Source organism: Arachis ipaensis, chromosome B1, assembly GCF_059453495.1.
Source record: "Arachis ipaensis isolate K30076 ecotype BB chromosome B1, ASM5945349v1, whole genome shotgun sequence".
In the NCBI taxonomy this organism is placed as follows: domain Eukaryota; kingdom Viridiplantae; phylum Streptophyta; class Magnoliopsida; order Fabales; family Fabaceae; genus Arachis; species Arachis ipaensis.
Window position 1 is genome coordinate 44,017,959 of NC_142436.1, and position 144,179 is coordinate 44,162,137.

Sequence of the window (144,179 nt, forward strand, 5' to 3'; positions counted from 1 at the left end):
TTATTGAGACTTAACATTCCCAATAACTTTGAAAAGCCCCCTTTGTTCCCACGTTAGAGCCCACATTAACTTAGTTAACGTGGCTCTTTAACGTGGGCTTGCCATCCTTCGAGAACGTTAGTGACACTCAACATTGTCACTAATGTTCCAAGGTGCCCCTATGTCTCACGTTAGAGTCCACGTTAACTAGGTTAACGTGGCTTCTAACGTGGCCATGCTTAGCCATCCCCAACGTTAGTGACAATGTTGGGTGTCACTAACGTTGGCTCATCATTCACTCATCAACGTTAGCTTCCACGTTAACTAAGTTAATGTGGAAGTTAACGTGGCTCCTTGGGGGGTTGTGTGGTTGCTTCCAACGTTAGTGACAATGTTGGGTGTCACTAACGTTTTCGACCACTCTTGCTTCTTACGTTAGCTCCCACGTTAACCAAGTTAACGTGGGAGTTAACGTGGTATGTTTCTCCTTAGGCCAACGTTAGTGACAATGTTGAATGTCACTAACGTTGGTGTTTCTTCCCCCTTTTAACGTTAGAGGCCACGTTAACTAAGTTAACGTTGACTCTAACGTGGCCACTTGTGAGCATTTGCCAACGTTAGTGACAATGTTAAGTGTCACTAACGTTGGCTCAACTTCCCCTCTCCACGTTAGAGTTCACGTTAACTTAGTTAACGTGACTCTTAACGTGGTCAATGATGGCTTCGAGAGCGTTATTGGTAATCACTTTTCTCATTAACTTTGCAAGTTACCTCCGTTTCCTTGCTTCCTTTGGTCCTGAAATCAAGCAATAGAGTGCATCAAAGTTCTAGTACAAGTCATGGGTAATGCAGCATACAATTTGTCACTAAACTCATGCAAAATCCTCATGAAATAATGTAAAATACACAATGTATGCTTGAATCAAGCTGTAAGTGAATATCTACCCAAAACTAGCTTATTTCCTAAGAGAATGCATGAAAATAACCTAAAAACAGTAAAGAAAAGGTCAGTGAAACTGGCCAAGATGCCCTGGCATCACAACACCAAACTTAAAGCTTGCTTGTCCCTAAGCAAGTACTGGAACAAGAGAATGATGAATGGAATGCCAAGAGCAATGAGTAATTCTTGTGGAAGTCATATCACTGATTTTATGGTGGTTTCATGCATAGCAACTTAGGTTCATTCCTTTACTGGCTTTCAGACCTTTATCATGTCCTAAAACACTCACTTTGCTTACATCCCATGAGACTTTTATTCATTGATCCCTTTATTGTCATTTCAGAGCTTATTGGTGTTCTTAGGCTAAGTGCTCTGTAAGGGGGCAACTTTTAAGATAAGCTTTCAGCCAACACTCCCGAACCAGTTGGTTCAAGGTGCTAGGTGTTGAAGCACCCCTAAGGACTTACTCCCTCAAGTCTCTCCCCCATACATACACACCACAGGCATATAGTTCATTTATTTTCCTTCTTGAGACATTGGTGTCCAGCACCTCTTTGGGTTACTAAGTGCTCTGTAGTGAGGGTTACTCTTGATAATGGACTTTCAGCTGATAATTCCGGGTTTGTTAACCCAAGTTACCAAGTGATAAAGCACCCCTAAGAGCTTATTCATCCAAGTAGATCCCTCACACAGGAACACCATAGACACATATCTTAAGATCAAAACCATTGGTGCCTAGCCTTATTGCTTACTCTTTTTCTTTTGTTTTTCCACTTTCATTATTCTTTTCTCTTTATCTTATTAGGATCTTGTCATATACTTAGTCTCATGAGTATATTCAAAGCAAAGTATTCAGGCCAGATAGTTGTCATCCCACCTTATGGTTGAACTAACTTTGCTAACTTATGATCATACCACAAACTCATGAATGTACTCCATAGTATGAACTCTACTCTGGTCTTTTGAAACACAAACATTCTCTCTTCATTTGATTTAAAGGGACAAGCATACAAGTAAGTTAAGGAGGATGCAGTGATATAAAGACTAGCACACAGAGATCTTTTCAGAAAGAAAACTTAAAAGACAGAATTTAAAAAGATTTAAACTAAAATGGAAGCATGTTCTATTTCATACAAGATCTTCCTTATTTAAAGCATAGAAAACGATGGACCAAAAAGAACTCCACCACCTGTCATTCATGTGGATGCCCATGCTCCCATCCTTGCTTGTCCTCATTGTGTCTCTCTTGAGTGCTTGTACTTCTACTTCCCTTGTCTTTTCCAAGCAGCTTCTTCCAGAAGCCAGTATCTTCCATCTTCTTCTTTAGTGCTTCTTTCTGCTATTTTACCTTCCCTTATTCTTGCTCTACCAATTCTTTTTGGACCTCATCATATGTGGGAATGGCATAGTGGAGATGATGCAAATGATTAGACATGTAATTCAACTTGGCTTGAGTGTTTACATAGAACTCCTCCCTATGTAGTTGCCTTCCTTCATTGAGTACACTGAACTCATTAAAAGTTTTCATTTGGGCTATTTACCGCTGGTTGAGTTCTTGTAAGTGCTTCTCTTGAAGCTCTTGCCTCTCATTCACTTGGTTGATGGCTTGAGTGAGCTGGGAGTAGTGTTCCTGCTGCTGCTCCATTTGTTGTTTTTGCCATGCTTCCTGTTGGCTCAGCCAGTTGGATTGAAGGTTCAGTATTTGCTCTTGTCCTTCCATATGTCTCATCCCTAGATCCTCAATGGCTTTTAGAAGGTGACTCATGTTCAAGTTGGATGGATCATAATACTCTCCTTGTTGATATTCTTCCTGATGAGGTCCCTCTTGGTGAACTCTTTCTTTTGCTTTTGGTTTCCCCATTTGTGGCCTTCTCTGTTGCTGAGCAGGTGTAGTATAAACCAATCGCTCGAGTGTAACTGGCCTCCCTGGGTTCACCCAGTCTGGATTGCTATCCTCAAATACTACCTTGGCCTTGTTGCATAAGCGGAGAATGGTGCTGCGGTACCAAAGCCTGGCACTGATGCGCATAAACTAGTTATGCTACGATTTAGGAAATTGCACGATCGGCAAAATTCCTTCCGGCAAGTGCACCGGTTATCGTCAAGTAAAAACTCACAATAGAGTGAGGTCGAATCCCACAAGGATTGGTTGAGTGAGCAATTCGGATTAGAAGTGTGTTCTAGTTGAGCGGAATCAAGATTTGAGATGAGAATTGCGGAATGTAAAATTGGCGGGAAAAGTAAATGACAAGAAAATTAAATGGCAGAATCTTAAATTGCATGAATTAAAGAGCAGAAACTAAATTGCTGAAATTAAAAGGGAATGGGGGTGATTGCATGAATTGAGTTGCAGAATGTAAAGAGAAAGGGGAAATCAGAAATGGGGAATTCATTGGGTTTAGGAGATATTGAAATCTCCGAATCAAAACATGTATATCTCTTCCTCAACCAATGCATTCATTGAATTTTGCTTGGCAATCTTATATGATTGGATCCCAATTCCTTGGCTCACCAATGCTCTCTAAAAACAAACAAATTCCCAATCCCTTGGTTTAAATGTTCATAAGAAGAGATGATGCTTGATCACTGATTATACCACACAATTTCATGAACCACAATTTGGTAGGATTACATGTCACAATATCCATCCAAACCCCAATCCAATCCACTGTGAGAAAGCTTCTCTAGCATGAATCCTCCATTCCTTTCCCAAGGCTCCGAAGGATTCCAAGTATGAGTAGTTTCTTTCCCAAGACAACTACTCAATGGAATTAGATCGAGAAGCTTTCTAACAAAATTCAAGAGAAAAGATTAAAGAAGAAGATAAACTATTATTGATTCATTGAATTACAATAGAGCTCCCTAACCCAATGAAAGGGGGTTTAGTGAATCATAGCTCTGAATTCAATTACAAAGAAAAGGAAAACTAGCTAAAAGTGAAGGTAAAAAGTCCTCTCTAACTTAACTTCTATCCTATTTATACACTTTCTATATTGAGCTTCAGTTGTGCTTCTTGGGCTTTGAGGCCTCTCCTTGCTTTCCTTTTGCCTTGGGTTTATGATCCATAACCTTGATGAGGTTGTTGATCCAAATCCTGTAACATTTATTGAGCCAATTTAGTGATAATCAAATAATGACACATGACTCAATAAATTGAGATTTCAAACTCATCAATCCTTCAGGCCCAATCCCATAAACCATGATATTCAATTGGGTTTCATACCAAAGTAAGTTTAAGTTAATATTTGTGCTCAAAGACTAACTTAAATCACAATATTTTTGGCCCAGAAACCTTTTCCAAGAGTGGCGTTTAAGTTGTAGTTTAAGCTTAAACTGCAGCTTAAACGCCAGACACTTCCAGTGAGGCCTTTTGTAGAAGCACGTTTAAGCTTCAGTTAAGGTTAAACTGAAGCTTAAACGTGGAAATGGAAGAAGGTAGCCCTGGAGAGTCATGTAGTCGAACACGTTTAAGCTTCAGTTTAAGGTTAAACTGAAGCTTAAACGTGGAGATAGGAAAGGCAGCCCTGGAGGTCGAACACGTTTAACCTCCAGTTTGAGGTTAAACTGGAGGTTAAACGTGGAAAAGGGTGGAGGCATACTGGAGGTCGAACACGTTTAACCTCCAGTTTGAGGTCAAACTGGAGGTTAAACGTGGAAGCTTAGAATGGTGGCCCTGGAGGTGTCGAACACGTTTAACCTCCAGTTTGAGGTCAAACTGGAGGTTAAACGTGGAAATGGAGAGAGCAACCCTGGAGTAGAAAAGCTGTCGAACACGTTTAAGCTCCAGTTTGAGTCAAACTGGAGCTTAAACGTGGAATGGCTCCCTGGTACTCTTCCTGGTTCTGGCGTTTAACCTCCAGTTTGAGGTCAAACTGGAGGTTAAACGTGGAACTCCTCCCTGGGTGGCATACTCATTCTGGCGTTTAACCTCCAGTTTGAGGTCAAACTGGAGGTTAAACTTCAATCCCAGCATTTCTTATCCTTCATGATTTTGGCGTTTAAGCTCCAGTTTAGGCTTAAACTGGAACTTAAACTCCACATGTGATATTCAAGCTTCCTTTATTGATTTTGTTGCTTCCTTGCTTAGCCTCTTCTTCCCTGAAATCATCCAAACAATTGCATCAAAGTCTTGCAAAATTTCATGAGAAATCTTCCATTCATAGCATTTAAGTAATATAACTAAAACTCATGGAATTTGCATCAAAATCATATTGTTTGGATGGTTCCTTACTTTGTTCTTCATTTAACCATTTTTGGTTACTTTAAGCTCAAGAAAATGCATAAAACAACTAAAACTAACAGAAAAATGCTAGTGAAACTAGCCTATGATGCCTTGGCATCACAACACCAAACTTAATACTTGCTTGTCCCTAAGCAAGTCCTGAGTTATTTGAGAAGAAAGTATGAAACAGAAAGCAATTACATTGGCTATATTAGCAAGCATTTGAAGTTCATCAGAAGGGTTTTATGCAGAAAGTTGCAGCATCACTTTTTCATACTTATCAGGTAGGATTATCACTTTTTCATTGCATCCATCAAACATTGCTATGGCCTCTTGTTATTCTTATGTCTTTGGCACTTTTCTTTTCTTTGTTTTTCTTTTCTTTTTCTTAGAGCTTCTTTTGCTCCTTGTTTGCTTAGTGTCATGTGTTGCACAAGCCTTTGGCATTTTCTTTTTCTTATTAGTGCACTACACATATCCACTTTAGGCATTTTAGTTCACATTTCTTCTTGAGACATTGGTGCCCAGCACCTCTTTGTGTGACTAAATGTTTTGTATTTAGGTTGCTCTTGATAATGGACTTTTGGTTGATAATCCCGGGTTAGTTAACCCAAGTTACCAAGTGTTGAAACACTCCTCATAACCTATTCATCCAAGCATATCCTTAATACATAAACACCACAGGCATTTGTCTCAGAAGTTCAAACCATTGGTACCTAGCTTATTTTCTCAATTTTTTTTGCTTTTTGGTTGCCTTTTTCCGTGGCTTTTTCTTTTTCTTTTTCTTTCTTTTTTTTTTTTTTTTTTCATGGCCAAAGACATTTATTCATCAAGATCCATAGACAATTTTCACTTTCTACATAAAAAATGATAATTCTACACTCTAATTTTAGTGATCTGACTAAACAATCAAGCATGCATACCACCACTTAATTCTACTTGATTTGTTACTAATTTAGCCAAGTTACTTTTGTTCAAACTTTTTCTTTTATTTTTGGAAACAGAACAAGCATGGCACGCACTTGTTTAAGAAGGTGAAGTTATATCCAAACATCTAGGCATTCACTTTATTCAAAGCAATTAACAAACAGACATACTAAAAAAAACTACACATTCCAGAAAGATTCAACATTTACAGTTTAAACCAGAACACGCATGCTTTTGTTTGCCCTTTTTAAAGAATTATCAAGGAACAATACCACCTTGTGAAATTCCTTGTTTTCTCTTTGTTGTCAGGAAACAATTTGATTTCTCCTTCTTCTTCCTAAATGTTGCTTCATGCTTTAAGGTTCTTGTTTCCTTTCCTGCAAAGAGTAATGAAGTTGCTTGCTTCTCAAGCACTTGAGTGGTTAGCTCAACTATGTGTGGGTAAGTATCGGATTCTTAGATTGGTGTGTGAACACCAAACTTAGTCTCCCACTTACTTCTCTCTGTTCTTTGAATCCTTGAGTTATCTTGGAATGATGTTGCTACTAAGGGTTTTAAGCATTTCTGTGACTGCTTAGAATAGTTGTTCCTTTCATATAATTCAAAGGTTGTTGTGTTCAGTTGATCTTTATGGTGGAACACCAAACTTAGAGTCACACATTCCCCTTTGACTTATTGATCCATGAATTCATTGTTTGGTGTGAAACACCAAACTTAATTCTTTGCAATGCACAGAAACTACTTTACCCTTTTTATTGAAACAAATAAAAGAAACAGCAACAAGGTATTACCTCAGGTTGGGTTGCCTCCCAACAAGCGCTTCTTTAACGTCATTAGCTTGACGGTCAGCTTCCTCAGTTGAGGTGATATTTAACTTTGTCCTTCTCCTCCACATCTCCCAAGTAATGTTTGAGTCTTTGACCGTTAACAATGAAGGTTCGTTGTGACTTTTCTTCCATGATTTCTACTTGTCCATAATTGGAGACCTTGGTGACAAGGAATGGTCCAGACCACCTTGATTTTAGCTTCCCTGGAAATAGCTTCAGCCTAGAATTGTAGAGCAATACTTTTTGCCCTTCTTCAAATTTCCTTGGGGCTATGTTGCTGTCATGCTTCTTCTTTGCTCTTTCTTTGTAAATTTTGGCATTCTCATAAGCTTCCGCTCTGAATTCTTCCAACTCTTGAATTTGCAACATCCTTCTTTCTCCAGCGGCTTTGTTGTCCAAGTTCAGAAGTTTCAAGGCCCAGTATGCCTTGTGCTCCAACTCCAGTGGCAGATGGCAAGCTTTTCCATATACTAGTTGGTAAGGAGACATTCCAATTGGTGTTTTGAAAGCTGTCCTATATGCCCAAAGAGCATCATCTAGCTTAATCGACCAGTCCTTTCTTGAAGTTCCCACAGTTTTTTCCAGGATTCTTTTGAGTTCTCTGTTAGATATTTTGGCTTGCCCACTTGTCTGTGGATGGTATGGTGTGGCTACCCTGTGTTTGACTCCATATTTTAGGAGCAATGTCTCTAATGGTTTGTTGCAAAAGTGGCTTCCTCCATCACTGATGATTGCTCTTGGAACCCCAAAACGGCAAAAAATGTGTTTTCTGAGGAAGTTCATGACTACCTTATTATCATTGGTTGGAGTTGCTATTGCTTCAACCCATTTAGAGACATAGTCTACTGCCACAAGAATGTAATTATTTGAGTATGAGGAGGGAAAGGGTCCCATGAAATCTATCCCCCATACATCAAACAATTCAAGTTCCAGAATGAATTGTTGTGGCATTTCATTTCTTCTTGGCAGGTTCCCAGCTTTCTGGCATTCATGGCAGTGCTTCACTAATTCTTTTGCATCTTTGAAGATAGTAGGCCAATAAAAACCACACTGCAACACCTTAGCTGCTGTTCTTTCTCCTGCAAAGTGCCCTCCATAAGTGGAGCCATGGCAGTCCCATAAAACTTCCCTTCCTTCTTCCTCGGATATGCATCTTCTGAGTATGCCATCGGAACATTTTTTGAACAAGTATGGTTCGTCCCAGATGAAGTATTTGGCATCATTTACCAATTTCTTCCTTTGATGTTTGTTAAATTCCAAAGGTACACTCCCAGTGGCCTTGAAGTTTGCTATGTCTGCAAACCAGGGTGCTTTGTGAATTATCATGAGTTGTTCATCAGGAAAGCACTCATTTACATGTGTGCTTTGTGTGCTTCCTTCTTCACATGGTATCCTTGATAAATGATCTGCCACCTTGTTCTCTACACCCTTCTTGTCTTTGATTTCAATGTCAAATTCCTGCAACAAAAGAACCCATCTAATAAGTCTCGGTTTAGATTCTTGTTTAGCAAGTAAATATTTTAAAGCTGAATGATCAGTGAAGACAATGACTTTAGATCCAATGAGATAAGATCTAAATTTTTCAAATGCAAAGACTATTGCCAAGAGTTCTTTTTCAGTGGTTGTGTAATTCCTTTGGTTAGCATTCAAGACTTTACTGGCATAATAAATCACATGTACCAAATTGTCTTTCCTTTGTCCTAACACTGCCCCAATAGCAAGGTCTGATGCATCACACATCAGTTCAAAAGGTAAGTTCCAATCAGGTGGGGCAATGATAGGTGCAGAGGAAAGTTTTTGCTTCAAAAGTTCATAGGCTAGCATGCAATTTTTATCAAATACAAAGGGTGTATCAGAGACAAGCAAGTTACTCAAAGGTTTGGCTATTTTAGAAAAGTCTCTAATAAACCTTCTGTAAAAACCAGCGTGTCCCAAAAAGCTCCTAACTGCCTTGACATTACTTGGTGGAGGTAGTTTTTCAATGATTTCCACCTTAGCTCTGTCCACCTCCATGCCTCTATTAGAGATTTTGTGGCCAAGGACTATTCCTTCTGTGACCATGAAATGACACTTTTCCCAGTTTAATACTAGGTTAGTCTCTTGGCACCTCTTAAGCACCAAGGCAAGGTGGTGTAGGCAGCTGGGAAAAGAATCCCCAAACACAGAAAAATCGTCCATGAAGACCTCAATAAATTTTTCAATCATGTCTGAAAAGATGGACAGCATGCATCTTTAGAAAGTGGCAGGTGCATTGCACAATCCAAAGGGCATGCGTCTATAAGCAAAAACTCCATATGGACAAACAAATGATGTTTTCTCTTGATCACTCGGATCAACTACTATTTGGTTGTATCCTGAATATCCATCCAAGAAGCAATAGTAAGCATGTCCGGCAAGCCTTTCAAGCATCTGATCCATGAATGGGAGTGGGAAATGATCCTTTCTGGTGGCTTCATTGAGCTTTCTGTAGTCTATGCACATCCTCCACCCAGTGACGGTTCTTGTGGGTATGAGTTCGTTCTTCTCATTTGGTACCACAGTTATGCCACCTTTCTTGGGAACTACATGGATGGGACTAACCCATGGGCTATCAGAAATGGGGTATATTACCCCTGCCTGCCATAACTTCCTGACTTCCTTTTGTACCACTTCTTTCATGACGGGATTCAATCTTCTCTGAGCTTGAATGGAGGGTCTAGCATCCTCTTCTAACAAGATTTTATGCATGCATATGGATGAACTTATCCCCTTCAAATCAGCTAGGGTCCATCCAATGGCATCTTGATGAGTTTGCAGCACCTTGATCAATTCTTCTTCCTGTTCTTGGCTCAAGGCCGAGCTAATGATAACAGGGTAACTCTCATCACTACCCAAGTATGCATACTTGAGATTAGGGGGCAATGCTTTGAGCTCAGGTTTTGGTGCTTCCTTTTCTTCTTTCACTTTCTCTGGCCTGCTTAGCATGGTTGTGTCAGCACCCTTGATATTACTAACTTCAATATCCTTGGTGAACTCCTCCTCTGCCACTTCCTTTATTGTTTCCTCAAAAGTTTCTTGTACTGCAATGTCCACTACATCAACCCTCATGCATTCCCTTAGTGATTCTGATGGATAGCTCATTGCCTTGAATACATTAAACACCAATTTCTCATCATGTAGTCTAAGAGTGAGTTCACCCTTTTGTACATCTATGATGGCTCCAGCAGTAGCTAGGAAGGGTCTTCCCAGAATTATTGAAGCTTTGGCTTCTTCCTCCATATCTAACACCACAAAATCAGCAGGAAATATAAATTCTCCCACTTTCACCAACAAATCCTCAACTATCCCATGAGGGAATTTAAAAGTTCGATCTGCCAATTGGAGGGCCATTCTTGTTGGTTTGGCTTCCTCAATCTTCATTCTTCTCATCATTGTTAGCGACATCAAATTGATGCTGGCCCCTAAATCACACAAGGCCTTCTCCACCATGACTTCTCCTATAATGCAGGGGATTTGGAAACTGCCTGGGTCCTTCAATTTCTGAGGCAATTTGTGCTGAATGATGGCACTGCATTCTTCAGTTAACAACACAGTTTCCTCATTTCTCCAGCTTCTCTTCTTGGTCATTAATTCTTTTAAGAATTTTGCATAGAGTGGCATTTGCTCTATTGCCTCAGCAAAGGGAATGTTGATTTGAAGCTTCTTGAAAATCTCCAAGAACCTGGAGAATTGGCCATCCTTTTCACTTTTCATCAAACGTTGAGGATAAGGTGCTTTAGGTGTGTAAGGCTTCAAGACCTCTTTTTCTTTTTCTTTTGTTGCAAACGGTGTAACAGATTGTCCTTGTTCTTTGTCTTTCACATTTTCCTTTGCTTCATCCTCTGTGGTTTCCCTTGAAATCTCCTTTAGATTCTTTCCACTTCTGAGGGTTATGGCCTTACATTCCTCCCTTGCAATAGCCTTGGCAGCATGAGAACCGCTTGTCCCAGGGGCTTGCTTAGTCAAATACAAAATTTGATTTTCTAGCTTCTGGATGGCAGCTCCTTGGTTTTGCAAGTTAGAATTTACTTCTTCCTTAAAAGCTTTCAATTCAATTATGTCTTGGCTCATGGTTGCAAGCATTTCTTCTATCCGGTTTAATTGATCTTGAAATTGTTGGTTCGGATTAGGTTGGGTATGTTGATTATTTTGGCCATGATATGATGGTTGGGGGTAAGTGTTTTGTGTGGCTTGGTATGATCTTTGGTTGGAGTTTTGGTATGTGGAATTGTTATGTTGGTTGTGGTTGTAAGGTTTGTGGTTTTGTGGTTGGGTTTGTTGGTTTCCCCACCCAAAGTTTGGGTGGTTTCTCCAGCCTGGGTTGTAAGTGTTGGAATGTGGATCATATGATTGCCTTTGTTGGTTTCCCACATAGTTAGCCTCATCCCAATCACCTCCTTCAATGCCTACTTCCTCTTGATTTTGTGTGTGTATTGCAGCCACTTGCTTTGTTTCTATTTGCCTGGTAAGCTCTGCTAGTTGCTTGGCAAACACCTTGTTTTGGGCTAGAATTGTATCAACATGGTTCAGCTCCATGACTCCCTTAGTGTTGTGCCTTTCGGATGCATAGTAGTACTCATTCTCAGCCACTGTCTCGATCACTTCAATGGCTTCTTCCACAGTCTTTTTCCTGTTCAATGAACCTCCTGATGAATGGTCTACAGCCTTCCTTGATTCATAAGAGAGCCCATCATAGAAGATGTGCAGTTGCACCCAATCATGGAACATGTTTGGTGGGCATTTCCTTGTCAAGTCCTTGAATCTCTCCCATGCCTCGTAGAGAGTTTCACCATCTTGTTGTCTAAAAGTCTGAACCTCAGATCGAAGCCTATTGACCTTTTGTGGAGGGTAGAAACGTGCCAGAAACTTGCTTTCCACCTCATCCCATGTTGTTAGACTCCCCCTTGGGAATGATTCCAGCCACTTAGCTGCTTTGTCCCTAAGTGAAAATGGGAACAAAAGCAGTTTATAGGCATCTTCCTGGACTCCATTGGACTTCACAGTGTCACAAATTCTCAGGAATTTTGTGAGATGTTGGTTTGGGTCTTCATTAGCACTTCCTCCAAAGGAACAATGATTTTCCACAAGTGATATTAGCTGTGGCTTGAGCTCAAAATTGTTGGCCTGAATGGGTGGTTTCTGGATGCTACTACCACAATTCCCAGAGGTTGGGTTTATGTATGAACTAAGAACCCTCCTCTCAGGGATGGCATCGTTTCCATCAGCTCTCTCATGGTTGTGAGCTTCTCTATCCATGTTGAGATCTAAAGCTTCCTCAAAATTGTCCTCAGATTCTCCTTCAGATTCCTCTTCTCCCACTACTCTCTTCCCTCTTGCTTCCCTTCTAAGTCTATGAAGGGTCCTCTCTGGTTCGGTATATGGAGGAGTTGATGTCTCTCCTCTCCTACCTGTCATACAAGAACACAGCTCAAACACAACAAGTGAAATACTCTTGGTTAATGGAAGAGTATGGTTAGCTCAATTGAGGAATTAATTCAAACAGTTAGTGAGTCAGTGAGTTAGTTGCATGAATTTAAAGGCATAAAGAAGGAAAGCATGTAACCAAGTGCAGAAATTAAAATTCAACAAGTATCTTGAACAGAATTAACAAAGCAAGAGAAAATTGCTCAATCTAGTTAGCTTCCAATTTGAGAATTGTCAATCGAAAACCAATCCCCGGCAACGGCGCCATAAACTTGATGCGCATAAACTAGTTATGCTACGATTTAGGAAATTGCACGATCGGCAAAATTCCTTCCGGCAAGTGCACCGGTTATCGTCAAGTAAAAACTCACAATAGAGTGAGGTCGAATCCCACAAGGATTGGTTGAGTGAGCAATTCGGATTAGAAGTGTGTTCTAGTTGAGCGGAATCAAGATTTGAGATGAGAATTGCGGAATGTAAAATTGGCGGGAAAAGTAAATGACAAGAAAATTAAATGGCAGAATCTTAAATTGCATGAATTAAAGAGCAGAAACTAAATTGCTGAAATTAAAAGGGAATGGGGGTGATTGCATGAATTGAGTTGCAGAATGTAAAGAGAAAGGGGAAATCAGAAATGGGGAATTCATTGGGTTTAGGAGATATTGAAATCTCCGAATCAAAACATGTATATCTCTTCCTCAACCAATGCATTCATTGAATTTTGCTTGGCAATCTTATATGATTGGATCCCAATTCCTTGGCTCACCAATGCTCTCTAAAAACAAACAAATTCCCAATCCCTTGGTTTAAATGTTCATAAGAAGAGATGATGCTTGATCACTGATTATACCACACAATTTCATGAACCACAATTTGGTAGGATTACATGTCACAATATCCATCCAAACCCCAATCCAATCCACTGTGAGAAAGCTTCTCTAGCATGAATCCTCCATTCCTTTCCCAAGGCTCCGAAGGATTCCAAGTATGAGTAGTTTCTTTCCCAAGACAACTACTCAATGGAATTAGATCGAGAAGCTTTCTAACAAAATTCAAGAGAAAAGATTAAAGAAGAAGATAAACTATTATTGATTCATTGAATTACAATAGAGCTCCCTAACCCAATGAAAGGGGGTTTAGTGAATCATAGCTCTGAATTCAATTACAAAGAAAAGGAAAACTAGCTAAAAGTGAAGGTAAAAAGTCCTCTCTAACTTAACTTCTATCCTATTTATACACTTTCTATATTGAGCTTCAGTTGTGCTTCTTGGGCTTTGAGGCCTCTCCTTGCTTTCCTTTTGCCTTGGGTTTATGATCCATAACCTTGATGAGGTTGTTGATCCAAATCCTGTAACATTTATTGAGCCAATTTAGTGATAATCAAATAATGACACATGACTCAATAAATTGAGATTTCAAACTCATCAATCCTTCAGGCCCAATCCCATAAACCATGATATTCAATTGGGTTTCATACCAAAGTAAGTTTAAGTTAATATTTGTGCTCAAAGACTAACTTAAATCACAATATTTTTGGCCCAGAAACCTTTTCCAAGAGTGGCGTTTAAGTTGTAGTTTAAGCTTAAACTGCAGCTTAAACGCCAGACACTTCCAGTGAGGCCTTTTGTAGAAGCACGTTTAAGCTTCAGTTAAGGTTAAACTGAAGCTTAAACGTGGAAATGGAAGAAGGTAGCCCTGGAGAGTCATGTAGTCGAACACGTTTAAGCTTCAGTTTAAGGTTAAACTGAAGCTTAAACGTGGAGATAGGAAAGGCAGCCCTGGAGGTCGAACACGTTTAACCTCCAGTTTGAGGTTAAACTGGAGGTTAAACGTGGAAAAGGGTGGAGGCATACTGGAGGTCGAACACGTTTAACCTCCAGTTTGAGGTCAAACTGGAGGTTAAACGTGGAAGCTTAGAATGGTGGCCCTGGAGGTGTCGAACACGTTTAACCTCCAGTTTGAGGTCAAACTGGAGGTTAAACGTGGAAATGGAGAGAGCAACCCTGGAGTAGAAAAGCTGTCGAACACGTTTAAGCTCCAGTTTGAGTCAAACTGGAGCTTAAACGTGGAATGGCTCCCTGGTACTCTTCCTGGTTCTGGCGTTTAACCTCCAGTTTGAGGTCAAACTGGAGGTTAAACGTGGAACTCCTCCCTGGGTGGCATACTCATTCTGGCGTTTAACCTCCAGTTTGAGGTCAAACTGGAGGTTAAACTTCAATCCCAGCATTTCTTATCCTTCATGATTTTGGCGTTTAAGCTCCAGTTTAGGCTTAAACTGGAACTTAAACTCCACATGTGATATTCAAGCTTCCTTTATTGATTTTGTTGCTTCCTTGCTTAGCCTCTTCTTCCCTGAAATCATCCAAACAATTGCATCAAAGTCTTGCAAAATTTCATGAGAAATCTTCCATTCATAGCATTTAAGTAATATAACTAAAACTCATGGAATTTGCATCAAAATCATATTGTTTGGATGGTTCCTTACTTTGTTCTTCATTTAACCATTTTTGGTTACTTTAAGCTCAAGAAAATGCATAAAACAACTAAAACTAACAGAAAAATGCTAGTGAAACTAGCCTATGATGCCTTGGCATCAGGCACCTGAATCAACCTTCTCAGCCGAATCTTGAATCCCCTCGGCAATGAGCTCATTCACATTGATTTCCCCACCTTGTATTAAGCAATGCACCATAGTAGCTTGATTGATGTTTACCTCTAAATTATTTGCAGCTGGTAGAATGGACCTCCTTACGAGTTCGAACCACCCCTTGGCTTCAGGGCTCAGGTCTCCCCTCTTGATGAACTTAGGTCTCCCATCTGTGTATCTCTCCCAGTCAGCTGCTATAACACAGATGTCTGACACTATCTCTGAGAGCTTATCATTATCAGGGCTTCTACTTATCCTTGCCTGATAACTATCCTCATCAAAATGAGGTGATTTCAGGTGAAGAGCTCTCGTTATGGCATTTGGGCTTAAGTCCACCTCCTTTCCTCTCACGTAACTTTTGAAGGTTGGGGCCTTGGTTTTATCTTCTCTTACTACATTTGCATAAAATTCTTTGATGAGATTTCCATTAATCTTCCCCTCTGGACTTGTGAGCAATTGCCACCCCCTCTGTTCGATTTTCTCCAAAATTTGTGGTGACTCATTTGCATTGATTTGGAAGATTAACTCTGGAAATATCTTTCTGGCCCTTATCCGTTCGAATTCACATTCATGAAAGGCAGTTTTGAATCTCTTCTCATCGAAAGGAACACTCTCCATGGGTTCCTTCCTCTTTTGCCTCTTTGATCTTGATGATGCCATGAATTGAGTTGCTGTTTTGAGGGGGTTGGAGGATACGGATAGATGAGGAATAGGTTGGCTAGGACAGAGTGTGATGAGGGGGGTTGAGCAAGCTAAAAGTATGAAGTGTGGAGAGTGGGAATTTGAGTGTGAAGAATGAGCATGCACTAAGGTTCATTTATATAGGGATATCACGAGTGGATGGAAGGTGTGGATTGCAAGGATTGTTGCTTGATGGACGGTTGGGGTTGTGTATGAAGGAAGGACAAGGATCATCACTTAATGAGAGTGATTGGTTCGGTCTTCAAGGGTCTTCCTTCTCCAATGTTGCATGGCAACGTTTCCCCATGCGTTCCCTCTTGAGACATGTGTGTAGTGTTCTTCATTAAGTGGCGGAATCTCCCCCCATTTAATTGTCCAATCAATCCCCTTCAATGCTCTTTTCCTTTTTCCTATAAAGATTTAAAATAAGGAAATTAATATCATAAAAATCAAACTCTACGGCTAGAATAATAAAGAGAAGAAAAAGAGTTTGTTTATTTCTGAACTTCAACTAACTAACTACTTGTGTATCCTTATAGGCATATTGATGGCACCATGGGGTGACACCAAACTTAGTTTGGAGCACTGTGATGAAAAGTTTTGTTCAAAGCTCCCAAGATTAGCATGCATCTTGGTTTGCTTTGAACACCAAACTTGTTCCTCACTATATACTACACAATAAGGACTTCACCAAGTTTGTCAAGTTTGGGTTGAAATTCATAAACATTGATTTTTTTACTATTTTCTAAAAACATATAAAACATGGGTTGCCTCCCATGAAGCGCTTCTTTAGCGTCACTAGCTTGACGTTTTTCCTTCATCAGGGTGATTGGTAGTGCTTAAAGTCCTCCCCTCTTGCTGTGGATTTATATCCATTGGTTGGATCAATGATCTCCAAATGTTCCAGGGAAAGAACTCTGTTGATAGTGAAGACCTTAGGTAACTGAGATGGTACAGTGGGGAGATTAGGGGGAATATCTGGGAAGTAAGCTGAGACAATTCTATCCCCTGGAGAGAAGTCTTCCGTAGGGATCTTCTTGTTCCTCCACCTCCTTGGTACCTTCTTCTTTGTTTCTTTTGAGGTTGCCTTGCCCTCGGTGACCTCTTTTTCTAAAGGAGTTGTGATGCTGTCTTTACCTGCCTCTAGAGGTTTAGGTTCCTCAAACTTTTCCTTGAGATGTGACAATTGCTGTTTTCCTTGTTTATCAATTAAGGGGATCTCAGAATGAACTGGCTGTGCTTCAGTGCTTGTCTCCTCTTTCAGTGTCTCATTATCATCTGTGCTTAGTCCCTTGTCCTCTTGATCTGTTTCTTGTGAGAGTTTGAAAATATTGAAGCTGAGTCGTTCATCATGAATTCTCAATATTAGCTCCCCTTTCTCTACATCGATAGTGCTCTGGCCGTAGCTAGGAATGGTCTTCCCAATATGATTGGGTGAGTGTGACTCTCTTCCATGTCCAGGATGACAAAGTCTGTTGGGAGAAAGTATTTCCCAACCTTTAGCAGCACATTTTCCACCACTCCTATTGCTTGCTTTTGAGTTTTATCAGTCAGTCGGATGATTACATCTGTGGGCATTATCTCATTGATCTGCAGCCTCTTCACCAGGGATAATGGCAGTAAGTTGATGCTGGCCCCCAAATCACATAGTGCTCTATCGAACATAGTTTCACCTATGGCACAAGGGATGTGAAAACTCCCTGGGTCTCTTCTTTTTCTAGGTAACTCAGGTTGAATAAGGGCATTACATTCCTTGTTCATCACTATAGTCTGGCCTCCTTTGAGTGAGCTTTTCCTGGGAAGAAGTTCCTTCATATACTTGATGAAAGCAGGAATTTGTTGAATTGCCTTGATGAATGGTATGTTTACATGCAGAGATGCAAACAAGTCTAGGAACCTTGAGTATATTCTCTTTCCCACAGCACCATTGTGCAGTTGAGGGAAGGGTGCATAGAGCTTCAGCAGCTCTTGTTGTGAGATTTCTGGTTCTTGGTGATCTCTATCCTCCTCCTTTGTTGAGTTGTCTTCAGGTTGTTCGAAAAGTTTTCCTTGCTTGTCTTCAGTCTCTTGATCACTTGTAGTGACCATTTTGCAATCTTCCCATCTTACTTTCTTTGCTTCTCCTTTGGGGTTTTTCTCCGTGTCACTTGGGAAGCTATCAGTAGGTTTGGGAATCTTCTCAGCTAAACATCCCACTTGGAATTCCAGCTTCCTAATGGTCTCTCCCTGGTTCTTAATATTAGCTCGCACCTCCTCTTTGAACACCTTATTTTCTTGAATTTCTTGGCATATTCCTTCAAGTAAGGTTTCAATCTTAGAGAGCTTGTCGTCAATTGATGGGTGATTCGGAGCAGATGTGCTGTTTTGGTTTTGATAGGCGTGTGGAGAAGTGTTGTTGTGGGGGTGTTGAGATGTCCTCTATGTGAATTATTGGTGAGCTGCATTGTTGTTGGAGTTGTAACGTCTCTGGTCTTGGTTTTGATCTTGCTGACTTCCCCACCCAAAGTTAGGGTGGTTTCTCCATCCAGGGTTGTAAGTCTTGGAGTATGGATCATAGTTTTGCCTTGGTGAATTCCCAATGTAGTTGGCTTGCTCCTGACTACCCTCTGCTTCTTCATTCACTCCTTCTTGGGTTGTTGATGAAGTTGAGATTGCTGCTACTTGGTTCCTCTCCATCTTCTTGGTGAGGTCAGCCAGCTGCTGGGTAATGAGCTTGTTTTGGGCCAACAGAGCATCTACATTGTTTAGCTCCATTACTCCTCTTGTGTTCCCTCTTTCGGAAGTATAGAAGTAGTCGTTCTCTGCTACTGTTTCAATAACATCTATGGCTTCCTCAATAGTCTTCTTCTTGTTCAAAGATCCTCCGGATGAATGGTCTACGGCCTTCTTTGACTCATAAGAGAGCCCTTCATAGAAAATGTGCAGCTGCACCCATTCGTTGAACATATCTGGTGGGCACCTCCTTGTTAGGTCTTTAAACCTCTCCCATGCTTCATATAGAGTCTCACCATCTTGTTGCCTGAAAGTTTGGACCTCATCTCTCAGCCTATTGATTCTTTGAGGAGGGTAAAATCTTGCTAAGAATTTGTTCACCACGTCTTCCCAAGTTGTCAAGCTTTCCCTTGGAAAAGATTCCAGCCACTTAGCTGCCTTGTCCTTGAGTGAGAATGGAAATAAGAGCAGTCTATAGGCGTCAGGATGAACACCATTAGACTTCACTGTGTCACATATTCTCAGAAAGGTGGTTAAATGTTGATTGGGGTCTTCTTGAACACCTCCTCCAAACGAACAGTTGTTCTGAACAAGGGTGATGAGCTGTGGTTTAAGTTCAAAGTTGTTGGCATGGATTGTTGGCTTTTAGATGCTACTTCCACAATTGCCTGGGTTTGGATTGATGTAAGATCCCAAAACTCTTCTATCCTCCCCAGCATGATTTGCTCTATCTCCTCCCCTATGGTTGTGATCCTCTTCTTCATGATGGTTTTCCATGTTGTCTTCCATGTTTGGTTCAAAGAATTCCTCTTCTTCCTCAGCACTAACCACTTTCTTTCCTCTTGCCTCCCTCTTTAATCTAAGGAAGGCCCTCTCAGGTTCAGAATCGAAGGAAGTTGAAGCCCCGCTTCTTCTCCCTGTCATACAACCATCAAGTGCAAGCAAGAAAAGATAGGTGCAGAAAATATTTTTGTCAGAATTACTGTTAGTTGTGGGTGATGCAATATATCAAACAGTTAGTGGGTTAGCAAACAGAATTGAAAATAACAAGGAAAAACAAAAGAGTAGAGGGGGAAGGGAAGAAGTTTAACTAAAACAGAAAGTAAATCACTCAAACAGAAAATGAAATTCACAAAATAAAAATGCTCAATCTAGTGATCTTCCAATTTAATCATTGTTGATGCACAATCAATCCCCGGCAACGGCGCCATAAACTTGATGCGGGTGGAAACTGTCTCTCAACAAATTTCCTTCGGCAAGTGTACCGAATTTGTCGTCAAGTAAAAACTCACAATAGAGTGAGGTCGAATCCCACAGGGATTGATTGATCAAGCAACTTTAATTAGAAGAATGTTCTAGTTGAGCGAATCCAGAATTTGGGTTGAGATTTGCAGAAAATAAAATGGTAGGAATTGTAAATAACAGAAACGTAAATGCTAGAATTAAAGGACTGGAAGTAAATGACTGAAAGTAAATTGCAGAATTGTAAATGGGAATGGGGGATTTGCTCACAGAAGTAAATGGCAAAAATTAAAGAGAATGGGTAAGATCAGAGATGGGGAGTTCATTGAGCTCAGGAGATGTTGCAATTCTCCGGATCAAGTTCATTTTCATCTCTTCCTCAATCAAAGCACTCATTGATCTCCTTGGCAATCTTAATTGATTGAATTACAATTTCTTGCAATTCAATCTCTCAAATCTTGATCAATAGCCAATTCCTTGGTCAATTGCTCATGAGAAGAGATGAAGTATGGTCACTGATTATACCACATGCATTTCCCAAATCAAGTATTGAGAGGGTTATAGTCACATACCCATCTAAACCCAATTTGGTCCAGCATGAGAAAGTATTTCTAGCTTGATCTCTTCATTCCTCTTTCAAGGTTCAGAAGAGATCCAAGTTTGAATAGCCTCTTTTCCAAGATAACTACCCAATTGGATGAAGATCGAAAGCTTTCAAGTAAAATCAAGAGAAAAGATAGAAGAAGAATAATGAAAATTAGTATTGATCCATCAAATTACAACAGAGCTCCCTAACCCAATTAAAGGGGTTTAGTTGTTCATAGCTCTAGAAAATGAAAACAAAGAATGGGAATACATCATAAAACTAGAAAATGCAGAGAAGGTAAAATACAGAGAGTAATTCTCTTTTTTCAAATTTTCCAGAACTTAAACAATTCAAAGCTACTCCTATATATACTACTTTTCTCAGCTTCTAGTTGGCTCTTCAAGTCTTGGGCCTTTGGATCTTGAGTTTGAAGCAGTTCTCTTCTTCATTTGGGCTTGGCTTTACTTGCAGAGAGAAAATGTGAAGTGGGCAGAGACTTTAGCTCAGGACATTAGGGGTGTTAACGTTTAGTGAAAATATGAGTTCGAGAACTGATGAGCGGATATTTTATACGCTTTTTGGGGTTAATTTCATATAGTTTTTGAGTATGTTTTAGTTAGTTTTTAGTCTATTTTCATTAGTTTTTAGGAAAAATTCATATTTCTGGACTTTACTATGAGTTGTGTGTTTTTCTGTAATTTCAGGTATTTTTCTTGCTGAAATTGAAGGAGCTGAGCAAAAATCTGATTCAGGGTGAAAAAGTACTGCTGATGCTGTTGGATTCTTACCTCCCTGCACTCAAAGTAGATTTTCTGGAGCTACATAACTCGAAATGGCATGCTTCCAATTGCATTGGAAAGTAGACATCCAGGGCTTTCCAGCAATATATAATAGTCCATACTTTGCACAAGGATAGATGATGTAAACTGGCGTTCAACGCCAGTTCTCTGCCCAATTCTGGCGTCCAGCGCCAGAAAAGGATCAAAAGCTGGAGTTGAACGCCCAAACTGGCACAAAAACTGGTGTTCAACTCCACAAATGGCCTCTGCACGTGGATTGCTTAAATCTCAGCCCCAGCACACACCAAGTGGGTCCCAAAAGTGGATCTCTGCATCATCCATCATAGTTTACTCATTTTTTGTAAACCTAGGCTACTAGTTTAGTATTTAAACAACTTTTAGAGACTTATTTTATATCTCATGACATTTTAGATCTAAACTTTGTATTCTCTGACGGCATGAGTCTCTAAACCCCATTGTTGGGGGTGAGGAGCTCTGCTGTGTCTCGATGAATTAATGCAAGTATTTCTGCTTTCCATTCAAACACGCTTGTTCCTATCTAAGATGTTCATTCGCGCTTAACTGTGATGAAGGTGATGATCCGTGACATTCATCACCTTCCTCAAACCATGAACGTGTGCCTGACAACCACCTCCGTTCTATATCCGATTGGATGAGTATCTCTTAGATTCCTTAATCAGAATCTCCGTGGTATAAGCTAGAACTGATGGTGGCATCCATGAGAATCCGGAAAGTCTAAACCTTGTATGTGGTATTCCAAGTAGGATTCAGGGATTGAATGACTGTGACGAGCTTCAAACTCGCGAGTGCTGGGCGTAGTGACAGACGCAAAAGGATGGTGAATCCTATTCCAGCATGATCGAGAACCGACAGAAGATTAGCCGTGCTGTGACAGAGCATGTGAGCATATTCTTCACTGAGAGGATGGGATGTAGCCATTGACGACGGTGATCCCCTACATACAGCTTGCTATAGGAGGACGTGCATGCGTGAATTAGAAGACAGAGGAAAGCAGAGATTCAGAAGACAAAGCATCTCCAAAACTCCAACATACTCTCCATTACTGCATAACAAGTAACCTTTAATTTATGCTCTCTTGGTTATTCGCAATTCAACTGATAAACATAAGTGACTTTCTGACTAAGATTTACAAGATAAACATAGATTGCTTCAAACCAACAATCTCCGTGGGATTCGACCCTTACTCACGTAAGGTATTACTTGGACGACCCAGTGCACTTGCTGGTTAGTGGTACGAGTTGTGAAAAGTGTGATTCATAATTCGTGCACCAAGTTTTTGGCGCCGTTGCCGGGGATTGTTCGAGTTTGGACAACTAACGGTTTATTTTGTTGCTTAGATTAGGAAAAATTTCTCTTTTTTGTTTAGAGTCTCTTTTTATTGTTGTGTTAGAATCTTAGAATCCTTATTTTCTTTTAAAAATATTTTTCAAAAAAAAAATAATAATAATTTTTCTATTAAATCCTGTGCCAAACTTTAAGTTTGGTGTTTTCTTGTTGATTTTTCTGTGTTTTTCGAAAATTTATTTTGGTTTTCTAAAAATTTTAAGTTTGGTGTTCTTCCTTTGTGTTCTCGTGTTCTTGTGAATCTTCAAAGTGTTCCTAAGTTTTCCTTGTGTCTTGATCTTAAAATTTTTAAGTTTGGTGTTCCTTGGCGTTTTCCCCCCCCCCCCAAAATTTTCGAAAATAAGGAACCTCAGATCTAAAAATTTTAAATCCTGTGTTATCTTATTGTTTTTCTCTCTCCTTTAAAAAATTCAGATTTTTATTTCAAAATTTTAAACCTTTTTCAAAAATCATCATATCTTTTTCAAAATCTCCTAACCACTTTCTCTCTCCTCACTTTTTCGAAAATCTTTTACTCATTTTTATTTATTTTATTTTGATTTATTTTATTTTTGAAATAAATTAATAAATAAATAAATAAAAATAAAATTTTTTTACCTGACATCATCTCCCTTTCTCCATCATGGATCTAAGTGGAAATGAACAGTCCAGAAGGACTCTGGGGTCATATTCTAACCCCTCTACTGCTTCATATGGGAGTAGCATCTGCATACCCTCCATTGGAGTCAGTAGCTTTGAGTTGAATCCTCAGCTCATTATCATGGTGCAGCAAAGTTGCCAATATTCCGATCTTCCACAGGAAGAACCTACAGAGTTTCTGGCACAGTTTCTACAGATTGCTGACACAGTACATGATAAAGAAATAGATCAGGATGTCTACAGACTATTACTGTTTCCATTTGCTGTAAAAGATCAAGCTAAGAGGTGGTTGAATAACCAACCTAAGGCCAGCATAAGGACATGGAAACAGCTGACAGAAAAATTCCTGAATCAATATTTCCCTCCAAAAAGGATGACACAGCTAAGGCTGGACATCCAAGGCTTTAAACAAGGAGATAATGAATCTCTTTATGATGCCTGGGAGAGATACAGAGAGATGCTACGAAAATGTCCCTCTGAAATGTTCTCAGAGTGGGTTCAGTTAGACATCTTCTACTATGGGCTTGCAGAAGGAGCTCAAATGTCTCTAGATTACTCAGCTGGTGGATCTATCCACATGAGAAAGACAATTAAAGAGGCTCAAGAGCTCATTGATACAGTTGCCAGGAATCAGCATCTGTACCTAAGCAGCAACCCTTCCATGAATGAAGAGGTTAAAATAGTAACTGCTGAACTCAGTCCTGTGAAACAAGCTGCTGAATTCAATCAGCAATTGGACTTTCTAACAAAGCAGCTAGCCGAATTTAAAGACAGGTTACAAGAGACAAGGATGGCTAATATACATATGGACGAACAGTTTAAGCAAACAAAGCAGCAGCTGTCAAGGCAAATAGCAGAAGAATGCCAAGCAGTTCAACTAAGAAGTGGGAAAATATTAAATACCCCACCTCAAGGCAGCAAAAAGCTAAGAGATGAGCAAACCACCCAAAATTCACCTAAGGACAGTAAGAGCCCAGGGAAAAGTAATTTTGAAACTAAAACGCCAGAAAATTGGTGGAAGGCTGGCGCTGAACGCCCAGACCATGCTCAGGACTGGCGTTCAACGCCAGAAACAAGGCAGGACTGGCGTTCAACGCCAGAAATGGGCAAAGATCTGGCGTTGAACGCCTAAAATGGGCAAGATCTGGCACTGAACGCCCAAAATGGGCACAGTTCTGGCGTTCAGGCGCCAGGAGCAGACAAGGAGCTGGCGTCCAGTTTCACTCCAGCTTCTAACTCTGGTACTCATTTGCCAGTGAGGGATCAGACACATACAAATGCTGATAACAACCCCTCTAAAAAGGCTTTTTCAACCACTTCTGTAGGCAATAAACCTGCAGCAACTAAGGTTGAAGAATATAAAGCCAAGATACCTTATCCTCAAAAACTCCGGAAAGAGGAGCAGGATAAGCAATTTGCTCGCTTTGCAGATTATCTCAGGACTCTTGAAATAAAGATTCCATTTGCAGAAGCACTTGAGCAAATACCTTCTTATGCCAAGTTCATGAAAGAGATCTTGAGTCATAAGAAGGATTGGAGAGAAACAGAAAGAGTTCTCCTCACTGAAGAATGTAGTGCAGTCATTCTGAAAAGCTTTCCTGAAAAGCTTAAAGACCCTGGGAGTTTTCTGATACCATGCATATTAGAAGGTAATTGCACCAAGACAGCTTTATGCGATCTCGGGGCAAGCATCAACCTAATACCTGCATCCACTATCAGAAAGCTTGGCTTAACTGAAGAGGTTAAACCAACCCGGATCTGTCTCTAACTTGCTGATGGTTCTACTAAATACCCATCAGGCGTGATTGAGGACATGATTGTCAGAGTTGGGCCATTCGCCTTTCCCATTGACTTTGTTGTGCTGGAAATGGAGGAGCACAAGAGTGCCACTCTCATTCTAGGAAGACCATTCCTAGCAACTGGACGATCCCTCATTGATGTCCAACAAGGGGAAATAACCCTGAGAGTCAATGATGATGAGTTCAAGCTGAACGCTGTCAAAGCCATGCAGCATCCAGACACATCAAGAGACTGCATGAAAGTTGATCCTATTGACTCTTTGGTAGCAGAGATCAACATGGCTGAGAGTCTTGAATCAGAGTTGGAAAACATCTTTAAAGATGTTCAGCCTGATTTAGAAGATTCAGAGGACATGAAAGAGCCTCTGAAAATTCTTCTGGAAGAGGAGAAACCTCCTAAACCAGAGCTCAAGCCATTACCACCATCCTTGAAATATACGTTTCTGGGAGAAGGTGACACTTTTCCAGTGATCATAAGCTCTGCTTTAAATTCACAGGAAGAGGAGGCACTTATTCAAGTGCTAAGGACACACAAGACAGCTCTTGGGTGGTCCATAGGTGACCTCAAGGGCATAAGCCCAGCTAGATGCATGCACAAAATCTTATTGGAGGATAATGCTAAACCAGTGGTTCAACCACAAAGGCGGCTAAATCCAGCCATGAAAGAAGTGGTGCAGAAAGAGGTCACCAAATTACTAGAAGCTGGGATTATTTATCCTATTTCTAATAGCCCCTGGGTGAGCCCTGTTCAAGTCGTCCTAAAAAAGGTAGGCATGACAGTGATTCATAATTAAAAAAATGAACTGGTTCCTACAAGAACAGTTACAGGGTGGCGCATGTGTATTGACTACAGAAGGCTCAATACAGCCACCAGAAAGGATCATTTTCCTTTACCATTCATAGACCAGATGCTAGAAAGACTAGCAGGTCATGATTATTACTGCTTTTTGGATGGCTACTCAGGCTATAACCAGATTGCAGTAGATCCCCAGGATCAAGAGAAAACAGCATTCACATGTCCATCTGGAGTGTTTGCTTATAGAAGGATGCCATTTGGGCTATGTAATGCGCCTGCAACCTTCCAGAGATGCATGCTCTCTATTTTCTCTGATATGGTGAAAAAATTTCTGGAAGTCTTCATGGATGACTTCTCAGTATATGGAGACTCATTCAGCTCCTGTATTGATCACCTGAAACTTGTTCTGAAAAGATGCCAAGAGACCAACCTAGTTTTGAACTGGAAAAAGTGTCACTTCATGGTGACTGAAGGAATTGTTCTTGGGCATAAAATCTCAAACAAGGGAATAGAGGTGGATCAAGCAAAAATAGAGGTAATTGAAAAATTACCACCACCTGCCAATGTTAAGGCAATCAGAAGTTTTCTGGGGCATGCAGGATTCTATAGGAGGTTTATAAAGGATTTTTCAAAAATCGCAAAACCTCTAAGCAATCTGCTAGCTGCTGACACACCATTTGTGTTTGACACAGAGTGCCTGCAGGTGTTTGAAACGCTGAAAGCTAAGTTGGTCACAGCACCAGTCATTTCTGCACCAGACTGGACATTACCATTTGAGCTAATGTGTGATGCCAGTGATCATGCCATTGGTGCAGTATTGGGACAGAGGCATGACAAGCTTCTGCATGTCATTTATTATGCCAGTCGCGTTCTAAATGATGCACAGAAAAATTACACAACCACAGAAAAAGAATTACTTGCAGTGGTTTACGCCATTGACAAGTTCAGATCATACTTAGTAGGATCAAAAGTGATTGTGTATACTGACCATGCTGCTCTTAAATATCTACTCACAAAGCAGGATTCAAAACCCAGGCTCATCAGATGGGTATTGCTTCTGCAAGAGTTTGATATAGAAATAAGAGACAGAAAAGGGACAGAGAACCAAGTGGCTGATCATCTGTCCCGGATAGAGCCAGTGGAAGGGACGTCCCTCCCCTTTCTTGAGATCTCTGAGACATTTCCTGATGAGCATTTATTTGCCATTCAGGAAGCACCATGGTTTGCCGATATTGCAAACTATAAAGCTACAAGGTTCATACCCAAGGAGTACAACAGGATACAAAAGAAGAAATTAATTACTGATGCAAAGTACTACTTGTGGGATGAACCTTATCTCTTTAAGAGATGTGCAGACAGAATTATCCGTAGGTGTGTGCCTAGAGAAGAAGCACAGAGGATCCTGTGGCATTGCCATGGATCTCAATATGGAGGCCATTTAGGAGGTGAGCGAACAGCCACCAAGGTCCTCCAATGTGGCTTCTATTGGCCCACACTCTATAAAGATTCCTGAGAGTTTATACGTAACTGTGACAGTTGCCAAAGAGCTGACAATCTACCTCATGGTTACGCCATGCCTCAACAAGGAATCTTGGAGATTGAGTTGTTTGACGTATGGGGAATTGACTTCATGGGACCTTTTCCACCATCATACTCAAACACTTATATTCTGGTGGCAGTTGATTATGTATCAAAATGGGTTGAGGCCATTGCCACACCCACCAATGATACTAAGACAGTGCTGAAATTCCTCCAGAAACATATCTTTAGCAGATTTGGTGTCCCTAGAGTACTAATTAGTGATGGGGGCACTCACTTCTGCAATAAACAGCTTTACTCTGCCATGGTTCGGTATGGAATTCGCCACAAGGTGGCCACTCCATATCATCCACAAACCAATGGGCAAGCTGAAGTCTCTAATAGAGAATTAAAGAGAATCCTGGAACGGACAGTAAATACCCGTAGAAAGGATTGGGCACGGAGCTTGGATGATGCTCTGTGGGCTTACAGGACAGCATTCAAGACCCCTATAGGGACCTCTCCATACCAACTCGTGTATGGTAAGGCATGTCACCTGCCCGTGGAACTGGAACATAAGGCCTACTGGGCAACCAGATTCCTAAACTTTGATGCCAAACTAGCAGGAGAAAAACGATTACTCCAGCTAAATGAGCTAGAGGAATTCAGATTCACAGCTTTCGAAAATGCCAAGCTTTATAAAGAAAAATAAAAAAAAGTGGCATGACAGAAAGCTGTCATCTAGAATCTTTGAACCAGGACAGAAGGTTCTGTTGTTTAACTCTAGACTCAGGCTATTCCCTGGGAAACTGAAATTCCGGTGGAGGGGACCATACGTGATTACAAGTGTATCACCATATGGTTATGTGGAGCTTCAAGATATTGATTCTGATAAGAAGTTCATTGTCAATGGACAGAGAATCAAGCATTATCTTGAAGGCAACATTGAGCAAGAATGCTCAAGGCTGAAGCTAGATTAAAAGCTCAGCAAGGTCCAGCTAAAGACAATAAAGAAGCGCTTGCTGGGAGGCAACCCAGCCATGGGGCAACAATCCTCTAAGCATTTTGCCCAATTTTTTATTTTTATTTTTTGTTTATATAAAGTTCACTGACACTAAAGATGAGGAATCATTTACAGAAGACCTCGGCACACAAAACAGAGAAAAAGAGCTCACTGGCAAGAAAACGCCAGTAAAAGTGCATTTTGGGCGTTCAACGCCCAAAATGGGCATCCACTAGGCGCTGAACGCCAGTGATGGTAGCAATCTGGGCGTTCAACGCCAGAAATGGGTACCCACTGGGCGTTGAACGCCAGTAATGGCAGCAGCTGGGCGTTGAACGCCCAGGAGAGCAGCATTTGGGCGCTGAACGCCCAAAACAGGCAGTGTTTGGGCGTTCAAACGCCAGGATAGCAAGGAGGAGCCAAATTCATTTTTCCACACGTATTTCCATTCTAATTTTAAATTTTATGTTTCAATGCATGATTTTTACATGAACATGTTAAGAACCCTGATTTCTAAAATCCTTAATTTCTAAAAAATCCCTCTTTCCAAATTCAATCCAACTCTTTTCAAATCTTTTCTGAAAACAAATCTATCTTTTTCACTCTAAAATCTTTTCAACTAATCTGTATCTTTTTCAAATCTCCATATTATCTTTTTCAAAATTTAGATTTATCTTTTTCAAAAATCTATCATATCTTTTCAAAATTAAACTATATCTTCTATCTTATCTTTTTCAACTCAATCTTTTTATCTTATCTTTTCCAATTTTTCGAAAACCCACCCCCCCATCCCTTTAAATTTGGGTTCGGCCTCCCTCCTCCTCCATCAACAATTGCACCTAGATCTCCTTCTATCCCTCTCCTTTCTTTTCTTTTGCTTGAGAACAAGCAAACCTCTAAGTTTGGTGTGTTTATCCGAGATCACTAAGATCATGGCTCCTAATGGAAAACAACCCACTCCAAGAGGCAAGAAAGAGAGCGTTCCAAAACCACTCTGGAATCAAGGGAAGTTCTTATCTAAAGAACATTCAGACCATTATCTTAAAGTAATGGGTCTGAGATCAGTGATCCCGGAAGTTAGATTCGATCTGAAAGAAGATGAATATCCGGAGATCCAGGAGCAAATTCGAATCAGGAACTGGGAAGTCCTAGCTAATCCTGAAATGAAAGTGGGAAGGAACATGGTTCAGGAGTTCTATGCTAATATGTGGCAGACTGACAAGCAAAAACTATCTGGAACTGCCTTCTATGAATATCGGACCATGGTCAGAGGAAAGATTGTTCATACCACCCCTGACAAGATCAGAGAGATCTTAAAGCTACCTCAGCTAAAGGATGATCCAGACTCCTTCAACAGGAGGATGATGAGAGCAGACATTAACCTGGATAAGATTCTAGAGGACATATGTATCCCTGGAGCCAGGTGGACCACCAACACAAAGGGTGTCCCAAATCAACTCAAGAGGGAGGATCTCAAACCAGTCGCCAGAGGATGGCTAGACTTCATTGGGCGTTCTCTGTTGCCTACTAGCAACCGTTCTGAAGTCACAGTTAAAAGAGCAGTGATGATCCATTGCATCATGATGGGAAAGGAAGTGGAGGTTCATCAGCTGATTTCAGCTGAACTCTACAAAATTGCTAACAAAAATTCTAAAGAGGCCAGGTTGGCTTATCCAAGCGTGATTTCTCTGCTCTGCAAGGACGCTGGAGTGAGGATGGGAATAACTGAGTATATCTCAATTGAGAAGCCAATCACCAAAGCATCAATGGAAAAACAACAAGCACAGGATGATCCCATCAAGAAGAGAGCACAGGAATTCCTCCCAGAGATCCCTCAATCTGAATACTGGGAGTATCTTGAGACGTCTGTTACCAAGATACGGGAAGCTATGGAGCAAATAATAAAAGAACAGAAGGAACACAGTCAAATGCTGACCTATATGTTTAAAGAACAAGAGGAGCAAGGGCGTGACTTAAGGGAATTGAAGCGCCAAAAGTCTTCTCTTGTAGGACCAAGCACCCCAAGGATCAAAGGAACCCCCGTTCCCCTAGAATAAAGGTTGTTAATTTCCAATTTCTGCCTTAACTCTGTGACAGTGTCCTTATAGAAGTTTACCTTAGGAGTCATATAATAGTAATTAGTATCTATTTTGATTTTATCTCCAATTAAGCTATAGTTTATCTTTCTCATCATCAGCAAACATGAATAAAATAGTAGATCTTTTGAATAAGAGGCAATAAAATTTCGAGTTTTAATAAGAGAAATTCTAATCAGTTAAATGTGGTGGCAATGCTTTCTGTCTTCTGAATGAATGCTTGAACAATGCATATGTCTTTTGAATTTGTTGTTTAAGACTGTTAAATATGTTGGCTCTTGAAAGAATGATGAACATGAGACATGTTATTGATAATCTGAAAAATCATAAAAATGATTCTTGAAGCAAGAAAAAGCAGCAAAGAACAAAGCATGCAGAAAAAAAAAAGAGAGAGAAAAAGCAAGCAGAAAAAGTCAATAACCCTTAAAACCAAAAGGCAAGGGCAAATAAAAAGGATCCCAAGGCTTTGAGCATCAGTGGATAGGAGGGCCTAAAGGACTAAAATCCTGGTCTAAGCGGCTAAACCAAGCTGTCCCTAACCATGTGCTTGTGGCGTGAAGGTGTCAAGTGAAAACTTGAGACTGAGCGGTTAAAGTCAAGGTCCAAGGCAAAAAGAAGAGTGTGCTTAAGAACTCTGGACACCTCTAATTGGGGACTTTAGAAAAGCTGAGTCACAATCTAAAAGGTTCACCCAATTATGTGTCTGTGGCATTTATGTATCCGGTGGTAATACTGGAAAACAAAGTGCTTAGGGCCACGGCCAAGACTCATAAAATAGCTGTGTTCAAGAATCATCACACTGAAATAGGAGAATCAATAACACTATCTGAATTCTAAGTTCCTATAGATGCCAATCACTCTGAGCTTCAATGGATAAAGTGAGATGCCAAAACTATTCAGAAGCAAAAAGCTACTAGTCCCGCTCATCTAATTAGAATCTGAGCTTCAATCAAAAACTCTGAGATATTATTGCTTCTCAACCTATTAGTCTTCTATTTTATTTGTCTAGTTGCTTGAGGACAAGCAACAGTTTAAGTTTGGTGTTGTGATGAGCGGATATTTTATACGCTTTTTGGGGTTAATTTCATATAGTTTTTGAGTATGTTTTAGTTAGTTTTTAGTCTATTTTCATTAGTTTTTAGGAAAAATTCATATTTCTGGACTTTACTATGAGTTGTGTGTTTTTCTGTAATTTCAGGTATTTTTCTAGCTGAAATTGAAGGAGTTGAGCAAAAATCTGATTCAGGCTGAAAAAGGACTGCTGATGCTGTTGGATTCTGACCTCCCTGCACTCAAAGTGGATTTTATGGAGCTACAGAACTCGAAATGGCATGCTTCCAATTGCGTTGGAAAGTAGACATCCAGGGCTTTCCATAAATATATAATAGTCCATACTTTGCACAAGGATAGATGACTTAAACTGGCGTTCAACACCAGTTCTCTGCCCAATTCTGGCGTCCAGCGCCAGAAAAGGATCAAAAGCTGGAGTTGAACGCCCAAACTGGCACAAAAACTGGCGTTCAACTCCACAAATGGCCTCTGCACGTGGATTGCTTAAATCTCAGCCTCAGCACACACCAAGTGGGTCCCAGAAGTGGATCTCTGCATCATCCATCATAGTTTACTCATTTTTTGTAAACCTAGGCTACTAGTTTAGTATTTAAACAACTTTTAGAGACTTATTTTATATCTCATGACATTTTAGATCTAAACTTTGTATTCTCTGATGGCATGAGTCTCTAAACCCCATTGTTGGGGGTGAGGAGCTCTGCTGTGTCTCGATGAATTAATGCAAGTATTTCTGCTATCCATTCAAACACGCTTGTTCCTATCTAAGATGTTCATTCGCGCTTAACTGTGATGAAGGTGATGATCCGTGACATTCATCACCTTCCTCAAATCATGAACGTGTGCCTGACAACCACCTCTGTTCTATATCCGATTGGATGAGTATCTCTTAGATTCCTTAATCAGAATCTCCGTGGTATAAGCTAGAACTGATGGCGGCATCCATGAGAATCCGGAAAGTCTAAACCTTGTCTGTGGTATTCCGAGTAGGATTCAGGGATTGAATGACTGTGACGAGCTTCAAACTCGCGAGTGCTGGGTGTAGTGACAAACGCAAAAGGAGGGTGAATCCTATTTCAGCATGATCGAGAATCGACAGATGATTAGTCGTGCTGTGACAGAGCATGTGAGCATATTCTTCACTGAGAGGATGGGATGTAGCCATTGACGACGGTGATCCCCTACATACAGCTTGCCATAGGAGGACGTGCGTGCGTGAATTGGAAGACAGAGGAAAGCAGAGATTCAGAAGACAAAGCATCTCCAAAACTCCAACATACTCTCCATTACTGCATAACAAGTAACCTTTAATTTATGCTCTCTTGGTTATTCGCAATTCAACTGATAAACATAAGTGACTTCCTGACTAAGATTTACAAGATAAACATAGATTGCTTCAAACCAACAATCTCCGTAGGATTCGACCCTTACTGACGTAAGGTATTACTTGGACAACCCAGTGCACTTGCTGGTTAGTGGTACGAGTTGTGAAAAGTGTGATTCATAATTCGTGCACCAAGAACGTTAGTGACAATCAACTTTCTCACTAACGTTCCTAAGTAAAAGCCACGTTAACTTCAACGTTAGTGGCATAAACGTTGCCACTGACGTTGCCTCTAAGTCTTTCGCACACGTTATTGAGACTTAACATTCCCAATAACTTTGAAAAGCCCCCTTTGTTCCCACGTTAGAGCCCACGTTAACTTAGTTAACGTGGCTCTTTAACGTGGGCTTTCCATCCTTCGAGAACGTTAGTGACACTCAACATTGTCACTAACGTTCCAAGATGCCCCTATGTCTCACGTTAGAGTCTACGTTAACTAGGTTAACGTGGCTTCTAACGTGGCCATGCTTAGCCATCCCCAACGTTAGTGACAATATTGGGTGTCACTAACGTTGGCTCTTCATTCACTCATCAACGTTAGCTTCCACGTTAACTAAGTTAACGTGGAAGTTAACATGGCTCCTTGGGGGGTTGTGTGGTTGCTTCCAACGTTAGTGACAATGTTGGGTGTCACTAACGTTTTCGACCACAGTTGCTTCTTACGTTAGCTCCCACGTTAACCAAGTTAACGTGGGAGTCAACGTGGTATGTTTCTCCTTAAGCCAACATTAGTGACAATGTTGAATGTCACTAACGTTGGCGTTTCTTCCCCCTTTTAACGTTAGAGGCCACGTTAACTAAGTTAACGTGGACTCTAACGTGGCCACTTGTGAGCATTTGCCAACGTTAGTGACAATGTTAAGTGTCACTAACATTGGCTCAACTTCCCCTCTCCACGTTAGAGTTCACATTAACTTAGTTAACGTGACTCTTAACGTGGTCAATGATAGCTTCGAGAGCGTTATTGGCAATCACTTTTCTCATTAACTTTGTAAGTTACCTCCCATTCCTTGCTTCCTTTGGTCCTGAAATCAAGCAATAGAGTGCATCAAAGTTCTAGTACAAGTCATGGGTAATGCAGCATACAATTTGTCACTAAACTCATGCAAAATCCTCATGAAATCATGTAAAATGCACAATGTTTGCTTGAATCAAGCTGTAAGTGAATATCTACCCAAAACTAGCTTATTTCCTAAGAGAATGCATGAAACTAACCTAAAAACAGTAAAGAAAAGGTGAGTGAAACTGGCCAAGATGCCCTGGCATCAGTAGTCAAGTAATAACTCACTTTAAGAGAGGTCGATCCCACGGAGATTGATGGATTAAGCAACTTTAGTCAAGTAGATATTCTAGTTAAACAAACCATTTGATGATGTTTGTATATTGAATAAGCAATTAAACAAGAAAAGTAAATTGCATGAAAGTAAAGAACATGAAATTAAATGACTAAATGTAAAAGCAAGAATGTAAATAACTGGAAAAGTAAATAACATAAACTTAAGTTGCAAGAAAGTAAATGCGGAAGAGTAAATAGCAAGGGAATGTAAATTGCAAGAATGTAAATGGGATGTGGGGAATGGGTAAACAAGGAATTAAAGAAATTAAAGTGGGAGTTGATAATGGGTGAGATCATTAGGGATTGGAGATGTTAGATTCGTCATGAATCAATGGGTTTCAACCCTTTCTCAATCATGTGAAGTAGATCTATGGCAGATTGTAAATAATTGGGTCCCAATCTCTTGGTGACTCAATTTCTCTTAATATCATCAATTACCAATCTCTTGATCTAATTGCTCATGAGAAGAGGTGAAGTTCAATTGCTAATCTAAAGCCACACAACTCCCATGATATCAATTCAAGGTGTTTATATGTCACGTACCAAACCAAGAATTATCAATTAAGAGAATTATGAGAGAAGAGACTCAATCTGAATTTCATAACTCCTTTCTCAAGTTCATCATGAAATTTAAGTAGATCCAATCCCTCTCTCGATAGTAATTGGATCTATGAAGCACAAAGACTTTCTCTTAGAATAACAACACTTGAATTCAAAAGAAGAAAATAGCATTAATTCATTGGAATCAACCAGAGCTCTTCCCCCTAATGAAGTAGGGTTTTAGTAAACCATGGCTCTCATTACAAAAGGAAATCAAAATTACAAAGCTGGAAAATAAACTAAAAGAAAAGTACAAGCAAAGTATGAAGAGTGATCTATGTATTCCCAACTAGAGAGTCACCCCCACCCAATGAAGTTCAAAGTACCACCTATTTATACTAATTCCCTAGCTCTTTGGATGACATTGAATCATGCTCTCAAAATGAGGAGTGGGCCTTGTTGAATTTGGAATTTAAGGTGTTTTGGGCACTTGGCGTTGGTGAGGCAAAATGGGCATTGCCAACGCCTATAGCTTCATATCTAGCATTGTTAAGCCAGCGTTGGCATTGCTAACGACTTCTTGATGTGACGTGTACATGTCAGTAAATTCACTATGGGTTGAGGATTCTTACCGTACCCACGGACCAAAGAGGCAAGTTTAAGCGTTTCTCTCAAACTAATTGGACCCTATAACATCAAAGAACTCAAAATCTCAACACCTTTACTCAATAAATTCGAAAATCAAGGGTTGGAAGACTGAAAAGAGTTCATGGCTTGCCTCTTAAATAATCTTGTGGGCCTTGTAGAGCTCGACGCATCGGTCGTGTGGCCGCAAACAGTGTGGCGATTGGTGTTCGGAGTAGCAAGATATGGTGATTTGAAGTGGGACAAGGGTTTGCTTCTTCTTCTCCCACTCTTCAATGTTTCCTAGCGTGTTTCGCTTATGGGAAGGGAAGAAGAGCTGTGTACTTTTATTTTAATGAAACTTTGGTTGGGCCTTGGGCCCAATACGGGCCCGGTTTGTTCGGTTTGGTCCGTTCGATCTAATTTTGAGTCAAATTTTTTAAAATTGGTGTCAAAATTCTTATTTTAATTATCTCTATTATATTAAACTATAAAATTTTATTTTCTAATTTTCTAAAATAAATATTAATTTATGAATTAATTATTTATTAATTATTCGGGTCTTACATTTTTGTCATCATTATATGTTTAAATTTTGAAAAATATGAGTGTAATTTGTATTGATTTATGCATATAAAACTATGATAAATATAGGTTTAAACTATATATTTTTTGTGTAAAAAATTCTTATAAATTAATATGAGTGCAAATTATTATTGGCTAAATACTAACTAAAACTAATAATATTTGCTGATCATATAACATTGCTCCTAACATAAAATTAAGGTGTTGGTCAAAGTATTAGTTAATATTAAAAAATATCAACCTCTAATATTTCTCAATTTTCATTTAACTTAGAGTTTGATTATAGATGATCGTTAAAAAATTGTCAAAAAAGTTAGTTAAAAAAATGTGCTATTTTTTCATATATAAAAATTTAGTTATTTAACCCTCAACTGGATCACATGGTCAAAAGACGAGATGAATTATACCACTATATCATCCTTAGTTATTTTTTCCTATTATTAATTTTGTTAAACATTGACCCAACAAGAAAAGTTAATTTATTAAAGATTTAACTTTGATATTCTATCATAGAGGTTTTTATGTTAACGTAGGCCTTATAATTTTGGTTTTGTTTGATTTATTAGATGAAAAATGATTGGGTACCAGGTTTTTTTTTTTTTACAATTAATTACCAGAAGATGTTGAATTAAAAATCACTGTATTTAAGAAATTGCATGGCAAAACAATGGTAATTCTTCATTGAAAAATGCAACCATTATATAGAAGATGGTGGTTTCATTTTAAGAGTCAGTATATATTGGAAGTAAGAGTAAATACTCAAATTGGTCCCTGAAAGTTTATCCAATCTTCAAATTGGTCCCCGAAAAATAAAATTAATCAGAATTGTCCCCAAAAAATTTAAAAATGGTCACGTTAGTCTTTTTGTCTCCCCTCCGTTCATTCCGTCAGTAACGACATTAAATCTTGCTTATGTGGCTGTTAGTGTGTCATATCAGCATGACAGGTTGGTGTAGAATGGCTGATGACAATATATATTTAGAAATTTTTGTCAAATTAGTCTTAAAGAGAATAAACTCTAATCCCTTCTTCTTGTTAAATGTCATTGTTGTTGCAGCAATAAATTGATTCTGCAAAGACCAAAATTGTTGTTGAACTGCATCATAGACAGTGTCAAATTGGCCAGAGTCTAGACAAGGATACAATATGGTTGAAAACTATGCATAATATAATATATAGTCCTGCTAATAACTTATAATCCTCCTATTGCAACCTTCATCTTAAAAGCCAGAGATTTTGACTAAACTTCAAATCTACTTGGTACTGTATAATGTATCAAAAGAAAGTTAATGCCTTTGGTCTTGGGCTATTTAAACTCTATATTTCTTTCTGTGTGTGTTTTTGAAAGATTCTTGAGGATGAAAGTTGAAATTGAAATGATCTAAAGTAGCCTTGTAAAGAATGATACAAAGAATGTACTCATAATGAATAAATGTAATTCATATTACTACTACATACCTTCTGACGTTCTGATTCCATTCATGGAGAAGCCAAAATGGGGTAAAGTAGATAGAGAATTTTGAGCAAATTACAACGCTGTCAAACGTCTCCTTTGCATTTCTACTAGTTCTAGAGTCTACTCCTGCTCTTCCATCAGTTGTCTCCTAAGAGATTTAGCATTCCCACAACTTCTTGGAACTACAAAAAAAATTGAAAATGGTTATTTTAGTGACTAATGAGAGAATAATCACAGAACAAGTCATATGAATAGGACAAGTAATATAGATTCCAAACAAGATAATATGATACTCACTTGAGTTCATTTCAGAATCCATGTCTATGTGGTGATGAGGTGAGTAACACATAGAGTGTTAAATTCTATCAGCATACTTCTTGCAACCAAATTAAAGTTGATATGAAAAGTTTCTTGAAAAAGAGGTATCTGTCAACGTAACTAGCACGATCAAAGGATAAAATTAAATTACTAAATTTCATTCATACATAAAGGACGAAAGTAAATTAATTAATATATACTATTATCATGTGTAAATTTCTCTAAATTAACCTTAAGATAATCAGATATTGATACAATTATACCAAGAAACAATCAAATTATAACAAGAACCCTTTCTAATGTCAAGTGCAATTGTACCCACATTTCAAGCTTAAATCCAGAGTTTAAGCATTCAATTCCGAACTGAAAATGTAAATTAATCAAAGGAACCTTAGACAAGGAAGTACCTTTCAATAACCTTTGACTTCTCCTGGTAAGGTTTAACAAGCACCCACGAACATAATGGGGATTCCCTTTGTCTAAAATGGTTTTAACAGTTTGTGGATCAATAAAGGTCACAAAGCCAAACATCCTTTTCTGCTGGAGGTGAGAACCAAAGACGAAGGATTGGATTAGAGAGATGTTCTGTTTTGAGAAGAAGGATTGAATAGACTGTAATGAAAAAGGGTTGAAAAGGGTGACCAAAGAAAACGACGCCGTTGAAGCTTTTGTTGACATGTGACACTAACGGCCAGGTAAGCAAATGTTAACATCATTTGTCAAATAATAGACGGAAGGACTAAGTGACTATTTTTAAATCTTTTGGAGACAATTTTGATTAATTTTATCTTTTGAGCACTAATTTGGAGATCGGATAATCGTTCAGAGACCAATTTGAGTATTTACTCTTGGAAGTAAATATTTTTACAGAAATGCAAATCAAAGTTATGTAGTAAACAGAAAGAAGACAGAAGAGAAAATGTGTTTCTTCAGAGTTGTTGCAACCAGGGCAAAGGTTTTCAATGCCTTCTTTTTTATTATAACTTCGAACAACAAGTTTTATCATTTCTGACAATCTTTTTAACTTCATTAACTTTGTTCTTGATGATCCACTTAATTCCAATAAAAGTTTTATACTCGGGTCTCAAAATTAAATGTCAACCTTGATTCTTATCAAATTGTTCAAGTTCTTGAATTATAGCAGTGATCCAATCTGATTCTTTGAAAATTTTTAGAGTAATGCTACATGTACACTAAAATCAGTCACCAAAGTCAACCACCATCAGTATAAAATACATGTTGAAATACAAATACACATTGAAAATAAATTAAATCAGACATGTATTTATACACAAATATATTGGTGACTGATTTTAGTAGTTGATTTTGGTGTACAAATAGCAGTTTTGAAAATTTTAATACATGATTTGGCTCAATCTCAAATATTAGAATACAGTTTTTTTGGAGATCTGCTACAAACTCCTTCTAAGTTCTTTCAAAGGATTAGGTTTAGTGAGACTTCTTTGAAATCAATTCATCCTTGTAGTTTTGATACTTCTCAAACTCATCTCTATATTCTTCTTCTTTTGACTTCTATTCCTCAAGAATCTAAGGTGGTGAACTAAGCATATTCTGAGGTGAAGGTACCATCTTAAGTTTAGTCTTTTAATTAAGTTTTAAGATTGTCTAGTTCGTCTTCAATCTTTTTCAGATTTGTCTTGAGATCATTTTCAAACTACTTAAACTTCACATTCATAGTTTCTTCACCACAGAGTTACTCTATAAGCTTTAGGCACTTGTGAACATTTTAATAATACACTATCATCGAATTTGGGATCAAATCTCACAAGCTTGTCCCTTATAAAGCAGTGTGATCCAAAATTATAAAATTAAGAAATTTTGGATTTTCTTCCTTTTCAAATCACATAAGGTGTCAATTTAAGGACTAGTTTTATAAAGATTATGCACTGAATATGACATGTCACAAACTCACCACCATGATCTGATCTAATAGTTGAGAATGCAACTCTCTTTTGTTCTGGACTTTCTTAATGACTTCAACAAAACTTTGAAATGCTTCATCCTTATGAACTAAGAAAATAACCTAGTGAATCTAGAAAAATAATCAACAATCACAAAAAGGCATATCTTTTTTCATTCAGACTTGCTTTTTCGGTAAAGCCGAATATATCAAGATGTAAAGTTTCAAAAGGCCATAAAGTATTCACATCATTAATGCTTTTAAAAGATGCTTTGGTCTGTTTTCCCTTCTCACAATAATCATATGTGAAATCTTTTTCATTGCAAATTTTGAAAAGATCTTTCACAAACTCTTTCTAAGATAACTTAGAAATGATTTTGATGTGAGTATAACCAAGTTTCTTGTGACAAAAAAAATTGTTTTTATCATTGAGGTCAAGTACCTCACATATTGGTTTTAAAGGACCTCAAAGGTACAACACATAATGTTGTCTACCCTTTGAGTAGTTAGAACAATAAAGCCATTTGCTTTGTTAATGACCTCACATTAATCAATATAAAAAATAACTATAATCTTTGTCACAGAAGTTAATGATATTGAGTTGATTGTGAGTCAATCCATCTACTTAAAGCACACCAAATAAAAAATTTCAAATGTTGTTACCTTTTGGTCTGACTTATAGTCAGCCATAAAACACATGTAGGCAACTATCCAAATCTCCATCATTCTCATATTTCTCATATATCAGCCAGTAAGTGTAGTAGAAATAGCTTTTTATTTGAAGGTCTTTTTTCTTGATAACTAGGATGATAATGAATTCAATAGCTTTACAAGTTAGCTACAAACCCCTTTCCTTAGTGCTTTTAGATTGATAAAGAATGTTATAGATGAACATAGACTAGTTTCATATTACAAGAATGTAATCTAGTCCAAGATATTGAAATTTAAATTGCCTATATTACATATAATCTTCATGAAAAGTTTTTTTCAAGATAGAAGAATGAATAAGAAGAAATACAGAACTTAAGAAAAATGAGAATATAACACTTTTACATTCCAATAGCACTTCTCTCTTCTTCTAGGATTTTGGATACTATATATATGCAAAGAGCATTACAGATTTGTTGAAAATTCTTCTTCTGTCTTTATCTCATTATTCCTAAAAAAATGGTGAAGGTCAAAATACTTTTTTGTATGTGTCAGTGCCTTTTGCTATTTTTTGGTAGCATCACAATGTGATTTTTTCGTAGATGAGAGAGGAAGTTTCTCTAAATGATTTGTTTTATTAAGGACATCCAAATTTAAATATTATTAGAACCAAATCGAATAGTTTCATTAAATGACATTCTAACATAAGCAGTTTCGTATATGGAAATGAGACAATTGTGTTTCTAAGGTGTACTGTAATACTTCGAAGGTTACTTGGATATTTCTGAGGTTGTTTGTTTTACTCGACTAGCTTTTGAGGTTATATTCTTTGAGATTTATACTTTCTCATGTTTAGAAAATACCAAATTTTTTATATTATTTATGAAAAATTTTCTTTGTCAAACTTGGCAAAAACATTAAACAACACATTAATATATAAAATTAGAAAAAGTATACGTTACCAAGAGGAGAGTCTGCCAACTATTACCAACACAACAACAACAACAAAGCCTTGTCCCATGGTGCACGAAATTGTGATCATCAATGGCGCCATCAACATGGTACGCTCAATTGTAATCTCAACTCTTTATCACAACTTCGCACAACTAACCAGCAAGTGCACTGGGTCGTCCAAGTAATAAACCTTACGCGAGTAAGGGTCGATCCCACGGAGATTGTTGGTATGAAGCAAGCTATGGTCATCTTGTAAATCTCAGTCAGGCGGATATAGAATGGTTATGGAGTTTTCGAATATTAATAATAAAATAGGGATAGAGATACTTATGTAAATCCTTGGTGAGAATTTCAGATAAATGCATGGAGATGCTTTCGTCCCCCTAAACCTCTGCTTTCCTGCTGTCTTCATCCAATCAGTCTTACTCATTTCTATGGCTGGCTTTATGTAAGGACATCACCGTTGTCAATGGCTACTTTTGATCCTCTCTGGAAAATGGTCCGATGCGCTGTCACTGCATGGCTAATCGTCTGAAGGCGTCACCCTTGCCAATGGCTGCATCCTATCCTCTTGTGAAAATGGTCCAAATGCTCTGTCACAGTACGGCTAATCATCTGAGGTTCTCGATCATACTGGAATAGGATTCACCCTCCTTTTGCGTCTGTCACTACGCCCAGTACTCGCGAATTTGAAGCTCGTCACAGTCATTCAATCCCAGAGTCCTACTCGGAATACCACAGACAAGGTTTAGACTTTCCGGACTCTCATGAATGCCGCCATCAATCTAGCTTACACCACGAAGATTCTGATTAAGAGATCTAAGAGATACTGATTCAATCTAAGGTAGAACGGAAGTGGTTGTCAGGCACGCGTTCATAAGGAATGATGATGATTGTCACGTTCATCACATTCAGGTTGAAGTACGAATGAATATCTTAGAAGCGAAATAAGTTGAATTGAATAGAAAAACAGTAGTACTTTGCATTAATCTTTGAGGAACAGCAGAGCTCCACACCTTAATCTATGGAGTGTAGAAACTCTACCGTAGAAAATACATAAGTGAAAAATTCAGGCATGGCCGAGAGGCCAGCCCCCAAAACGTGATCAAAGATGATCCGAAGATCATAAGATGTCTCATACAATAGTAAAAAGTCCTATTTATAATAAACTAGCTACTAGGGTTTACAGAAGTAAGTAATTGATGCATAAATCCACTTCCGGGGCCCACTTGGTGTGTGCTTGGGCTGAGCTTGAATGTTACACGTACAGAGGCTCTTTCTGGAGTTGAACGCCAGGTTGTAACGTATTTCTGGCGTTCAACTCTGGTTTGTGACTTGTTTCTGGCGTTTAACTCCAGACAGCAGCATAGAACTAGCGTTCAACGCCCTTTTACGTCATCTAAACTCGTTCAAAGTATAGACTATTATACATTTCTGGAAAGCCCTAGATGTCTACTTTCCAACGCAATTGGAAGCGCGCCATTTTGAGTTCTGTAGCTCTAGAAAATCCACTTTGAGTGCAGGGAGGTCAGAATCCAACAGCATCAGCAGTCCTTCTTCAACCTCTGAATATGATTTTTGCTCAAGTCCCTCAATTTCAGCCAAAAAATACCTGAAATCACAGAAAAACACACAAACTCATAGTAAAGTCCAGAAATGTGAATTTAACATAAAAACTAATAAAAACATCCCTAAAAGTAACTAGATTCTACTAAAAACATACTAAAAATAATGCCAAAAAGCGTATAAATTATCCGCTCATCATAACACCAAACTTAAATTGTTGCTTGTCCCCAAGCAACTAAAAATCAAATAGGATAAAAAGAAGAGAATATACTATAAATTCCAAACTATCAATGAAACATAGCTCTAATTAAATGAGCGGGACTTGTAGCTTTTTGCCTCTTGAATAGTTTTGGCATCTCACTTTATCCATTGAAGTTCAGAATGATTGGCATCTATAGGAACTCAGAGTTCAGATAGTGTTATTGATTCTCCTAGTTCAGTATGATGATTCTTGAACACAGCTATTTTATGAGTCTTGGCCGTGGCCCTAAGCACTTTGTTTTCCAGTATTACCACCAGATACATAAATGCCACAGACACATAATTGGGTGAACCTTTTCAGATTGTGACTCAGCTTTGCTAAAGTCCCCAATTAGAGGTGTCCAGGGTTCTTAAGCACACTCTTCTTTTGCTTTGGACCTTGACTTTAACCGCTCAGTCTCAAGTTTTCACTTGACACCTTCACGCCACAAGCACATGGTTAGGGACAGCTTGGTTTAGCCGCTTAGGCCAGGATTTTATTCCTTTAGGCCCTCCTATCCACTGATGCTCAAAGCCTTGGGATCCTTTTTATTTACCCTTGCCTTTTGGTTTTAAGCGTTATTGGCTTTTTGCTCTTGCCTCTTGGTTTTAAGAGCTTTTGGCTTTTTCTGCTTTCTTTTTATATTTTTTTTCGCCTATTTTTTTTTTTTTGCAAGCTTTGTTCTTTGCTGCTTTTTCTTGCTTCAAGAATCAATTTTATGATTTTTCAGATTATCAAATAACATGTCTCCTTGTCATCGTTCTTTCAAGAGCCAACATATTTAACATTCTTAAACAACAACTTCAAAAGACATATGCACTGTTCAAGCATTCATTCAGAAAACAAGAAGTATTGTCACCACATCAATATAATTAAACTAAGTTCAAGGATAAATTTGAAACTCATGTACTTCTTGTTCTTTTGAATTAAAACATTTTTCATTTAAGAGAGGTGATGGATTCATAGGACATTCATAACTTTAAGACAAAGTTACTAATTACTAATGATCATGTAATGAAGACACAAACATGGATAAGCACTTAACATAGAGAAAACAAAAAACAGAGAATAAGAACAAGGAATGAGTCCACCTTAGTGATGGTGGCATTTCCTTCTTGAGGAACCAATGATGTCCTTGAGCTCTTCTATGTCTCTTCCTTGTCTTTGTTGCTCCTCCCTCATTGCTTTTTGATCTTCTCATATTTCATGAAGGATGATGGAGTGTTCTTGATGTTCCACCCTTAATTGTCCCATGTTGGAACTTAATTCTCCTAGGGAGGTGTTGATTTGCTCCCAATAGTTTTGTAGAGGAAAATGCATTTGAGGCATCTCCGGGATCTCATGGTGATGAGCTTCCTGCGCCTCTTGAGCTCCATGAATAGGCTCTCTTGCTTGCTCCATCCTTTTCTTAGTGATGGGCTTTTCTTCCTCAATGGGAATGTCTCCTTCTATGAAAGCTCCAGCTGAGTAACAGAGATGGCAAATAAGATGAGGAAAAGCTAGCCTTGCCATGGGGGAGGACTTTTCGGCTATTTTGTAGAGTTCAAGGGAGATGACTTCATGAACTTCTACTTCCTCTCCAATCATGATGCTATGAATCATGATGGCCCGATCCACAGTAACTTTGGATTGGTTGCTAGTGGGAATGATGGAGCGTTGTATGAACTCTAACCATCCTCTAGCTGCAGGCTTGAGGTCCAATCTTCTTAGTTGAACCGGCTTGCCTTTGGAGTCAATCTTCCATTGAGCTCCTTCCACACATATGTCCATGAGGACTTGGTCCAACCTTTGATTAAAGTTGACCCTTCTAGTGTAGGGGCGTGCATCTCCTTGCATCATAGGCAAGTTAAACGCCAACCTCACATTTTTCGGACTAAAATCTAAGTATTTCCCCCGAACCATGGTGAGATAATTCTTTGGGTCTGGGTTCTTACTTTGATCATGGTTCCTAGTGATCCATGCATTGGCATAGAACTCTTGAACCATTAGGATGCCGACTTGTTGGATGGGTTTTGTTAGAACTTCCCAACCTCTTCTTTGGATTTCATGTTGGATCTCCGAATACTCATTCTTCTTGAGCTTGAAATGGACCTCAGGGATCACCTTCTTCTTGGCCACAACATCATAGAAGTGGTCTTGATGAGCTTTGGAGATGAATCTTTCCATCTCCCATGACTCGGAGGTGGAAGCTTTTGTCTTCCCTTTCCCTTTTCTAGAGGATTCTTTGGTCTTAGGTGCCATCAATGGTAATGGAAAAACAAAAAGCTTATGCTTTTATCACACCAAACTTAGAATATTGCTCGCCCTCGAGCAAGAAAAGAAAGAATAGATGAAGAAGAAGAAGAAAATATGGAAGAGAGGGGGGAGTGGTGTATTCGGTCAAGAAGGGGAAGAGAGGGTTTTGTTGTGTGAATTTGAAGAAGAATGGAGGGCTATATATAGGGAAGGGAGGGGGGTAAGGTTTCGGCCATATAGGGTGGGTTTGGGTGGGAAATTGATTTTGAATTTTGAAGGTAGGTGGAGTCTATGAGGTAGGTTTATGGGGAAGAGTGGATGAATGTGAGTGGTGAAGTGGTGATAGGGAAGAGAGATTGAGGTGATTGGTGAAGAGTTTTGGGGAAGAGTGTTTATGGGATTGTGTGAAAGAGGGGTGAGAAGAAGTGAGTGGAGGTAGGTGGGGATCCTGTGGGGTCCACAGATCCTGAGGTGATCCTATGGGGTCCACAGATCCTGAGGTGTTCAAGGATTTACAACCTTGCACCAAATTGGGCATGCAAAATGCCCTTGCACACAACTCTGGGCGTTCAGCGCCAGGTTGGTGCTTGTTCTGGGCTTTGAACGCCCATTTGTTGCCCATTTCTGGCGTTGAACGCCAGAACCATGCTTGTTCTGGGCGTTGAGCGCCAGCTCTTCTCCAGGGTGCAATTCTGGCATTCAAACGCCCAGATGCTGCCCATTTTGGGCATTCAGCGCCAGAACCATACTCTGTTATGGCGTTGAACGCAAGCCAGATGCTTCTGACTGGCGTTTAAACGCCAGTAAGGTCTTCCTCCAGGGTGTGATTTTTCTTCTGCTGTTTTTTATTCCGTTTTCAATTTTTATATTTATTTTGTGACTCCACATGATCATGAACCTAATAAAACATGAAAAAAATAAAAATAGAAATTAGATAAAAATTGGGTTGCCTCCCAACAAGCGCTTCTTTAATGTCAATAGCTTGACAGTGGGCTCTCATGGAGCCTCACAGGTGTTCAGAGCATTGTTGAGACTCTCCAACACCAAACTTAGAGTTTGGATATGGGAGTTCAACACCAAACTTAGAGTTTGACTGTGGGGGCTCTGGTTGACTCTGCAATGAGAGAAGCTTACTATGCTTCCTCTCCATGGGTACAGAGAGAGATCCTTGAGTTTTAAACACAAGGTTGTCCTCATTTAATTGAAGGATCAATTCTCCTCTGTCCACATCAATCACAGCTCTTGCTGTGGCTAGGAAGGGTCTTCCAAGGATGATGAATTCATCCTCATCCTTCCCAGTGTCTAGGACTATGAAATCAGCAGGGATGTAAAGGCCTTCAACCTTTACTAACACGTCCTCTACTTGTCCATAAGCCTGTTTTCTTGAATTGTCTGCCATCTCTAATGAGATTTTAGTGGCTTGCACCCCAAAGATTCCCAGTTTCTCTATTACAGAGAGGGGCATGAGGTTTATCCCTGAACCAAGGTCACACAGAGCCTTATCAAAGATCATGTTGCCTATGGTACAATGTATTATGAACTTTCCAGGATCCTGTTTCTTCTGAGGTAATGTCAGTTGATCCAGATCACTTAGTTCATTGGTGAACAAGGGAGGTTCATCTTCCCAAGTCTCAATACCAAATAATTTGGCATTCAGTTTCATGATTGCACCAAGGTACTTGGCAACTTGCTCTTCAGTAACATCCTCATTCTCTTCAGAAGAGGAATACTCATCAGAGCTCATGAATGGCATAAGGAGGTTCAATGGAATCTCTATGGTCTCTAGATAAGTCTCAGATTCCTTTGGTTCCTCAGAGGGAAGCTCCGTATTAATCACTGGACGTCCCAGGAGGTCTTCCTCCTTGGGATTCACGTCCTCTCCTTCCTTCACAGGTTCGGCCATGGTGATTAATTCAATGGCCTTGCACTCTCCTTTTGGATTTTCTTCTGTATTGCTTGGGAGAGTACTAGGAGGGATTTCAGTGATCCTTTTACTCAGCTGGCCCACTTGTGCCTCTAAATTTCTAATGGATGACCTTGTTTCATTCATGAAACTCACAGTGGCCTTAGATAGATCAGAGACTAAGTTTGCTAAATTAGAGGTATTTTGTTCAGAGTTCTCTGCCTGTTGCTGAGTGGATGATGGAAAAGGTTTACTATTGTTAAACCTATTTCTTCCACCATTATTAAAGCCTTGTTGAGGCTTTTGATCCTTCCATGAGAAATTTGGATGATTTCTCCATGAGGGGTTATAGGTGTTTCCATAAGGTTCACCTAGGGATGCACAGACCCGGCCCGGCCCGAAGGCCCGACCCGGTCCCGAACACTTTAAGGACTAATTTGGTGTGATTTCATCGGGTTTAGGGTCGGGTACGGGTCTCAAAAATAGACCCGGTCATTATTCCAGGTCGGGTTCGGGCCATAGCTCGGGTCACCCGAAGTTGGCCCGGTGGCTCGGTCATCATACACAATTAATATTTTGTGTTATTAGTGATGGATCATGACTATTCTTATGTGAAATTTAAGTATTGTAAACCTTAATATTTTGTGTTATTAGTCATTATAAGACTATAAATTAATGTTTTATGTTTAGAATGCATAAGACTTTAGACTAATACATAAGATTGTGTTATTTGTATTGATTTAAATATTTGGTATTATTAGACAATATTAGTATTGATTGTGGTTATGCTTTAGTATTGATTGTAGTTATGCTTTAATTTTGAAGAAGTGAATTTTACCATGTTAACTAATGGTTGGAGTCTTGGAAATTTGGATATTTTTACATGCTAGCTTACAAGAAGGTATCAACGTAATGTAATGTTAACGCGGCCCGATTTTCACCCGGTATAATTGTGGCCCGAAAGTGTATTGGTTTCATCGGGTCTAGGGCCAGGTTCGGGTCTAATAAATAGACCCGGTGTATATTTCGGGCCGGGTCTGGGTCACATCAAACCCGGCTTCACCCGGCCTATGTGCACCCCTAGGTTCACCCACGTAATTCACCTCTGCTATTGCAGGGTTTTCAGGATCATAAGCTTCTTCTTCAGAAGATGCCTCTTGAATACTGTTGGATGCAACTTGCATTCCATTCAGACTCTGAGAAATTATATTGACTTGCTGAGTCAATATTTTATTCTGAGCCAGTATGGCATTCAGAGTATCAATTTCAAGAACTCCCTTCTTCATAGGCGTCCCATTACTCACAGGATTCCTCTCAGAAGTGTACATGAACTGGTTATTAGCAACCATGTCAATGAGTTCTTGAGCTTCTGTAGGCATTTTCTTTAGGTGAATGGATTCACCTGCAGAAGTGTCCAATGACATTTTAGCCAATTCAGATAGACCATCATAGAATATATCCAGGATGGTCCATTCTGAAAGCATGTCAGAAGGACACTTTTTGGTCAGTTCTTTGTATCTCTCCCAAGCTTCATAGAGGGATTCACCTTCTTTCTGTCTGAAGGTATGAACATCCACTCTAAGCTTACTCAGCTTTTGAGGAGGAAAGAACTTGGCTAAGAAAGCCTTGACCAACTTATCCCAAGAGTTCAGGCTATCCTTAGGTTGAGAGTCCAACCATATTCTAGCTCTGTCTCTCACAGCAAAAGGGAAAAGCATGAGCCTGTAGACTTCAGGATCTACTCCATTAGTCTTAACAGTATCACATATCTGCAAGAATTCAGTTAAGAACTGAAAAGGATCTTCAGATGGAAGTCCATGAAACTTGCCGTTCTGCTGCATTAGAGAAACTAATTGAGGTTTCAGCTCAAAGTTGTTTGCTCCAATGGCAGGAATGGAGATGCTTCTTCCATGTAAATTGGAATCTGGTGCCGCAAAGTCACCAAGCATTCTCCTTGCATTATTGTTGTTGGGTTCGGCTGCCATCTCCTTTACTTGTTCGAAATTTTCAATCAGGTTGTCTCTGGATTGTTGTAATTTAGCTTCTCTTAGTTTTCTCTTCAGAGTCCTTTCAGGTTCTGGATCAGCTTCAACAAGAATGCCTTTTTCCTTGTTCCTGCTCATAAGAAAGAGAAGAGAAGAGAACAAGAAAAGAAGAGGAATCCTCTATGTCACAGTAAAGAGGTTCCTTATTGTTAGTAGAAGAAGAAAAGGAATAGGGGTGAAGAAAAATGAAGAATCCAAACACAAGGGTAAGGATAGGAGCAGTGATGTGAGATGAAGAGAAGTGTTAGTAGATGAATAAATAATTAGAAGGAGATGAGGGAGAAGTATTTTCGAAAATTATTTTTGAAAAAGGGTTAGTGATTTTCGAAAATAGTTTTTGAAAAAGGTTAGTAATTTTCGAAAATAAAAATCAAAAATTAAAATAATTAGTTAATTAAAAAGAATTTTTGAAAAAGAGGGAAGATATTTTCGAAAATTAGAGAGAGAGAGTTAGTTAGGTAGTTTTGAAAAAGATAAGAAACAAACAAAAATTTAGTTAGTTAGTTGAAATAAATTTTGAAAAGATAAGAAGTTAGGAAGTTAGAAAAGATATTTTGAAATCAAATTTTTGAAAAAGATAAGATAAGAAGATATTTTTTTTGAAAAGATATGATTGAAATTAGTTTTGAAAAAGATTTGATTTTTAAAATCACAATTAATGACTTGATTCACAAGAAATCACAAGATATGATTCTAGAACTCAAAGTTTGAATCTTTCTTAACAAGCAAGTAACAAACTTGAAATTTTTGAATCAAAACATTAATTGATGATGTTATTTTCGAAAATTATGTGATAAAGATAAGAAAAAGATTTTTGAAAAATATTTTTATAATTTTCGAAAATAACTAAGAAAAATGAAAAAGATTTGATTCTTGAAAAAGATTTTGAAAAAGATAAGATTTTTAAATTGAAAATTTGATTTGACTCATAAAAACAACTAGATTTTAAAAATTTTTGAAAAAGTCAAATCTAATTTTCGAAATTTTGAGAGAGAAAAAGGGAAAGATATTTTTTTTATTTTTGAAATTTTAATGATGAGAGAGAGAAACATGAAAAATGATGCAATGCATGAGAATTTTTGGATCAAAGTATGTGATGAATGCAAGAACACTATGAATGTCAAGATGAACACCAAGAACACTTTGAATGTCAAGATGAACATCAAGACTTATTTTTGAAAATTTTTATATGCAAAGAAAACATGCAAGACACCAAACTTAAAAATCTTTCATGTTTAGACTCTATGGATGCAAGAATACATATGAAAAACAAGAAAAGACACAAAACAAGAAAACATCAAGATCAAACAAGAAGACTTACCAAGAACAACTTGAAGATCATGAAGAACACTGTGAATGCATGAATTTTTTTCGAAAAATGCAAGATGAATATGCAATTGACACCAAACTTTCAACTTGACTCAAGACTCAAACAAGAAATACAAAAAATATTTTTGATTTTTATGATTTTATGATTTTTTTGTATTTTTATTTTATATTTTTTGAAAATCATTTGAAAAAGAAAAATAAGGATTCCAAAATTTTTAATATGAATTCCAGGAATCTTACAATCTTAATCTAAAGCTCCAATCTGAGGGTTAGACATGCCTTAATAGCCAGTCAAGCTTTAGCATAAATATGGGAGTAATTCATTCAATTTTAAGCCAAAACCTCTGTCCAAAAGAATTTAGACATGGTTTTATAGCCAGCATGCTTCAACATGCTTCATGAAACTCTAGAATTCATTCTTAAAAATTTTGAAGAAAAATATATTTTAGAAAACATTTTTATTTTTAAATTTTTTTTCGAAAACAAAGGAGAAATTTTTGAAAGATTTTTGAAAAATTTTTGAAAAGAAAACAAAAAGAAAATTACCTAATCTAAGCAACAAGATGAACTGTCAGTTGTCCAAACTCGAACAATCCCGGGCAACGGCGCCAAAAACTTGGTGCACGAAATTTTGATCATCAATGGCGCCATCAATATGGTACGCTCAATTGTAATCTCAACTCTTTATCACAACTTCGCACAACTAACCAGCAAGTGCACTAGGTCGTCCAAGTAATAAACCTTACGCGAGTAAGGGTCGATCCCACGGAGATTGTTGGTATGAAGCAAGCTATGGTCATCTTGTAAATCTCAGTCAGGCGGATATAGAATGGTTATGGAGTTTTCGAATATTAATAATAAAATAGGGATAGAGATACTTATGTAAATCCTTGGTGAGAATTTCAGATAAATGCATGGAGATGCTTTCGTCCCCCTAAACCTCTGCTTTCCTGCTGTCTTCATCCAATCAGTCTTACTCCTTTCTATGACTGGCTTTATATAAGGACATCACCGTTGTCAATGGCTACTTTTGATCCTCTCTGGAAAATGGTCCGATGCGCTGTCACTGCATGGCTAATCGTCTGAAGGCATCACCCTTGCCAATGGCTGCATCCTATCCTCTTGTGAAAATGGTCCAAATGCTCTGTCACAGCACGGCTAATCATCTGAGGTTCTCGATCATACTGGAATAGGATTCACCCTCCTTTTACGTCTGTCACTACGCCCAGTACTCGCGAGTTTGAAGCTCGTCACAGTCATTCAATCCCAGAGTCCTACTCGGAATACCACAGACAAGGTTTAGACTTTCCGGACTCTCATGAATGCCGCCATCAATCTAGCTTACACCACGAAGATTCTGATTAAGATATCTAAGAGATACTCATTCAATCTAAGGTAGAACGGAAGTGGTTGTCAGGCACGCATTTATAAGGAATGATGATGATTGTCACGTTCATCACATTCAGGTTGAAGTGCGAATGAATATCTTAGAAGCGGAATAAGTTGAATTGAATAGAAAAACAGTAGTACTTTGCATTAATCTTTGAGGAACAACAGATCTCCACACCTTAATCTATGGAGTGTAGAAACTCTACCGTAGAAAATACATAAGTGAAAAGTTCAGGCATGGCCGAGAGGCCAGCCCCCAAAACGTGATCAAAGATGATCCGAAGATCATAAGATGTCTCATACAATAGTAAAAAGTCCTATTTATAATAAACTAGCTACTAAGGTTTACAGAAGTAAGTAATTGATGCATAAATCCACTTCCGGGGCCCACTTGGTATGTGCTTGAGCTGAGCTTGAATGTTACACGTGCAGAGGCTCTTTCTGGAGTTGAACGCTAAGTTGTAACGTATTTCTGGCGTTCAACTCTGGTTTATGACTTGTTTCTGGCGTTTAACTCCAGACAGCAGCGTAGAACTGGCGTTCAACGCCCTTTTACGTCGTCTAAACTCGTTCAAAGTATGGACTATTATATATTGCTGGAAAGCCCTGGATGTCTACTTTCCAACGCAATTGGAAGCGCGCCATTTTGAGTTCTGTAGCTCCAGAAAATCCACTTTGAGTGCAGGGAGGTCAGAATCCAACAGCATCAGCAGTCCTTCTTTACCTCTGAATCTGATTTTTGCTCAAGTCCCTCAATTTCACCAGAAAATACCTTAAATCACAGAAAAATACACAAACTCATAGTAAAATCCAGAAATGTGAATTTAACATAAAAACTAATAAAAACATCCCTAAAAGTAACTAGATTCTACTAAAAACATACTAAAAACAATGCCAAAAAGCGTATAAATTATCCGCTCATCATCCCACTAAATGGGATCGGCTACATAAATCAAACGACGCCATTGTGCTCTGTCATGTATCATGTCTACAGAGAGACCGTTTACATGTAGATCTCATTTGACCACCTCATAGATGGTCTTCTTAGGTCTTCCTCTGCCTTTCGCACCTTGTCCATCTTCTATCTCATCCACCCTCCTGACTGGATGTTCTATCGGTCTTCTTCTCACATGTCCAAACCACCTGAGACGCGATTCAACCATCTTTTTCACAATGGGTGCTACTCCAACTCTCTCCCTTATATCTTTATTCTTTATTTTATCCAATCGTGTATGACCACTCATCCATCTCAACATCTTCATCTCTGCCACACTCAGTTTATGTTGGTGCTCCCATTTAGCCGCCCAACACTCCATACCATAAAGCATAGCCGGTCTTATAGCGGTGCAATAGAATTTACCTTTAAGTTTTAAAGGCACTTTTTTGTCACATATAAAACCAGATGCACTCCGCCATTTTGACCAACCTACTTGGATCCTATGATTTACATCCTGTTCAATCTCTCCATTATCCTGTATGATGCACCCAAGATACTTAAAACTTTTAACTTTTCGTAGGATGTTTTCTCCAATTTTCACCTCTATATTAGGGTTTTTCCTTCTCAGACTGAACTTACATTCCATATATTCCGTCTTGCTACGGCTTATGCGCAGACCATACACTTCTAGAGCTTCTCTCCATAACTCCAACTTCTTATTTAGGTCTTCCCTTGACTCTCCCATAAGGACAATATCATCGGCAAAAAGCATGCACCATGGCACAAGCTCTTGGATGTGCTCTGTGAGTACTTCCAAGACTAATGTGAAAAGGTATGGACTTAAGGATGATCCCTGGTGTAATCCTATACCAATAGGAAATTCCTCTGTCACACCACCATGAGTCTTCACACTAGTTGTGGCCCCATCATACATGTCTTTAATTGCACGAATATATGCGATCCTTACTCTCCTCTTTTCTAAAACCTTCCATAAGACCTCCCTTGGTACTCTATCATACGCTTTTTCCAAATCAATAAACACCACATGTAGATCCCTTTTATTACTACGATACCTCTCCATCATCCTTCTTAATAGGTATATCGCTTCAGTGGTAGATCTGCTTGACATAAATCCAAATTGGTTCTCTGTTACTTGTGTCTCTTTTCTCAATCTCCGTTCTATCACCATTTCCCATAACTTCATGGTATCACTCATAAGCTTGATTCCTCTATAGTTTCCACAACTTTGTATATCCCCTTTTTCTTGTAGATAGGTACCAAGGTGCTCTTTCTCCACTCATCAGGCATCTTCTTTGACCTTAAAATCTCATTAAAAAGCTTGGTTAACCAGTTAGTGCCTTTTTCTCCAAGACCCTTCCAAACCTCAATCGGTATATTATCAGGTCCTACTGTCCTGCCATTTTTCATCTGCTTTAGAGCCTTTTTTACCTCGAAGTCTCGAAACCTTCGATAGTAGTCAAAGTTTTGATCTTCTTCCCTTGTGCATAACCGACCAAGGCTCAGAAGAGTCTTCTATCCCTCATTAAATAACTCGTAGAAGTAGCTCCTCCACCTTTCATTAATCTTCTCCTCTTGAGCCAACACCTCTCTATCATTATCCTTTATGCACTTAACCTGATCCAAATCTCTCGTTCTTCTTTCACGGCTCTTTGCAATTCTATATATACATTTTTCTCCTTCTTTCGTGCCCAAAGACTGGTAGAGACCTTCATATGCTCTTGCTCTTGTTTCACTTACAGCCACTTTTATCTCTTTCTTAGCCGCCTTATATTTTTCCCAGTTATCTGCGTTGCGGCATAAAGACCATTCTTTAAAGCACTCCCTTTTTATCTTTATCTTTTCTTGTACACTCGCATTCCACCACCAGGACTGCTTGTCTCTTGGTCCTATTCCTTTAGATTCACCAAAGTTTTTTTGCTGTTCTTCTAATAACTTCTGCCATCTCACTCCACATCTCTTCCACGCTTCCATTCCCATTCCACTTTGCCTCTTCTCTTACCCGTCTTAGGAAGCTTCTTTGTTCCTCACCTTTCATCCACCACCACCTCATCCTTGGGTTCCTCGTATGATGTCTTTTCCTCAACTTTTGCTCAACATGAAAATCCATGATGAGCACCCTATGTTGTGTTGTCAAACTCTCTCCCGGGATAATTTTACAATTAATGCAAAATTTTCGGTCGACTCTCCTCAACAAGAAGAAGTCAATTTGAAAGCTTGTCATGCCACTCTTATAGGTTATAAGATGTTCGTCTCTCTTTTTAAAACATGTATTTGCGATGAGAATATCAAAGGTTGAGGAAAAGTCCAAAATAGTTTTACCCTCGTCATTGATCACCCCGAAACCATCGCCTCCGTGAATACTCCCATATCCAGTCACTTCTCTCCCAACATGGCCATTTAAATCTCTTCCTAAGAAAATCTTATCTTCCAAAGGTATGTCTTGAACCAAACTCTCTATATCCTCCCAAAACCTTATCTTGTGTTGTTCGTCCAAGCCCACTTACGGTGCATAGGCGCTAATCACATGGAAAGCACCTCCCTCCACCATAAGTTTGATAGAGATGATCCGATCTCCCACCCTCTTGACATCCACTACATCCTTCTTCCACTACTTATCCACAATTATTCCAATCCCATTCCTATTCTTCACCTTTCATGTATACCAAAGTTTGAAACCAGAAGTATTCAACTCCCTAGCCTTCGTACCAACTCATTTTGTTTCTTGTAGTCACATAATGTTAATCTTCCTCCTTGTCATGGTGTCCACCACCTCCATGGACTTTCGTGTTAGAGTGCCTATGTTCCATGTCCTAAATCTCAACCTTCTGTCGCTCCGACCTTTACCTTTTACTTTGTGAACTAGCTTATTTACCCTCGTCCATTCACGAAAACACGAGAACCCTTGCTCACTACATCCGGGCACCGATGCAGCGGCTCTTTTGCTCATTTGACACCGTACTCGAGCCATACAACGCGTTGCTTCCGGGCAACGACCTAGCTTTAGCGCAATAATGTCTTTGATTCATGTCATGGGGATTCGACTATATTTTTATGTTTGTTGTCAAAGACCTAACACAACCCTCCTCCTTTATCCGGGCTTGGGACTGGCTATGTACTGCAAGTGTAACATAGGCAGAGTTCAACTATTACCAACACAAATTAAAAAAAATTAAAATAATTTTATATGGCTTAATTATCTTTAACGTGGGGTCCATGAATAACATTTTGAAAGAGTGCTGAACTTCTAATCGTGCATGAGGTGGGTAGAACCTTGATAGAGAAGCCCGCGACTCCAATCTTATCACGTAACCCTATTCCAGTTCTCATCGCCGAACATGTCTCCTTCCAGCGTAGAACAATTCCAGTCACCAGGATGCCGCCGTGACCAATCCGCAGTGACCGCCTCTTCCCCTAGATCCTAATTGGATGCACCAACAGCCCCGTGGAAGATAAATGCGACGTGCATGCATATAGGTGTTGCGCAACCGTTGTCTCGTCAACCATACCCGGTAATCTCTCCGTCCTGATTTTATTCACATCAATAAGAATCTGTCATAGCCGTTCCATTTGTGACACAGACCCTTCCTCAAGAATTGATGTCTGGTGTATGTGTCTCTGTTGAAGGTGAGTGTATCACATTACGTCCATGGATACATCAATTTTTGAAGAAGCATCATACGGCATTGCATATGACGTGAGTGAGCATTCTAATTCCACCGACGTTAATGTTCCGTCTTTGAGTGAAGATGACACACCACTTGTGGAACAGGTAATTCGTGTTTTAGTAGCGTATTTGGTTATGCCTACCAGCAACTTGTATTTAATGTTTAATATTTTGAGTTATTAACAGGGATACACTTTGTTGCAAGGATTGTGTTTTATTATTTTTTAGTTCACCATGTGAAGATGATGTTTGCAGCTTTGAGTAAATTTTTTTTCTTTTTTTTAATGGTTATGATCATGGATAGTAATGTTTTCTATAAGTTTAGTTTGGTTTGTTTATTAGTAGGTATTATCAAAAGTTACCTGGTTGTTGGAAGAGTTTTTGTGAGTGTCGAATGGTCGATGTTTATCTTGTTTGGTGATATGTCCTCGTTTATTGATTCTAGGGGAAAGAATCTGAAGTCGTTATTCAAAAAAAGGATAATGCTACAGTAAGTTATTCACAAACATATTAGTAGGTATTATCAAAAGTAAAAATCAAGAAGCAACCAACTATTTAATAAAAAACACATACATCTCAATGCATTACTCAAAATAAATACTCATTCTCAACTGAATTTGTTGCTCTGTGTATCACAAGAAAATGCACCACAAGACACATTACGCTACTGTGAACAGGACACATTAAGAAAATTAAACTGGGAAAAAAATATATCAGGAAATATTGTTAAAATGAACAAAACACATCTGAGCCTAAGTTGGTGTACTCTGAACAAAAAATTAATAGGCCCAAAAAATACAAATTCAATTTGCTAATAAAAATCTCATAAACATTTCCGTAAAAGCTAAATGTTAACACATGCCACACCAATTATATAATAAATTTGTACCACTGCAGTTGTCGGCTCGGTGAATTAAGAAGCAACCAACTATTTAATAAAAAACACATACATCTCAATTAATTGCTCAAAATAAATACTCATTCTCAACTGAATTTGTTGCTCTTTGTATCACAAGAAAATACACCACAAGACACATTGAGCTACTATGAACAGGACACATTAAGCAAATTAAACTGGGAAAAAAATATCAGGGAATATTGCTAAAATAAACAAGACACATCTGAGCTTAAGTTGGTGTACTCTCAACAAAAGATTAATAAACTCACAAAATACAAATTCAATCTGCTAATAAAAAGCTTATATAAACATTTCCATGGAATACTATCGCTCACCAAATTTCTAAAAGGACTAAGACACATCTGAATAATTTATATTACTAAATTATGTTAGATTTGATAAATTATATTATCACATGCTTCTATCCTAAATAAATTATCATTATATTACTAAAGTACCTGAAACAATATTAAATCCCAAAGATAAGGAAAAGGTACTAAAAAGTATGACAGTGACAACAACTTTGTCAGGAACAGTGACCACAGAGTCACTATACCAAATAATATTTTCCAGTCTCCAAATAACACAACACAGCCACAGGAGATATACTGAAAATCGTCACAACGACAAAAACTATTGAATAACTGATAACACCATTTTTGTCAAAGAACTGATAGAAAATAGCATGCCAAACCACCTTGGTACAGGGAACAAGTTCAACAAAAAAAAGCACTTCATTCACCAATTCTCAAGTTCTTTCACAGCCAACAGACACAGACCCGTGTTTAATCCTTCTCAATCAATTGTAATGCTCAGAATTAGAAATCTATACAAGCACCTAATTTAAATCTCAAAGACCCACTAACCTTGTAGTGTCGCTGTGGTGCTGAAGGGGAGACACGCTTCTATTCGGGCTCGTCCGCGAGTGAAGAAGTGGCGCTCGGTGGGAAGGTCGAATCCAAAAAGCCATGGGGTTTCTAGCGAACCCACAGCCCAATGAATTCATCCGCGGTGTGTGGTGAGGCGTCGATGGTTTGCTACGTGTTGTTCAAGGCTGGACAGCTAGATGCGTCTTCGAGGCACCTCCGATGGTAACATGCACCAGACCCGGTGGCTTCACGGTGACTATGGGACTGTACTCTTGACGTTGTGGTCAGGTGGTTGGTGCACGAAATCACAATCACACTTTTGCAATTCCACACAACTAACCAGCAAGTGCACTGGGTCGTCCAAGTAATACCTTACGTGAGTAAGGGTCGATCCCACGGATATTGTCGGCTTGAAGCAAGCTATGGTTATCTTGTAATTCTTAGTCAGGATATCAGTAATGATTCTTAGTTTTAATTGTAAAAAGTAAAAGAACATGAAATAAATACTTGTTATGCAGTAATGGAGAACAGGTTGAGGTTTTGGAGATGCTCTGTCTTCTGAATCTCTGCTTTCCTACTGTCTTCTTCTTCATGCATGCAAGGCTCCTTCCATGGCAAGCTGTATGTTGGTGGATCACCGTTGTCAATAGCTACCATCCGTCCTCTCAGTGAAAATGGTCCAAATGCGCTGTCACCGCACGGCTAATCATCTGTCGGTTCTCACTCATGTTAGAATAGGATCCATTGATCCTTTTGCGTCTGTCACTACGCCCAGCACTCATGAGTTTGAAGCTCGTCACAGTCATCCCATCCCAGATCCTACTCGGAATACCATAGACAAGGTTTAGACTTTTCGGATCTCAAGAATGGCCGCCAATAATTCTAACCTATACCACAAAGGTTCTAATCTTAGATTAGAAACCCAAGAGATATGCACTCAAGCTATTGTAGATAGAAGGGAGGTAGTTGTCAAGCACGCGTTCATAGGTGAGAATGATGATGAGTGTCACGAATCATCACATTCATCAGGTTGAAGTGCGAGTGAATATCTTAGAATAGAAACAAGCGTGATTGAATGGAAAATAGTAGTAATTGCATTAATTCATCGAGACACAGCAGAGCTCCTCACCCCCCAACACTGGAGTTTAGAGACTCATGCCGTAGAGAATACAAGTTCTGATGTAAAATGTCATGAGGTACATAGTAAGTCTCTAAAAGTAGTTTTTATACTCAACTAGTGACCTAGGTTTACAAAAAATGAGTAAACTAAGATAGATAGTGTAGAAATCTACTTCCGGGACCCACTTTGTGTGTGTTTGGGCTGAGCATTTAAGCTTTCACGTGCATAGGCTACTCCTGGCGTTTAACTCCAGCTTTTGTGCCAGTTTGGGCGTTTAACTCCAATTTTTATGCCAGTTCTGGCGTTTAACGCCAGAATATGCATACACTTACATACTCACTAGTCAGTGAAGCAAAGGCCTCAATCATGTAAGTGTATGCATACATCAAATTATGGAAATATGGAATTAAGCAAGACAAAGATCACAATTTTAGAGAGAAAAATACACACTAAAACAGAATTTTGGTTGATAAAATGTAACCAATTCAAATAGGCTCAAAAATCTCACAGGTTTTGTGTGTTCGAGTTCTAAACCATGTTCCAGTATAATATCTCTTCAAACAACTGTAACATTAATTTTTATTCAAATTAGTGAAATTCTCTAAAAATTTTCTTGAAAAAGAAAATATTACTTCAACCAAGTGGTAAAATATGCAAAAAATTAAACAAATATGCAATCAAACATGCAAATGCAACAATGAATAAGGAAAATAAATCATTGGTGTTGAGATAGAAGAGTAACTAACCCATGGAGATCGGTATCGACCTCTCCACACTTAAAGATTGCACCGCCCTCGGTGCATGCTGAGATGTGCAGGTGGACGGGTTGCTCCAACTGACGCTTGTAGATGGAGGTGCCTTATTTGGAGATCTATTGGTTCCTTTCCTTGCTGGTGTCTTGTCAGTGGCCTTCTCTTTTTCTTTCTTGGTACCCATGCCTAAGGAAGAAGAAAAAAAAGAAGAGTGTAAAATATAGAAAACTAAGACTGGAAGGGAGGAAATTCCAAGTGATAAGGAATGCCAAAGGAAAGATGATAGCCCAACTACATGGTAGCTACAACATGTAGGAAAGACAACAATAAAGATCAAAAAGGGGCAATTCAAAATAATAAGATGCAAGAGGATAAAAACACGCAATTAATAGGTATGAGAAGCATAGCTCAAGCATCAAGTAATAAATGTGCTAAATTAAAGAGCATGTGTAATGATGACAATTGTGAATGATAATCCCAAATACATGTGGAGCACAAGTGTTGTGAAAAAGAGGCATGCAAGTGAAAGAGTAAAATAAAATAAGATTTAAAATGCCATAAAAGCTTTTTCACAAACACTGGGTGTGCAAGTTAAAATAGGGATGAAAATAATGTAATCCAAATGTATATGAGAGCCATGAATAAATGTCAATTGTCAAATCTCTCTTCAGAATAGCCACCTGCTCAAATAAATTAAGGCACTTATCCAAATAAAACTCCAACACCAACATAAAAATGCATGAAAAAGAATTGAAAAAGAAAAAGTAAAGAACAAATAAATGCATTAAATTAAAGGGATATAAGAGTAGAGGGGAAGAACGAGAGAAAGAAAGAAGAAAGAAGAGAGAAGAAGAAAGAAATTAGGATTTGGGGAAGAAAAGATAAGATATTTTTGGCTAATTTAGATAAGCTGTGCGGCGCAAGCGACGCGGTTGCGTGAGGCACGCGGTCGCACGACTTGCGCTTAAACTGAATGACGCGGTTACGTCGGTCACGCGGTCGCGTGATCCGTTTTAGGCTAATGGCGCGAGGGTAGCCTTACACTCGCACAACTCTCTGTTCAAAATTATATTAGTGCCAAATTTTAAGTGACGCGATCGCATGGGGCATGCGATCGCGTGAGTGGGATTTAAAGGAATATGACGCGGTCGCGTGGGTCACGCGGCCGCGTGGGAAGGATTATGCGTTCAGCACCACTCTCGCACAACTTTCGGGTGTGCACCACTTTGACGTCGAAATCTTGGTCACGCGGCCGCGTGGGGCACGTGGTCGCGTGGGAGGCCATTATTCCCATATGACGTGGTCGCATCAGCGATGCGGTCGCGTGGGACGATTTTGTGCCATTGGCACGCCTCCAGCCACGCTCTCGCGTGACTTTCTGTTCGTTTTCTTTTCTTCCCATTGCACTGGTGACGCGGACGCGTCAGCAACGCTGCCGCGTCGCGTGCGTGCTTCTTTTTTTTTCTTTTTTTTTTTAAATCTGCAATATGCAGTATGCAGAATGTAAAATGCAGATGTGGATGGTATGAATAAATCCCGGTTCAATAAAAATAGAATAAAATAAAACGAAAAACAAACAAAATGAAATAAAATTAAAATTGAGAAAGGAACGATTATACCATGGTGGGTTGTCTCCCACCTAGCACTTTTGGTTAGATTCCTTAAGTTGGACATTTGGTGAGCTCTCTGTTATGGTGGCTTATGCTTGTATTCATCCAGGAATCTCCACCAATGTTTGTAATTCCAGTAGCCTCCAGGATCCCAAACAAGGCACGTAAAGCCCTTGAGCAGTTTTAAACAGGTTCTCAGGCTTCCAGTATGCTGAATGTCAGAACAGACTCCAAGATCCCAAACTTTTCTTTTACACCCGTCTTTGTGTTGATCATCATGATTCCATCCGGGTAGCAAGCAATCTGAATTCTCACTAAAGCGGCCAAACAACTTCCTAGACCCATTCAATTGAGCTCTACACCAACCTTTGCGTTTAAACTTAAAGCTTCCAACCATAATGAACCTTGCAGGATAGTTCTTACCACTGACCATCTTCCTCTTACTCTTAATGCCACAAAGAGTTCTAAGTTGACCATCCGTCTCCAGTAGCCCATATTCAAGTGGAATTAGAAAGCTAAGGGATATGAATTTTACCCACTTGAATGTTGTGAAGGATGATGGTAACTTAGGGGTAGGTGTTTTTAATGAAATTGCAAGCTCCACTCCCTTGTGCTCTTCTCTGATAATTACTACCTCTTTGCAAGCTTCTTCAATTTCAACCTCTTCCTCTTGGTAGCTTTCTTCCAATTCGATCACCTCTTCATTGCTTTCCAAGGGCATGGGAGGTTGTGCTTCTTCTTCTTGAATCTCCATCTCTTGATCAACCTCTTCCAAGTCTTCAACTGTGATATGCCTTGGAGGTTGTACACCCTCCTCAGCATCAATTTCAAACGTCTTGAAAGGGGGTTCTATGACTGGACTTTCCCATGGAGGTTCTGCATCTCCTAAGTCTTCAACCACTTCTTCCTCTTCAATAATTACAGCTTCCTCTACTTGTTTTAGTACAAAGTCATGCTCCGTACTGTCCACTGGAGTTTCTAGTATCTCTTTCATGCTACGTTCTTCATTAGATTGCTCACATGAAGCCATGGGAGCACTTTGAGTGTCCGAGCGTCGGGAACCTAATTGACTTATCGCTTGATTTAGTTGATATAGAGTTGCACGAAATCGATCCGCTTCTTCCTTAAGATGATCCCTTGATTCTTCCTTCACTAATTCTTCAACCACTCCTTCGACTTCAAGGGTTTCTACTACCTTCACCTTTAGGGCCTCCTCTAGCTCCTTATGGAGTATGGATTCGCGAAGATGATCCGTTCTCTCTTGTTCCATGTCAATAGCATCATTGAGATCATGTTGCTCTTGGATTGATGGATGTGGGTGCTCTTCCATGGATGGTGATGATGGGATGGAGAGATCATTCTGTGGTTGACAAGGAAGTGCACTAGAGCTTGAGGGTTGATTGTTGAAGGTATTTGGTGGTCTGATTTGGGCGAAGAGAGCTTGTATAGTAGAGTTTAGATCGGCAAGTGCTTTCTCCATGGAGGTTTGGGGTGGATAGGAGGGTTCATTTGGTTCATAGGGTGGTTGGTATGGTGGATACGGGTTAGGGTCATATGGAGGTGAATGGTTGTAAGTGGCTTGTGAGTCTGGTGGTTCAAAGCTGTGTTGAGGAGAGGGTTTATAGGCATATGGTGGTGGTTGTTGATAGTCCATTGGAGATGGTTGTTGCCATGAGGGTTGATCAAATCCTTGTGGCTCCTCCCATCTTTGATTGTTCCAACCTTGATGCCTGTTCTCATTGTAATTTCTTCTTCCTGCAACAAAATTGTAACTAGACTCATAGCCAAAGGGGTGAGAGTTCATAGTAGCAAATAAAAATTAAAAACAAAAATAAAAATAAATTTAAATTAAAAGGTTATTTAAATTTTGAATTTGAAAATTAAATTTGAATTTTGAATTTTTGAAATTTGACTTTTTTTTTTAAATAAGATAAGATAAGATAAAAATTTTAAAATAAAACCAATAACCTCTTAATTTATGAAAAAGTAAAAATAAAAACAAAAATAAAAACAAATAAACAAGCAAAAAGAAAATATTTACAATAACCAATAATAAGGCACATGTTTGCAATTCCCCGGCAACGGCGCCATTTTGACGAGAGGACTTTTGCGTGGTCTAGAAATTTGCGAATAAATCCTCGTTGCAAGTATAGTTTCTAAACCTTCAAAAGTCCTTTCATACAAACGTTTTGGTTGTCACAAGTAACAAACCTCTTTAAAATTGATAACCGAGTATTTAAACCTCGGGTCGTCTTCTCAAGAAATTGCAGGGAGGTATGTTCTTATTATTGGTTATGAGTTTGTAAATTGGGGTTTTGGAAGTAAGGAGGGAATATGTTATATGACAAGTAAAATAAAATAATAATAATAAAATCTCTTGGCAAGGTATAAGAATTGGAATTTCTATCCTAGTTATCCTTATCATGTGTGAAGAGAATTGAGTTTTAATCCCACTTGGTCAGCCTTTATTAAACAAAGGAAGGTTAAGTGGACTGATTTGCTTGATTCTCAAGTCCTAGTCAACTCCTGTGGAGAGCCTAGTGTTAGAGCAATCCTAGCTCAAGCAGAATCTGCCAATTTCAATCACTTGCTGAGTTTGATGACTCAAGTACTACCAATCACTTGACCAAAGCCAAAAGGGAGAAAAATATCTAAATTAAATTAAAAGCATCAATATAAATAAAGCAACGCAATCTTAAATCCGAAAATACTTCGAATTGCATTAACAAAAGAAATTAAATCTGGCATAGATGTTCATAAATTAAATTGAGAAAATAAATAAAAAGAACATTGAACCTGGGATTGAGAGTCACCCCTAAATCTAAGAGAAATCTTAAATCCTAATCCTAAGAGAGAGGAGAGAATCTCTCTCTCTCTAAAAACTACATCTACTCCTAAAATTGTGAATATGAAATCATGATTATGAATGGATGCATTCCTCCACTTTATAGCCTCTAATCTGTGTTTTTTGGGCTGAGAACTGGGTCAGAAACAACCCAGAATTCGCTGGTTGCGAATTCAACATGCTGAATTTCTGTCACTGCGACACGTCCGCATGGAGCACGCGGTCGTGTCACCTAGCGTCAGGGAAACTATGGCATATTATATATCAAATCGAAGCCCCAGACGTTAGCTTTCCAACGCAACTAGAACTGCGTGGTTTGGACCTCTATAGCTCAAGTTATGACTGTTTGAATGCGAAGAGGTCAGGCTAACAGCTTTGCAGTTTCTTCAACTTCTTGTACTCCTTCCACTTTTGCATGCTTCTTTTTCATCCTCCAAGCCATTCCTACCCTATAATCTCTGAAATCAGTTAACACACATATCAAGGCATCTAATGGTAATAAGAGGGGATTAAACATAGGGAACTTAAGGCCAAAGAAGCATGTTTTCAATCAAAGCACATAATTAGGAAGGCAAATGTAAAACCATGCAAATAGTATGAATAAGTGGGTAAAGAGTTGATAAAAACCACTCAATTGAGCACAATATAAACCATAAATAGTGGTTTATCACCCACATTGACTTAGTGTGGACGATCTCTCCCAACCCCCCTATCCGCATCTAGCGCCGCATAGCCTCCATTGTTGCCGTCTCCGCCGGTCTCCACCGTCAAGGAAAGTCAACGCTGGAGGACCACCTGACCATGGCATCAAGAGTACGGTCCCATAGTCGCCATGAAGCCACCGGGTCTGGTGCATGTTACCATCAAAAGTGCCTCGAAGAGGCATCTGGTTGTCCGGCTTTAAACAACATGCAACAAACCATCGCCGCCTCACCACATGTCGTGGCTGAATTCATCGGGCTGTGTGGGTTTGCTAGAAATCCCGTGGCTTTCTAGATTCGACCCTCCCATCGAGAGCCACTTCTTCACTCACGGACAAGCCCGAATAGAAGCGTGTCTTCCCTTCAGCACCACAGCGACACTACAAGGTTAGTGGGTCTTTGAGATTTAAATTAGGTGCTTGTATAGATTTCTAATTCTGAGCATTACAATTGGATTGAGAAGGATTAAACATGGGTCTGTGTCTGTTGGTTGTGAAAGAACTTGAGAATTGGTGAATGAAGTACTTTTTTTGTTGAACTTGTTCCCTGTACCAAGGTGGTTTTGCATGCTGTTTTCTATCAGTTCTTTGACAAAAATTGTGTTATCAGTTATTCAATAGTTTTTGTCGTTGTGAAAATTTTCAGTTTATCTCCTGTGGCTGTGTTGTGTTATTTGGAGACTGAAAAATATTGTTTGGTGTATTGACTCTGTGGTCACCGTTCTTGACAAAGATGTTGTCGCTGTCATACTTTTTAGTACCTTTTCCTCATCTATCGAATTTAATATTGTTTCAGGTACTTTAGTAATATAATGATAATTTATTTATGATAGAAGCATGTGATAATATAATTTATCAACATAATTTAGTAATATAAATTATTCAGATGTGTCTTAGTCTTTTTAGAAATTTGGTGAGCGATCGTATTCCATGGAAATGTTTATATGAGCTTTTTATTAGCAAATTGAATTTGTATTTTGTGAGTCTATTAATCTTTTGTTGAGAGTACACCAACTTAAGCTCAGATGTGTCTTGTTCATTTTAGCAATATTTCCTAATATTTTTTCCCAGTTTAATTTGCTTAATGTGTCCTGTTCATAGTAGCTCAATGTGTCTTGTGATACACAGAGCAACAAATTCAGTTGAGAATGAGTATTTGTTTTGAGCAATTCATTGAGATGTATGTATTTTTTATTAAATAGTTGGTTGCTTCTTGATTCACCGAGCCGACAATTACAGTGGTACAAATTTATTATATAATTAGTGTGGCCTGTTTTAACATTTAGCTTTTATGGAAATGTTTATATGAGCTTTTTATTAGTAAATTGAATTTGTATTTTTTGGGTATATTAATTTTTTGTTGAGAGCACACCAACTTAGGCTCAGATGTGTCTTGTTCATTTTAGCAATATTCCCTGATTATTTTTTCTCCAGTTTAATTTGCTTAATATGTCCTATTCACATTAGCGTAATGTGTCTTGTGGTGCATTTTCTTGTGATACACAGAGCAACAAATTCAGTTGAGAATGAGTATTTATTTTGAGCAATGCATTCAGATGTATGTGTTTTTTTATTAAATAGTTAGTTGCTTCTTGATTCACCGAGCCGACAATTACAATGGTACAAATTTATTATATAATTGGTGTGGCCTGTTTTAACATTTAGCTTTTATGGAAATGTTTATATGAGCTTTTTATTATCAAATTGAATTTGTATTTTATGGGTCTATTAATTTTTTTGTTGAGAGTACACCAACTTAGGCTTAGATGTGTCTTGTTCATTTTAGCAATATTCCCTGATATTTTTTTTTCAGTTTAATTTGCTTAATGTATCTTGTTCATTGTAGCTTAATGTGTCTTGTGGTGCATTTTCTTGTGATACATAGAGCAACAAATTTAGTTGAGGATGAGTATATATTTTGAGCATATTTAGTCTTTTTGTAATGTGTAGAAAAGTTTCTTTTCCGTACTCAAGTTGGACATGTGATTATACAAATAGGTTAAATAATTGCTGTAATCTTTTTTTATTTACAAAATCCATTGAGATCAACATGTGTTTTTGTACATAGTTGGTTGCTTCGTAATTCACCAAGCGACAAGAGCAATGGTGCAAAAGGATTTTACAATTATTGTGGCTTCTTTTAACATTTAGCTGATTTTTTGAAATATTTCTAGTTGCTTATTGTTAGCAAATTGGTGTGTATAATAATTTGCCTTTGAGAGTGCTCCTTCTTTAATCAGATGTGTCTTGTTCCTTAGTTTAGTGTACCATGTTTATAAATAGGTTAAATAAATGCTTTCCTCATTTTTAATTTTTAAAAATGCATTGAGGTCTATATGTGGTTCTGTAAATATTTGGTTGCCTCATGGGATGTTTGTTGGTGCTTTTGGTTAGCAAATTTAATTTCTAATTGTGGTGTCTAAATTTGATGGTAAGGTAAGCAATTCTCTGAGTGATAGTGAACTTTGGTTAAATTTCCGATTTGTATTGGTATTCTTAGTCATGGGTCTGTGTTGAATTAGAAAACACAGAAGATGAAACATGGTGCTGTTAATGTCCTATATTTTTTTATTTTAAATTTGCATAGCTTATTCTGCCTTGAGGTCAATTTTATTATGCCACATACAACACAAAATTCATTTTAAACCTGGTGTATATCTTGATCATATCTAGCTTTTATGAAATGTGCATAGAAGTATTTTTCTGTACACACTTTCGAAACGTTATTACACAAATAGGTTAAATAATTGTTGTCCTCATTTTTTGTTCTAAAAATGCATTTAGATATATATGAATATTTCAAAATAGTTTGTTGCTTCATGGTTCACCGAGCCGCAAGTTTAATGGTGCATATTGATTTTTTAATTGGTGAATACTGTCATCACGTTTAGCTTTTATGAAGTGTTTCTAGGAGCTTTTTTGCCGCCTCAGTTTGTTACTATACATCTAGGTGTTACATGGTTGGTATGACACATTCGATTTTCGCAATCTGAATTTATATGGGTCTTTTCAGTTTTTTTGGCTATCCGTTCAACTATAATAGATTCTTATATGATGATTGTGTTTCCCCCAATATTTTGTACTTCTAGCCTAGTTGACTTTGGGCAACACAAGTGAAGTTTCTGCACGGAATCAATTTCTGCTCTTTATGCAGAAACCACCTTATATACATGGGAAAGCCGGTAAAACCTCATCCACAATTTTGTGCTCTTGTTATAGTTCCTATTCAGTTCTTTGCTTCTGACCGTCCCATGGTATAGTTTACAGAAATTACTGGAGACAAGATGCTCACCATGTTACATTGCGGACTTGTTCAAAGAACTAAAAACCAATCAGGATCAAGCAAAGCTTGATGAGATAGAAGAAATTGGTTTTGGTTTCCTGAAGCTTGTCCCAAAGTGGCAAGTGAGGCAAGGCATAATGGTGATGTTGGCCAAAGCCTATGACACTGAAACAAGCACCCTCAAGCTAGAAAGTGGAACATCCGCATTGTATCGGAGCTCTTCCAGCGTCTTTTTGGTATCCCGCCCAGGGGTGAGTATACCTTTACCTATTACACACCACTGAATTGGTTTTATTTATTTCGGTCTTCGTGTTCATTGCTATGTTCTACCTATGATACTGCTCATTTTGCCCTGTTTATACATATCCATGTTGTAGTTGATGACTTCCCACCGTTGGACGGCAGGAATGCTGCTCATGTGTCAATTAAAAAAAGGTATCACCGATTGAAAACTGTACAGCTGAGGCATTTTGTCAAGCATTGTGTAATGGATAGTGAAGATGACAGGATGGAGTTCAGGAGACACTTCATTCTACTGGTGCTGAAGATGTTCTTGTGCCCGACCGTGCAACATGTAATCTCGTCGTGGCACATCGACATAGTACTTGATGTATCTGATCCAGCGAGATATCGTTGGCCATTGCATATTTTTAATTCTCTAGAACAGGCAATTAGGAAGTACCAACATAAAAAGAACAAATATTGTGAGGCCTGCATGCTTGGGTTGCTAGTAATGTTGTTAATTTAAAATGCAATTTAATGTGACTAAGATGTGCATCCCTGAAACTAACTTGTTTATACAATATCTCCAGGTGTTGTACTTCCAGAAACTAAAGCACGGTGAACTCGAGGGTTGTCAAGAACCTGAGCCATGGCTTTCTGCATGGACTGCCAAGGAGCTTAGCACACGGCAGAAACTATTCAACCGGAGGTATTCACTGACGCAGTGCAATCGGTGTCCTGTGTCCCGCATAAGTTGTTTAATTTTTCAAGTTATTGGTTATGTTTTAAAATCATCAATTTTTAATTTGAAGCTCGTTTTCTAAGTAATTGACTACAAATGGACTTTTTGAATTCATGAAAAGCATGGTTTTGCATTTTAGTATTAAGCACTGGAAGATGTCGCTAACGGGTGTGTCGTTTATTATGTCCGTATTTTTATGTTATCGAACATCATGTTGCTTTAGCTGTATGTGTCTTCTAACCAGTTAATGGCCAACAACAGGATTGCAACAAACCTGGCCGGAATGAAGATGGGGACAAGGAGGGTGCCACCGTAGAGGACACAAGTGACCCAAGCCCTGAACGAGAAAATGTGGACCACGAAAAAGTGAGTTAGGATTAACATTTACTAAGTATCTCTTTTTCATGATTAAACGTAGATCGAGTAAACTGTTTAGTCTATGTTTTACCTTTCATTTACGTTGAAGTTGTGTTGTTGATGCGATTTCAGGAATCTACTCGCAGGGAAGGAGTTGGAGAGGTTTTGAAGCACCTGGATACACATGCAGTTGCATCGGACGGTGATGATGATGACGACGAGCCAATTGCAAAGAGATTGCGTCAAAGATCTGATTCAAGCAGGACTGATAAATCCATATTTGATTATGTGTTTTGGTTTGATTTGAATGGATTTCAACATATAAACTCACACTTATTCACCAAAATAGCATGCTTTTGTGTTTTTTCTCTTGATTGTGCCTAAATGTGAAAACATGCATTTTTGAGCTTAAATTAGTGATTTCAATCTCACTTTTATGCCACTCGATGCCATGACATATTTGTTAAGTGAATTTAGGTCCTAGAGGCAAGTTGAGCAAGGCAAAAGTGGAAGGAAGCATGTACAAAGGGAGAAAACATGAAGAAAACAAAGGAGAAGCACACAGCTATGTGTGCGTATGCACAACTCCCTATGCGTACGCACAAGGGCAAATTCAACGACCTGTGCGCGCGCACACATCTATGCGTACGCACAAGGGCAAATTCAACGACCTGTGCGCGCGCACACATCTATGCGTACGCACAGGTACTAGTGCGTGCCTTCATTAAAAATGCATGTGCACTCGCGTTTTGGGGCTCTTTTTGGCCCATTTCTGAAGGCTTGAGGCTGAAATCAAGAGCTATATAAAGGGGGCAACATCTCATATGAAGGCATAAGCTTAGGGAGCTCACTTGTAGGGTAGAAACACATAGTAGGAGTAGGAGTAGGGTAGATTAGGAAATTCTCTCTTAGGGTTTTAATTAGGGTTTGTAGAATTTTATACTTCAAGTTTGATTTTGGATTATAGCAATTGCATTGTAAGTATTTCTTTAACTTCTCCTTTAATTACATTACTTGTTCTACACTTTTATCTATTTCAATTTCTCTTGTCCATATTTACATAGTCTTGAAATTTTGGCTTCCTAGTTGTTTAATTTGATGTTTGATGGCTTTTATATGTTTGTTTAAGTTGCCTTTATTGATTTTGAGCATTTGTGGTTCATAGCTTTCATTAATTTACCAAATTTGCCATACTTTATGATTATGCATATTAGGTATTTGATGAGATGCTAATTTTGATTATGGGATAATTTTCACCCCTTGGCTTGGGGGAAATAAGTGTATGGATTACTAGAGCCATAATGTCCAACATTTAGTGATAATTCTTGGGCTGTTAATTGTTCTTGTTCCCACTAACGCTAATTTGTTGCTAAGGTAATTAGCAAGTAAGCTAGGATTTGTGGGTTAAGAACACTTATGCTCATTTAACTTACTCTACGATGTGAGGGTTGACTTAGTGAGATTAATCCATCATAATTATCATAGTTGTGGTTGTGGCAAGGAAGGGATTCCATAACTCATCCCAAGTCAAGGTTTCATTTGTGTTTTGAACCACTTTTCAATCACTTTATAGTTTTACTTGTTTATATCACAAACATAGTTCTTTTATTCCTTTATTAGTTTATCATTTGCAAATTTTGTCTAGTTCTTTAATTCTTTTATTTTGTTTGCTCTCAATCATTGAAAACCCCTTTGTTCTTTCAACCAAAATTGTGCACTTGTTGGCATTAGTTTCTTGGGAGAACGACCTGGGAGTCGAAATACTCTCGGTTATATTTTGTATTGAATTGTGACATCTTTTAGATTAAATTTTGATTGTGAGATTTTATTGTTGATTTAGACTATACTACCAACGAAGGATTTCCATTTTGAGGAACTCTAGATCAACGATAAAACGCTCATTGTCAAATTTTGGCGCCATTGCCGGGGATGCAATTTAGTGCTAACTTTCGGTTGTTGTAAATATGTTGATAGTGTAAAAATCTTACTTTTTGGTTGTTTGGCTACTTTTGTTAATACTTAGGTTTTTGTTTTTCTTGTTTATTGATGTTCTTTGTTTTTATTTGCTATTTTCTCTATGAGTTATCACCCTCTTGGTTTGGAGTTTGGTTGTGCTTATTTTGTAGGGCTTGATAACCTCAATTTTGGATTGCATCATGGGATTGGAGCATCAATTTTGGGAGGAGCAACCTCCTCTATACTAGAATGAGCCATACCCTTCCTAATGCACATACCCAACCCAAGGATATGGTGGATTTCACTTTGATTATGAACCTCCACCACCATATAACTATGATCCATACCCCCAACATAACTCTCAATCACCATATTTTCAAACACCACATCAATAATATCATCCACCTCCTTACACACCACTTTAAGATACCTACCAACATGAATCACCTCCTATATATACAACCTTCCCCCAAAACAATGAAACCCCTTTTTCACCCCAATGTGAATCTTTTCCACCCTTGACCCAAGACCATCAAGACCTTCAAGCTTTTCTACAAGAGCGAGAAGGATTCCGAAGTACACAAGGACAATTCATGGCTACCATAGCCAAAGCGGGGAACCTCTTGGTTCTACTACGCTCATCCGATCAAGGCACTCCTCTTGAAGAGTGTGAAGGAGCAATTGAAGGGTGTAGTGAAGAGGAGAGCATGGAACCAAAAGGGAAAGAAGAAGAGATAGAGCATGAACTAGAACAAGAGAGAGAAAGTGGAGTATGTGAACCGGAGGAGAGAGAGATATATATGAGGGAGATTGATCAAGGTGAGGATTCCATCATCAATGATTTTTTGTCCTCCTTGATCAATCCCCTTAATGATCCTAATGAGCCTCTTCCCATTGAGTTTGAGAAAGACATGGAGGTAGACTTCTCACAACTTCCATGTTATGATTTGAGTGATGGGGAAGAGGAAGTTAGTGAGGAAGTAATTCCGGTCCAAGAACATATTGAATGGGTGGCAATTTCACCTATGAGCTTCATTGGCCCCCATCAATATTCTATCTTGGAGACGGACTACCAACTCAAGGTTCTTCTTGGGTTAGTACATGGTGGAGGAAACGGTATTGGTTGCCAAGAGAATCCAAGGCTCTTCAAGAAGAACAATTCAATAATTGGAGTTCAAGAATGGTGTGAAGCACAATTGGGTGATTCTTGGAAAATATTGAATTGCTACAAAGGTCGTTTAGGAGCTTATCCATCCGGCTTGGAGCATAGAGATCAACAAGAAGGTGACCGGATGCCTAGAATATGGGATCCCGGAGGAGCCTTAAAGTGCAAGCTTGGATAGAAGTTCAAGGAGGAGTGGAAACACAAGCCACCCTAGCTAGAGTCTCCTCAATAAGTCCAACTTAAGGACTATAAACCAAAGTGCTAGGTAGGAGACATCCACCATGGTAACATCTTTCTTACCCTTTCTCTTTGTTTATAGTCTTAGTTTATTGCATGTTTACTTGTCATAGTTAGCTTAAGATTAGTTTTATTTCGAGTTTAGATATGTTAATTTTCATATGGATGATCATGATTTTGTGATGTTTTGAATGTTTTGGGGTTGAAATGTTGATTGAGCTAAGGCATAACACCTTAGAAATGAAAGAAAAATTTTTGCAAAACAGGACACCTGTGCGTACGCACGCTGCTGTGCATGCGCACCCAACCGTGAGTTTCGCGACCTGTGTGAGTGCACAAGCCTGTGCGCCTGCACACTCTTTGTATTGCCCTCTGTTCGTAGCACCAGCACAGCCTGTGCCTGGGTGCTACCCTGTTTTCCTTAATCTGTGCGTGCGCACTGCTTTGTGCGTACGCATGCGTCTTCTTTTTTGCGCCATCTGTGCGGCTGCACAGACGTGTGCGTCCACACATCAATATGCAACCACTCTGGTGGGAGCGTTGGCATGGCTTATGCGCGTGAACGCAACCCCCTATCTTTCCCTCTGTGTGTGTGCATAGATCTGTGTGCGCACGCACACATGATCCTTACTATGAAAAAAAAGTGTTATGTGCGCACGCACAGGCTTGTGCGCGCATACACATCTATATCCCCGTTCTGTTTGGAGCACTCGCACACCATGTGCGAGCGCACACATCCCCTGTTTTACCTTTTTTGTGCGTACACACACGTACCTGTGCGTGCTCACAGGTGCTGTTTTGGGCAACATTCCTATTCCACTTTAAATAAGCCATAATGCACTTTCCACCCACTCCAGCCCTTTCTTCTCTTTCTTTTACCTTATTTTCTACTTGTTTTACTTCGTTTTCATTGCATCTCATTTTTGTTTTAGTAATTATATTTGTTTTGCTTTAAGTTGTTTGTTAGGTAAATAAATTGCAAGTGTTTGCTTGTTGTTTGTTTGGATTGCTTGTTGATTGAATTTCATCGATGCACTTGTACTTTACCTTCAATTACTAGCACCTACTTGGATTTGCACATTACATTTTGTTGCATATTAGGCGAAAAATTTATGAGTGCATATGGAATTAAGTGAATTGAGTTGAAATTACTTGTTCATCATGAATTTCATATTAACTTCATCATATGACCGGTACTTGTCCCTTGTTAATGCCTTACATTTGTTTGAGAGACTCAACTTGATTCTTATCAAGCCTGTCACTTTTTGTAACAAGTATCTTTACCATGTGACTTTTTCCTTATGTTTCATAATGAATAAGTTGTTTTCTTTTCATCATTGCATTGGTTATTGTTTGTTGTGCTAATTTACATCACTTTTACTCTTTCACTTGCACACCTTCAATATCCAATATTTTCTAAATTCAATTCACTCTTATTGTAATTGCCTAAGCTTGCTTGTGTTTAATTGATGCTCATCTCTTGCTTGCATCTTAGGCCATTTAGTTGAGGAACTTATTCTTCAATTTTTGATTATGTGGATGTCGTTTTAACCGGCCGTTGTGTGTCTTCTAACCGTGTGCACACTTGGAATACACACATGGCTCATTTTTTCATCATACCACACAACTATGCAAACTTCCTCAATTAGATGCTTATTTGCTTACTCCTTTGCCATTTTTGTGCTACTTGCCCTATGATCCCTAATTATACTTTATTCATTCTTTTTGAGGATGAGACGTGAAGGCAAGGACCCGGCGAAGGAGGAGGACACTGAGGATGAAGATGCCAAGAATGCATTGGACTTGGCAATTTTAGTACAACCTGAGCCTCCGCATTCACCAACTGAAGGTGGAACTCTTGAGAGACACTCTCTCCGGATCGTGTTCGTGCACGGAGGACCGTGCAACGCTTAAGTGTGGGGGAGGATTCGTCATTCTGGGGAGTAAACTTGCTTTTTCCGAATACTTTGCACTTTCATTTTTTGTTTTCTTTTAGTAAGTTTCTTGTATATATTTGGAGTATTTTTTATTGTTGCATTGCATTTTTCTTTTGGTATATATATCATAGTTTATATCTAGCTATTGCATATTGCATTTTGCATATTTTTCTTAGCATATATTTTATAGATAGAAGTTGTGATTGGATGATGTGAATAGTATAATGCATAGTTTAATTTTGATCCTAATTGTTCATGTTACTTTTTGCTTGTTGAAAATTAGGAAAAGAACTAGGAAAGATTTTGAAATTGCATCCATCACAACATACATACATACATACATACATATATATAGGAAATAATTTTGGTAAAAAAGAACAAAATTTTTAAGAATTTTGTTTTTAGGGCGTTCTATTGGATTGATTTGGAAAACTATTTTTACACTTGCTTGAATGATTTTTTTATGAAACATGGAAGAGTGGTAGAACAAAGCAACCTTGTGAGTTGTTGAGCCTTTAATGAGTGGTTACACATTGTAACCACAAATTTTTTTCATTGTGTGCTATGCTCCTTCTATGATTATAATCTTGGTTTTGCTTGATTCTTTATGTCCAATGTTTCATGTTTTGAATGCATTTAGCATGATTGAGGCCGTTTTGAATTAAACTCACTCACCCATATGGACCTACCCTTGCATCTACCTTTGTTAACCCCTTTTGAGCCTCTTAATCCCCTTTGTTTTAATTGTTAGCACATCACAGCCCTAAGCGGAAAATCATGAATTACCTTGAATTGCATCTTTGATTAGCTTAGGTTGAAGAGTGTGTTTCATTTAAGTGTGGGGGGAATTTTAGGAAACATTGGTAGTGAATGAAAAAGTTTGTATTGGGTATGCATTGAAAAAAAAATTGGAAAATGAGTGCACATTCATGTATCAATTTGCTTTAACCATATGCATTTGTCCTAGAAAAAGAAAAAAATATAGAAAAAAAATAAATAATAATAAGATGGGACAAAAGTCATACTAAAGAAAAAGAAAAAAATGAATAAGAAGTGCATATGTGGACTTGGATGAAAAAGATGCATGAATGTGTATAAAAAGTGTGATTATGGGAGGTTAGGTTGCATATTTTGTGATTTGGTTGATGTAGGTTAAGTTGGACACTTGAGCTAATCAAAGATCCAATTTCTTAGTCCACTTAGCCATATTTATCCTACCTTAACCCTAACCCCATTACAACCCTCTAAAGACCTCATGACACTTGCACTCATGCATCACGTATTTGTTGATTGTTAAATGAAAAGCAAAACCTTGAAAGCATGATTAGGAGGAGACTTGAGTGACTAGACCCTAAAACACCGAGCGTTGAGAGTGTATACACACCTATGTGAGGGTTCAATTACTTAACTCTATGTTTCCATGCCTCTTATTATGTATTCTTGCAAGTTGCTTCATTTTGATGAGTAAATCAATTCTTTAGATTTTGTTTGCATTGAGCTACTTCTTTGCTTAGCCCTATATGTCTATACTCTTACTTAGAAATTTTATTGTTTGTTTTTACCAAATCGATAGGAACCATAGTATAGATATAGATAGATAGTGTTTTGCATAGTTGCATGCATTTAGTTAGTACATTGAATAAGTTGCTTGCCCTTTTATCCTTCTCCTTTGTATGTGATTAGCATGAGGACATGTTATTGTTTAAGTGTTGGGAAATTGATGAATCCATATTTGACGATGTATTTTGGTTTGATTTGAATGGATTTCATCACATAAACTCACACTTATTCACCTAAATAGCATGCTTTTGTGTTTTCTCTCTAGATTGTGCCTAAATGTGAAAACATGCGTTTTTGAGCTTAAATTAGTGATTTTAATCCCGCTTTTATGACACTCGATGCCATGACATGTTTGTTGAGTGAATTTAGGTCCTAGAGGCAAGTTGGGCAAGGCAAAAGTGGAAGGAAGCATGTACAAAGGAAGAAAACATGAAAAAAAACAAAGGAGAAGCACACAGCCATGTGTGCGTACGCATAACTCCCTGTGCGTATGCACAACTGCAAATTTAGCGACCTGTGCGCGCGCACACATCTGTGCGTACACACAGGTTCCAGTGCGTGCCTTCATTAAAAATGCACGTGCACTCGCGTTTTGGGGCTCTTTTTGGCCCATTTCTGAAGGCTTGAGGCTGAAATCAAGAGCTATATGAACGGGGCAACATCTCATATGAAGGCATAAGCTTAGGGAGCTCACTTGTAGGGTAGAAACACATAGTAAGAGTAGGAGTAGGGTAGATTAGGAAATTCTCTCTTAGGGTTTTAATTAGAGTTTGTAGAATTTTATACTTCAAGTTTGATTTTGGATTATTGCAATTGCATTGTAAGTATTTCTTTAATTTCTCCTTTAATTACATTACTTGTTCTACACTTTCATCTATTTCAATTTCTCTTGTCCATATTTACATAGTCTTGTAATTTTGGATTCCTAGTTGTTTAATTTGATTTTTTATGGCTTCTATATGTTTGTTTAAGTTGTCTTTATTGATTTTGAGAATTTGTGGTTCATAGCTTTCATTAATTTACCAAATTTGCCATACTTTATGATTATGCATATTAGGTGTTTGATAAAATGCCAATGTTGATTATGGGGTAATTTTCACCCCTTGGCTTGGGAGAAATGAGTGTATGGATTACTAGAGCCATAATGTCCAATATTTAGTGATAATTCTTGGGTTGTTAATTGTTCTTGTTCCCACTAACGCTAATTTGTTGCTAAGGTAATTAGCAAGCAAGCTAGGATTTGTGGGTTAAGAACACTTATGCTCATTTAACTTACTCTCCGATGTGAGGATTGATTTAGTGAGATTAATCCATCATAATTATCATAGTTGTGGTTTTGGCAAGGAAGGGATTCCATAACTCATCCCAAGTCAAGGTTTCATTTGTGTTTCGAACCTCTTTTCAATCACTTTATAGTTTTACTTGTTTATATTACATACATAGTTATTTTATTCTTTTATTAGTTTATTAATTGCAAATTTTTTCTAGTTCTTTAATTCCTTTATTTTGTTTGCTCTCAATCATTGAAAACCCCTTTGTTCTTGCAACCAAAATGGTGCACTTGTTGGCATTAGTTCCTTGGGAGAACGACCCGGGTGTCGAAATACTCTCGGTTATATTTTGTATTGAATTGTGACATCTTTTGGATTGAATTTTGATTGTGAGATTTTATTGTTGATTTGGACTATACTACCAATGAAGGAATTCCATTTTGAGAAACTCTAGATCAACGATAAAACGCTCGTTGTCAAGGACCCCTCAACCACGTATGAGGGATTGGGATGCAGGCACAACTAATAGGACAAAGAAAAAAGAGAACCCTATGGTGAGCAAGATGTTCCTTCTTAGAATTTGTTAGTTGCAACTATGCAGTTTGGAACATGAGCAAGGGTTTATGTTATGGTTAAACTAGTAACTGGTTGTGCCATTATTTAATAAGCCTAAGTGACATGCTCTATTAGTTAGTATTGGGTTCTTTGTGTACTATGAAAGCACTTTGACGTGTTTGTGAACCACTTGTTTGATATTGTGGTTTCAGGTATCCACCATAAGGGGGGAGTTAGTAGCGCATCATTGCGCACAACCCATCATTCAGTATCATCGGAAGCGGATGACGACGATGACCAGTCCATTGGCATCAGACTCCACGTCAAAACTCTTCAAAGGAAAACACCTCAGCGTGACAGGGTAGAAGGGAAAATCATCACAACCATCCAGTTGGAATCAACTAATCAACCAACCGAGACAGTTGCTCCTGAACCAAAAACACTATCAACAGAATTGGTTGAGTTTGCAGGGGTTGAGGAATATTCTACTAAATTTTTTGACAGGCAAGTGATTACTACATAACTTTGTTTCCAGTAGTAGTATATAAGGTTTTTTTATAGCATCCTATACAATTCCTGAAGGTTGACCACCGTAATTTTTTTTAATTCCAAACAGGCATCCTGCCATCTTATCTCAGCGGGAGCCGGAGTGCGAAATGATATGGGCAAATATAGAAAAGGGCATTTACGCCTCGAGACCCATTAGCATAGACCGGATCTAAGAAATCATTCCTAGAGGTTCTTCCTACGCACACCGAGTCCACAGCGCCCCTCTTTCTCTCTTGGGATGACGCTGCTCTTTAAATCACCCTCACCTCCTCCTCCCTGACCTATTCATCCATTACTTCGGGGACGGAAAATCACCGAATGGGAAGAACAACAAATCAGAGGATGGGCTGTGGACACTTCTCTTGATAGCCACCATACTTTGGCGTCATATGATGGTAGATCACACCTAGTGCTATCAAGGGAGGACTTGTGCATACTGAGACCTCGTACATGGCTCAATAACAGTGTATGTAACGAAAAATCATGTTTCTCCAATTTGTTTGTTGCTTATGCATTGGTGACATTGACGATTTTACAAGCTGGTTATGTAGGTCTTACACTGGATGTGTTGCGCATTCAATGACTCAGGTCTCAAAAGATTCACACGTGACTTTTATTGCGTGTGTCTTGGGATTCTGATTAGGAAACGTCCATATTAATCATTTATTTACAGTACAGTTTATGAACTTTTGATAATTTGTAATTGTATAGAAAACGGTATTGGTCCCAAAGAATCTGCTAAACTTTCAAGATTGACCGAATCCAGCGTATGTCGGATTGGGTCAACACTTTGGTGCCGATACTAGATATTTTGACAAGGAAATCGCTTCAAATAGAAAATGGGTACATATGTTTGCAGTGTAATAAGTTACTATAATCATAGCATCATTACAATAGATTATGTGTTTTTCTTTGTAAATGCAAGAAATATACCTAGTTACAATTGTTGGTTGTGCAGTGGTTTTTCCCTGTATGTATCACCTATCACTGGTGGGTGTATGCATTTGATGTCTCCGAGAAAAGGCTGTTCGTACTGGATAGCATACACAGTAAAACTGATACAGCACGGAGCAGGCTAGATTCATATGCAGTACCATAATAGCTCATCACTATTAAGCTCTATTTAACCGTTCTTGTTGTATTCCGTTTAACTTTAGTCGTTTGTGTCTTAGGCGAGGCTCATTGAAGACATTGCACAGGTGGCTATCCCGACTTATAAGTCCACTCAAAAAGAGCTGCCTTGCACTTGTGCCTCTGTTTCAATATAACCAAATGGATGATTCTTCCCTTCAAAATTTCACAATGTATTAATTGTTTAGTTATATTGAGATGTTCCACTAATAGAATTGCATTTTTCTGTTCACTTAAATTTGACTGTGGTGTGTATGCAATAAAATACATGGAGTACTGGAACGAAGGCATAAAACTAGATGACTGGCATTATGTGAGCTTCCAAACCTATATACTTTATTACCATATTTTTTATACACAGGTCAATGTCTGTACCTACAAGCAGTTTTTTAACATTGATTTTTATATGCAGGACATCGTCAAGTTATACAGGTTGGAAATAATACTGGACATCATCCTATCTCACAAGAATATATCCATTGGAGCTGCCTTGAATGCCCTTGACGGCCGTGCTCGGCCTCCTGTGCGCCGCAACCAACCAAGGAACAAACGCATGGAGGTTAGGACTCCATTCACAGCACCTGATACAAAGAGCATACTTTGGCGAGCTGGAGGAAAGCCTAAGAAAATGTCCACCAGAAGGAGCTAAACATGGGAAGAAGTAGGCTCCATATTACGTCTTTCTTTACATAGGGAGGAAATATCATCACATCCTATGCTATATTTTGTTGGGACTAGACAAATTACTTGTCTTACACAATGTGATTATTTCTTTTGGATTGTTAGGTTGTTTATGGATAGTTGCACTTTAGACCTTGACAAACTTTGCTGGTTAATTCAACGATAATGCATGTACTGTTGATATGAATTTTGTCTTTTGCACCTTGGTTGGAGATAATTTTGTGCACAGGCTCAACAACTTATGGGTTTTGAAGTATAATTTTTGCTAATGTATATACCTGTTGAGGTTCCTACATGTCTCTGGATGTCTCTACTTATCTTAATCATGCATTGTTAGTCATATTTTGCTCGCAGCTGACTGAAAACGGAACTGTGTTCTGGTGGAGGTGTAACTTCTGCTTTATGTGTCTATTTTAGTTGTGCGTCGTTAGAGGTGTCTTTTCACAGATGTGTCATCCGGAAGAAGTGTCTTTTTCCAATGTGTTGTTTTGGATGTTGTTTAACTTCGGATGTGTCTTCCGCGGAAAGTGTCTTTCTGCTGTGACTTCTTCGGATATGTATATAGACGGATGTGTCTTCCACTAAAAGTGTTTTTTGGGAGAGGTGTTTTCTGCTGTGACTTGTTACAGGTGTCTATAGATGGATTTGTCTTTTTCAATAAGTGCCTTTGAGCAGTGTCTTTCTACGAGGTGTCTTCCCAGGGATGTGTCTTTTCTAGGAAGTGTCCTCTAGCAGTCACTTTCTAGGAGATGTCTTCACAGGGATGTGTCTTCTGCAAGATGTGTCTTTTGTGAGTGTGTCTTTCGTGTCTTCAACGATATATGTCTTTTGCGAGTATGACTTTCTAGGAGGTGTATTCATAGGGATGTGTCTTCTGCGAGATGTGTCTTTCGTGTTTATTCATCAATATCACGTAACATTCATTGGTATTTTGTGAGGCAAAATGCAAACTTTAAAAACTTGTCAAGGTTTGACAATATTAATCAATGAACATAAACACAATAAAGAATGATATATATCGTCAGCTTAACAATGTTTATTTCTTTAACAACCTGAATAATTTTTCGATGATAAGTGTAAAAAAGTTACTAATAAAGAAAGGGATATCTCCATACAAATCTATAATCAAAATTCTTCTAAGTAGTTTGAAATGAGTTTAACAACGATAAGAACCCACCATGTTCCTGTGATTCATTCGCTCTCCCATCATAACCCACCACTATATCTTGATTCATTGCTTGATCAACTTCCTAAAAAGAACAAACATGCATAAACAAAAAGTGAATAACAGTGACAACTTTATCCATCTAGTCATGTTAACAAGTGATTCGAAACTAATGAAAAAAGAAAGACATACTGGCAGTGGATTCTTCTTCTTTCTTTGCATAGATTTCTTGATTGAGGTGTCGAGTTCAGATCCAGGCCTCTTCAATCTCGGCCGACCCTTTGTTGAAACCTTTGAAGGACCTTGAACGTTAGATTCACCAAGAGCCGGGTTACGCTGTGTGACCGTGCTATTTTGTGTAGTTGGAACACGCCTGGACCCCAAGTTCACATGATAATCAAGCAACTTTGACCTTAACTGATCAAGACCTAAATGTAACATGGCCGCTTCTTCTTCGCATGTCACGAAATCCTGGGCAACATTATAGAAGTGTGAATACAATCATCTAAATAACTTGTGGCTTTCGTCTGATCGCTTCTCGTCGTGGCTGCTCTTGATGAAAGTGTGTTTTCGCTGTACATTCTTGCTCCATCGAGGGATCACGTAGCAAGATGGTACTGTGTCTACTCCATAATAAAAGAACACAACAAGACAGTGGCAACAAAGAATACCTCTTGATCCAAACATGTTGCATTCGCACCGAACCTTGTGTGTCTTGGGGTCAAACTCGACACTATACGTCCAGGACCTAGGCTCCCCATATAGTAGGTATTGCTCGTTCACGGTCACTCGAAACAAATCACCCTCTTGAGTGACACCACGGACTAAACAATCCCCTCTTTTCCTGAATTCATGTTGAACTTCCCTAAACTTAGAGGTTGTGTACTCACGCTAAAATTGTCTTTCAATTGTAGAGCTCGATGAACATGGGACAACTCCTTTAGAGTCTGTAGCATCGTCCTCCAGTTTTATTTGCTCTTTGTTCCCAAGCACATTGTCATACTCATGCACGAACTGAACCAGTCCACTTTTGCAATGCAGGTAACCACCGAAAAAGGCGTGCATACTCTCACTCCGTTGGGTACTTCTCATACCAGCCCAAAATTCACCTTGAAAATATATTAGAACCCACATTCGACGCTCATCATAAAGGTCTATAAAACCAAAACATATCAAAGCAAGAATCATCATCATGAATAAATAGTTACATCACAGCACACAACTAAAGACTTAGTGAAGCAACTATAAGAGCACAATAAAGCACATACCTGATAGCCATTTATTTTTCTCTAGGTTAAACTCAGTAATGAATGCACACCAATCCTTCTCAAAAGATTCTTCAGAATGGGCATTCCAAATAGTGCCATGCATTTTAGCATCTATTTTTCTGTACTGAGCATATCCTCCGAACTTATGTGGTATCTTCTTCATTATGTGCCATATGTACCATCGGTGTCTAGTATTTGGGAAGACATTCCTAATAGCGCCAAACATGGATTTGCACTGGTCCGTGATGATGGCCTGTAGGGGAGTTCCCATGCACTTCAACCAGTGTTTAAAGACCCACTCAAAGCTACGAATTTCCTCATTTCCCAACAAAGCACATCCGAGTAGAGTGAACTTGCCATAATGGTTGACACCAATGAAAGATGCAAACGAAAGTCCATGCCTGCAATAAATACAGCCAAAAACTACTAAATCACAATAGTGTGCAATAAATGTAAACCCTTACAATGGAGGCAGAGACACAAACATACTTGTTTCTACTGTACGTTGTATCAAATGATATCACATCACCAAAATATTCATAGGACGCCCTGCATCTTGCATCTACCCATAGCGCACTCTTAAACTTTTTAGTTTCGTCCACATTAACTGTGTAAAAGAAATTTGGGTTTATATCTCTCATTCGCATGAAATAGCTAATATTTCCTTCACATCTGCGTTTACGTCAGCACAGCGCAGATTCCTCGTTATGTAGTTCCTCACATCCTTTTTTGAGTAACCCAATTTTGATGACCCACCAACCTCGTTCGCCAATGCGAGATAAGTCTTGTTGGGCCGTATGCCAGCCTCATCGTTGTTCTGAATCACACACTTGGCATGCATGGTCAATTCCCTGTACTCACTGTAATGCACAACTTGCTTTGCAGAATACGTGTGGGTGTGCTTCAATTCTAATTTGGATACCATCCAATTATCATTCTGCCTATCAAGCATCACGTACATCCTTGCTTTGCACCCGGCTGTTGTTATTCTCTTTACCCGCGTTGCTGCCTTCACTCGAGACTCCTGATAACCTTCACGATTGTAGTGTATCGATTGGTTAATATGTACCTTTAATTCCTTCCTGGTCTTGTCAAAGTTGGTATTCCTAATCCCAGTCACAAACCCAACTTTCTTTGCATAATTACAATAGAATTCTTGTGCCCGCTGCAATGAATCAAATCTCAATCCTACGTACGGGATTTCCTCTATTGAAATTCCAGTGTGATCCGGGAATTGCAACTTCATTCAAAAAAAAGGTATCATTCAACACAAAACACAGTAATCTAATCAATTTCCAATATCTCGCTAATTTTGTGACAAGAATAAAATATGTTTCACACCTCATTATTACTTACCGTAGCATTATCTTTTTTCTGAATAACGACTTCAAATTCTTTCCTCTAGAATCGATAAACGAGGACATATCACCAAACAAAATAAACATCAACCATTCGACACTCACAAAAACTCTTCCAACAACCAGGTAACTTTTGATAATACCTACTAATAAACAACATAAACTAAACTGATAGAAAATATTACTATCCATGATCATAACCATTAAAAAAAAGAAAAAAATTTACTCAAAGCTGCAAACATCATCTCCACATGGTGAACTAAAAAATAATAAAACACAATCCTTGCAACAAAGTGTATCCCTGTTAATAACTCAAAATATAAAACATTAAATACAAGTTGCTGGTAGGCATAACCATATACGCTACTAAAACACGAATTACCTGTTTCACAAGTAGTGTGTCATCTTCACTCAAAGACGGAATATTAACGTCGGTGGAATTAGAATGCTCACTCACGTCATATGCAATGTCATACAATGCTTCTTCAAAAATTGATGTATCCATGGACGTAATATGATACACTCGCCTTCGACGGAGACACATACATCGGAAATCGGTTCTTGAGGAAGGGTATGTGTCGCAAATGGAACGGCTATGGCAGATTCTTGTTGACGTGAATAAAATTAGGACGGAGAGATTACCGGGTATGGTTGACGAGACAACGGTGGCGCAACACCTACATGCACGCACGTCGCATCTATCTTCCACAGGGCTGTTGGTGCATCCAATTGGGATCCGGGGAAAGAGGCGGTCATCGCGGACTGGTCACGGTGGCGTCCCAGTGACTGGAATTGTTCCACGATGGAAGAAGACACGTTTGGCGATGAGAACTGGAAATAGGTTACGTGATAGGATTGGAGTCGCAGACTTCTCTATCAAGGTTATACTCACCTCGTGCACGGTTAGAGTTTAGCGCTCTTTTAAAATGTTATTCATATATCCCACATTAAACCTAATTAAGCTATATAAAATTATTTTAAATTTTTTTTAATTTGTGTTGGTAATAGTTGGCAGACTCTCTTCTTAATAACGTATACTTTTCCATTATCAAAATATGTTTTAAGATATCATCATGGAGTTAACATAAACTATATATATATTAGTTCGATTTAAAACTCTTACATCCAACACTCTAATTAACTATTTTCGAAATCTATTGTTAAAATTATGGTATAAAAGATATTATTTATTAAAATCTTCTTAGATTAAAACTTTAACTTAAATTAAATTATAATTCTACTTAAAAATCTTAGATATTTTTTTGATCTGATCTTTTTAAGTAATATTCAAACTAAGTATGTAGTTAGAATATCCCACCCATTTAATAGACTGAATTAACTATTTTTAGTTACAATATATTTTTATCCCTTACATGATTTATTACTAGAAATTTAGAATATATCATGATAACATTGGTTGGGATTTATTAATTTATTAGAAGATTTTATGTTCTTATATATATATATATGGATTCACGAGAAAATTGAGATGATCGAGCTGGAGCTGGCCTGGCACATGTGTCGAAGTATCTAATAAACCTACTTAAAAAAAGTGAGGGGGGTAGGTGATAGCCCATCAATACATCATCCCAAAAAGAAGATCTTCATCAATCCTTAAAATCGCGTGTGTATATATATATATATAGTGCTTGGACTACTGTATGCTGCTCCATCAATAATTTTTTTTCGTATATTTATCCAAATACATAAACATTGGTAATTGGAATTAGTTCCTATTTATTTCCTATATCTATTTGAGTCCCAATTAGCGTGCTAGATTGTAATGTAATAATGACTTGTATCATTTCCTTTGATTTGCTCTGTGTAGGGGTGGTAAAACGAGTTGAATCTGTCGGGTCAACTTGTTAAATTTGTTAAAAATGGTGGGTCAGGCTAGAATTTGGAACTCGCTAAATTAAAAAAATTCGTTAAATCTGCATCGCTAAATTAGCAAGTTTTGGTGGGGTGGGGCAGGCCGATCTGCCAGGCTGAAAATTTGTATTTTTTTTATTAAATAAAAGAGTGATTATTATTATAAAATTAATAATTATAAAATTTTCAAACACTATTTTTTGTTTTTGTTTTATTCTTTTTTTAGTTATTAACTTTATTTATTTTATTTTACAATTTCGTATATTTGTTCGAATTATGTGACTTATTTTTTAAAATAAAGATAGCTCTATTGACAAATATTATTTTAAACAATTTTATTAAAGTTAAAAATTAAAAAAAAAGTAAAAAAATTATATTATAATTTGACTATTTTTTATTTATATTTAATTTTTTAATTATTTTTTAGTTAACTTTAATAAATTTTATTTTTAAAAAAAAAAGTCAAGCGGACTAGTTCGTCGACCTGCCAATCCGCCATAAAGTAGGACAGACTAGCATTTTGAACCAATTTTAGTTGGTGAAATGGGTCGGCCCCTCCATTTATAGGGTGGATCTATGTGAGGTGGGACGGATTGGAGCGGATCGGTCCGCTTTGCCACCCCTAGCTCTGTATATATACTAAGTGAAAATGTTCATGAAAATTAAAAATTAAGGATGACAAAATGAATCAAATTTGTCAGATAGATCTGTCAAATCCATTAAAAAAACACATCGGACTAGATTTTGCCAATTAGCTTGGTTGTTGTGAAAGATTTTTTTAACTTAAATCCAAAATAATATAATGTATTATCATAACACGAGTCAGAAACTTAGGTGCTATTATTATTATTATTATTATTATTATTATTATTATTATTATTTAAGCAAAAATATTGTTTTGAAAACACCTCTATTCTGATGTTTGGGACTCTTCTCCTATGATTTCAACTTAAATTTGATTTATAGTATTATGTGATATTTATTGATGCTTATTCACGTTGTGTTTGTATTTATCTTTCTGTTAATAAATGGCAAGTTCGATAAGCTTTTAAATAGTTTAAATCTTTAATAAAAAATCTCACCAGTCACAAAGTTAAAGTTCTATAATCTGACCATGAATGTAAATATATCTAGAACTTTTTTTGAATTTCTTGCTTAGGAAGGAATTCAATATTTATTTTCTTGTACTTATCTATCTGAACAAAATAGAGCAGGAGAAAGAAAGCATAAATATATCATTGAAATTACTTTCATGCCTTTGATTTATTGAGATGAGATTATCTTAATATGTTAGGAATATTCATGGATCGAATCTAATTTGAATATCTGTAATATTTATTTGAATTCAATTTTAAAATTATGGATATGAATCTGATTTGCAAAGTTATTGGATTAGATCTGCACACTAATATGATCGAATTGTGAATTTTGTGTAAGTATTCACATATCCGATTCGCATATCCACGTATCCACAAAAATAAAGAAATAGATAAGTAAATATTTTTTTTATGTTTTATTTCAATTAATAGTTATCATATATGTTGTATTATTTTAATTAATTATTATATAAGAAAAATATGTTTAATATTATTTTAAGAGTAAACATTTTTAAAAGAATAGAAAAAATAAATTTTATTGATATTTTTTTAATAAAAATAAATTTTTAAAAATATTTTTGTATTTTACGGATATATCTGATATCCGATCTAAAATTGGATCTAAACTTAAAAACTGTGGTTATTAGATCTAATCCAATCCAATAATTTTAATGCTGATCGAATCGAAATTTTAACTATATCCAATCCGATCCAATCCGCATTCATCCTAATAATAGCAACATATTTAATAAATCATTTGCTTACACCTATTTTAAACAATATTCACCCTAAGAAAACAGAATCGCCATTTTTTTAATTATAAATGAGTTTCTAAGAAGAATTATTCCTGGGGAGAAATACACATTTCACGGGATACAATTCCTTATCACATCAGGTAATTATGTTTACTTCTCTTTCGTCTTTAACCAAACGGCTCCTGATAATTATTTCGAAAGACAATGAAATCTTTAATAAAAAAAATATTTAATTTAGTTTTTAAATTTTATTTTTATGAGACCGATTAATTCTTGTATAAATTTTTTGTCTTTTGTTTTTTTTTTTTTTGCATAAAAATTAATCAATCTCATAAAAATAAAACTGATTGGATTTTTTTATTAAAAGTCTTGTAATCCTTTCAAAATAATTATCAGAACCGAATTAAATATTCACTCTATTAATAAAGATAAATATTATGGTGTCTATCACATTGTATCTAAGTTACTAAAAAAAATAAATAAGTAATATTTAATAAATTTTAAATAATTAATTTTTTATTTTAAATATTTTATTTTTTATTTTAAAAAATAAATTAGACAATTTATCACAATAAAAATACCATAAAATTTATCATTAATAAATAATAATGTCTTGTGTTATCTTTAGTTAATTGTGGATTTATGTTGCACTTTTCCATCCATATTGAGCATACCAAGAATCTGCTGGTTGGAATATACTTCTTCACATTTAACAATATTTATCTTCTTATTTTTTGGCACTGAACTCTATGCGGCTAGTTAAAGCTCTTGCACATGATTTACAAGTTTCATTGTTACTTCTTTATAGTAACATCTTTGCTCCTTATCTAAACTCTTTAATAAGTTAGAACTCATAACTTATTTAAAAATTTCTTGGTGTTAGTGCTTGAAAGTAAATAAGTTATCTATTTTTAATTAGGGAGATGCTAGGGAGACAATGACTTTGGGAAATAATATGAACAACGAATTTTAATAGTTAGCCCAATTAGATTAATAACATAGGTATACTGATAAACACTCCATTTTTTAAATCCTAATTTTAATTATCTTAATTAATACCATTGTAATCATCTCATCCACTCCCCCTTTCTTTGACCCAAACAGTCAAAACCTTTCTTCTTCCCTAACTTTCGAACACCCTTCAGAAAAGGAAACGTTAGCCTTCCCTCCCCGCTATTTCGAACGGCATTGACGAAGGCGGACCTCCCCTCATTAGCCGCTCCTTTTTTGCTGCTACCCGTAGTTCATTCTGCCAATTGCCGTACCAAGCATCCGCCAGCGCCTCCATTGCGAAGACCACCAGCAGTAGAGGAGAATCCCTAGCCCCTCGAGTCGAAGTCGCCAAGAAACCCCCGGCGTTGGCCTTTAACCGCAGTCTCCCTAAGTTGTAGCCATTGCATGTTCGCCTTGGTTGGAGTCATTACTGGGTGCAACAAGAGAAGCCGTGGGGTGTGTTTCTCTTCCCAGATTGAAGGTCAGAGAACCGATAACCGTATATTGAATGTTTAGATGTTTACAGTAACTTTTATGTTCTGGCTGCTTAGAAGGGTTTTGTTGCTTTCGGAAATTCCTGGGTCTGTTTGACTTATCCTTTTGTTTGTGAACGTAATGTAGTGGGAAGGAATAATGATACGTACATGTTTATGAGCATCCGGGTTTCCACGTCTTGTATTTTAACGAGTTACTGTATTTGGCTTTGTTTTGCCTCCGGTTATTAGTAAGTCAGCAATTCGTCTGAGGCACGTGCTATGAATATGTTGCTTTGTGAGTTGTTTAATGAATCTAGATAGGATGGTCAATTTATTCATTAACGTATGGTTGAAAATTTTTCCCAGGTATTTGTAACTTGGTTGATGATGTTTAAAAATTTTTTTTTCATTCCAAAACCTAATCTAAGAGGCTGTCAAAATTTAGAAACTGTTAAATACTCTGATTATGAATATTTGATAAAGAAGAGATAGGCTTGAATTGGAATCCTGTTGGTTTATTTTACATAAAAATTGTAAGTATAATTTGGGATAAATTTACTTTTTTCTAGTATTAGCTAAAAGTGTATTTTACTTCATCCTCAAATGTCCACTTGCATTTTGATCCATTTGATTGGAATGGATATAAGTAAAAGTACTTTTGGCGTTGAATGTAACCGTGCAAAGACTATATTTACATGTCGATCAGCATATTTGATAACCATCCCAATCAATATTAGGACTTGTTTTGGTGACTTACGTAAATAGAAGTTCAATTTTTAATTGCTATGCTTACAAAGATCTTGTTTAACATTTAATTTTTTTTAAACTGGCTATGTACTCTTACTCCAATCGACTGTGGGGTGTTATGCTGTTGATTTTGATATGTTTATTTTTTTTTAAATTATAGCATGAATAGTAATATCAAATGGTTCATGGTTCCTTGGATTAAGACAAAGATGTTTGAAATCTGTTGGAGCCTGGCTTGAAATTTTAGTATTGTTTTATTTGTCTGTTTCTGGTTCATATGATGGACCGTTAATTTCTATCAATAACAGGTGTTCAATTTTGTAAGAAAGAATGGATTGAAAAAATGTGACATGATCTACATCATTTAGGTAGTACTTGCCGATGTTGTGAAAGGTGGTTATATTAGGACTTGTTTTGGTGATTTAGGTACTTAGAAGTTCAATTTTTTAAACAGCTACGCTTGCAAGGACATTTTGTAACTTGAATTTTTTTAAAACTGCCTATGTACTCTTACTGCACACGACTGTGGGTGTTATGCCTTTGTATTCTTACTGCCTATGTACTCTCACTACATTTTAATTCTCATTTTATTCATTAACCCATGGTTGAAAATTTTTTCCAGGTGTTTGCAAGTTGGTTGACAAAGTTAAAAATATTTTTTTTCATTCCAAAACCTAACCTAAGAGGCTGTCAAAATTTAGAAACTGTTAAATACTCTGATTATGAATATTTGATATAGAAGAGATAGGCTTGAATTGGAATTCTGTTAGTTTATATTAAGAAAAAATTGAAAGTATAATTTTGGATCTATTGACAATGTTCTAGTATTAGCTAAAAGTGTATTTTACTTAATCCTCACATGTCCACTTGCATTTGATCCATTTGATTGGAATGGATGTAAGTGAAAGTACTATTGGCGTTGAGTCTAACCATGCAAAGACGCTATTTACATGTTTGATCAGCATATTTGATAACCATCGCAATCAATATTAGGTGTTGTTTTGGTGACTTACGTAATTAGAACTTCAAAATTTAATAACTATGCTTTCAAGGAACTTGTTTAACATTTAATTTTTTTTTAAAAAGTTGCTATGTACTCTTACTGCAAACGACTGTGGGGTGTTATGCTGTTGATTTTGATATGTTTCTTTCTTAAATTATAGCATGGATATTAATATCAGATGGTTAATGGATTCTTGGATTAAGGCAAACATGTTTGAAATTCGTTGGAGCCATGCTTGATATTTTAGTTTTGTTTTCGTTGCGAAAGCTGGTTATATTAGGACTTGTTTTAGTGATTTAGGTACTTAGAAGTTCAATTTTTTAAGCAGCTACGCTTGCAAGGACCTTTTTTAACTTAAATTTTTTCTAAACTGCCTATGTACTCTTACTACACACGACTGTGGGTGTTAGGCCTTTGTACTCTTACTGCCTATGTACTCTCACTATATTTTAATTCTCATTTTATTCATTAAAGTATGGTTGAAAATTTTTTCCAGGTGTTTGCAAGTTGGTTGACAAAGTTAAAAAATTTTTTTTATTCCAAAACCTAACCTAAGAGGCTGTCAAAATTTAGAAACTGTTAAATACTCTTATTATGAATATTTGACATAAAAGAGATAGGTTTGAATTGGAATCCTGTTGGTTTATTTTAAGAAAAAATTGAAAGTATAATTTTGGATCTATTGACAATGTTCTAGTATTAGCTAAAAGTGTATTTTACTTAATCCTCACATGTCCACTTGCATTTGATCCATTTGATTGGAATGGATGTAAGTGAAAGTACTATTGGCGTTGAGTCTAACCGTGCAAAGACTCTCAGCATATTTGATAACCATCGCAATCAATATTAGGTGTTGTTTTGGTGACTTATGTAATTAGAACTTCAAATTTAATAACTATGATTCCAAGGACCTTGTTTAACATTTATTTTTTTTTTAAATTGCTATGTACTCTTACTGCACACGACTGTGGGGTGTTATGCTGTTGATTTTGATATGTTTCTTTTTTAAATTATAGCATGGATAGTAATATCAGATGCTTAATGGATCTTTGGATTAAGGCAAACATGTTTGAAATTCGTTGGAGCCATGCTTGATATTTTAGTTTTGTTTTCGTTGCGAAAGCTGGTTATATTAGGACTTGTTTTGGTGATTTAAGTACTTAGAAGTTCAATTTTTTAAGCAGCTACGCTTGCAAGGACCTTTTTTAACTTGAATTTTTTCTAAACTGCCTATGTACTCTTACTGCACACGACTGTGGGTGTTAGGCCTTTGTACTCTTACTGCCTATGTATTCTCACTACATTTTAATTCTCATTTTATTCATTAAAGTATGGTTGAAAATATTTCCAGGTGTTTGCAAGTTGGTTGACAAAGTTAAATTTTTTTTTATTCCAAAACCTAACCTAAGAGGCTATCAAAATTTTGAAACTGTTAAATACTCTGATTATGAATATTTGATATAAAAGAAATAGGCTTGAATTGGAATCCTGTTGGTTTATTTTAAGAAAAACTTGAAAGTATAATTTTGGATCTATTGACAATGTTCTAGTATTAGCTAAAAGTGTATTTTACTTAAACCTTACATGTCCACTTGCATTTGATCCATTTGATTGGAATGGATGTAAGTGAAAGTACTATTGGTGTTGAGTCTAACCGTGCAAAGACTCTATTTACATGTTGATCAGCATATTTGATAACCATCGCAATCAATATTAGGTGTTGTTTTGGTGACTTACGTAATTAGAACTTCAAAATTTAATAACTATGCTTCCAAGGAACTTGTTTAACATTTAATTTTTTTTTAAATTGCTATGTACTCTTACTGCACACGACTGTGGGGTGTTATGATGTTGATTTTGATATGTTTCTTTTTTAAATTATAGCATGGATAGTAATATCAGATGGTTAACGGATCCTTGGATTAAGGCAAACATGTTTGAAATTCTTTGGAGCCATGCTTGATATTTTAGTTTTGTTTTCGTTGCGAAAGCTGGTTATATTAGGACTTGTTTTTGTGATTTAGGTACTTAGAAGTTCAATTTTTTAAGCAGCTACGCTTGCAAGGACCTTTTTTAACTTGAATTTTTTCTAAACTGCCTATGTACTCTTACTGCACACGACTGTGGGTGTTAGGCCTTTGTACTCTTACTGCCTATGTACTCTCACTACATTTTAATTCTCATCTTATTCATTAAAGTATGGTTGAAAATTTTTTCCAGGTGTTTGCAAGTTGGTTGACAAAGTTAAAAAAAAAATTTTATTCCAAAACCTAACCTAAGAGGCTGTCAAAATTTTGAAACTGTTAAATACTCTGATTATGAATATTTGATATAAAAGAGATAGGCTTGAATTGGAATCCTGTTGGTTTATTTTAAGGAAAAATTGAAAGTATAATTTTGAATCTATTGACAATGTTCTAGTATTAGCTAAAAGTATATTTTACTTAATCCTCACATGTCCACTTGCATTTGATCCATTTGATTGGAATGGATGTAAGTGAAAGTACTATTGGCGTTGAGTCTAACCGTGCAAAGACTCTATTTACATGTTGATCAGCATATTTGATAAACATCGCAATCAATATTAGGTGTTGTTTTGGTGACTTACGTAATTAGAACTTCAAATTTAATAACTATGCTTCCAAGGACCTTGTTTAACATTTATTTTTTTTTTTAAATTGCTATGTACTTTTACTGCACACGACTGTGGGGAGTTATGTTGTTGATTTTGATATGTTTCTTTTTTAAATTATAGCATGGATAGTAATATCAGATGGTTAATGGATCATTGGATTAAGGCAAACATGTTTGAAATTCGTTGGAGCCATGCTTGATATTTTAGTTTTGTTTTCGTTGTGAAAGTTGGTTATATTAGGACTTATTTTGGTGATTTAGGTACGTAGAAGTTCAATTTTTTAAACAGCTACGCTTGCAAGGACCTTTTTTAACTTGAATTTTTTCTAAACTGCCTATGTACTCTTACTGCACACGACTGTGGGTGTTATGCCTTTGTATTCTTACTGCCTATGTACTCTCACTACATTTTAATTCTCATTTTATTCATTAAAGTATGGTTAAAAATTTTTTCGAGGTGTTTGCAAGTTGGTTGACAAAGTTAAAAATTTTTTTTATTCCAAAACCTAACCTAAGAGGCTGTTAAAATTTAGAAACTGTTAAATACTCTTATTATGAATATTTGACATAAAAGAGATAGGTTTGAATTGGAATCCTGTTGGTTTATTTTAAGAAAAAATTGAAAGTATAATTTTGGATCTATTGACAATGTTCTAGTATTAGCTAAAAGTGTATTTTACTTAATCCTCACATGTCCACTTGCATTTGATCCATTTGATTGGAATGAATGTAAGTGAAAGTACTATTGATGTTGAGTCCAACCGTGCAAAGACTCTCAGCATATTTGATAACCATCGCAATCAATATTAGGTGTTGTTTTGGTGGCTTATGTAATTAGAACTTCAAATTTAATAACTATGATTCCAAGGACCTTGTTTAACATTTACTTATTTTTTTTAAAATTGCTATGTACTCTTACTGCACACGACTGTGGGGTGTTATGCTATTGATTTTGATATGTTTCTTTTTTAAATTATAGCATAGATAGTAATATCAGATGGTTAATGGATCTTTGGATTAAGGCAAACATGTTTGAAATTCGTTGGAGCCATACTTGATATTTTAGTTTTGTTTTCGTTGCGAAAGCTGGTTATATTAGGACTTGTTTTGGTGATTTAAGTACTTAGAAATCAATTTTTTAAGCAGCTACGCTTGCAAGGACCTTTTTTAACTTGAATTTTTTCTAAACTGCCTATGTACTCTTACTGCACACGACTGTGGGTGTTAGGCCTTTGTACTCTTACTGCCTATGTACTCTCACTACATTTTAATTCTCATTTTATTCATTAAAGTATGGTTGAAAATTTTTCCAGGTGTTTGCAAGTTAGTTGACAAAGTTAAATTTTTTTTTTATTCCAAAACCTAACCTAAGAGGCTATCAAAATTTTGAAACTGTTAAATACTCTGATTATGAATATTTGATATAAAAGAAATAGGCTTGAATTGGAATCCTGTTGGTTTATTTTAAGAAAAACTTGAAAGTATAATTTTGGATCTATTGACAATGTTCTAGTATTAGCTAAAAGTGTATTTTACTTAATCCTCACATGTCCAGTTGCATTTGATCCATTTGATTGGAATGGATGTAAGTGAAAGTACTATTGGTGTTGAGTCTAACCGTGCAAAGACTCTATTTACATGTTGATCAGCATATTTGATAACCATCGCAATCAATATTAGGTGTTGTTTTGGTGACTTACGTAATTAGAACTTCAAAATTTAATAACTATGCTTCCAAGGAACTTGTTTAACATTTAATTTTTTTTTAAATTGCTATGTACTCTTACTGCACACGACTGTGGGGTGTTATGATGTTGATTTTGATATGTTTCTTTTTTAAATTATAGCATGGATAGTAATATCAGATGGTTAATGGATCCTTGGATTAAGGCAAACATGTTTTAAATTCTTTGGAGCCATGCTTGATATTTTAGTTTTGTTTTCGTTGCGAAATCTGGTTATATTAGGACTTGTTTTTGTGATTTAGGTACTTAGAAGTTCAATTTTTTAAGCAGCTACGCTTGCAAGGACCTTTTTTAACTTGAATTTTTTCTAAACTGCCTATGTACTCTTACTGCACATGACTGTGGGTGTTAGGCCTTTGTACTCTTACGGCCTATGTACTCTCACTACATTTTAATTCTCATTTTATTCATTAAAGTATGGTTGAAAATTTTTTCCAGGTGTTTGCAAGTTGGTTGACAAAGTTAAAAAAAAAATTTATTCCAAAACCTAACCTAAGAGGCTGTCAAAATTTAGAAACTGTTAAATACTCTGATTTTGAATATTTGATATAAAAGAGATAGGCTTGAATTGAAATCCTGTTGGTTTATTTAAGAAAAAATTGAAAGTATAATTTTGAATCTATTGACAATGTTCTAGTATTAGCTAAAAGTATATTTTACTTAATCCTCACATGTCCACTTGCATTTGATCCATTTGATTGGAATGGATGTAAGTGAAAGTACTATTGGTGTTGAGTCTAACCGTGCAAAGACTCTATTTACATGTTGATCAGCATATTTGATAACCATCGCAATCAATATTAGGTGTTGTTTTGGTGACTTACGTAATTAGAACTTCAAAATTTAATAACTATGCTTCCAAGGAACTTGTTTAACATTTAATTTTTTTTAAATTGCTATGTACTCTTACTGCACACGACTGTGGGGTGTTATGATGTTGATTTTGATATGTTTCTTTTTTAAATTATAGCATGGATAGTAATATCAGATGGTTAATGGATCCTTGGATTAAGGCAAACATGTTTGAAATTCTTTGGAGCCATGCTTGATATTTTAGTTTTGTTTTCGTTGCGAAAGCTGGTTATATTAGGACTTGTTTTTGTGATTTAGGTACTTAGAAGTTCAATTTTTTAAGCAGCTACGCTTGCAAGGACCTTTTTTAACTTGAATTTTTTCTAAACTGCCTATGTACTCTTACTGCACACGACTGTGGGTGTTAGGCCTTTGTACTCTTACGGCCTATGTACTCTCACTACATTTTAATTCTCATTTTATTCATTAAAGTATGGTTGAAAATTTTTTCCAGGTGTTTGCAAGTTGGTTGACAAAGTTAAAAAAAAAATTTATTCCAAAACCTAACCTAAGAGGCTGTCAAAATTTAGAAACTGTTAAATACTCTGATTATGAATATTTGAAATAAAAGAGATAGGCTTGAATTGGAATCCTGTTGGTTTATTTTAAGAAAAAATTGAAAGTATAATTTTGAATCTATTGACAATGTTCTAGTATTAGCTAAAAGTATATTTTACTTAATCCTCACATGTCCACTTGCATTTGATCCATTTGATTGGAATGGATGTAAGTGAAAGTACTATTGGCGTTGAGTCTAACCGTGCAAAGACTCTATTTACATGTTGATCAGCATATTTGATAAACATCGCAATCAATATTAGGTGTTGTTTTGGTGACTTACGTAATTAGAACTTCAAATTTAATAACTATGCTTCCAAGGACCTTGTTTAACATTTATTTTTTTTTAAATTGCTATGTACTTTTACTGCACACGACTGTGGGGTGTTATGTTGTTGATTTTGATATGTTTCTTTTTTAAATTATAGCATGGATAGTAATATCAGATGGTTAATGGATCGTTGGATTAAGGCAAACATGTTTGAAATTCGTTGGAGCCATGCTTGATATTTTAGTTTTGTTTTCGTTGTGAAAGCTGGTTATATTAGGACTTGTTTTGGTGATTTAGGTACGTAGAAGTTCAATTTTTTAAACAGCTACGCTTGCAAGGACCTTTTTTAACTTGAATTTTTTCTAAACTGCCTATGTACTCTTACTGCACACGACTGTGGGTGTTATGCCTTTGTATTCTTACTGCCTATGTACTCTCAGTACATTTTAATTCTCATTTTATTCATTAAAGTATGGTTGAAAATTTTTTTTAGGTGTTTGCAAGTTGGTTGACAAAGTTAAAAATTTTTTTTTATTCCAAAACCTAACTTAAGAGGCTGTCAAAATTTAGAAACTGTTAAATATTCTGATTATGAATATTTGATATAAAAGAGATAGGCTTGAATTGGAATCCTGTTGGTTTATTCTAAGAAAAAATTGAAAGTATAATTTTGGATCTGTTGACAATGTTCTAGTATTAGATAAAAGTGTATTTTACTTAATCCTCACTTGTCCACTTCCATTTGATCCATTTGATTGGAATGGATGTAAGTGAAAGTACTATTGGCGTTGAGTCTAACCGTGCAAAGACTCTATTTACATTTTGATCAGCATATTTGATAACCATCGCAATCAATATTAGGTGTTGTTTTGGTGACTTACGTAATTAGAACATCAAATTTAATAACTATGCTTCCAAGGACCTTGTTTAACATTTTTTTAAATTGCTATGTACTCTTACTGCACACGACTGTGGGGTGTTATGCTGTTGATTTTGATATGTTTCTTTTTTAAATTATAGCATGGATAGTAATATCATATGGTTAATGGATCCTTGGATTAAGGCAAACATGTTTGAAATTCGTTGGAGCCATGCTTATATTTTAGTTTTGTTTTCGTTGTGAAAGCTGGTTATATTAGGACTTGTTTTGGTGATAGGTACTTAGAAGTTCAATTTTTTAAGCAGCTACGCTTGCAAGGACCTTTTTTAACTTGAATTTTTTCTAAACTGCCTATGTACTCTTACTGCACACGACTGTGGGTGTTAGGCCTTTGTACTCTTACTGCCTATGTACTCTCACTATATTTTAATTCTCATTTTATTCATTAAGGTATGGTTGAAAATTTTTTCCAGGTGTTTGCAAGTTGGTTGATAAAGTTAAAAATTTTTTTTTATTCCAAAACCTAACCTAAGAGGTTGTCAAAATTTAGAAACTGTTAAATACTCTTATTATGAATATTTGACATAAAAGAGATAGGTTTGAATTGGAATCCTGTTGGTTTATTTTAAGAAAAAATTGAAAGTATAATTTTGGATCTATTGACAATGTTCTAGTATTAGCTAAAAGTGTATTTTACTTAATCCTCACATGTCCATTTGCATTTGATCCATTTGATTGGAATGGATGTAAGTGAAAGTACTATTGGCGTTGAGTCTAACCATGCAAAGATTCTATTTACATGTTGATCAGCATATTTGATACCCATCGCAATCAATATTAGGTTTTGTTTTGGTGACTTACGTAATTAGAACTTCAAATTTAATAACTATGCTTCCAAGGACCTTGTTTAACATTTATTTTTTTTTTTAAATTGCTATGTACTTTTACTGCACACGACTGTGGGGTGTTATGCTGTTGATTTTGATATGTTTCTTTTTTAAATTATAGCATGGATAGTAATATCAGATGGTTAATGGATTCTTGGATTAAGGCAAACATGTTTGAAATTCGTTGGAGCCATGCTTGATATTTTAGTTTTGTTTTCGTTGCGAAAGCTGGTTATATTAGGACTTGTTTTGGTGATTTAGGTACTTAGAAGTTCAATTTTTTAAGCAGCTACGCTTGCAAGGACCTTTTTTAACTTAAATTTTTTCTAAACTGCCTATGTACTCTTACTGCACACGACTGTGGGTGTTAGGCCTTTGTACTCTTACTGCCTATGTACTCTCACTACATTTTAATTCTCATTTTATTCAATAACCCATGGTTGAAAATTTTTTCCAGGTGTTTGCAAGTTGGTTGACAAAGTTAAAAAAAAAATTTTTTCATTCCAAAACCTAACCTAAGAGGCTGTCAAAATTTAGAAACTGTTAAATACTCCGATTATGAATATTTGATATAGAAGAGATAGGCTTGAATTGGAATTCTGTTGGTTTATATTAAGAAAAAATTGAAAGTATAATTTTGGATCTATTGACAATGTTCTAGTATTAGCTAAAAGTGTATTTTACTAAATCCTCACATGTCCACTTGCATTTGATCCATTTGATTGGAATGGATGTAAGTGAAAGTACTATTGGCGTTGAGTCTAACCATGCAAAGACGCTATTTACATGTTTGATCAGCATATTTGATAACCATCGCAATCAATATTAGGTGTTGTTTTGGTGACTTACGTAATTAGAACTTCAAAATTTAATAACTATGCTTGCAAGGAACTTGTTTAACATTTAATTTTTTTTTAAATTGCTATGTACTCTTACTGCACACGACTGTGGGGTGTTATGTTGTCGATTTTGATATGTTTCTTTTTTAAATTATAGCATGGATAGTAATATCAGATGGTTAATGGATTCTTGGATTAAGGCAAACATGTTTGAAATTCGTTGGAGCCATGCTTGATATTTTAATTTTGTTTTCGTTGCAAAAGCTGGTTATATTAGGACTTGTTTTGGTGATTTAGGTACTTAGAAGTTCAATTTTTTAAGCAGCTACGCTTGCAAGGACCTTTTTTAACTTAATTTTTTTCTAAACTACCTATGTACTCTTACTGCACACGACTGTGGGTGTTAGGCCTTTGTACTCTTACTGCCTATGTACTCTCACTATATTTTAATTCTCATTTTATTCATTAAAGTATGGTTGAAAATTTTTTCCAGGGGTTCGCAAGTTGGTTGACAAAGTTAAAAATTTTTTTTTATTCCAAAACCTAACCTAAGAGACTGTCAAAATTTAGAAACTGTTAAATACTCTTATTATGAATATTTGACATAAAAGAGATAGGTTTGAATTGGAATTCTGTTGGTTTATTTTAAGAAAAAATTGAAAGTATAATTTTGGATCTATTGACAATGTTCTAGTATTAGCTAAAAGTGTATTTTACTTAATCCTCACATGTCCACTTGCATTTGATCCATTTGATTGGAATGGATGTAAGTGAAAGTACTATTGGCGTTGAGTCTAACCGTGCAAAGACTCTCAGCATATTTGATAACCATCGCAATCAATATTAGGTGTTGTTTTGGTGACTTACGTAATTAGAACTTCAAATTTAATAACTATGATTCCAAGGACCTTGTTTAACATTTATTTTTTTTTAAAATTTCTATGTACTCTTACTGCACACGACTGTGGGGTGTTATGCTGTTGATTTTGATATGTTTCTTTTTTAAATTATAGCATGGATAGTAATATCAGATGGTTAATGGATCTTTGGATTAAGGCAAACATGTTTGAAATTCGTTGGAGCCATGCTTGATATTTTAGTTTTGTTTTCGTTGCGAAAGCGGGTTATATTAGGACTTGTTTTGGTGATTTAAGTACTTAGAAGTTCAATTTTTTAAGTAGCTACGCTTGCAAGGACCTTTTTTAACTTGAATTTTTTCTAAACTGCCTATGTACTCTTACTGCACACGACTGTGGGTGTTAGGCCTTTGTATTCTTACTGCCTATGTACTCTCACTATATTTTAATTCTCATTTTATTCATTAGAGTATGGTTGAAAATTTTTTCCAGGTGTTTGCAAGTTGGTTGACAAAGTTAATTTTTTTTTATTCCAAAACCTAACCTAAGAGGCTATCAAAATTTAGAAACTGTTAAATACTCTGATTATGAATATTAGATATAAAAGAAATTGGCTTGAATTGGAATCCTGTTGGTTTATTTTAAGAAAAAATTGAAAGTATAATTTTGGATCTATTGACAATGTTCTAGTATTAGCTAAAAGTGTATTTTACTTAATCCTCACATGTCCACTTGCATTTGATCCATTTGATTGGAATGGATGTAAGTGAAAGTACTATTGGTGTTGAGTCTAACCGTGCAAAGACTCTATTTACATGTTGATCAGCATATTTGATAACCATCGCAATCAATATTAGGTGTTGTTTTGGTGACTTACGTAATTAGAACTTCAAAATTTAATAACTATGCTTCCAAGGAACTTGTTTAACATTTAATTTTTTTTTTAAATTGCTATGTACTCTTACTGCTCACGACTGTGGGGTGTTATGATGTTGATTTTGATATGTTTCTTTTTTAAATTATAGCATGGATAGTAATATCAAATGGTTAATGGATTCTTGGATTAAGGCAAACATGTTTGAAATTCGTTGGAGCCATGCTTGATATTTTAGTTTTGTTTTCGTTGCGAAAGCTGGTTATATTAGAACTTGTTTTGGTGATTTAGGTACTTAGAAGTTCAATTTTTTAAGCAGCTACGCTTGCAAGGACCTTTTTTAACTTGAATTTTTTCTAAACTGCCTATGTACTCTTACTGCACACGACTGTGGGTGTTAGGCCTTTGTACTCTTACTGCCTATGTACTCTCACTACATTTTAATTCTCATTTTATTCATTAAAGTATGGTTGAAAATTTTTTCCAGGTGTTTGCAAGTTGGTTGACAAAGTTAAAAATTTTTTTTATTCCAAAACCTAACTTAAGAGGCTGTCAAAATTTAGAAACTGTTAAATACTCTGATTATGAATATTTGATATAAAAGAGATAGGCTTGAATTGGAATCTTGTTGGTTTATTTTAAGAAAAAATTGAAAGTATAATTTTGGATCTATTGACAATGTTCTAGTATTAGCTAAAAGTGTATTTTACTTAATCCTCACATGTCCACTTGCATTTGATCCATTTGATTGGAATGGATGTAAGTGAAAGTACTATTGGCGTTGAGTCTAACTGTGCAAAGACTCTATTTACATTTTGATCAGCATATTTAATAACCATCGCAATCAATATTAGGTGTTGTTTTGGTGACTTACGTAATTAGAACTTCAAATTTAATAACTATGCTTCCTAGGACCTTGTTTAACATTTTTTTTTAAATTGCTATGTACTCTTACTGCACACGACTGTGGGGTGTTATGCTGTTGATTTTGATATGTTTCTTTTTTAAATTATAGCATGGATAGTAATATCATATGGTTAATGGATCCTTGGATTAAGGCAAACATGTTTGAAATTCGTTGGAGCCATGCTTATATTTTAGTTTTGTTTTCGTTGCGAAAGCTGGTTATATTAGGACTTGTTTTGGTGATTTAGGTACTTAGAAGTTCAATTTTTTAAGCAGCTACGCTTGCAAGGACCTTTTTTAACTTGAATTTTTTCTAAACTGCCTATGTACTCTTACTGCACACGACTGTGGGTGTTAGGCCTTTGTACTCTTACTGCCTATGTACTCTCACTACATTTTAATTCTCATTTTATTCATTAAAGTATGGTTGAAAATTTTTTCCAGGTGTTTGCAAGTTGGTTGACAAAGTTAAAATTTTTTTTTATTCCAAAACCTAACCTAAGAGGCTGTCAAAATTTAGAAACTGTTAAATACTCTGATTATGAATATTTGATATAAAAGAGATAGTTTGAATTGGAATCCTGTTGGTTTATTTTAAGAAAAAGTTGAAAGTATAATTTTGGATCTATTGACAATGTTCTAGTATTAGCTAAAACTGTATTTTACTTAATCCTCACATGTCCACTTGCATTTGATCCATTTGATTGGAATGGATGTAAGTGAATGTACTATTGGCGTTGAGTCTAACCATGTAAAGATTCTATTTACATGTTGATCAGCATATTTGATAACCATCGCAATCAATATTAGGTGTTGTTTTGGTGACTTACGTAATTAGAACTTCAAATTTAATAACTTTGCTTCCAAGGACCTTGTTTAACATTTATTTTTTTTTTAAAATTGCTATGTACTTTTACTGCACACGACTGTGGGGTGTTATGCTGTTGATTTTGATATATTTTTTTTAAATTATAGCATGGATAGTAATGTCAAATGGTTAATGGATCCTTGGATTAAGGCAAACATGTTTGAAATTCGTTGGAGCCATGCTTGATATTTTAGTTTTGTTTTTGTTGTCTGTTTCTGGTTCATTTTATTGATCATTATTTTCTATAAATTACGGGTGTTCAATTTTGTAAGAAAGGATGGATCCTTGGATTAAAGGAAACATGTTTGAAATTTGATGGAGCCTGTGCTTGATATTTTAGTATTCTTTTCTTTATATCTTTCTTGGTTCATTTGATTGACCTTTAATTTCAATAAGTTACGGATGTTCAATTTTTACGAAAAGATTGATGCAAAAAATGAGATGGCTTTTTGCGGTAGCTTAAGTAGATATGAGTAAGATTGGTTGTAAAAATTATAGTTGCATCATGTATCTTGTCTAGGTATGTATGAATATATAATTATCAACCTTGGATGTTGTAGAGAATCGTTTTAAAATTTAGATAATAATACATAGTTAGACAAAAACAATTTTTGTTTCTTTTTGAAATTTTGCTAAATAATGCGAGCAGACTAATATAATATATGAAGGTGAAACAATTTACGTTTTTGAGTTGACCTACAACAGTTATGAAGGATTTGTTTTATGTTAATAATTTACAGTGTTAATAAAAATAAGTAATTGTTATCAGGAATTGGGTGGGTTCATGTTGTAATCGGAAGGCCAAATTTTAACTCATTATCTTATATGGAGCATGTTATGACCAATGTCAGACTCTTTGCTGTTTACTTGAATTGCGCAGGACGTTTTGTTGGGCTGCCAGTGATTTCTTTTTTTTTTTTTTGTTGGTTGTTTTTTCAATTATAGTAAAATGATAATGTGTGTTTTGTATCAAGACTTATGGTTGAATGTTTCCTGACAGGCAAGAACCTGCTTTGATTTTCACCTGCTGAACCGCATTTTAATGGGGAAAAAGGTAAGCAGTAGTTTGTGTTAACAAATGTTTGATTCTTTTTATTTCTAATAACTTGATTGTGTTGCTTAACAGAAATTAGTGGAGATGCGATGTTCTCCATGCTACATCAACGGGATGATAACTCACTTGCAAGAAATGAATGCCAATGCGAAGCTAGCTGAGATAGATTCTATTGGGTTTGGCTTTGTGAAGCAGATTCCTCGCTGGGCAGTCAAACAGACGATAATGATTCAACTGGCCAGGGCTTATGATGTGGAGACAGTCACACTTATAGTGGATGTCGGCGACATTCCAGTTAGTTCTGAGTTAATAGGAAGGGCATTAGGGATACCCTCCAATGGTCAGCTCCTTATATTAAATTGTGAAATTGTTGTCATATATTTTGCTGTGGGTTTTGCTCTTAGGTATAGTTAAATTTATTCTATTTGCTTGTTTCAATATGAAATGTAGGAGTTGACATTCCGAAAATAGAAAAAAAAATCCGGCTCACCGGGAAATCAAAGAGCAATTTAAAAAGAAGACAACCACTCAGCTGCGTGACTTTGTTTATGTCTGTCCTATGGAAACAGAAGCGGATAGGTTTAATTTTAGAAGGTACTTTATATTGGTGGTCTTAAAGACGTTCCTGTGTCCAACCAGCCAACAAACAATTTCTCCATGGCACATTCCTCCAATTTTGGATGTCTCAGATCCAAGCAAATTTAACTGGGCATAGAAGACATTAAATTGGCTAGGGAAGGCGATTGAAACACACCAAAATAAGAAGCTTGAAACCTGTGGCGGCTGCATGTTTGCCCTAATGGTATGTTTAATTGTTCATTTAGTTATTTAGCCCACTTGTGGTAATGATGAACTAAGAAACCGTACAATCTTTCCATCCAGCTCTTGTACTTTTAGCGGCTAAGGCATGGGCCACTAGATCGCTGTCAAGAACCGGAGCCATGGTTGACTGCATGGACTGCATCAGAACTTGAAAAAAAGGCAAACAATGTAATTGATGAGGTACTAGGATGGATGATATATTCTCTATTATAATATAATCAACCTAAGACATTTATTGTTTTCTACCTTAGGCTTTTGGATGAGCGTTTCGTACCCTCAGTTGACCCTTTGATGTTAGGGTCCCATCGGAAAGAGGGCCAAATTTCGAGAGGATCCAAAATTGCAAACCAGGAAGAAGGGGGGAGAATATGCAGCTAAAAAAAGAGCGGAAAGAGAGAATGCAGGAGTAAAGCGGCTCAAAAGGTAATGTGTACTTTGCAATTTAAAGCACGGGCAACATTAAAGTCATAGGCATTTAGATTAGATTATAATTTCTGGTGTTTATTTTTAATTGCACAAATGGACTCATGCTCCTATAGAATTTAGATGCTTTATAGGTTCCACAACAGTGTACTTGTATGTCAAACTAATTAAAGTTGGTATGTGGAATTGTCGCTTAATGTACACAGGAATGCAAAGAGGCATCTGTTAAAAATATGGACTATAAGAAACCAGCTGAAACACCATCAAGGACATGTGAATCAAAACTTCCTGGAAGCCCTACAGAACCCTACAGAACCACTAGGGGTGAGTTCATCTTAGTGTCTACATGTGTTGGCATCATAAATTAATTACTACGATCTAGTATTGATGTTTCTTACGAAGTGAATTTTCTGTTGTGGTCATTGATTTGTATGTGAGTATATAACATAGCTGTTTCTTTCTAAAAGCAAGATAATGTGGTGTATATACCATATTCAGGAAAGTAAGATAGGCACCCGAAGAAAGCTGCTCATCGTCAGACCCAAATTCGGTAAAGGCAACCATACAGCACGTGCTACTGAGACGCACAAGAAGAGGAGTGCAGTTATTTCAGACTCCGATGACGACGACCACGTGCCACATGTTATTCCAAAGCGCCGTTTATTTGATCACAGGTCAAGCCTGACAGGTGAGCACTTAAATCAGGATGCCAAATAGTTTGATGGGCTACAATTTCATCCAATTACACCTTCCACAGTAACAGAGCAAGTAACTGAATATGATTTTGATAGGTAAGCTCTATCAGTTTACATCTATTGTAGATATGTAATGGATGTATCTTGATTTACATGTGACTTACATCAGAGTGATAACTGACTTACCTTATTTTGTCGACTTCGATGCAGAGAGTCCAGAAGTCGAAGAGATATTGGTAAAAATTGAACAGAAGAAATATAGCAATCCTTTGGAAATGGAACCCCTACAGACCGTGATGCCGAATAAGTCACAGTGCCAGACCCCGAGTCCTGGAAGGCCTATCTTTTCACTGGGCTTGACACAACTTGAGAAGCCACCAATCACACCCCCATCACAGTAGTACATCCAAGTCTTAAGGATGTTAAGTTAGGAGAGGAGAAGGAAGACACCGTCCGAGATTGGATTCTGAGCTCTTCCCTCAACGAAGATGAGCTGTTGGCAACCTATGAAGGTAGGCCATATCTTCGACTGTTGAGGAAGGATCTATTAACATTGAAAGCATGGGGTTGGGTTAACAGCAACGTAAGTGCTTAATCTCGATGTTTTAGCTTCACTTGTTGCATTCTTCGTACACTTTATATCATGGTTTTAAATTTTGCACCACAGATCATTCAATGGATGTGTTACACATTCAATGATGCACAGTCCGAGAGATTCAAACGCGATTTCTACTGTGTCTGTCCGGGCATATTGGAATGAATAATATAATATTTTCACAACTTATTGTAGGCACTTTATAACTGACTGATCCTCCTACAACAGGAAACAGTCATGCAACCGCACAACCTCAAATCATTCCATAACGGGCCAGTTGCGGTGTATGAAGGCTTGGGTCCAAACTTTGGAGAGGATTCCAGATTCTTTAACAAAGTGGATGCAGCAAAAACAAAATGGGTGAGACATTGATGTATTTTACATGTTGCATGACACAGCATATTTAGACAAGAATATAGTTGTCCGTGTCAATTAGTATGCATAGTTTGCTAGGTGTTTGTTGCATATGTAACACAATTCTTGATGTTTTTTCTTGATCGACCTGTTGAGTAGTTCTTGTTGAATAGAATCCATCATAATTAGGACGGGGGATGTATCGCCTATTGGTGCCCGTAGATTGAGATGATTGTTTGACTTGTGCGGAATTTGATCTATTTGTGCTTGATGGTATACCATACGTTTAATGTTTGACTATGTTGTGACGCGTGAATTTTTGTGACAGTGGTTTATTTCGATGTGTTCAAAAGGACACTGGTGGCTATATGCATTTGAAGTAGCAAGGAAAAGGATTATGGTAATCGATAGTCTTCATGATGAGGCACCTGACGATGAAAGGAAGAAACTAGATTCATATCCGATAAGATCAAACACTTCTTTAAGCATTATTAATGAATACATGAACCACTTAAAACATATGCTAAAGAGAGATTGCTGAGTGATTTTCAGGGACGGCTAATTGAAGACATGGCTAGGGTGGCCATCCCGACGTATGACCGGAGTCCAAACGGTCCAGTGTGTGCGTATGCCAAAGTCCCCATGCAACCAAACGGGTAAGTAGTTCAAACAAACAAACCCAATAAATGATCATTTTGTTAGTGGGTTTAGCATAACCATTTTATTGATGGCATCGGTTTTACTTGATTATCTAGTTGGGACTGCGGTATCTATGCCATCAAATTCATGGAGACATGGAATGAAGATTGTAACATAGACGAATGGAATAATGTAAGTTAACATGTCGGTTTATGTTTTGGTTGTTTTTACCATCTCATGTTAATTTGAAACATTAAACAACGTGCTGGTATTTTTAAAAACTACAAAGGAAATGCTTCTGTCAATGAGATTTGAGCTGATGTTAGATATTGTCATGGGAGCCCATAATGAATCAATCCAGCTGGTGCAATCTTTGTTGGAGCAGAAAGACGGACGTGTTCGCCGCAACCGTCAAAGAAACACGAAAAAGGAGGTAAAATCACCCTTCACAGCACCAAGTACAAGGTCATTGATGGAAAGAGTGGGAGAATTACCTGTGAGGAAGACCCGGAAAAGGAGAATGCGATAGTTGTACTTAGTTTTCAAACAATACGCTCAAATCTTCTTAGCTTCTTTTTGTGTCCATGGGTTGGAGTTTTATTACAACAGAGTTGCTACATTATCATGGCAAAATCCATTTATATGGTTTATTTCTATTGCAATACATTTGGTTTTGTTGCATGTAGTTAACGATTCCTAAAAGCTAAGAGTAAGGAACAACAAAGGTATTAAGCGGATCCATCCACACACAAGGTGAATCACAACTTAAAACTGAAATAACCATCCACCCAAGTAATAAATCAAACATCTTCCTTGTACTAGTTGTACCTAATAACAGACAACTCTTAAGTTTTATAAATAAACACCCGAAAACCTATAGAAATAACCATACTCTATCCTACTAAGCCGACCATCCGCGATATACTACTAAGACACCATTCGTAATACACACTAAAAAAAACAATTCGCAATCCACAGGCAAAAATTATACTGGCAAAATTAGAAATAACCATCCACGAACCTGAGCCAGTGAACATCCATATTATAACTATTGTAAGTAATAACATGCAATTTTGTATCCACACTAAAAGTAACCATCCACTCACCTAATGACGTGAACATCCACATTATAAATCCTATAACTAATCACTAGCCATTCGTAATCCACATTAAAAGTAACCATCCAGTAATATATTGAGGTGAACATCCACATTATAACTCGTGAATAATAACATTCCATTCGTGATACACACTAAATAACCATCCAGAAACAAATAGAAATAACCATCTGTAAACCTACTAAACCGATCATCCGCTTTATTTATCTTAGTTACTAAGCCACTCGTATATAAAAAAATAACCATGCACAAGCCTAAGGAATCAAACATCCATACTATGACATTTAAATAATCAATTATAACTCGTGAACAATAACATTCCATTCGTGATACACACTAAATAACCATCCAGAAATAAATAGAAATAACCATCTGCAAACCTGCTAAACCGAACATCCGCTTTATTTATCTTAGTTACTAAGACACTCGTATATAAAAAAAATAACCATGCACAAGCCTAAGGAATCGAACATCCATACTATATGACATTTAAATAATAAAAAACAAATAGCTAATCTGATAAGAAGTAACCATCCAAACACCAGAAAAATAACAATCAATAACCGTAGTAAAGCGAACATCCTAGACATGCCACTCGAAGTTAAAAGCACACAACATTCCAAATTTATTAAATGGTTAAAATACATATTATACGACATGTATTTATGCAGACAGTATTCTACACCCAGTCAATCGACATCTAGAAAAATATAAACAGGCCAGATACGTGAGTAGCATCAAGATAATGCCATAAAAATACCAATTTCATAATTTTCTTGTCATAGAAAACCTAAACAAAGAAAATGACCATGAAACATACATATTGAGTTGTATGACCTAACAAAAGGGACCTCTAATATAACATAATGGATGTATTATCGTAAACAATCTAGGTATTGTCAAAGGAGTTTAAGAGCGACATGAATCCACCAAGTCCTTGCTTAGCAATCTGCTGAGTGGAAGCCTTCAAAGCTTGATTTGCAGCAGATTCTACACGATTATCCTGAAACAAACAAGCTCAATCAAAACCAACCCACTATCGACGTAATAAAAACTGTTGTAAAAGTGAAGTTTAACTTTAATTCATATACATACCTTGCGTACACTCTTCCGCTTTCTCTGCATGGATTTTCTGATTCATTTATCCAACTCATATCCTAGCCTTTTGCCTTTTGGACGACCTTTAGTGGTTACCTTTGATGGGGCCTGAATGTCCTCTGTGCCGAAAATGGTTGAAGGGCCTGTGATGATGCTATTGTGTGCAGTAGCGACAGTGTTATTTCGCATCTTACCACGGTAATCTACTAGCTTGGCCCTTGCATCCTCCAGAACATTATGCAGCATGTCTGCCTCATCATCACAGTCCACGAATTCCTGTGCAACATTGTAGAAATGTGCACACAACTCTCTGAATATGTTGTGGCTTTCATTTGAACGTCTAAAGTCGTGGCTACTCTTAATGTAGGTGTGCTTGCGCTTTATGTTCTTGCTCCAACGAGGTAAAACATAGCAGGAAGGTACCTCATTAACTTTGTAAGATGAAAGTACTACAAGACAGTGGCAACAAAATATACCTGCACTCTCGAACAAGTTGCAATCACATCGAACCTCGTGTGTCGAATGATCAAAATGGACGTCAAACGTAACATATCGAGTCGTCTCATAGACTAGTATTTCCTCTTCCACTTTTACCCTAGCGGAGTTGCCCTGTTCATCTACGGCACGAATAGTGCAATCAGCCTTCTTGCCAAACTCGGTTTGGACATCCCTAAACATCTCGTTGGTATACTCTTTTTGAAATCGTCTCTCGATGGCGGATCTAGTTGAACATGGGATTAGACCTCTCGAGTCTGCAGCATCGTCCTCCAGTTCCTTCTGCTCTTTCGTTCCTAGGACATTGTCGAATTCGTGGACGAACTGGACCAAACTAGTCTTACAATTTAAGTATCCACCAAAGAATGAGTGCATACCCTCACTCCTCTGCGTACTCCTCATGGAAGCCCAGAATTGACTCTTGAAAAAAATAGGCACCCACATGTGTCGGTCCTCAAACAGATCTAAAAAAGAAACAAACCCACCAAAAAACAAAACCCTGCATAAGAACATTTTTTCAGAACAGAATACAAGAACACAACAACATCTAAGCACTTCCGGCACATGATTTTCCTAAAAAGACACAAACCTGATAGCCATCTGTTGTGATGTAAGTTGAACTCATCAATGAACTCAGCCTAATGATCCTCGAAATCCTCAACCGACTTAGAGTTCCATATAATGTGTTTCAACTCAGCATTCAACTCTTTGAACCTAGAATAACCTCCAAGCTTGTTGTGTATCTTTTGTGTTATATGCCATATGCACCACCGGTGTCGTGTATTGGGCAGGACCTTCTTAATTGCACCAAACATAGACTTGCATTGGTCTGTGATGATGCCCTTCGATGCCGTTCCCATGCACTCCAGCCATTGTGTGAACACCCACTCAAAACTCGGGATCTTCTCACTGCCTAGCAGAGCGCAGCCTTGCAAAGTAGACTTACCATGGTGGTTCACACCAATGAAAGCAGCGAACGGCAATCCATGCCTAAAGGACGAACAACTATATTTAGAAACATGAAACTAATAAAAAAATAAAATAATTAAACAATGAGAACTTAAATACATTTTACCGGTTCGTGCTGTATGTGGTATCAAATGAGACCACCTCTCCATAGTATTCATAAGATGCCCTACACCTTGCATCCACCCAAACTGCACTCGTAAACTTGTTATCCTTATTTATATTCACTGCGTAAAAGTAGTTCGGATTTAACTCCTTCATTCACATGAAGTAATTTAGCATCTCCTTGACATCTGCGTTTATATTTGTGGATCGGAGTCTTGATGAAATGTAATTCCTGACGTCCTTCTCTGAGAAGCCCAAGTTCGAAGGCCCACCAACTTCATTGGCTAATGCTAGAAAGGTCTTGTTGGGTCGAATGCCCGCCTCATCATTAACCTCAATGATACACTTCGCATGCATTATTAACTCCCTGTTCTCGTGGTAGTACACCGCCTTCCTAGTTGAACACGGGTGCGAGTGATTTAGTTCAACCTTCAACAAGACCCAATCATGCTTTTCCCTATCGAACTTTGCATATATTCTTGCTCTACATCCCACACCTGCCATTGTGTTCTTCCGTATGGGTGCCTTGACACGAGACGCCCGGAAACCCTCCCGATTGCAATGGATAGATTGGTTGATTGGTTGCTTTGTCATCCTGTCAAAATTTGTGGCCCTTATCTTACTTATGAAACCAACTTTTTTTGCATAGGTCGCATAAAAATTCTGGGCCAACTTCAAATGCTCAAACCGTATCCCAACTTGGTATTTCATCATCAGCAAGGCAACTATGGTCTGGTAACTGCAAATCAGTTCAAAATAATCATCATTTCAGCCACACGACAATAAATGGTCTATTCAAACATGCGGTTAACAAAAAAACAACAATAAAATAGAATCCGAACCTCATCAACAAGTTTCGTGTTATTACATTCCAACTCAGTAATTTCCGTACATTCTATGGCCTACAATCAAACATACACAACGTAAGTAGATACTATAATAAAATATCAACTAAATAGAATTTATTAATACTATATCCAAAAATATGATATTAAAATTTATTAATATGCATGAATTAATCTAAAGTGGAACCTAATGAGTTAGTATTGTGTTAACTATTATTTATATACAGAATGCATAAATCCACCACATATCAAGTATCACTACACAAACTAAAATAGAGTCTTCTACTACCATGTACACAGTCTCGTTATTAGCTCCTATAATTTTCTTCCATATTTATCCAAACTTGTTAGTGCATGCATGGTTTGATAGCATACAGATGGGGATTGTAACAATTTTAGTCACAACCATGTGCAAAATTTTCATATTTAACACTATACATATATTCAAAACATGTCAGGGTGACCTATTAAAGAGGTATTGTAACACTTCATCATATCCAGTAAATAAATTTCTAACTTCATCTTCCATAGAACTTTTCACATGGTTCATTGAAACTAGTTATGAAAACTTAGCAAGAACCTAATCTGTAACTAGTAAGTAGTAACAACTAACTAGTACATTGTATTATAACATTCCACCATTCTAAAAATGTAATTGTTTTCTCTTTTTAGGTAGAAAAATTCAAACTAATCCTTTCACCGGATCATCCACTTATATATTACACTTTAACTAATAACCACATGAATGAACAAGAACACCATCCAAATTGTTCCGTTTGTAACAAAATATCATAATGGATTAAGAATGTTGAGCTTTTAATAACTATCTAATTTATATGAAAATAAACATACGTCTAAAAGAAATAAGATACATTATTTACCTTGTCCAACTGTTCACTTTCTCCGTCAAACGAATCACCGGTAAAAGAAACTGGCACGAGACAACTCGGTTCAACGGAATTGTGCTCCATTAAAATGGTTGTGATAGGTGGAGACCTTGGGCTATAGGGACTGCAATGGTGGAGGCCTTGGGCTGCAAGGGCTGCACAGGACGTGATCATGGTGACCTATGCCGAGCTGCACGGTGCACGGGTTGACGGGTGTAGTGAAAAAAAATTTTTCTCCACTTGAGAGGCTGCCGGACGTTGGAACAGGGAGGGCTGTGTGGGTTGTGGGTGGGTGGGCTGGGAACCAAGAGATAGGGGATATGGTGAGGATATGAAATGTGTGCTAGTTCCCAGGTTGGTATAATTAAATGGTTATTAGTATAATTAAATCCATTTTGACTTATCCTTTTAAATTTTGAAAAATGGTTATTAGTATAATTAAATTAATTATATCATTAATTAAATTTATGAGTAATTTATATTTGTAATCCCATTATTCATATTGTTCACTAGGATTATTGTTCTCCTATACTTTTCCTTTTAATTATTATGCAGAATGTTGATGATAAACTATCATCAGACTGAGTCTGAAGATAATAATATAAACTCTGGGTAAACGATTCTCTAGAGTCAAAGAATGAAAACGATAATAATGTTGACAATTCAGTTTAGGTGTTTGTTTCGATACTATAATAAATTCATACGTACTGATATGTTTAAAATATGGACAAATAACAATAAGTTATATAGAATTTATTTTTTACTTCAGCACTTAATTTTGTTTTAAAAATATATATATTATATCACTAATTACTAAAATATCTTTATAATTTAATAATAATAAAAATATTTTTTTATTTAATTTTGTAAAAGACTTAAATATCTCTTTTTTATATGTTAGACAAAAATTACTCTTTTAGATTAATCAAATTGTTTAATTTTACCGTTTCAAAATATAAATAATCTAAAACACAAAAATAAAAACACATTTAACAAAAATTATTTGTCTCTCCATAAACCCTAATCAATTTGCATTCATACAAAAAAAATAAACAAATGTGGATTATACTATAAAAAATCACTTTATTGTTTGGTTTGTTAGGTTTCTCACGTATCCCTTCATATCCCTTCATATCACTTTATATCTCCCTCTCTTCTCTTCAATTTTGCCTCTTTTTCCCGTTAAAAAAGACAAAGAAACTTCCTCTACAGCGCCCTGCCAAGGTTATCGCAGTTTTCGCGCGCCTCACTAGCCGAGGAGAACGTCGTCACGTCAGAGAGCGTCGCCATCTTGTGCGTTCCAGAGAGCGTCGCCGTCCTTCTCGTTCTTCATCACCGTCGTCAGCCTCTCCCTTCCCGTAACATCCTTTCTGTGATTTCTGTGATTTTAATTATTATAGCATTGTTGTGATTTTTTGTAATTAATGTAATTTAGTTTAATTTCTGTGATTTTATATTAGTTGTTGTTAATTTTGGCAAAATAAAAAACTTAAGCATCAATTTGAGGGATTGTTGCTGCCTTGCTGGGGCTTCTGGGGTTGCTATTTTGCCTGGAATTAGGGCCTCATTAGGGGAAGTATTAATAGATTGTGTATTGCCGTATTGGCTCCTATTCCAGTTATTTCAATGGTAACTGAATATTTGGATGTAATTTATTTTGTTTTCTTGAAAAGAAAAAGGAAAAAAGAAAAAGAAAAAAAGGAAAAAAAAAAGAATCATGTTTTTTAATTAACAGATATGATGAAAAGGAACTTTGATTAAATAAAAAGTAAAGTATATTTTTTGTCCCTGAAGTTTGACAAAAGTATCAAAAATATCTCTAAATTTTATTTTGTTTTTTTCAAAAGTTTTCATTTTCAAAAAATTTAAGACTGATTCAACAGCAATTTCATAAGAACAACCTCTCAACACAAGCAAATCAAGCATAATTTTCATGCATTGTTGTTAGATTCGTCTTAAATTTTTTGAAAATTTAGCCGTCAAGGGTATATTTGATGCAAATCGAAAACTTCTAGGACAAAATTGAAACAAAATAAAACTTAGGAGTATTTTTAAAACTTTTGCTAAATTTCAAGGACAAAAAGTATACTTTACCCAAAAAAAAAAGGAACTGATTGTAGAAGTTCTTTAAGCTATCTAAAGTCTATAGCTTACTTTAACATATTAGAAGAATCATGTTAGTTTATTCATTTATTTTTTTAATTAACTCTATTCGCATCTTTGATTCGAGAAGAGCAAGCAAATACAGCATTAAAATTTATATTACATGAACAAGCTTTCAGCAAATCAACCATTTATATATTAAAATAGTGAATGGTTTTTATTGGAATTGAGTTTCACTTATGTGATAGTGGAAACTACCTCTTATATGAATAATAAAAGGTAGAAAATAAATTAAATGATATATTAATCTGCATAAAGCCATAAACTCAAAATTCTGTAGTTCAAATACAAATTCATTCCCAATTTCTCTGAATTCTTGCAAAACAATGAACTACCTATATATTATTCCCTCTCATTTTCTCATCTATATTCATCACTTCACTCCAATTCTTATTTGGCTATGCTCTGAACTTAACAGAATGAACATTCATTTTATTTCCAATTTTAGCTTATTAACAATGTGTATTAGTCTTTACTTGTCTTCCCCTTAACATATGTTATTATGTTTTGATATTTCTTCATGCGTCGTTTAGGAAAAGAAAATTTAAAAGCTGACTAATTTTATGGTTCTCCAAGTCTTTTGCTGATGGATTTCCAAATATTTTTATAGAAAATGCAGAAGAGCTCCGAAGTCAACATGTTGCTTTTCTGTGAGAAAAATTTTGAATTCAGAGTTGTGGCATGCTTGTGCTGGACCTCTTATCTCTTTGCTTCAAGTGAAAAGTCTTGTTTATTACTTTTCCCAAGGACATAGTGAGCAGGTACATCTCTTCTTCTGATAAAATTTTCAGTGCTAATTCTAATGCTAAATCTTCATTAGTGCTTCAATCAATCTGAATGAAGCACTAAGGATGCTGGCATAATAGTAAAGACACAATATCTTCATTAGTCTCCTTTTTTCATATTAGGGAGGAGGATTCCCTTTTGGGGTAAAAATATTAATGATGCAGAAGAATTGCTAGTTGTTACTAGTGTCACAAGCTTCTTTTGTGAATTTAACCATTCAAGATTCTGGTTTATCTTAGGAACTTTTCAATTCTGATTGGTTGAGCATAGTTTTGTTGACTTAAGCCATGTGTGTTTGGTGTGGACCCTTTTGTGTTGTGAATCTAAAACAGGTGGTAGCTTCCACCAGAAGACCAGCAACATCTCAGATTCCAAACTATCCAAACCTTCCATCTCAGTTGCCCTGCCAAGTTCAAAATGTCAAACTATTCAAACTGATAACTTTCGTGCTTGTTGTCTCTCGCCGCAGTTATGGTTGGCTCTTGGAAGGTATCTTATCTTACTTTGAAGCAGTTGCTTACTTGCTTCTTTAGTTATTATGAAGATGTTCAATTGATTTTATTAAAATGGTTTTGGTTCAGTGGCATTATTTTTGGAAGATATCTCTTGTCACATTATATTGTAGATAGCACTCCATGCATTTAATGTGCATATTTTGTTTCAGTAACTGTGTTGGCCTACAAAACATTGTTAATTCCTTGTTTTTATTAGAATTCTTAGTATTGATGCTCATGCCATATGGTTGGAAGATGTGATATGAGTTTTGAAAAGAGTATGAGAAAGACTTCTGAAGATATTTGCAGTTTATGTTTGAGGAAAAGAGTATTGTGTAATGTGGTTCTCCTCTTTGGTCATCTGGTTTGTGCTCATTTTAATTGCCTGACAGTTGGATTTTACTTTTGAATTAGGTAGCTAAACATATATTTCATTCCTTGTGTTCTTTCTTCAATTTGATTTTCCGGTACGTGAGTGTTTCTTATCAATTCTTTGGTTCAACTTATTGGGTTCTTGTGAGATTTCATAAAAAAACCTGTGTCTAATGTTTGATCATGTGTTTCTCGATCTATTAATTCTTTGTATCTAGGATATTTATAGGCGGTGCACGAAATTGTGATTGTTCATTCCTTGGTAACGGCGCCAAAAACTTGATATGCACGTTCATAATTTTAGTTCTTTGTCACAACTTCGCACAACTAACCAGCAAGTGCACTGGGTCGTCCAAGTAATAAACCTTACGTGAGTAAGGGTCGATCCCACGGAGATTGTCGGCTTGAAGCAAGCTATGGTCACCTTGTAAATCTCAGTCAGGCAGATTCAAATGGTTATAGAGTTTTAATAATTAAAAGATAAATAAAACGTAAAATAGGATAGAGATACTTATGTAATTCATTGGTGAGAATTTCAGATAAGCGTATGGAGATGCTTAGTTCCTTCTGAATCTCTGCTTTCCTACTGCCTTCATCCAATCCTTCATACTCCTTTCTATGGCAAGCTGTATGTTGGGCATCACCGTTGTCAATGGCTACATCCCGTCCTCTCAGTGAAATTGGTCCAAAATGTGCTGTCACCGCACGGCTAATCATCTGTCGATTCTCGATCATACTGGAATAGGATTCAGTAATCCTTTTGCGTTTGTCACTACGCCCAGCACTCGCGAGTTTGAAGCTCGTCACAGCCATCCCTTCCCAGATCATACTCAGAATACCACAGACAAGGTTTAGACTTTCCGGATCTCAAGAATGGCCGCTAATAATTCTAGCCTATACCACGAAGACTCTGATCTCACGATCAGGAGGCTAAGAGATACACATTCAAGCTTGTTTGCATGTAGAACGGAAGTGGTTGTCAGGCACGCGTTCATAGGTGAGAATGGTGATGGCGTCACATAATCATCACATTCATCATATTTTTGTGTACGAATGAATATCTTAGAGAAGAAATATGCTTGAGTTGAATAGAAAAACAATAGTACTTCGCATTAATTCATGAGGAACAGCAGAGCTCCACACCTTAATCTATGGTGTGTAGAAACTCTACCGTTGAAAATACATAAGAACAAGGTCCAGGCATGGCCAAATGGCCACCCTCCTAAACGTGTACAAAATGATCTAAAAATGATCAAAAGGTCTCCCGATGTAAAAACAATAGTAAAAAGTTATATTTATACTAAACTAGTTACTAGGGTTTACAGAGATAAGTAAATGATGCAGAAATCTACTTCCGAGCCCACTTGGTGTGTGCTTGGACTGAGCATTGAAGCTTTCACGTGTAGAGGTCTTCCTTGGAGTTAAACGCCAGTTTGTAACCTATTTCTGGTGTTTAACTCTACTTTGTAACCTGTTTCTGGCGTTTAACTCCAGAATAGGGCAGAGAGTTGGCGTTGAACGCTAGTTTGCGTCATCTAAACTCGGGCAAAGTATGGACTATTATATATTGATGGAAAGCCCTGGATGTCTACTTTCCAACGCAATTGAGATCGCGCCAGTTGGGTTTATGTAGCTCCAGAAAATCCACTTTGAGTGCAGGGAGGTCAGAATCCAACAGCATCTGCAGTCCTTCTTCAGCCTCTGAATAAGATTTTTGCTCAAGTCCCTCAATTTCAGCCAGAAATTTCCTAAAATCACAGAAAAACACACAAACTCATAGTAAAGTCCAGAAATGTGATTTTTATTTAAAAACTAATAAAAATATATTAAAAACTAACTAAATCATACTAAAAAATATGTAAAAACAATGCCAAAAAGCGTATAAATTATTCGCTCATCAATAGGGCGATCTAGGCACACAGCAAATCACAAGCTTAGCCGCAGAGGATCTCATCTCTCAAAGCTGAGCACTACTGTTATCGGAGAAAGTCCACAAAAATCAAGTTCAGGAGTCCACAATTGTGGAACACTGTACAGCCCAAGAGTTTTTATGAGGCTCTAAATAATAGCAAAAATTATGAAGAAAGTCTTGAATGGGGGCAGACTTACTTGATCTGTCTGCTAGCTCTACTGAAGGAAGAAGCGGCAGTCATGAATTAAGTTTTTTTTTTAATTCTTTTTTTATTTGTTAGTTCTAGAATTAGACCGCTATATAGGTGATGTTTAAGTAGCAAGTTCCTTTATTACTAATTTTCATATGGGGTATTTGACCTCTTTGCTTTTGAAATTTCAAAACATTTTAACCATATAAAATGTATCATTCTTTGTAGGTCAAATATCTCGGTTTTATTTGATGGTTACACTTAAATTGTCCAAGTTCATGTCTCATCCATGAGATATAATGATGTTTTCCTGTTTGAGATATTAGAGGATAATCGACCAACAATGAAAACATGAAGTTCCATGCAATTCACTAATCATCAATAATACCATCTAATCAATAAGAGGAGCAAGAACATAAATTAGTTGGACAACACAACTCCCTATTGTCGTGAAATGTTTATCAAGCAACCAACTTCTTTTGTATCTTGTATCTTGTACATACCACTCTACCTCGTAAATAACTTCACATCAGAACACTAACTCTTATCACCTGTAGAATATATTTGGTATAAATAAATGCTCCACTTTTAAGTGTGTACTCGTCATAGCTCTATTATTGTTAGTTGTGCTGGCTCTGGCCTCTAGTGGATTCAAAGTACACACAATGTCAACTACAAGCTGATCATAATCATCCTTGTTCTCTGTCATAATCCCACTCACCAAGGTGCGGAAAGGATGCAGCCATTCATTGTAGGCCTTCACTAAATTGCTCCTAGACAATACTCCAGTGCAGTTTGTCTTTCCTGATACAAATAAGGACCAAAAGCTTCAATTCTAAGTTTGATTGAATCTGCCAATGACAAAGATGTGCAAAAAGCGAAATTTTGTCCCACTAGACAGGATCAACAACGTGATCAGACAATGAAGTGATATCATAAATTGTTTACACTCTTTTAATAAAAAGTTAATCTTATCTCCCGTTATAGAAAAATCCATCATTCAAGCGGTTTATTGACTATAGTTTGCTACTCATTAACTACTACTCTCTGAGCATTAGCTAATAAATCATAGATGTTATAGAGAAATTCTTACAAACTACTAGTTTAACACCTCATTGTTAGGCACGCTAACAATATAAGCAGTCTTACTTTGTTTTCAAAATAATACATTGTAAACTTATGCTATATTCTATACATTTTGATGTTACATACCTGTAGATTCTATCATCAATACAAATCTATATAGGTTGAGAGCTGACAAAACCTGTTTGGGATGATACGTAATGCCGTAAGAATGCTATTAAGGTAGATGCACTTCATTCAAGCTGCCAAAATAAAACACATGAAAGTGATGAAACATGAAGGAATAATACCACATCCCTCGCGTCAGGGAGGGAAGGAGGTCCACCCCGTGGGGGCCTTAAAAATAACTCCACCAACTCAATAACACTTGGAGTCCAAAATGGATATCGGGATGCGTTTCATTATTAGAGTCTGGGGATTCTTTTATGGATGTACTATTGCAAAATTCCATGTGCATTTCCCTCTGGACAATATCGATAAAAATGGCAATCTGCAATAATAATAATAATAATAATAATAATAATAATAATAATAATAATAATAATAATAATAATAGTAATAAATTGTCGGCAAATATTGGAATCAATAGCTAAAATTTTCCTATCAAATAAGAGGGACAAATCTTTCAAATTAACAGACCAACTTATTGCAAACTTCATATATAGAATTTGCAATCCCAATAACTCTGTGAAATACACTATAAGGTTCTGCATCATCTGCGTCATCTGAATCTAAAGCCACAGCCTTCAACACATTCAGAATGATCGAAATAGCCACTTGTACTTGCTCAAAATGACGCCTCTTGATGGAGGTAAAGACTAAAAAGAAGAAATAAGCATAAGCAAATTCTTGCAAGTAATATGGCTCCAAATCATTGCCAGTGTGTGTGACATATATACTCATCCCAAAAATAACATTTAGCCTTTGAAGTTCATCAACAAATGCACTTCATCAAGTCAATACAAAACTAATATTAAGTCGTTAGGAATGTTCTCTGCTTGTTTTTATGATGAAATAAACAAGGCCAAAAGCACATTATGTTGCAAGAAATTCATATCTGGTATCATTCTTTTATCACATTTGTAACTGAAATCTGATTGGCAGCATTTATGCATTTTTTAAAAAGTCATTTTTAAGTTGATCCTATCATTTGCTTAGAAAGTTCAATTGGTCGTACTCAACTCCAGCATTAAAGCCACGATCGAAAAGCTGAAAGGAACAAGTATATTCTTTACACAATCCATTAATACTTCCCCTAATGAGGCCCCAATTCCAGGCAAAATAGCAACCCTAGAAGCTCCAGCAAGGCAGCAGCAATCCCTCAAATTGATGCTTAAGTTTTTCATTTTGTCAAAATTAATAACAACTAATATAAAATCACATAAATCAAACCAAATTACATTAATTACAAAAATCACAACAATGCTATAATAATTAAAATCACAGAAATCACAAAGAGGATGTTACCGGAAGGAAGAGGCTGACGACGATGATGAAAAACGAGGAAGACAGCGATGCTCTCTGATGCAACGACGTTCTCTTCGGCCGGTGAGGCACGTGCAAAAGCTGCGGTGACTTTGGCAGGCACCGTGGAGGAAGCTTCTTTGTCTTCTTTACCGGGGAAAAGAGGCGAGATTGAAGAGAGGAGAGGAAGATACAAAGTGATATGAAGGGATATGAAGGGATACGTGAGAAACCCAGCAAACCAAACAACAAAGTGACTTTATTTTTAGTATAATCCACATATGTTTTTTTTTTTTTTGTATAAATGATTGATTAGGGTTTATGGAGAGACAAATAATTTTGTTAAATGCGTTTTTATTTTTGTTTTTTAGATTATTTAAATTTTGAAACGGTAAAATTAAACAATTTGATTAATCTAAAAGAGTAATTTTTGTTTAACATATAAAAAAGAATATTTAACTCTTTTACAAAATTAAATAAAAAATATTTTTTATTTTATTAAATTATAAAGATATTTTAGTAAAATTAGTGATATAATATATAGGCCATGGATTCCTTACTCCTACATTTTTGTAGGTGTATCATTAACTATCATCAAAATAATTACAAAATATACCCCTTTTTTTCTTTGAAAAAATTACTAATTAGATTTTGATCCCTCAAAGTTTTGGTTTTTTAATTTTTTTCCTTTTCTTTTTGATTTCAGATTAGAAGCATTTACAGAAGAGAAGGTCTGCTAGGTTTTTCATCCAATTTCAATTCCTGCTTTTATCTCATCCTCTTCATCTGCTGCAAATCTCGTTCGCATATCCTCGCCGCCTTGCAAGACGCTGCCTCAATGCTTGGAGGTTAGTTAATCATTATGCCTTTTCAATTCCTGGATCCCTTTTCTTCCTCTCCCTCTGTCGTCTCTCTCGTCCGCTCATCTTCGCAGCGCAATAAGTCTTATATGATTTGGGTTTAATTAAATAAGAACTTGATGTTCCAATTAACTTAGTTGTAGTATATCGTTCCCGTTCTTGATTAGGTTTCTGCTACTATGCTTCTTTTATTTGTGCTCTTTATTGCTTATTTCTTCCTAGTAATTTCATGGAAGTTCTACTTCGGTTCATTTCTTGTGATGTGCTGTTATCAAATTACTAAATTTAGGATTTTCCTCTTCTTGATTTTGGTTTTAGTTCCAGCGAATTCTGATTTTGGTCCACTCCATGTGATTGTTAATTTTGTGATTGTGCCACTACTTGATTGTTAATTTTGGTTTTGGTTTCAAGAAATTTTAATTTTCTTACTGATGCAGGGGCACATAAAGCAGAACAATGACATTGCCCTCTGTGCACCAGAGATGAGTATCAATTTTTTTTCACTTCTCTACTTTCTTTGTGCACATTATTACCTCATTACTTCTCTTTCTACTCCTGTTCTATCAGCTGTTGGTGAGTGATATTATAACTCGTACGTGTTGTCCGCCCAAGCATTAAGGGATCTGGATTTGATTTCAGGCCGTACGTCCATCTCATTTATAATGGCATTATGTCGCGCATAATAAACTAAGATCAGCATCAGGAGGTTAAGGAGTGTTCCATCTCCTGCATTGGCCTTATTGTGTCAACATTTGGTGATCATCTAAATGAAGAACTACCAGCATGCCTTCCTGTACATGTTAAACGAATGAGAAATGAGATAACTCGTCTTACAGCTGTCAAGGCATTTGCTGTCATTGCTGCTTCTCCACTTCAAGTGAATCTGTCATGTTCTGAAGCATGTAATAGCAGAGTTGGCTGCATTTCTACGGCAAGCTAATCGAGCACTAAGGCAGGCAACCTTAGGAACCTTAAATTCACTTATAGTTGCATATGGTGATAAGATTGGTTCTTCTGCATATGAAGTTATTATTGTAGAACTCTCGGGACTAATTAGTGATTCTGATTTACATATGACAGCTCTTGCCCTTGAACTCTGCTGCACGTTAATGAGTGACAAGAGGTCCAGTCATAGTGTTGGTCTGGATTTCAGAAACAAAGTTCTTCCTTAAGCTCTGACATTAATTAAAAGCTCCTTGCTGTAGGGGCAAGCCATTTTGGCTTTACAGAATTTTTTTGCTACTTTAGTCTATTCTGCAAACGCTATTTCTGCTAATGTAAAGATTTATGATTTGTTGATTGTATGAAAATATTTGAAGCTTGCATTGAAATTAATCAAAATCTAGATTGAAAGCCTCTCTCTGTTTTTTTTTTTTTTTTTTGAGAAGTGGGGGTTAGAATCATCTTTTCCTTCTTCTCTTTGTCTTACTTCTTTTAGAAACTTATCAGAGTGCATAATATATTTCATTACTAATGAGATTGATTAATTTGATTTTTTCCTTCATTATTGCCTTGTGTTTGAAGGACACTTGTATATCGAGGTTTTTCTCCTTGTGGTCATCCTTTTCTTGCTTTTCCAAAAAAGTTACAAGCCTCCTAAATGACCCTTAACAAACAAGGTTTGTTCAACAGTACCCCGTGGTGTATTTTTATTTATTTATTTATTTATTTTTTGTTAAATTTCTTTTTTCTGATACTATGAAATATCTAAGTTTATTGTTGTTTTTGAAGCCATACTCAAATTATTCTTTGCATGAATAATAATGAGCTTTAAAGTTGAATCCCTATGCTTATTGTTTTGATGTTTGTTCTAGAGCAAGTAAATCTGAGAATAATCATGTTTTGGTATTTTGACTTTCTTTGAAAAATTGCTTAATATCTGCAGGAAATTGACAAGTTATGTGATGAATGGGTTCCTGGGCCACTTATTCCTTCTCTTAATGAAGAGCCGTATGCACTACCAGTGCTTAAGAGGTGATTGCATTTTCTTGTCTGGAGGCATCCTCGTTTATTCTTTATTGATAAAAGTTTCTAACATGTTATAACTTATCTCACTGATAAGAATCTTTGGAAAATCACACTACAAAAGTTGCCTACCCTATAAATCATCCACTATCATCCCATATTTTCATTGTGGGACTCAACTCCTACACCTTGTAAAGTTGTAACTGGATCCTAAGAGTTTCTTGTTTGCTTAGATGGAGTTCCTAAGAGTTTCTTGTTTGCTTAGATGGAGTTCCTACTGAAAAACTACATTGTTATGGTTGCATTTCTTGGATTATACATATAATATTTATCCTTGAGGGTGAGCCTTAGTGGAGTCACTGCTTGCCAGCGCCAAGCCTTCACCACAGTCAGGTGGCATTGCCAAACAGGCATTGCATTTAATAGCTCAATGTGTGGTTGTTCTGTGCTTTGCTGTTGGGGATTAGGAGTGTTCGTCCACAGTGAAAATGCTGACAGACATTCTCAAGGATGACAGCAGTTCTAATTCTGCTAAGCAGCGCCTTACCCTTCTATGTGTGGGAGAGATTAGTAGGAGGAAGGATTTTAGTGCATATGCTCATATAGAAAATATATCCTTCCAATCTCCTTTTGTTTGAACTTTGCTCTTGTTCATTTTTTGGATTAAGATAGATCAATTATATCTTATAAATTCAGGATATGTTTGAACTTTGCTTTTGTTCATTTTTTAGATTAAGTTATATTGTATTTATCATGCTCAACAATAATTAGTTACGGGAATATATAGGTTATGAATAATTTATATTAACCGATAAATTAAAGAAAATTAGTAATATAGAATTGTAATATATAGAAGGATAAATTAGTGTAAAAACTAATGAAACATAGCTTAGTAATTTGTCTTTTAAAGAAAATATTAAAAATATCCAAAAAGATAATTCCTCATTCCCAAATGTCTTCATGCTCTGCTTCCACCTTGGTCCTATATTACCAAGCATTTTCTTGTATTACGAGACACAAATCGTTGTACTCCTCTAAAACCAGATCCACGGCAAGTCTCATTCGTGTGGAGTCGTTAATCTGCTTAGAGCACCAACAATATAATTCTAATTAAAAGTGTGTTGAAAAAATTATGTTAAAAATACTTTGTTATAAATATGACCTGAATATTGAAGTCATCTTGTAAAGTACATTCTCTCATCCAACTGGTCACCCAAACTCCGCTATCATTCCTAAGATATAAAGCATTCAACAAATAGTTATTATATACATATAAGATATAAACTATTGAACGAGTTATGATATTTAAAAAAATTAAATATTAGACTTACGATCTATTTCTTTGAGTGGGTAGGCCAAAAGGTGTGATAGGCCAAAAAGTGGAGCAATCTACAACTTTAGACTTATTATCATAAAAAATATGATCATCTAACATCGCTTCTAAATAAGTTGCCTGTACAAGAGTGAATTCATGACAAAAAAAAGAGTGAATTGTAAATGATTTAAATTGACTAAAAGTACTAGTTACAACAAACGGTTATTTAAATTGTTAAATTGTTAAGTGATTCTAGATGATTGAGTACTGATTTAGAACAAATAATTACCACTTTAATTGCGTTCCTTTTGCGTTGTTGACGTTTTCTGACACAAGGCAGTGAATCCAATATGATTAAGCAAAGACTTGTAAAGTCAACAATAACCAAATACCAATGTAGTTCCTCACAGATAGGGATAAAAACCTGCTATAAACCTTAAACCATTATAAACACTAGAAAAATATAATAGTATATTAATGGAAAACAAATTGGTCACTTGTACCCTAATGACGTGGCTAATTTTCAGTGACATATATGCTCCAAGAAAATCAAAGATAACCTCGGTCGGTGTGTATTTATCGCTTAAAGCATATCGCTGCATACAAAAAAATATTGTTAAATGAAAATATGTTTTCAATTTAATAACTATTTTTGAATTGATAATTTAATTATACACTTTACTCGTGTGAGTACATAGCATGGTTTAGTCTAGATAAAAAAACTTCTTTATAAATTAGTATACCCACTCAAACTATTAGACAAAAATATTAACTAATAATTTAGAAATGTTATAGGGATAAACTTTACTGCAAAATGTTCAGGCATGAACCAGCAAATTGGATCTTCATTCCTACGTCGAAATACACGTGTCATCATAAGTGCCACCAGGTTTATAAACTACAATATGTTAAAATTATATGTAAAATATGTTTATAGGTAAATAGAGGCTTAAAAATATAATTATAAGAAAAAGTATAATATGCATTGACCTCTATACTTACTCGTGATTCGACATATCTCTCCGGCATAAAACATCTAAATGTACTTCTATAACCTTTTTTCATCTTAGATTACCAACTCTTCAGAACTGCCAAAGTCATAAAATGGTTAGCTGGGAGAATCATAGAATTTTTAAACCATTATATATTACACATAATCATAAACCACACGTATGGATCTAACGTATCCGAAAAAATATAGACTACAATATCAGCTTGAGAATCGGTTAACATCATCGAAGGTGTAGGCTCAAATACAATAAGTATCCACCACTGCAGTTAAAAAAAATAGTTTCAAGATTACACTAAAAAATAAAGAAAAAAAAGTAAAAGAAAGAAGAAAAAAATAAGGTTACCTTTGGCAGTATAGCTACTACTCTAACATGTGGTTGTCCATTAGGTGGAGTTGTTGCTTCACGAGTAATATCCGAGTGGAATAACTTTTTGGGTTGAATTGGCATGATACTAGTAAGATCACTAGTTTTTGTACTTTCCGAAGATTGCACAACTATAGTAGGATCCAATATCGAACTACTATTTGTGGAAGTTATCTATTGTGCCATGATCACATCAATTTTTTAGTGTAGAACATGCATGACTGATTCTAAGTTTTCTATCTTTTTTGTTATATCGTTAAACATACTCTTGACCTGCATATTTTTCATTGGAATAATATTTTACTACTCACTCAGATAGTATTTTGTCTTGTACGGTACCATATAATCCCTTAGGATGAATATATAGCAAATTCGATTATAAAAGATAAGATAAGATAAAAATAATATAAATTTTAAAATATTTTATTTCTATCTTTCTTTAAAAAAAAATTATCTAATTAGAGTAAGAAAATAAGAAGTTAAGAATAATAAGATTATATAAAATAATCTAATTTTATCTTTTTTAAAAAGCTAATATTTAAAATATAATCTCAAATTTATTATTATTTTAATACAAGATAAAGGGATAGTAATTTATGCCGTGGGAAGTTATTAAATTTTGGATAAATTTTGATTTTTAATTTAAAGTTAAATGATTAATTATTGGTTATCATATTTAAATTATTAAAAGAGAATTAGTTGTGTGAAACATAATCTTATTCTTATATATAAACACTCAAGCATAGAACACTATTAACTATCTCTGCTAAAACTAAAATTATAATCTAGTAGAGCAATGGAAGAAAAAGTAGTAGACGATCACATTGGATCTTCTTCGATGGAAATTATTGAAAATTCTCCGTTGAAACAAATACTACATACAATAGAGGTAATATATCCAACTCATGATAAATTACAATGTTATTTATATATACCAATGCTAATTTTCTTTTTTAAAATGTAGTCTTTATCCAAGAGAGTTGATGAGATGGAGAAAGCAATGTAGATGGCGAAGAAGTCACTTGATAAATTAACCGCCCTTCAATGTAAAACTGATGAAAAGCATGAGAAATTCGACAATACGGACCTATATGAGATGAAGAATAAATCCTGTGGTGATGTAACAAAGAAAAACTCTTGTCCGTTGCAAGTAAAGTCCGAACATTGTGTGTTTACAGATTTATCCGACGAGAATAAGGACGTTGAGAGTTTACACAATCTGCCACCATCATTCTACAAAGGAATGCAAACATGCCTGGATGGAGAAGAAAAATCGAAGCCAAAGTCAAGATTGGGTTTTCAAAAAAATAGCAAAACTAATAAAACTGTGCAAGAACATCCGAGTACGTTTGTAAGGCAAAAGAACAAATTGGCAAGAGTCAATAGTCCACCATCTACCCAAAACATAGCGTTTGCACAACCAGCTAAAATACCAAAACTTGAGCACAAAGGTCAACTATCAAGCAAGATGGCGGAAACTAGAGTACGCAAAGGGCCTTTAACTTTCGCCATAGACAATGCACGGTTAACGACCTCTGCGAAACAAAAAAAATGGCTTTCAAGTCAAATTCTATCCCAAAGGTATTTGATTTAGTTAAAAATAATTTATTGTCATAGTATTCAAATACGTATATTGTGGATAACCTTTATGTTTTGTGCAGAATCTTAACTGTTCATTCAAACCACCACAAGATATAAGGTTGAGTGAGGATTTGGTCAATATGGCTATGTATATCTTTGCAGCTGATAATGATATAGCGTGAGCATTTTTTTGTTATCTTTTATTTTTAATTTTAGTTATCTCTGTGGCTAACATGTTGGCTTTGTGTTAAAGAGAATTTGGTTCATATTCACGATACAACTGCAATTAGAGAAGATCTGTTCTATCTCGTACCTGGAAAGCAAGTGTCTGAACTGGTAATAAAGCTTATGGCATTGAAGATAACATCAAATATTAGCATGACCAAATTAAAGAATGTTTGGTTCCTTCCACCATCATTTACGGTAAGTCAAAATCTTGATTTGCTCATTTTAACTAAGTAAAATAAATAACTATTGTGCTCAAACATACCTAGGATGACATGTCGTTTCATATGGAGGATCATGACCTACTGAAAAAATATGCACATTATATACCACCAACCCGTGATCTTCAATTTGTAAGTTTTCATTAATTATTGGAATATTTTTATTATAATAAAAAGTACTCATACTTGTACTTATACATATTACATCCTATTTGTTATACAGATATATATATCCCAATCAAAGAGAATGATCACTGGTATCTAATGGTAATGAGCATTCCTGACAAAATACTTTATCATTTAGACTCTCACTGTGAGGTTGAAGATGATGAACCACGCAAGCATCGTATTAGAAATATAGTAAGTTCTCCTACTATAGAAGCAAAGCTAATAACAACATTACTTCGAATAATAAAGCACAATATTCTGATTACAGGGAGTGGCTCTTTCTGAAATAATATTTTTAGAGAAGTATGCAGAATGTGGTATACAAGAAATAGTGAATTTCAAGGGTTGGGACGTCCGTAGGGCAATAGGCATTCCTAGCTGCACAAATAGGTAAATATTCAAATTGTTGGTTATTTAATTTAATACACACACACACACACACACACACACACACACACACACACACACACACACACACACACACACACACACACACATATATATATTGCTTTCGACGGCCTTATATTGTATTACATGATACGTTTTCACATAGCAATGATTCAGCTGTATGGGTTATGCAATGGATGGATGTGCAACAGGAATTCACTCATGTGGTCCCCCCAAAGGTAACTTTTAACATAGAGAATTTCGCTCTTTAATTACACTAATACATGTGTTAACATTTAGTAAAATAAATTACAGCTACATGAGAAAAGCAGTAGAATGTATTTAGCATTGGATTTCGTCACCAGAGATTGGAATAAGATACGGGCAGATGTTAACGAGAGGTTTCAATTATGGTGGCTTATGATACACTCATAGCATCTTTACTGAGATTGGGAAGAATTATTCATGTCTTCTTGTTAGACTTACTAAACTAGATGAATTTTTTAATTATGTATTTTTTAATTCTCTCGTTGTGTATCACTTTTTCGTTATCCTATTAAGAACTTAAAATTCTTAAATCTTCACATTTTCATTCATGGTGCTAGACCAATAATTGAATAGATTTGGTTAAATCAGTAGAAACAAAAAAAATGATGTGGATCCGAGTCATCTTGGCAAATACCTCAGCCGCCTATAGGAGTCTATCTAAATTGACTAGCATACTCAATAAAGCATACATTGCTTTATCCTTTAATATTCATTTTTTTACTCATACAACAAGTTTGGTATTGATTTATTAAATTTTAAAAATTTTATAATTTAAATTTATTTATTTAAAAATTAAATTTAAATAGACAATACTTATTAATATAGTGTACTCATATAGCATACTTGGTATTATTTTTATATTTTAAAAGTTTTATAATTTAAATTATATTTATTTATATTTTAGTGTGGATCGAATTGAAATTTTGACGATCCACATTGACCCTCTATTTGCATCTAATATATTTTTAATCTATTTAATAAATTTTTTTACCTTAATTTGTCAAAACTAGTATTTTAATTTATGTTCCATTAATTGAATCTCTAAATATCTTCACATTTTTTCAATTTCATTTATATATATATATAGAGAGAGAGAGAGAGAAATCAGTTCCATGTAAAACTGTTAGGGTCTCCTATGGATTACGCAAAGTTTTTCATAAATCTCACATAAATCGCTACTGTTTAAAGTGGTTTATGCATTGCCTCAATCGTTTAGAAACCACTGCTATCTATAGCGGTTTCTGTATGCACCATTTTAAATATAAATTGCGGCTACTAATAGCAGTTTATATGAATCTAGAAACTGCACAGTTTACATAGATGTATAAAAGTTACAATAATTGTGTATTCAGTTTAAGAAAATTGCAATCTAATAATATAAATTTGTAACTATTTTATTTGAGTAACTTGTCCTTATTCTAAAATCTGTATTAGCATTTTAGGCAGATCAAGTTGAGTTTTGAGAGTTTATTACAATTATATGATTATATTAGACTGATTGATATTTAAGTAAAATGACCTGTCATGAACTTTATTACAATATTTAGCATATAAAATGAAATAGCAAAAATATAGAAGCTAGATTAGACAGACCTGAAGTGGACACAGATCAATAGGATTCACTTTTTCACATATAAAATGAGTAAAACTTGGAATTATGATCAACTCCAGAAACAAACAAAGAATTGGACTATAAAAATAATTGAATTGCTACAAATATGAGAATGATAAATCTAATTAACGAAAGAAAGAAATGTTATCTGCAACAAAGAATGAAAGAATAATAATAACAAATTTCTTTGGTATTTGATCCCCCTACCTAGACAAATTAAAGAATGTTACCTCCCCTTTGTGTGTATAGAAACAAAGAAATGAAATCAAATTGGCTGAGAAACAGATGAAGAGGTTCCTGCAGCATCAAGAGGTGCCCAACTGAAACAATGAACAAAGGAATCTCCATCCAACAAACACTGAGAGCCTAACTTGAATGATTCCTAACACTGTAAATGTCACAAGGGTACATCTTCATTAGCAACTAGCTCTGAACCCTTTCTCTCTCAGTAACACCCAAGCACCTGAATCCATGTGTTATAACCCATGTGTCATAATTTTTTAACAGATTAAGCTATAATTCTATCAAAGCTAGAGAGAGGGATTAAAAAGTAAACATTTCTTTTCCTAATAGGATTTCAGCAGAACCATCGCATCATACTCTAAACATAATCTGAGGAAATATAAGTTCGTGGAACCCATGTGTTCTGATCAGTGAATTCTAGATTAGACTTGCATCATTTCATACATAATTACGTAAAGATATTGACTTTCAGCAATAACAATATTACGTGCCACACCAAAGGTGATGGATACTTGTAACTACCTTTAATTCAAACATATTCTCGGCACTCAAAAATTGGTGGTAACATAAGGCATATTCATCATTCAAAATATAAATAACCATAGGTTAAAGACAATCACCAGTAATCAAACAGAGGTGATAGGTTAAAGACAATCACCAATAATCAAACAGATGTGATAGAAGCAGCCAAGCAGGACTTCAAACTTTGGTTCATAATAGTAAATAGCAATAGTCTAACATGTAACAAACATAATATTTGAATAGATCAATGTGACAAAGAACACAACAAATAGAGGCTTTGGCTGCCACAAACCGGCGGACTAGCTATACCCAATGAATGCTGCAGCTCCCAATATATGCAAACTAGATAATGCAATCTACATGATTCTATTCAATGGACAACAGGATTAAACTTCTAGAATAGTTTGGATCCACCAAAAAACTGTAATTGTAAGGCCCACATCGGTTGGAGAGGGGAACGAAGCATGCCTTATAAGGGTGTGGATACCTCTCCCTAGCATGACGCGTTTTGACGAGTGAGTGTGGGGGGCTTCGGCTAGCATCCCTATCGTCAAAGGCAAAACCGTGAGGCCTTGTGTGCCAAAGCGGACAATATCGTGCTAGCGGGTGGTCTGGGCTGTTACAGATGGTATCAGAGCCGGGACCCGGATCGATGTGCCAGCGAGGGCGCTGGGCTCCCTTAGTGGGGTGGATTGTAAGGCCCACATCGGTTGGAGAGGGGAACGAAGCATGCCTTATAAGGGTGTGGATACCTCTCCCTAGCATGACGCGTTTTGACGAGTGAGTGTGGGGGGCTTCGGCTAGCATCCCTATCGTCAAAGGCAAAACCGTGAGGCCTTGTGTGCCAAAGCGGACAATATCGTGCTAGCGGGTGGTCTGGGCTGTTACAGTAATGCCGCAAATATTATCCTCAGAACGGGTGTCAATGACATGAATTTTAGTCCAGTTCAGAGTCAATTCAATGATACATGATAAACCACTATTTTATGGTTTATCTTGTGCTAATTTGAATGGTTTTTATCAAGTCTTTGCTCACTTATTCATATAATTTGCATGATTTTACAATTCCTTCCTTATCCTGTGATATATGTGAAAATATGTTTCCTAGACCTTAAAACTGCGAATTTTAATTATCCTTTATTACCATTCGATGCCGTGATTTATATGTTAAGTATTTTCAGGCTTTATAGGGCAGGAATGGCCTAGAGGACAAAGAGGAAACATGCAAAAGTGGAAGGGACGCGAGGAAATAAAGTTTTTGAGAAACTGGCAGCGACGCGCGCGTATGGACGACGCGGATGTGTGCCTAGCGCAGAATACGAGCGACGTGTACGCGTGACTAATGCGTATGCATGACAAGGAAAATCGCCAAAGGACGCGCACACGTGACAGACGCCACGTGCAAGAAGTTGCAGAAAGCGCTGGGGGCGATTTCTGGGTTCCTTTTCGGCCCAATTCCAAGCCCGAGAACACAGAATAGAGGCTGCACAATGGGGGAATCACTCATACATTCAATCATTCATTCATTATTCACAATTTAGGTTTTAGATGTAGTTTTCTAGAGAGAGAGGCTCTCTCCTCTCTCTTAGGTTTTAGGATTTAGGATTTTTCCTGCATTCCAGGTTCAATGTTCCTTTTATTTAGTTCTCTTCTACTTTTATTTATTCTAGTGCTTTGATTCATCTATTTCTCTTGTTAATTATTTATTTTCCCAATTTGGTTTATGAACCTTTCAATGTTAGAATTGATTTTATATTTAATGCAAATTGAGGCATTTCAGATTTATGATTTTAATTTAGCTTTTTACATTCTTAGCTTGAATTGATTAATTGGTGACACTTGAGTTATCAAACTCCATTGACGATTGATAATTGGAATTTGCTGGTTGATTTGGATTCCTCTAAAGCTAGTCTTTCCTTAGGAGTTGACTAGGACTTGAGGAATCCAATTGATTAGTCCACTTGACTTTTCTTTATTTAGTAAAGGTTAACTAAGTGGGAGTAATGAACAATTCTCATCACAATTGATAAGGATAACTAGGATAGGATTTCCAGTTTTCATACCTTGCTAAGAATTTTCTTAATTATTAATTTGCTTTCTTGCAATTTACTTTTTTCTTGTTTCATATTCAAAAACCCAAAAAGATACCTTTCCATAACCAATAATAAATTACACCTCCCTGCAATTTCTTGAGAGATGACCCGAGGTTTAAATACTTCGGTTATTAATTTTATTAGGGGTTTGTTACTTGTGACAACCAAACTTTTGTACGAAAGGATTCTCTGTTGGTTTAGAAACTATACTATCAACGAGACTTTTTTTGTGAATTTCTTTACTAGCAGGAAATCCGTTCGTCAATACACCAAAGAGAATGCAAAGCAAATTCCCCAATTCGATTTACCCATCTATGAATTAGCAATCACTAACACTACCGAATGAGCCCCTCACTCCACCCGATATCTTTTTGGGATGAATTTCGAGTCTTTGCCACCTCTGTGAACTCTTCTTGGCAATCACTCCCTGAAGGCAAAAGAACCATGAAAGGATTCAACATAAACTAGCATCAAGCCATAACAAGAGTACAAACCTCAATCCCAAATAAAATAAAAATTAGAGAATACCAGTAACTTAAACCATTAACTATACCTTATTACAGCACTTCATTGCTATTGTACGAAATACTCTCATCATATACCTACAATATCAGCAATATAATATCATTAGTACTAGCTAATAAGTAGCAATTAAAATAGTGTCATACCTCATTGGTAAAAATACTTACTAGTGAATCATCTTCAATGTTCATGTGATCATCCAAGTCATTATCAAATGCGTCATTTCCACGGCCTTCTAACTGTGAAATGCCACGACGAACACGACAAGTTGTTCGATTGTGGCCCTCCATGCCACACTGTCCACATCGATGTTTTCTTTTATTGGACTATGAAGCCCCCCTTTTATCCTACATTTTTTTGGGTCCCTTGGCATACTATGTCCCAGATCATTGGTTGCAAGCCCAGTTCCAAAAGCATTCACTTGCACATCATCTCTTACACTATCTGCATCATTGACCAACTCTTTTTGTGCTGCATCTTCCTCCTTAAATTGTTTCAACAAATTCATAGCCATTTCCCGTGTAAAGATAAATCTCTTGTTATCTTGACAAGCAAAGTTGGCTAGTTGTCTAAACCAATCCATCAAACAACCATATTGACTTAGCATCAAAGAATCCCACTGAAATCCGACTGCATTTTGCAAACCTACTTTGGCAGTCTTGGTCCACCGAGGCAAGACTAATGACCTTGGCAACTCTTCTATATCTTCATGCACCAACACGCAAACTATGTGTTCACAAGGTATGCCAAATGATTCCATTCTTATACATGAACAATTGAATTCCATCTCAATGTCACAACAGAATACACGCCACATCTCATTTGGCATTCGGTCCAAACCGATAGAGTAAATCACATAAGAGCCAGTTTGCTTCATATTTATTACCTTCATTGATGCAGCTTGTACAAAGATTGGTTGGAACATATAAAATACTGATAGGGTGTAAACATTGGCAGCACTCCTCTCTAACTGTTGAAAATAGGTTTGCATACTGGGTCTCCCATTCACAGATGTGAGGTCAGCCTGGACCTCTTTCCACCTTATATGGTCGACACATCGATTAAAGCGTTGAATGAACTCAACCAGATTGTGCCTTGAATTGACATACTTTGCAATGATTGAGTTTAATCCCTCGCACCGAGAAGTAGTCCGAAAACCAGCAAAAAACTTCCCTCTTATATGTGCAGTTGCCCATGAATGTCTCTTTTTATACATATCTAGGACCCAATTCTTGTTTTCTACACCAAATCCCTCTACCATTTCAAACCACTTTTGACGAAATACATCAATTTCAAAGTCACATAGCATACACTTTTTAAACATGGAGGTAAACTGGGGCTTGCCAATGTTACTAGTTGCATTGCGAATCAGATGCCATGCATATAATCTATGATGTGCATTAGGAAACTCTTTTTCAATGGCGAACTTCATTGATAGATCACCATCCGTGATAACCGAAACATGTGGTTTCCCATTCATTGCCACCTTCAGTTGTTGTAGCAACCACCTATATGTGTCTTTTTCCTCATCGCAAATTAAAACAGCAGCAAAGATAATTGTTTGATTGTGATGATTGATACCAGAAAATACCACCAATGGACACATATACTTATTCCTCTTATAGGTAGCATCAAAACCCATCACATCGCCAAATAATGAGTAATCTGCCCTACTGATACCATCGCACTAGAATAAATTGCGCAAAGTACCATCGGCATCCATGTGATGATTAAAATAGAGAGAATGGTCATTTGTTGCTTGATCTTCTAGATACTTCAAAGCTGCATATGCATCACCAGCTAACTGGTGCCTTTGCTTTGCTATTTTATTGTACATGTTCCTTTGCGTGAAAGAGAGATACTCGTAGCCACCTGCCTGATTCGCTAATGCCCGATATATCTGTCCAACACTAATTCCACCCTTTTTTCATGTTAATCATGTGGCCAATATTAGCCTCGGACATGAATCTATGCCCACGAAGCAATCCAGTCAAACAAGGATCCAGAAGCGGATGATTGTGTTCATCAGAAAAATAAGAAATAAACCAACGATCACTAGGTGCATCTAGACGAATCTCCATCATTGCACTGCAGCCACACCTTGTCTCGGGAGTAGGTTTTCTCTTAAAGTTTTCAATGCCATAATTATTTTGCGGTCTAAATCCTTCACAATGACATACAAAATTCTTCAACTTAAGTACGCCCGCACGACTCTTCCTAGTCCTGTTCTTCCGAGCACTAAAGCCTCTTGTCCTTGCATATCTATTGTAGAACTCAAATGCAATGTCGACATCAAAAATGTGAAAATGACATACATCTTCGTCCTTGATGTTCCAAAATTCAATCATCCCAATGTCTTTGAGTGAGTCAATGTTATACCCTTCATCAAAGCCGTGATAATCGAACATTGGTTCCACATTTGAGTCGTCCTCATCCATATAATCCACGTCAACTTCCTCTTCCATGTCTTCCTCCTGCTCATCCTGATCATATGATATATGCTCGCTACTAACTCCCTCATGAGAAAATTCCTGACCCATTACTTCCTAAACACTAATATACAATTCAAAATGAAACTTAAGTTTGTATATAAATTGCCCAACATGGTAAGAACAAATATTTTTAAAATAGAGACCAAATAGTAATGGTAGAAGTAGAACCATTGAACTTGATATCGTCCACACACCGAGTACCAGCCATCATAAATCACAATCTTTTAAAATTAAAAACAATCCAACAGTGTCAATCTTAGGAATCATGGAATTGGACACAAGTTTCATTTATTGTATTAAGGGGAAAAATGAAGAAGCGTGAATCCAAAATCTAATGGTGGAATTAGAAGAGTAAAAATAGAAACACAAGAACAAAGTAAAGGCTTTTATACACTCAAATTTTTATTTTTGGGGAGAGGGACATCCCCCCCCCCACCAAAAGTATATACTACCCTCTAACCCCGAGTCCGGTTCAAAATAAAAATTACTTGACAAAAAATTGATCAAAAATTAAAAAAAAAAATCTATCAAAATTAGTTAACCAATCAAACTTGTATAATTTTTTAATAACTAACCGATTTAAAATAATAAATAAACAATCATTTTTTTAAATTATACATTTTATATATAAATATATTATTTTATTATACCTAAATTGAATTTCAATTGAACTTTTGAACTTCTACTTATCGAATTTTTATAACCTTACCGATAAGACATTACATGTGAGTATGTATCTTAGCATAATGCTGCCTCAGTAAAATCCCAAAAAACTCAAGAATTATACCTCGAATCTTCAGCAAATCAAACTCTAAGTTTTATCTCAAAGAAATGCATTGGGATTTCTCTGTCAACTTTATTTATTATAACAGAAGCTTAAAATACATCGTACAACAAAATCCAGTCACTACTACTTTAGCTACACAATTACATCACAAATTCACAATTAATAAAAAAGAAAAATCTAGTAGCTACACAGATCAAATGAGTATAAAAAAAAAGAATGGACTCTAACTTGGTCAAATTTCATCCATAGATGCTTAAACTTTTCATTTGTTCCCATTACACATTCAACAGAAGCAGTAGACGGGTATTGACATAAAAGGCAATATAATATTGTATATAATATGTCAATGCCAGCTATGGATGCGGTGGGTGCAAAGGACAAAAAAAATAATAATGAGTATATATCCTCTGTCTATCAATCTATCTATATTTCTGATCTCATGTCACAAATTCTTCGCGTCTCGCGGCCACCGAAGAACACATTGTTTCCCTTTGAGAATCCCGCAAAGTTTGCTTACACGCGCTTATTGGTCTTTAGGCATTTATCCTTATATGTACATAAATAGTATATTGAATATTTACTTCTATTCTTTTATGAGGTTGGTATGGACCCTTTAATATTAGACTTTTATGCATTTATTGCCAGTGGAAAGCCTTTACTAAGTGAAAATTAACAAATGAGAAGTTAGCGTAAGCATCATAGTAAAATATATAATGGGGAAAGGAATGGGAAGTAGATAGTAATCAAACATAATAAGGTCATATACAAGAATTTGCAGTGTTCAACAAATTTACAAACAGTTAACAATTCAACCGGAAATATTAAAGCAAAGATAAAGAATATTAAACATAAAAATCACAAAAGTTAAGGTGAAAGCTAGCTTCATACAAAATATGTTAATAAAGTTGCATAAAAATTCAATCACAGGCATTATCATAAAAAAAATGCTCTTTTTGTTTAGCACAAGCACATCAAGTATCTCTAGTTAAGATATGTATCAGATATATCAAGAAAATCGAAAATATTATGAAAAGTAGTTGAGTTCTTAATTACAATGAATACAATTTAATTTTAGATGTCTACACTGCATTGAAGGAAATCTCTTTTTCGATTCAACCCACACTTTCATAATATAGTATTCAGATACTAACAACTTGAACTCAACTACTAACTACTTGAACAAATTATTCAAATACCAATTTAGGATACAATATTCAGTAAGCAAATAACAAAACATTAAAAAACCGCACAATTTGAACATCTAGTAAATTCTTAGATCAATGTATTTGGATATAAATTGTATCTATGTACAATGATATACTAGATTTTCAAAGTGACAAATGTAAGGGAATGAAGTGGAAAAGTAAGGTTCCATCCAAATTGCATACCTTGCTTTTGCTGTTGATGTATTCAGTGAGTTTTTCTTCCTTCTCGGAATAAATCAGTTTCAAGTTTCCTGGACCAACTTCAATTGTATCCTTCTGATTCCTTGATTTGTAAGGTGTATTTGTCTCTGAAATAGTAGCTGCAATAGCAGTAAAAATAATAATTTTATCAGTTATCACATAAAAAAAGTTTTTCTTAGTTGCTTTTATAAGCATGACTCATCATGTTCTGAGAATTGGATTACCCATGAGGATTAACCTGCTTGTTTAGCTTTAGATACATAGTAAGTGCTAAAACCGAGTGGCGAGACAGTAGCCGAAAATGCAAGCCAGTATTTAGATTTTTTAATGACAGAGGGAGAGGAAGAAAAGGGATCCATGAATTGAAAAGGCATAATGATTAACTAACCTCCAAGCATTGAGGCAGCGTCTTGCGTGATGGAGGGGGAAGCGTCTTGCGCGGCGGCAACAGCAGGTTGCGGCGGCTGCGGAGGCGTGTTACGGCAGCAAGGATATGCGAACGAGATTTACAGCAGATGAAGAGGATGAGATAAAGGCAGGAATTGAAATTGGATGAAAAACGTAACAAACATTCTCTTCTCTGAATGCTTCTAATCTGAAATAAGAAAGAAAAAGGGAAAAAATTAAAAAACTAAAACTTTGAGGGATCAAAATCTAATTAGTAATTTTTTTTAAAAAAAAGGGGTATATTTTGTAATTATTTTGATGCAGGTTAATGATATTCCTATAAAAAAGTAGGAGTAAGGAATCCATGGCCTAATATATACATTTTTAAAATAAAATTAGGTACTAAGGTGGAAAATAAATTTTACATAACTTATTGTTATTTGTCCATATTTTAAACATATCGGTACGCATGAATTTATCATCATACCGAAATAAACCAAGGTTGCGAGAACCGGACCGGTCAATAAACCGGTGAGGTGACTGGTTCACTGGTTTAATGGTTCGACCAGGATTTAACCGGGGTTCAACCGGTTTAATTAAATATTAAATAAAATTATTAAAAATTTAATATATAATTTTAAATATTTAAATTTCAATAAAATTTAACCTAATAAAATTTAAAATTTAAAATTTCAATCTATAACTTAATAATAAAAAATAACAAACAATTGAAACACAGTAATAACCACTAACCATTGAATTTGCAAACATAATCATAATTTAAATTTTGAACAAACATAATCATAATTTAAATTTTGAACAAACAGAATTATAAAAATATTATGAAATCAAATTGCAGTAACAAATTAAAAACAGAACAAAAACAGAATAAAAAAAACTTGATTAATTCATTTAATGAATAAAATTAAAAGCTAAAAAGCAAAAGACAGCAGCAATCAACAGAAATTAAATGCAGAAGACAGCAATGAAGAACAACAATTAACCCAGACAAACAAGCAACAATCAACATATCAAATCCAAAAAAATAGCAATTAACTCCTAAAACTGAAAACTGAAGCAGGGAAGGGATCTGCTTACAAACTTAGAAATTCATAAACTCAAGCTAAGAAGAAATTAGTAAACTTAGAATCAGAAATCAGAACCCAAATAAAATTACAAAAACAAGCAAAATTAAATTGAAGACCGGCGGCGAAGGAGGAACCAAGTGATGGCGATGGAAGAGGGGAAGTGAGCTCAGGCACAGAGGGTGGCCAACGACGACGAAGACAGAGAGAGGGCTCGACAGCGACAGAGAGAGACGACGGTGAGGGGAAGAGAAACGATGACAGCGACGAGTATACCTTCACCTTCCAGAGGCAACGATTCTTGATGCCACCACGGTCAGTTCCACCCAGCGGCGACAGCACCCTCTATCCGTTCCGCGACGAGACCTAGCGACGCGAGGAGAAGCATGGGATCCAGGAGAAGAGGATCGGCAACGACGAGGCTGGACGCTGGCTGAAGAGACGAGTTCGTCGGAGATGACGGCGTTGGGCATTGGGCGGTGGCTTCTGCTGTTGTTGGCTGGAGGAAGAAAGAAAAGGGGGCTAGGGTTCCGTGGAGTGGAGAGAGAGAGGAAGGGGGTGGGTCTTGTACGTGAGTGAGAGAGAGAAAATGGGGGAGGGTAAAGGGTTTATATATTTTTTATTTTTTTTATTTTTTTAATTGAAAACCGGAAAAAAACTGTTCGGTTCAAACGGTTCACCGATTAACCGCCGGTTCGACCAGTTTTTTCACCGGTTTTCTGCCAAACGATTTTACACTTCAACTGAACCGGTTAGATGATCGATTTCCGGTTAATCCAGTTAAACCGACCGATCCGATTCGATTTTCAGAACAATGAAATAAACACCTTCAGTTTATCACTATAATTTTGATTATGACCATCTATCACAAAATCTTGTATGTGTTAAATCAAGAATTAATAAATTATCTTGTAATGACAAACATAATTTATAATTTTTTATTATAACTTATTTTCTTGTGAACATTGTAGGATTGACGTCAAAGATTAGCTATTTATCATTATTCAAACATAAACAATTGATGATTAATTCAATCATAAACAAAAATCAGATCAAATACAAAAGGAAATTGTCGCACATTATTATATATCATATTAAAAATGGAAGAATTTCCTCTTTAATGCCAAACGGCTACAACAATTGAATGTACAACGAGTAACTTGATTAAAAAAGAAATTATTCCAGCATTAAAAAAGAGATATTAATCTTTATAAAGAAAAACTCGTCTAAAGAAGAAGATAACTATTCGAGTCATAGTTGTAAAAACCGGACCGGACCGGCCGGTTCGACCGGTAAACCGGATCCTGTATCGATCCGGTCCGAGATTAGGATCGTTCAAGACAGAGAATCGAAACGAACCGGTTGAACCTGTAACGAACCGGTTAAAATCGGTCAAATTCAGACCGAACCGAACCGGTTGGTCCCAACTGAAGGCAGGTGTCAAAGCTGTGTGATTTTTGAAAAATTTTCCAAAATAACTCACATAGGGTTCAAACTCCTCACTCCAAGGTTGCAAGAAGAACAATTTGACCACCAAGCTACATTGCTTTTGACTAATACATATCCAAATTATAATACATATAGCAATTTTCTATTTACTTATATTCAATTAATTTTAATTTTAAAGTCATTAATTTTTAAATCAATTATATTTTATTTAAATATAAATTTTATTAAAATATATATATATATATATATATATTAAAAAGATAAAAAAAATTATTAATCATAATTTATTTTTTCTTTTCATGATTATATAATATCTATTAATATTATTTTTTCAATAAATACTTGTAGTATATAATAATATGTAAAGACTCACATGCAATTGTTATTATATGAAGTTGATAGTTGAAAATCGTTAGATGATATTTAGTTAAACTTGTCAAATTATCTAACTGTTTTTAAATATCAACTTCACATGAAAATTAACTGTATGTAAGTTTTTACTTATAATAATATAATAATACAATAAATATAAATTAATTAATAAAATATTAAAATTTGAAAATGATAATTATTTTTATAAAAATAAAATAAAAATACTTATATTAAAAAAATTAAATTTTACATAATTATTTAATTATACCGGGTTAATCGGTTCGACCAGTGACCCACCGATTGAACCAGTAATCCAGTGACCCAATAACCTCACCAGTTCGGTTCTGACAACTATGATTCGAGCCATATCTGATATCATACACATAGTTTTTTATTTTTTGTTTCTGAATGTAGTTTTACTTTTTTTTTTTAATTCTATTTAATATGTGTAGAAAATTAATTAAATTTAATTAGTTTAACAAAATTTTTATAAAGTAATTAATTAAATTTCACATAACTATAAAAAAAAACTTCATATAATTAAAAAATCGACTACAAACAACGTCTTTAAAAAAGATTGGAATCATGTAGAAGTACTCCCCCCTCTGTATTGAAATTAAAGTATAAGTTTGTGGCGTTGAAAATAAAATAAGATTACAGGTACAACTTTCTTTCTTTTACTTGGGATAAATAGAAAAGATAAAGTATTTCTTATTTTACTTGGAGAACTTGTAAAGGGATTGAAGAGGCGAAGAGTGATGTCAAAAGGATTA

General features: G+C 36.5%; 3 protein-coding genes, 3 non-coding genes and 1 pseudogene across 6 annotated transcripts; 3 read left to right on the forward strand and 4 right to left on the reverse strand.

Moving 5' to 3' along the window:
* Nucleotides 1-11,639: 11,639 nt before the first annotated feature.
* On the forward strand, nt 11,640-11,743 carry LOC148576385 (small nucleolar RNA R71). Its single transcript, XR_015904188.1, has one exon. It is a non-coding gene; the product is annotated as a small nucleolar RNA R71 (small nucleolar RNA).
* A 6,863-nt stretch (nt 11,744-18,606) lies between these two features.
* On the forward strand, nt 18,607-18,713 carry LOC148576386 (small nucleolar RNA R71). Its single transcript, XR_015902943.1, has one exon. It is a non-coding gene; the product is annotated as a small nucleolar RNA R71 (small nucleolar RNA).
* Nucleotides 18,714-48,478: 29,765 nt separating this feature from the next.
* LOC148576387 (small nucleolar RNA R71) lies at nt 48,479-48,586 on the forward strand. Its single transcript, XR_015904421.1, has one exon. It is a non-coding gene; the product is annotated as a small nucleolar RNA R71 (small nucleolar RNA).
* A 34,295-nt stretch (nt 48,587-82,881) lies between these two features.
* LOC107606007 (protein FAR-RED IMPAIRED RESPONSE 1-like) lies at nt 82,882-83,899 on the reverse strand. Its single transcript, XM_016307971.1, has 3 exons — nt 83,748-83,899; nt 83,259-83,659; nt 82,882-83,144 (listed from the first exon to the last, which is right to left on the reverse strand). Exons 1-3 carry the CDS (start codon nt 83,897-83,899, stop codon nt 82,882-82,884), a joined length of 816 nt encoding a protein of 271 aa, XP_016163457.1.
* Nucleotides 83,900-110,319: 26,420 nt separating this feature from the next.
* Nucleotides 110,320-111,623, reverse strand: LOC107606017 (protein FAR1-RELATED SEQUENCE 6-like). The gene is made up of 3 exons (XM_016307982.1): nt 111,613-111,623; nt 110,625-111,522; nt 110,320-110,433 (listed from the first exon to the last, which is right to left on the reverse strand). The coding sequence occupies exons 1-3, from the start codon at nt 111,621-111,623 to the stop codon at nt 110,320-110,322; spliced, it is 1,023 nt and encodes a 340-aa protein (XP_016163468.1).
* A 38-nt stretch (nt 111,624-111,661) lies between these two features.
* LOC107606026 (protein FAR1-RELATED SEQUENCE 5-like) lies at nt 111,662-112,688 on the reverse strand. The gene is made up of 3 exons (XM_016307994.1): nt 112,332-112,688; nt 112,099-112,244; nt 111,662-112,013 (listed from the first exon to the last, which is right to left on the reverse strand). Exons 1-3 carry the CDS (start codon nt 112,686-112,688, stop codon nt 111,662-111,664), a joined length of 855 nt encoding a protein of 284 aa, XP_016163480.1.
* Nucleotides 112,689-135,615: 22,927 nt separating this feature from the next.
* LOC107606036 (protein FAR1-RELATED SEQUENCE 5-like) lies at nt 135,616-137,968 on the reverse strand (annotated as a pseudogene).
* Nucleotides 137,969-144,179: the final 6,211 nt, after the last annotated feature.

Excerpts from the sequence above, each read along its gene's own strand:
- LOC107606017 (XM_016307982.1), bottom strand. Across the intron at positions 110,434-110,624 it reads ACATTCAGGCCCCATCAAAG|GATAATCGTGTAGAATCTGC; the intron begins GTAACCACTAAA and ends TGTTTGTTTCAG.
- LOC107606007 (XM_016307971.1), bottom strand. The coding sequence starts at position 83,899 with ATGAGAGATATAAACCCAAATTTCTTTTACACAGTTAATGTGGACGAA. Across the intron at positions 83,660-83,747 it reads ACAACGTACAGTAGAAACAA|GCATGGACTTTCGTTTGCAT; the intron begins GTATGTTTGTGT and ends TATTTATTGCAG. Across the intron at positions 83,145-83,258 it reads GAAAAATAAATGGCTATCAG|ACCTTTATGATGAGCGTCGA; the intron begins GTATGTGCTTTA and ends TTGGTTTTATAG.
- LOC107606026 (XM_016307994.1), bottom strand. The coding sequence starts at position 112,688 with ATGACAAAGCAACCAATCAACCAATCTATCCATTGCAATCGGGAGGGT. Across the intron at positions 112,245-112,331 it reads TGGGCTTCTCAGAGAAGGAC|GAGTTAAATCCGAACTACTT; the intron begins GTCAGGAATTAC and ends ATGTGAATGAAG. Across the intron at positions 112,014-112,098 it reads ACCACATACAGCACGAACCG|GCATGGATTGCCGTTCGCTG; the intron begins GTAAAATGTATT and ends TTCGTCCTTTAG.